Here is a 143552-nt window from a genome sequence, read left to right as displayed (position 1 = left end):
GTCAAGAGCACAGACTGTTCTTCTAGAGGACCCAGGTCTGGGCCACAGTATCAGCACTGGTGAACAAACATGTGGGAAAAATGTCCAAACATCTAAATTGAATAATAAATTAAAACATTTAAAAAAGATTTATTTTAGGGGCTGGAGAGATGGCTCAGTGGTTAAGAGTACTGGCTGCTCTTGCAGAGGACTCCTGTTCAATTCTCAGCACCCACACGGTGGTTCACAACTGTTTGTAACTCCAGTCTTAGGTGATCTGATTTGGTTAGGCTGATTATTGCTGTATTGAAACACCATGACCAAAATCAAGTTGGGTAGAAAAGGATTTATTTGTCTTATACTTCCATATCATTGTTTATCATTGAAGAAAGTCAAGACAGGAACTCAGTCAGGCAGGAACTGTATGGCAGGAGCTGATGTAGAGGCCATGGAGGGGTGCTGCTTACTGGCTTGCTCAGTCTGCTTGCTTACAGAACCCAGGACAACCAGCCCAGGGATGGTCCACCCACAATGGGCTGGACCTTTCTCCATCAATCACTAATTAAGAAAATGTCTGCCTATAGCCTGATCTTATTTTGAGGCATTCCTTCATTTGTGACTTCCTCCTCTCCAGTGACTGTAGTTTGTGTCCAATTGACATAAAAGTATAAAAGTAGCCAGCACAGGATCTGATGTTCTCTTCCGGCTTCCATGGGCATACAGACACAGCATATACATAAAATTTTAAAAAATCAAAAATTATTTTATTTGTAAAATTATGTGTGTGTGTGTGAGAGAGAGAGAGAGACAGAGAGAGAGAGACAGAGAGAGAGAGAGAGAACTGAGTGCAAGTGTCTTAGAGGCCAGAGTTTAGATTCCATTGAGCTGGAGTGCCATGCATTTGTGAGCTGCCCAGTGTGGAGGCTGAGAATCAAACCGGGGTGGTCTGAACAGGCAGTACTTGCTCCAGCCAAACACCTGACTTTTTTTTTTTTTTTTTTAAATCTTTTTAAAAAGGGGTTCTGGAGCTTTAACTCAGATCTTTAAGCTTGTAAGGCAAGCTTTTACTGACTGAGTTATCTCTACAGTCCCAATATTAAATTTCAATGTTTTGAAGATCACTGGGTCTACCCGAAGCTAACCTATGAGCTTCAGGTTTATAACCTTGAACAAATTAAATTACAGATTCCCCAGCTTTGGAGTCAGGGGGGCTCTGCTTCTCACCTTGTCTCTTTCTACTGGAAGCTTTGCTGGCATCTCTGTAGAAATGGATATGTTTTTTAAAAAAAATCCATTGCAAGGGAATGAAACAGTTAAGTGCTCAGTCTGTTTTTGTTGATTAATAGCTTGATTTTGGGTCAGTCAAAGCCATTGAACACTAAGCCATTGAAACAGCAGGAAAGCCTCATCTAAGAAGCTGGGAACTTCCCAGTCCTTGGCTTCTATCAGACTACAACATGAAAGCGGTTATTTAAGTTGTTTCTGAAGTGGGGCTGGAGGAGGAGGCTGAGGCTTTCCATCCGGGGACTGCTCCAGGCCAACCCACACTCCCTCTAGCTACCCTGTTACCTGGAAGAGATTTTTCCTAGTGTGGCTTTATCGAAGGCTGTGGCTTGCAGTGGGACACAGAACTTTCCTGTGTGGGCACAGAACTCTCTGTCAGACTGCACACTGGAGAAACCATAGGGCTGATGTCCTCACCCCTGGGAGGAGGAGTATGGAGGGGGGCAAACCATGGCAGGGAGACCAGTAAGGTACAGAAGCCAGGAGGGCGGCTTTCACTCCGGTGGGCCCTTTGTGTTCTGAGACAGGGTCTTACCTTGGGAGTCTGGTCTGGCCTTTAACTTGCCATTCTTCTGCCTCAACCTTCTGAGGGCTGGGGTTACTAATGTGTGCCATTGTGCCTGGCTTCCTCTGTATTTTTCAGCCCATACACTCTGGGGAGCTGCATTCCTGAATGAGGGGTACTGTGTGTTGCTGGGGACCTGGGGGGGCTGCTTGGCGGCATGCCAGGATGAGCAGGGTCTGCCAGAGTCCTCAACATTTCTTTCCTTTCATGTCTTCAGGAGTGTTCTGTGGGTCTGTGGGAATGCTTGTCAGATTGTCCCAGCTGATGGCCTTACAGACTCTGTGACACACCCCTTGGTCCTAAACTATGGTCTAATACAGCCTTGCCCAGCAGCAGAGGTTCTCAAGTGTCCCTGAGATCACCCCCCTTTCTTGCTCTCCCAGGAATCTCTGGCTTGGAGAGAGAAATCTTTTTGGTTTCTTCCTTAGGTGGCTGAGGACTGGACATTACCCCAGGGGCTTTTTAATTCAAACGTAGTTCCCTTGCAGGCCCAACTTCATGAGTCTTATGTTAATACTCTGACTCCCAAGTGCATTAGTTTATTTTCCCATGGCTGCGACAAAAGATCAGACAGGAAGCAATTTCAGGAAGGAAGGTCCATTCCTGTGTACACTTGGAGGGATACAGTCCATCACTGCAGGGAAGATATGATATTCTGCCTCAGCCTCCCAAGGGCTGGGATAATAGGTATGATTGGCCAGTAAGTTTTTTTTTTTTTATTAGATATCACAAAATGGGACCAGTGAATTGGGTCAGTTAGTAAAGGTGCTTGGCACCAAGTCTGGCCTGAGGTGGACCCCTGGGACTCCCAATGGCAGAGGAAGAGAACTGGCTCCTGAAAGTTGCCCTCTGACCTTCACATGCATGCTGTGGCAGGCTAGTGTGCACACAAACACAAATAAGTGTAATAAAAGAGAAAAGTTGCAGTATATGTTTAGAGTCTCTCTTGAAGTTTCTTGTGTAATAAAAAAGATGAAGACACTGTTGGTTGCTGTTCTTCCTGACTCTGAACAGTCCATCTAGACTCGCTGGCTGACAGGAACAGAAAACCATGGAATACTAGGATGTATTTGTCAGAAAGGGAGCATTGGAAACACCAGTCTGTTTAGAAAGCTTCTTTTAAGATTCAAAGCTGGGGCTAGACAGACAGCTTAGTAGTTAAGAGTGTTTGGGGCCTTGGCAAAGGATCTGGTTGGGCTCCCAGCGCCTATATCAGGAGGTGTGCCACAGCTTTTTAACTCCTGTACCAAGGAGTTTGGTGCCCTCTTCTGGACTCCACAGGAAATCACACTCACTCACGTGTGCATACATACACACAGAGACACACATAAGGTCTAAAAAAGATTAGGAAATGGATCGGATCATCAGCACAGCATAATCATGGTGTTTTGTATAGCTAATAAAGTTGTGGAAAGACTTTTTTTCTGTAGTTCCGAGTCAGGGTTTCTCTGTGTAGCTTTGGTGCTTATCCTGGAACTCACTCTGTAGAGCTGGCCTTGAACTCACAGAGATCCTCCTCATTCTGCCTCCCAAGTTCTGGGATTAAAGGTGTGTGCCACCACTGCCTGGCTCTATTTCCTTTGCTTGAGATAGAGTTGCCACTCTGCAGCCCAGGCTGGCCTCTAAAACTTACACTGGTCCCCCTGCCTCGGGGTCCTGAGTCCTGGATTACTGGCATACACCACCACACAGCCTAAATTCTATCCCAACAAGGAGATGCCATGGGAGATCTCCTTCTTAGAAACACAGAAGCTTCACCAGCTCATCATTCACAGTCTTTGTAATGAGAAGACGGCTGTAGACTGAAAACAGCACTGAGCATCTTTGAGTCCCTCAGAAGCTGCTCTCAATGGAGCTAACTGAATTCCAGAGGAAGAACAGTCCTTCTGAGGACAGTTAGGATATGGACATGGTTTCAAGCTGGGCAGCACATGTGGGGAAAAAAGAGGAGAGTTGGCTCCGCCCCATATCTATACATGCACACATGAAAACCTTACCTCCAATGTGAATAACTAACCCTAAGCAGTAGAAACAGCGGCTGAAGTTCTGATTGGTTCTTTAAGGCTGAGGATGGACCCGGGAGAAGAACTTTAAAATTCCTGGGAAACCCAGCTCAAATGTAAGACCACAAGCCATTGCTCTGTTCTTGAGGTGGTGAGGGCAGAGGTCCCAGGGAGCATGGCTTATAGCGTGTGGCTCACCTGCTCCCCAGTTTTGCTCTCTTAAAAGACAAAGGCACGTGCTTTGTGAGGTGTGGGAAAGGTGGGTCTTCCATGCCCCGGTCTTAGGAAAGCACCAGGAGTGGATGTAAGAGTCAGGAGGGGAAGGGAACATGCTTGTTACATGTGTGGGAGCACGAAGTGACAGTGGCACTCAGGATGGACGGGGACACACAAGTGTGTAAGTCAGACCGGCCATCCAGTGTGTGTCTGTGGGGATTGTCTTGATTGTCACTTGGCCCAGCCCACTGTGGGTATCACTATCCCCCAGGCAGGGGGGTCCTGAGTTACATAAGAGTGAAGGGGACTGTCTGAGAGCAATTGGGCAGCTCGGGTGCATTTGTCTCTCTCTGCCCTTGACCATAGGTGTGATGCTTTAAGCTCTCATCTTGGTTTCCTCTTAATAATGGGTGGCAACTTGGAATCACGAGGCAAATAACCCTCCCTTTTCCTCTGTCACTTTTTGTCAGGATGTTTTATTTCAGCAACAGAAACGAAACTAGAATACCTAGCTTACAGCCGGAGGAGTGGCCGGATGGGAGCTGAGGCTGCTGGTCACCGTGTGGCCGGTCAGAGAAGCACCCGGTAGGGCAGTCTGTGCAGAGGCCTAGGAGTAACCAGCATAGCTGTGCTGGGGCTCTGTACACACTTCCAGCCTTCCTAGCCCTCACTGTCCTCCAGCTTGATCTGGGCAGAGATTATTGCTTCCATTTTGCAGCTGCTGAGGTCGAAGCTCAAGTGCCTGTCAGTTGCCTGGGGACTTGTACTGGTACAGGGCAAAGCTTAGACAGGACCTTGTTGGTCTAACCTCTTCTCCCATTCTGAGGGGTGAGCAGCCCTGGAGAAGGGCACAGGCACCTCTTCCAGCTGTAGCTTCAAGTTTTAGCTTTCCCTCATCCTTGACCATCTCATAGTCCGCTTCACCACCTTCCTCCTCACGGTGTCATGAGGTCAAGGGGCCTAAATCTCTGCTACAGCTTCATCAGACAGACACCTTGTCCTCATATGCTGCCGAGAAGCGTGAGAACAGAACACAAGCCGTTTAGAGAGAGACCATATTTATGCAACTTATATTACATTGTTCTGTAATCTATTCTATTATTGTTTGTTAATTTCTTCTTCAAACGACTTATTTTTAATTATGTCCGAATGTGTGGGAGGGGTACGTGCATACGAGCTCAGTGCTCCCAGAAGCTAGAAAAGGGTGTCAGACTTCTGAGGAAGAGACATAGGGCTTTTGATGGACTCAGTGTGGGTGCTGGGAACGAACTCTGGTCCTTTGCTCTTACCTGCCGAGCCATCTCTCTAGAGCACTGTTTGCGCATCTCTTATGTAAATTATAAATCGAACTTTGTCATGGAATGTATTTGTAAAAGAATTATACATTTGGCACACACACACACACACACACACACACGCATGCACGCACGCACGCACGCACTTGTATTTGCCCTTTGGCACTATCCCTGGTTTTAGACACCAGGCAGCCTGCTGGAATGGTTTCAGGTTGGCCTGGACTCTTTTAGAAGGTGTCTAGGAAAAGCAGAGGTAAGGCCTGGGTGGTATGTTATACTGGCTCTGTCTGGGAGGTTCAAGATTTCAAAGGAGAAATACTTCAGATGTCTCTAGAACAGGTTCCTAAACCTAGCTACTCATTAAACTTACTCGGAATGGCAAAACAAACAATTCTCAAAGGTCCACAAAGCCATAGAGTCATTCCTAGGCCCTTCTTCAACCCTGCGGAAGATCTGGCAACAGGGAAATTCCAATCTACCTGTATCGTTCCCAGTAGCCTTCAGGACTCCAGGTGGAGACTCTCGGAGGGCTTGTGGTCCAGGCCGGGGACGAGGCAGAGCTCTACAGGTAGCTGTGAGGCCTTCTGAATGTAAGGCTGAGTGCCTGCCAGCCACTCCCAGCATGCAGCTGAATCCTGAGCACAGTGCTGGGCTCTGGGCTTGTTTACTGTGTGCTTACAGCGATGACTTCTTTGTCAAAACACACTCCGGGGAGCTGCCGCCCCCGGGTCTCTGTGTCATCTCTTTTTTATTGGAACAGAAAAAAAAGCCTGCATTATTGTTCTCTGGATTCTGGTTTGCTCAGGGATCAAGAAAGCAACAAGCACTTTGTGCTAATAGCAAAGCCGGCTTTGTTGTCTGAGGCCAGGGAGGTGAGGCTGCGAGGAGAAAGCCTTTCACAGGCGGTAAAGGAGACACTCCACACACAGCAGGCTGGAGGCGGAGGACTGGGGAAAGGCTTGAAAACCCTCCTTAGCGCCTCTGCCGGCTCAGTCAAGGTTCGGCGTGTTTCTGTGTGAAAGCCATCTTGTTACAAAGCTGGGCGTGGCATGTCTGCTTGTGACCCTAATCCTGGTGGGCAGCCAGCCTGGTGTGCTCAGTGCCCTCCAGGCCAATGAGAGGATGGCCCCAAAATAAGATGTGGATGATTTCCGAAAAGCAACATACATATGAACAGACAGGCAGGCGGACAGACAGATACATACAAAATATAATTTTTTTTGACAGATCCCATTGTGTAGCCTTAAACTTACTCTGTAGACCCCGTTGGCCTGGAACTCACAGAGATCCTCTTGCCTCTGCCTCCTGAGTACTGAGAATAATGACACCTGGCTAATGTAATTTTTTTAAAGCAACATTTTCATTAATCCTTGAGAATTTCACACAAAGCCATTTTGGCAGACATGTGTCAGGGCTGTTTCTAAGGGTCCAGTTTTGTGAGGTGATGTCTCTGAAGGCTGGAAGTGAGTTGGTCTCGTTGTGGTGTGCCCTCAGGTGGGCATTAAGACATAGCCTGCCTTCCTCATGGCTTCAGTGGGCACAGCAGCTGCTGTCACCTGGTGTAGGCAGGTGTGCAAGGCTCAGACACTGAGTTCTCTCCTCAGTTTCCTCAAGTTCGCGTTCCTGGCTCATTCCCATGACGTCAGGAATCGCTTGGCATGTAAGTCTCTGCCTGTGGAGACAGTCATGAAACTGAAGGTCTTAGAAGTTGGATTTTTCTCCTCTACCCTCTTTTCCCCTTCTTCTTCCCTCCTTGCCCTTCTCTTCCTTCCTCTCCCCTACCCTTTCCTTCCCTCATTTTCCTTTCTTTCTTCTCTTCTTCCTGCTTTCTTCTTTTTTTTTAAATTTATTTATTTATTAAAGATTTCTGCCTCCTCCCTGCCACCGCCTCCCATTTCCCTCCCCCTCCCTCATCAGCCTGAAGAGCAATCAGGGTTCCCTGACCTGTGGGAAGTCCAAGGACCACCCACCTCCATCCAGGTCTAGTAAGGTGAGCATCCAAACTGCCTAGGCTCCCCCAAAGCCAGTATGTGCAGTAGGATCAAAAACCCATTGCCATTGTTCTTGAGGTCTCAGTAGTCCTCATTGTCCACTATGTTCATCAAGTCCGGTTTTATCCCATGCTTTTTCAGACCCAGGTCAGCTGGCCTTGTTGAGTTCCCGATAGAACATCCCCATTGTCTCAGTGTGTGGGTGCACCCCTCGCGGTCCTGAGTTCCTTGCTCGTGCTCTCTCTCCTTCTGCTCCTGATTTGGACCTTGAGATTTCAGTCCGGTGCTCCAATGTGGGTCTCTGTCTCTGTCTCTGTCTCCTTTCATCGCCTGATGAAGGTTAATATTCAGGAGGATGCCTATATGTTTTTCTTTGGGTTCACCTTCTTATTTAGCTTCTCTAAGATCGCGAATTATATAGGCTCAATGTCCTTTATTTATGGCTAGAAACCAAATATGAGTGAGTACATCCCACGTTCCTCTTTTTGGGTCTGGGTTACCTCACTCAGGATAGTGTTTTCTATTTCCATCCATTTGTATGCAAAATTCAAGAAGTCCTTGTTTTTAACTGCTTAGTAGTACTCTAATATGTATATATTCCATACTTTCTTCATCCATTCTTTCATTGAAGGACATCTAGGTTGTTTCCAGGTTCTGGCTATTACAAACAATGCTGCTCAGTTTTGCTCCATAGTCCAGGCTGGCCTGGTACTTGCTGTATGAGCTGAGTGGTCTTGAAATCATGCCAATCTTTCTGCCTCAGTTTCCAGAGTCCTGACATCACAGGCATGTGCTGCCATGGCCTGTTGCATGTAGAATTTTATTCAGGTGAAACACAGAAGTACTCCATATGTATATCTATGTCTCCATATGTATAATTAAGTAGATATGAATTATTGCTGTGTATGGTGTATATGTTTGAGTATAGTATAGCCTTTTCTCAGCTGAGCCACCTTTTCAGTCCTAGTCAATGCTCTCACTTTTTTGTTTGTTTTTGTTTTTTTTTCTCGAAACATGTTTTCTCTGTGTAACAGTCCTAGCTGTCCTGGAACTCACTCTGTAGACCCTGCCTCTGCCTCCGAGTGCTGGGATTAAAGGCGTGTGCCACCACCACCTGGCTCAATGTTCTTACTTTTGATAGACATGCTTTGAGAACTGTGTCACTTAAAGTGGCAGAGTGGGTTCCTGACTCACTAGGCCTGGGACAGAGACAGACTGCATTCTAATTAATTTCTAAATTTCTAAAAAGGTGAAGCTGTAGCTGTAGTGGGAACTCTCACTGTGAGAACCACGGTGTCTAGAGACTGTGTGTGCTCAACTTCTCTCTCCACATATATATTTAAAATATCTGTTTATTATTGTTGTATGGTGTGTGTATGTGTGTGTGTGCTTGTGTGGATGTGTATGTGTGTGTGTGTGTGTGTGTGCACGTATGCACATGCATGCCACGGTGTGCACATGGAGGCAAAAGGAACTCTTCATGGAGTCAGTTTTCCCCATCCACCCATCCACCTTTATGTGGGTTTCAGGGATTGAACTCAGGCCATCTGTCTCAGACATTGCTCAAAGGATGCTATTTACAAAAATGTTTAGAAATTAAGTAAAGTTTAAAAATTAAATAAAATATACAAGTGGGTTTACTTATTTACCTAACTCTTTTGCAAATGAAATTGCAGGGTGATTTTATGAGGTGCAGGGCTTAGATCTAAATGCGAGAGAGGACGGCTCAGAGTGAAACTCAGCATCAGAAGAACTATGGTACTGAGTGAGCTTAGTTTAAATGTATGCTCAAGTGTGTGTGTGTATATGTGTGTGCACGTGAGTGTGTGTCTATATGTGTGTGTGTGCCTGTGCCTGCATATACATGCGTGTCTGGAACAGGCTGGTCAATGAGCTTCATGGATCTGCTTTTCCCCATTTCCCAGTGCTGCAATTACAACTATCATACCACACACATTATATATAATTATATATGTATGTATTTGGAGAGATGGCTCCAGGGTTAAGCTTCCAGAGGACGTACACTCAATTCCCAGCACCCACATATCATCCCACAACCATCTTCAGTTCCAAGGGATCCTTTGACCTCTGTGGGTATCAGACACACATGTGGTGTGCAAACATAACCATGGGCAAAACATTCATACACATAAAATTAAAATTAGACATACTCAGGAAAAATTGAAATGTTTCTTTATAAGATTATCTAATTTATTTCTGGAAAATTTAATGCATATATAATATAATATAACTTGATCATAGACAACCATCACTCCTCTCCCCCCATCCAACTTCATCTAGGATCTCCCAAAATGTTTACCTCCCAACTTCATGACCTTCTTTTAAAAAGCAACAAAACAAAAAAAGCCAGTGAGCCCAGTGGGTGCTTCCCTATGTGCGTGGGTGTGAGACCACCACTGGGGGCATGGACAACCTGCCACTGGTCCCCAAAGGAAAACAGCTCTCCCTCCGCCAGCAGCCATTGGCTATCACCAGCTCCTCATCTGGGATGGGCCCCTGTGCACCTCTCCATCCGTGCTGGAATTTGAGTTTGGTTCTGCCTAGGTAACTACAGACCCTGTGAGTTCATGTATGCGACAGCCACGCCATGTTCAGAAGTCAGCGCCTCACAGCCTTCCTCCCCATCCTCCAGCTCTCTCACTTTCTGCCCCCTCTTTCCTTGCTGTTCCTGAGCTGTGACTGGAGAAGGTTGATATAGATGTCCCGGCGATGGCTGAGCTCTGGCTCTCTCTGATGCTCAGCACCTTGGCCAGTGTGAGTCTCTGCCATGGGAAGCTCCTCTGACCTGGGCTGGGAGCAGCAGAATCAATGGCTGAAAACCATACGCCTTTAGAAAGCAGTTTGGCAATGTGACTGTTTAACAGAACAACGCCAGCGAGTTCTCCCAAGGCTTGGGATCCTGTTGACCAGGTTTACAGTGCCATTCAGGAGTTCCCTCCTGTGGAGCAGGCCTCCAGTCCAATCAGAAGGCAGGTGGTTGCCCCAGTAATGGCCGTGATACCACTGCACCAGTGGGCATCACTTGCGTGGTGGGTCAGTACTGCAGCGTGCAGGATCCAGTGTTGGCTAAGACCACTGATGTTCTAGTTTGCTTCCTGTTGCTGTGACAGACACTATGACCAAAGCCACTTGAGGGAGGAAAGGGCTATTCCCTCTCACAGCTTGTGTCCATCAGAAAGGGACTCAGGGCAGGAACTGAAGGACCATGGGTGTGAGGAGAGGCTGCTAACTGGCTCACTCCCCATGGTTCATTCAACTTGCTAAAACCGCCTACCCCTGGGTGGCATCATCCACAGTCCCCTGGACTCTTCCACGTCAATGGTTAAAGGAAATGTCATACAGGCTGGCCTACAGGCCAATCTTACTGGGGACTTTCCTCAATCGAGGTTCCTACTTCCTGGATGGTCCTAGTTTGTATCAAGCTGACCAAGCCCAGCTGACACAGCTGACTGTCGGGAGAGAAGGCCATTTCTGCAGGCAATTCTGCTCTCGTCAGTGTGCTGAGGGGCTGACTCGGGCCAGGGTCTGGAGTGAGCTGCTTCCTTCTCTCACCACCAAACCAAAATGGTGGATGGTTCCTGAGACAGACCTCTGGTTCCTCACACACACACACACACACACACACACACACACACACACACACACACACGCAAGCATGTACACACGCATCCACACACACATGCACACACACAGATACAGATACAGACACACAGACACACACAAACATACACACACACATTCAGGGCTTTCTCAAACTCACCTTGTACAAACCCTCTCTGCTTCCCTACTGGCTTGAGACCCAGTGCTTTGGGATGCTCATTTGTGGGGATTGACTCTGGGGAGAGCAATTGCAAACCCCTTTCTGTGCACGGGGCTCTTACAGGTAGGAATTTTCAGTGCACTTTGCACCCAGCTTTTACAACAATCTGACTCTAGCATTGTTACTGGACTCTTTTCTACTTCACAGAGAGTATATTCTTGTACCCCAACATAGAGAGCACTGTGGTCAGAGTAATGGGTTGCCGAGCCCAGTTCCAGAATCAGAGCCGTAGAGCAACCATCAAGCTTCCTCAGTGTCCACACATCTGCAGGGGATGGGCTGAGCAAGTCTCTGCTGTCCATCCCTTGTCCTTCCTGCCGTCCCTGCCTCCTTTCCTCACTGTCCCCTACAGCTCACCCAGTTAACTGTCTTCGTTCATTCCACTCATTCTCCTGTTTTGGGACCATTTACTTTACCTTTGTGCCAAACCCAATGAAAAACCACCTAAGACAGCCAGACCTCTTGGCTCTGGGGAAAACGGGCTCCATAAGCACAGGGCTGACGAGCATGCTCGGGTGACGAGCACTCCTGTCCGTCCCGAAGCGCCCATGCTTCTTTCTTGCTGCTTTGCTACCACTTGTTCATGTGTTCACAGGCGAGTAGCCATGGCCGCCGGCTCTAAGTGCAGAGCAGGGCCATCCCCTGGTAGTGAGTGATTGGCTTAGGCTGCTGGGACCTGAAGGGAAGGGGTGCTGGACACTGGAGGAAGGTTCTGGAAAGGCTGTCCTTTCCCAGGGGGGAGACATGGGGACGAGAGCCTTTCTCATAGATGCTGCTTGCAAGCCAGTGACCTCTGAGATGCAGAAATGAGGGGAGCTATTGAAACTCTAGGTGGGCAGGGCTGAAAGCTGGAAGACAGTTGGGTCTTTCAAGGTGTGGTTGGTCAAGCCTGTGAATAAAGTGCCACTGCACAGCGCCTGCCTTCAGACTCTTAATGCATATGAATATCTTGATTTGCCTTTATTTTTTTCATGTATAAAGGAAAATAGTTCCTAACAGAAAATAGTAAGCTCTCAATTCTCAGCCTCTGAATCAGGAAGATAACGGGTGAAGTTGGAGGCAGACAGTGAACTGGCCCTGTGCCCAGTCTCTAGGAAATGGCTACAGATTGACTGATTGCTTGCTGTGCAGAATGCTTGGAGCACTATGAGGGTGACAGGTTTGGCCATCTTACCACAGAAGCCTGCAATCTGATTAAAACAACTCTTATGGGTGGGATGGCACCTGGTTGTTATCTTAGCATTTGGGAGGCAGAGGCAGGAAGATCAGAGGTTCAAAGTCATTTTTTTTTTTTTTTTGGTTTTTCGAGACAGGGTTTCTCTGTGGCTTTGGAGCCTGTCCTGGAACTAGCTCTGTAGACCAGGCTGGCCTCAAACTCACAGAAATCCGCCCGCCTCTGCCTCCCGAGTGCTGGGATTAAAGGCGTGCGCCACCATCGCCCGGCTTCAAAGTCATTTTTGACTGCACATTGAGTTTGAGGCCAAACCTGGGCTACTTAATACACAGTCTCAAAACAAACAAGCAAACAAACAAATCCCCCAAACACCACAAACAAAACAAAACAAATAAAACAAACAAACAAACAAAGGAAACCAGCCCTGGAGAGCTGGATAGCAGGTTTAAAAGCACGCGCAGCTCTTGCAGAGGACTGGGGTTTGTTTCCCAACACCCAGATGGAGGCTCCCAATCAACTGGAACTCCAGTTCCAAGGTTCTGACACCTTCTTCTGGATTCTAGCAGCACTGCACACATGTGGTACACACACACACACACACACACACACACATGAAAAGATGAAGTACATGGTATGGAAAATGTAAAGAAGAAAATTGAGCTCGTTCCTGACAGACTTCCTTTTCCCTCTCTGTCTCGTCCCCCTCCCCACTCATTACAAGATCCTCAAAAGCTTATATGAATGACAGGCCATATGCCCAGCACCAGGCCATGTCTCCTGCAGCCCAGAACATCCTTATTTTGTCAGAATGATATCTCCTCTGAGATCTTGGGTGACGGCTCTGTTCCATGTGTCTTATGCAGAACTCTTGCTTGTCATTCTACAGTGTGGCCTCGCCTATACCCCTTGGGTCTAGAAATGTCACAAGGGACAGATTAGTCTGGAGGGAGTGAGGCTAAAACAGGCATCATAGATCTGGAAGTGGACCCCCACTCCAGGTGTGCCCCGAGAGTGAGTCCTTTCAGATGAGAGTAGCTCACTCAGTGTTGAGCCTTCCCAGAGGCAAGCCTCGTGTGTCCCTGGCTCCTTGGAATGAGAGGAGAGTCTTTACCCTTGCTTTCCGATTCCTCTCGCCCAGGTGACCTGACTGGTGATGCGAGGGTTGTGTGTGTGGGGGGGGAGGAGGGAGGAGCAGGGCAGTGCGGGGCTGGTGCTGAGCTCCTTGAGGACCCTCAGGATGCTAGCTGAGAGGTGGTTCCTGTCGTCAGCAGTCAGCCCCGCTAACTCTGGCTGTGGCTTCAGGGCAGGCACTACGGACCAGCTGGACAGGGTGTCATGAGCAATGCTACAGGAACATCTTGGGAAAAAGGTTGTCACACAGCCTTCTGAGCTCATCACTGTATTTGTCACACCTCACTGCCCTCTGGCTCACACACTGGGCCTGCTTTGTGTGCACCCGTGTCTCTCTTAGGGCGTTCCTACCCCTTGTGCAATGACTACCAAGTGGCTTGGCACAGGCCTGAATGCACGTCCCAGGCAGGTGGCGTGATGACACCTGCTTGGCACCGCTCTCCTTATGTTCCTTGGCTACCCTTGTACCCACTGCATTGCCTTCACAGACACGTGTGTCTAGTGGGAACTAGCCCGCGAGCTCATTCACAGTTCACCTGTGATGAGTGGCTTCTTTCTTTGTGTGTGTATAACACAGCTTCCGGGGATCAATACAGCTGAAACCAACGAAACAGAGGTGCGATACACACGACGTCACTGAGAATACTCAGGGTAAGCAAGGTTTACTAAGCCTTTGCCTTGCGCCCGTCTTTGAGGTTTTATGTGATGATTCATTCAAGCCGATCAAAACCTCCTCAGTTAGATATGGCCAATATGCTCATTCCACTGTGAGGAAATGGAGGCCAGAGAAGTTAATTTACGTACCCAGGACGCACAGTGTGGAGGCAGGATTTACAGAAGCCCATATACAGGACCAAGATGGATTATATAGAGTGTGTTTTTCTTATCTGTGCCACTGTGGCTTGAGAAAAAGTTCCCTTGATCCCTGTGCTTTTATTTACATCAGTGCAAAAATCTAAACCTTTACCTAGGTCTTTAAATCATCACTTAAAATGAGTTTGAGCCGTAGTCTCCTTCTCTCTCTGCCACCTATGACATCTGAATATTCATGCATGGGATTGATACTTTTTAAAAAAATGACAGTATTTCTTTCTATTTGTTTGTGCGTGTGTGCCTGTGTGTGTGTGAGTGCATGCATGTGCCTGAGTGTGTGTGTGTGTGTGAGTGCACTTGTGCCTGTGCACACATGTGCACGACTCAGTCAGGAAGCAGACCACAATGAAGAGTGCTCAGATCCCTTTCTCCTTTTAATTTGGTCTACGACTTCAGCCCAGAGGATGCTGCCAGCCACGTTCAGGGTGAGTTTCCCTCTTCAGTTAAACCTCTCTGAAAATATCCTTACTGACACACCCAGGGTGTCTCAAGATGATTGTAAATGTGGCCAAGCTGACAATGAAGGCTAACCCTATGGTTTTTCCTGTGCTGTTTCTTTGAAGACTCTCATGGCGTAACCTGCAATGGTTTATCCGTTTATACCAACAGCCGTCTTTTAGTCCCCTCATCTTCCACATGGCTGTATCCATCTACGCTCTGACAGCTGTGTGGGGGTCCAGCATGCTTTCATGTGTGTGTGTATTCTTTTCCCTGTTAGCCTTTCAGACTGGGTAGGATGTTATGTACCTCACTGTGGCTTTGTCTTGCAGTTCCCTAATGGTGATGGTGGCTATTTTCTCATGCTCTTCTTGGCTTATGTGTCGTCTGAGGAATCTTTTTCCAAATCATTTAGCCATCTTAAAGTTGAATTATTTAGTTTTTTATTGCTGGGTATTTTGAGTTCCTTATAAATTCTGGGCATTAATCCTTTGCCTGGTGGACAAGATGAACCCGGAAGAAGGCAAGGGCAGGAAAGGAGAGTGTCTAGTGAGCTAATGGGGACCTGCTGTCCACTAAAGGGGATTGTGAAAGACACATGTCTGATGTGGGAGTGATTTCTTATTAATAAAGAAACTGCCTAGGCCCCTTGATAGGCCAACCCATAGGTGGGCTGAGTAAACAGAAGAGAAGGCTGGGAGAAAGAAGCTGAGTCAGGAGTCGCCATGATTCTCCCACTCCAGACAGACGCAGGTTAAGATCTTTCCTGATAAGCTAGCTCGTGGGCTACACAGATTATTAGAAATGGGTTAGATTAATATGTAAGAGCTAGCCAATAAGAAACTGGAACTAGGCGGGCCAGGCAGTGTTTAAAAGAATACAGTTTCCGTGTAATTATTTCTGGGCATAAGTTAGCCATGCGGGCGGCCGGGTGCCGGGGACGCAGCCCTGCCGCTCCTAACACTACACGTGTCTCAGAATTTCCTTAGACACCTAGCCTCCCATTGATTTAAAGTTTCTGCTTGTTGCAGAGTAACTGTTGGTGGCTTCTACTTTTAGTGGGGAATCTGCCATTTTGCGGGGATCTAGACATCATGAGCAGAGAAGCTGTGTCTCCTGGGTGACTCCAAATGTGTGCTATCATTTCTGTTCTGAGTTTTGGGGATCTTCTTTTCTTTTCCTGTTTGGATTGGATGGGTTTTTATTGTAAGTTTTTCATCCATTTATGTGGTTTTGTGTGTGTGTCCTTGCACAAACATGGCCGAAGGACAACCTGCAGAGTGGATTCTCTTCTTCCATCATACGGGGTCTTGGGGTCAAACACAGGTTGCCAGGCCTGGCAGGAAGAGCCTTCAGCCACCGATCCGTCTGGTTGACTCTAGAATTGAAGTTTTTTTTTTTTCTCAAAGAAAGAGTTTTTGAGATATCAGGTCAAATGTTTTTCCATTTTTCCTTACTTCTTTGTTTTGTCTTTATTATTTTTTCTTTCTTTGGGCAGTTTGTCAGTTCGTTTTATAAATTATTGAGTTGAAAATTTATTTTGTTTTTTTTCTTTAGTTAATTTAATTATAGAGAAGATTTTGCCTCTGAGCTTCAGCCAGATACAGTGCTCAAATTTTGATTGTTCCTCTGACTATAGATAGTGATAGCACTGACTGGTTTTGTGTCAACCTGACATAGGCTGGAGTCATCAGAGAGGAAAGAGCCTTAGCTGAGGAAATGCCTCCATGAGACCCAGCTGTAAGGCATTTTCTCAAGTAGTGATCAATGGGGGAGGGCCCAGTCCTGGAGGGTGGTGCCATCCTGAGCTGCTGGTCCTGGGTTCTATAAGAAAGCAGACTGAACAAACCAAGGGAAGCAAACCAGTAGCAAGCAGCTTCCCTCTGCGGCCTCTGCATCAGCTCCCACCTGCAGGCCCCTGCCCTGTTTGAGCTCCTGTCCCGACTTCCTTCAGTGATGAACAGCGATGTTGCAAATGGAGACTGTGCTTGCGTTTCCCAGCTGCCCAGACCCAAACAACTAGCTAGCTCTTACATTTTAATTAACCCATTTCTATTATTTTATATATTACCACGAGGGTCGTGGTTTGTTACCTCACATCTTGCTTTCTTGGGGCTACATAGCTTCCGCCTGACTCCACCTTCTTTCTCCCTGCATTCAGCTTAGTTTTCCTACCTAGCTATATTCTGCCCTGCCACAGACCAGATCAGATTTTTTTTATTAACCAATGGTAATAAAACATATTCATAACATGCGGAGGGGAATCCCACATTACAGTGTGGATGTGTAAGATAAATAAACCCTTTCCTCCCCAGCTTGCTTTATGGTCATGGTATTTTGTTGCAGCAATTGAAACTCTTGCTAAGACAGTGATTATGTATGTTTCCTTGCCTAATTTATTTAACTGTACTTTTTACTAAAATGCTAACTAGAAAAATATGAATGGGCTTCTGACACTGATCTTTTGCTTGACCAAAATTATTCATCTTTTCTTAAGATTTATTTATACTTATGTGTACATGTGTTTGTGTGCACATAATGTGCACATGGGTGCAAATGCCCAGAAGAGGGCATCAGGTCCCCTTGAGTTACAGACAGCTGTGGGCCCCCACATGGGTGCTGGGAACTAAACTGGCATCCTTTGGAAGAGCAGCCGTTGTTCTTACTCATTGAGTGCTCGTTTGTCTCCCGGCTGCCCAGACCTGAATGATCACACAGAAACTAAATTAATTACAACACTGTTTGGCAAATCATTCAGGCATATTTCTAGCCAGCTCTTACATTTTGAATTTACCCATTTCTATTAATCTGTGTATCACCATGAGGTTGTGGCCTAGCGGTAAGGTTCTGGAATCTGTGTCTTCTAGCAGCTACATGGCATCTTCTCGACTCCGCACACTCTCTCTGTTTATCTCTGTTTGGATTTCCCACCTGGCTTGACTCTGCTAAGCCATTGGCCCAAACAGCTTTAATCATTAGCCAATAAAGCAACACATATACAGAAGGACGTCCCACATCATTGTTCATCTTTTCTTTTCCTTTTTCCATTCCACAAATATTTGTCAGGTGGTTTATCTGGTAGATGTTAATTTTACTCCTGGAGACACAGTAGTGAGTGAAGGCCCCAAAGTCTTTGTTCCTGTGGGAGAAGCAGTCACAGATTGAATGGATGACTATATGACATGCATAAAATAGTTACAGAGTTGATAAAGAACAAAGCAGAAGAGAAGGATAGGCCCATGTGGTTAGAGTTAGGTCCAGTCATCCTCAGGTCAGAGTAGGCAGAGCCTGAAGAAACTACAGCAGGTGTCTTAGTTTATATTCTAGACATAGTTGGAATAGTAACAAATTGCTAGAAACAACAGAGATCATGTCTTTTACATTATGGGCCAATATATAATTTTTCTGAAAGTATTTTGTATGTGTGTGTGTGTGTGCATGTTACATGCCATGGGAAGTGAAGAGACATCAGAAGACAGCCTGTAGGGGTCAGTTTTCTCTTCCACCAAGGTGGTCCTAGGGGTCAAACCCAGGTTGTCACTGTCCCATCCCATAGGACTCCTGAAGATATTCAATAGCTGAAATATTCACCTTATACTCGACTCCACTGAATTATAATTATAAAATATTAAGTTATTGTTATTAGAATTATTGTTGTAGTCAGTTAAATTCATATGATTAACTTCTAGTTTCAGTTTATCTGTTTTAGAGATTAAATTATGCCTAGATAGGGAGAAATACTATCTTTAAAGTTTTTTTTTTTCACAGTAAACGGGCTAGGCATGGTGGTACACAACTTTAATCCCAGCACTCAGAAGAGAATAGAGGTAAGGAGATCTCTGTAAGCTGAAGGCTAGCCTGGTTGTTGTAGTAAGTTCCAGGCCAACCACAACCTAGGGATACTGTCTCAAAAAAGAGTGGTTTTTGAGATTTGCCTTTTTCCTACGTCAGAATTTTAAGTAGATGTTCAAGAAAACCTCTAGTTGTGGACCAAATGCTTTTGAGGTGGTTTGTGTCTTCTCAGGAGCCAACTAAAAGCCACGGTGTTGAAATGGGAGCTTAACGGCCTCCACCAGAATCCAGTCTTTTGCACATTCCTTCCTAGGATGGAAATCTCCCAGGATGCACCCGAGTCTACACTCAAGTACTTGGGTGCAGCTGTGATGAAGCCCTGCAGTATTTGCTTGATCTTTAAAGCTACAGATCCTTAGAAGAAAATCACAGGATGCTGGGGCGTGTTTCTAATGTACGCGAAGGCGCAATTTACCAGAGTAGAGGAAGGAGGCAAGACTAAAGACCCATGCTGGCCATGAGCTTCACACGCCAGGTTCCTGAGCTGCCTGCGTGTGTGTTTGCATGTATGTATGTACACATGTGTGTGTCTGTCTGTGTGCATGTGTGTATCTGGTGTATTTGTGTCCATGTGCATATATGTGCACATGTGTGTCTGTATGTGAGGTGAATATGGTCATGCCACCTCGCCTGTGAGCTTCCAGAGTTTCTGCTGGTTCTACCTCCCATCTCATTTAGGAGTAGTGAGGTTATAGGTATAACCAGCTTTATGTGAGTTCTGAGGGTTTGAACTCATGCCTTCACTCCTGTGTGGCAAGAGCTTTACCCACTGAGCCATCTCCTCAGCCCCTTAACCACTCTAATGTGTACTGTGGAATATTAGTTAAAGATGTGTTACATTTGTTTATGCTGTGAAACATTTGTATTAATGATGCAAAGGTGTGTTGTATTCTTTTATGTTGCATTTGTTTAACTCTGTGAAGCTGTGTTGTTTTGCCTGTCTAAAATAACCAATTGGTTTAATAAAGAGCTGAATGGCCAATAGCTACGTAGGAGAAAGGACAGGTGGGGCTGGCAGGTAGAGAGAATATGTAGGAGGAGAAATCTGGTATGAGAAGAAGAACAAGGAGAGGAAGACATCAGGGGCCAGGCATCCAGCACACAGTCAAACATGGAGTAGGGGTGAAAGAAAAAGTATACAGATGTAGAGAAAGGTAAAAGCCCAAAAGATAGATGATGTGGGATTCCCTCTGTTTGCTGTGAATACCACTGGTGAATAAAGAAACTGCTTTGAGCCTATAGCAGAGCAGGGCAGAACAGAAGTAGGTGGGGGAAACTAAACTGAATGCTGGAAGGAAGGAGGAGTAAGGGAGAAGCCATGGAGCTGCCGCCAGAGACAGACATGCTGAAACTTTGTCAGTAGACATTAAATAATGGAGATGGGTTAGTTCTAGATGTAAGAGCTAGCTAGCAATACACTTAAGTAATTGGCCAAGCAGTGATTTCAATAATACAGTTTCTGTGTGATTATTTCAGGTTTGAACTGCCAGGTGGCTGGGGAACAAACAAGCAGCGTCCTTACTACAGATAGATGGGATAATTTAAGATAAGAAAAGCTTGCTAGAAACAAACCAAGCTAAGGCCAGACATTTATGAGAAATAATAACCTTCTATGTGTGATTTATTTTGGAGCTGGGTGACAAATCCCCCAAAAGAGCTAAGAAGCCAAAATAGTAAAAAGAGAAAACAACAAACACCTGACATGGTGATGCTATCATCTGCTTAGGTGGCCCCTAGGTCCTGGGCTCTCTGGATGCTCTTGACACCGCCCCTCTGTGCTTTCTTTTACCTTGAAGGTCTTTGGAGTCTGGGAGCTTGAGTTGGGCCACATACTCAAGGCATTTAGGATCACATTTAGGTTTTTATTCTAAGAACCAGAATGTGCATGCAGGAGACTGCCCTAGCTCAGCTTCCTCAGATTAGTGAGCGGGAACTGAACATACAGCACTGGAGGCAGAAGGACCAGCAAAGCCCCAGAGTGGCAAGGTGGGGAGGAACAGGATGCATGCCCAGAACTTGGCTTCTGGGTCCCCTTCCTGACGGGCACCCAGAAGTCTCACACCCTGGGGACGTTTCAATGCTGCCGTGTCCTCCGGGATGTTTCCATATCCTGCCCTGCCATGTTCCATATGCTGGTGCTGCAGGCTCCTCGGCAGTGCTCCAGCTCCCCTCTCTTCCAGGGGGATCCCTGCAGGACTTGAGGAGGACCTAGCAGCAGGAGCTCTCAGAGTTCCTGGGCATCTGCATACCTCTGTGTGGAATGTTCCGCAGACCCAGCACTCCTGCAAAGAGGCTGTTCCCCGCCCCTCACATTTCCCTTTCAGCACAAAAACTCGATTTATTTTTATTGCCTAAGAATAAAATTCCTGTAAAGCTGTGGTCCACTTTTGCATAACATTGAGCACAAACCAGTGGCCTTACTTGCAGAAGCTTCCATCTTTCTTCAAGGTTGGTTGACCAAGGTGGACCTCAGGATCACACACATGGATCTTTATAGCTCTGTCTCTCACTGAAAAGCATCCATGCCATTTGGCAACTCTTTGACTCCTGCTCCCTGGCTGTGAGCTTCTAAGCTGTACATGCAAGGCCCATGCACTGGAGAGACACGGGGAGGGCTCACCAAAGACTTATAGGGACTGGGTGGACCATTCTAGAGGCATTCCCCACTGTTAGAGACCAACATTGGGTTTCATGATGGGGCATAAGAGACAGACAGGCCTGTGTGCACTTTCCACCAAGCTGTGCAGAGAAGAGCCAAAGAGGTGCAGCCTTGGCATTTGGGTTGCTGTGCTTTGCAGCTCTCTGTTGGTTACTTCTGCCAGCTTGACACAGCCTAGATTCTCTTGGAAGCAAGTCCCAGTGAGGTGTTGTCTAAATCAGGTTAGCCTGTGGCATGTCTTTAGGGGATCGTCTTGTTTGTTCCTTAAGACGAGAAGATTTATTCACCCTGAACAATGTGGCACCAGTGGTGGGCCCTGAACTGTGTAAGAGCGACAAAGAACGTCAGCTGGGCAGAAGCACCCCGGGCAAGGGGCACCTGTGCTTTCCCCTCTGCTCTTTTGTTTTGGGGTGTGGTGGTGGTTTGAGACAGGGTTTCTCTTTGTGGCCCAGGCTATCCCGGGACTTGCTCTGGAGATCAGGCTGGCTTTGAACTTACTGAGTTCTTCATGCCCCTGCTCCTGACTGTGGACGTGCAGAGCTGCTCCACGTTCTTGCTTTGGCATTTCTCACGACTGCGACCTGGAATCTGGGCAAGCCTTTCCTCTCCTAAGCTGCTTTGAGTCAGGGTGTTTTCATACAGCAGAAAGGACACTAGGACAAACCCCACAGGGTAACTGAGTTTCATTGTTCTGTGGGATTCTGCAAAACTTTCCCTAAAACAGCCTCACACAGAAACGGTTGGTTCCAGGGTCCTACAGCACAGGCTCTTAGTCTGGGTTGTGGCATCAGAGTGACTCAGAAGCAGAGGAGCAGGGGTACCCCTAGAGTTTAGTATACTGCACCCCAAGCTCTACATTCCCGACAGTTCTCAGGAATATTAATCTAGACCACAGAGCCATCCACACACTCTTCACCTTCAAATCTCATGGTTTCTATGAAGGCTGTCAGGAAATAACCCAGAGGCCTTTTCTGCTGCCATCCTGCCTCAGTTTCTCTCAGCACAGGATGAAGGGTCACTGTTTTCCCTCCAGGTATTAGGAAGAACTTCATTTCTTTAGGCAGACAGGGGTCAAGTACAAACAGGTTTAAGATTCCTACAAAGATCATCTAGAATTCAAGAAATGGCTTCACACTTAAGAGAGTTTACTGCTCTTTCAATAGACCTGTGTTGGCTTGTCAGGCAGGAACATGTTAGGTGGCCCACAGCTCCTGTAACACTAGATCTAGGGGCAATCCAGTGCCCTCTTCTGGCCATTGAGAGCAACTACACTCATGTGCACATACCCCTGCATAGACACACGTGAATAAATACACACAATTAAGAATAAAAGTAGACCTTAATAAAAAGATCACCCACGGTTTTTCCCCTTATTCATACTTGCAGATAAAAATTTGTTTCAGCCACATTAAAGGAAAATGCCAGTCTTGATGTTTAGGAAAAAATGTTCATTCCTTCATCCTTCCAAACAAGGTACAATACAACTGAGTAACAATACACACTTCTGAAAACCACAACAGTATCTTATATTCCTCACTGCTCTTTAAGTATAATTCAGATATTAAGGAAAAAAAGCTTCTAATCACATTAATACATTACAGAAACCAAAATTAACTTACCACATAAAATAAATTAAAACATTACATATTAACCTTCAGTGCATCATATACAGAAGTCAGAATGATGAGTTCTAAGACAGCATCAGGTTCCTTATAATAAAGTTACTACTCTACGGAGAGGAGTTGCCGTTCGGTTCTCTCTGTGTGTAATCATGTGCACGAGTGTGTGCAACACTATGTCTTTGAGACAGATAAATGGCTTCAGGGAATAAATCTTACACCAGAACATTAAAAACAAATGTAAGTCAGGCATGGTGGCACACACCTGTAACCCAGGATGCTGAGGCAGGGGAATTATGGGTTTGAGGCTGGCCTGGGCTACAGAGTGAAATCCTGTGTCAAAAACCATATATGTTGTTTAGTATGGCCTCCCCTTGGTCCTGGGAGGGACAAGCTTAGAACTCACCACAGGACTGGGCTTATAGGCAGGGTTAGAATGCTGCTGGTTCACCCAATAACTAACAGGCACTAGGAAAGCTGGCCTGGGGACCCCAGGTGACTTTCTGTACTTGGGAACAACCCACGACTCAAGCCTTAGAGCCACAGCCTCATCCTTCACCAGTGTGCGTGTTTAGGACCAATCTTGCCTCCTGCCCTTTTTTTTGTGGGTAGTGGGAGAAAACGCACTTTGGGACTTTTGGGCCCACCTTTTTCTAGGACACATGACAAACTGACTCCTGGCTTGGTTCTGTATTTGTCCATCTGGAATCTGTCTTTCAGACTGGAGTTGCCACTGTATTTTTTCCGTGGAGAAAATGTGTCCTATGGTGTGTTCAAGGTTACAACCAGAGGTGTGGTGGCCTTTCTAAAATTCATTTTTATTTTTAAATATTAGTGAGTGTGTGTGTGTGTTCTCTCCTTCCACCATGTGGGTCCCAGGGATTGAATTCGGGTCCTCAGGGTTGTTGGCAAATACTTTTACTCATGGTGCCATCTTGATGTCCCTGGAATTAATTTCAATTCTGTGGGGCTGTTCATTGTCCCCTGAGTTACTGAACAACTGTGTTGTCCTGTGTGGCTGCTGAGGATTACTCCTTCTTTATAGCTGTGTTGAACATCAAGAGAGGGCCAGGAAATACAGTGTGAACAGACAGGAAGGTGCTGTGGGGAGCATGGTGTGAACTGACAGAAGGGCACTGTAGGGGGCATGGTGTGAATTGACAGGAGGGCACTGAGGGGAGCACAGTGTGAACTGACAGGAGGGCGCTGTGGGGAGCACAGTGTGAATTGACAGGAGGGTGCTATGGGGAGCATGGTGTGAACTGGCAGGAGGGTGCTGTGGGGAGCACGGTGTGAACTGGCAGGAGGGTGCTGTGGGGAGCACAGTGTGAACTGGTAGGAGGTGCTGTGGGGAGCATGGTGTGAACTGTCAGGAAGGTGTTGTGAAGAGCATGGTGTGAACTGGCAGGAGGGTGCTGGTACAATTAATCAGGGCTATCTCTGTTGTGAGATGGCCCAGGGAGGAAAATAACATCGGTCTTCTAAAATCCATCACCAAAAATCAGGGCTGACATCTGTTGGGGCAGGGACTATATCCAGCCAGACTCATCACAGCCTAGCCTCAGCTTCTGACACTTCAGACCCGTTGTTTTACAAAAGACCTGGCTGGGAAGGCACTTCTAGGGGCATTTGAGCTGCTGCATTTGTGTATAGGCACCAGGAGGGCTACTGGCTGCTGTGATTGGCTGGGCCTGAGAACTGGGATGCTCAGACCCCGAAGCTGAGGTCCTTCCCGGGATCTTCTGCCTTCACCATCATATGTCCATCCTAATTTTCCCCACCTTTGCTGAGTCTTCGATGACAATTCCTGGTGACATCTTTAGGATGGGACATTAGTGAAGAAGTTCCCATCAATACTTTGATGTCAGTTCAAAATCTTTAAAGAAGTCAGATGTCCAGGACCCTCCAGCAGACCAGGGAATATCTGCCATCTGAAGGTAATGGTGTGCATTAAATGAAAACAAGCCCTGTGCCTCCTTTGTGTAGGTCCCCACGAGTCAGGACTTCAGGCAGGGTCCTACTGAAAATGCTGGGGACAATAGAGGTCTAAGGTCCAGTGCAGTTGATTGGTCTCTGAGCAGCAGGCTACACCCGACCTTGACCTACATGGATGACCCAAGGAAAGCAAACTTAACATATTTTCTTTAAAAACTGAAAAACTCTGCTGGGCATGGTGGTACACACCTATAAGCCTAGAACACAGGAGGCTGGAGCAGAAGCATCTTGAGTTCAAGGCCAACCTGGGCTATACAGCAAGAACTTGTCCCACAAAAAGAAACAACAAAACATCAAACCAAAATAATAATAATAACAAAAGTGATGAATTCTGCCTGGAGCCGCGTCAGCTCTGTAGCTAGACAGCTCCAGACAGACCCAGTTTCTTCTTTTGGGGCTCCAGTTGTTGTGAGCAGAGCAGGCCAGGGTTAAGACCTGGGGCAGATCAATGTCTAGATCCCAGGAGAAGAGAAAAATCTACAGAAAAAGGTGGGATGGAAGAAGAATGATGCAAAAACTTTCTGATAGAAACCAAATCGACTTGGTGTATCGAATACCCTCTCTCGAGGCAGAGTCAGAGGCTCCAGGGGGCTGATGGGGGCGGGCTTTACACTTCTGAGTTAGACAATGTCCTCCTCCATAAGCAGCGTTATATACTAACTGTCATTCTTTCTCCAGACAGTACCGAGCAGCGCAGGGATGCAGGTGAGCCCAATGGGTCAGAGCACCCTTGGGTGCTCAGGTCTCCTTCTCCAGAGGGGAGTGGAGAGGTTTGGTAGCAATTTTGTTAATAATGCCAATGTTCTGAAAGGGAAGAAAACAAAACAAACAAAATCCAACAGTGGGATATTTATCCTAATGCTTGAAAATAAATAGGAAAGTTAAGTTTCTCCTTCTGAAAATAAAGCAAAAACCAAGGCAAAAGCATGGAAAATAAAGGGCTGGTCCCCTTCATGGATTTGGCCCATAACTCGCTGCTGATGCCGGAGCTCACGAGGAAGTTAATCCACTTAGCCAAGCGCTGGCATGTGTGTCCTCCCTAGGTGTCCCCGCAGGCTCTTTTGTGCTCTTGCCACTGGCCTTGCTGACTTTGCGACCATGTGTATCTGGGGGGACTTTTCAGCTTTGTATCTTAGAGGGCATGGCCTCCAAACAGCAGTTCTGTTCCCATCAGAGTCACTTTTGGCCTCTGTCCCTACAGCCCCTGGGAGGCACCCCTCCCTGCAGTCTGGCTTTATCAAAGTGGCTGGACGTTTCTGTTTGGTGTAACGTCACAGCCGGCTGCTCTTGTATCGTTAATGTGGATGCCTGACATTGACTTAAGAGATTGAAGATAAAACCATTATCCATCGAATAAATAAGACACACATCCTGGGAACAGCTTGAGGAGATGTCGAGGGTCCTAGGAGGCCACGCTGTCTTCATATAGCAATAGGCGTCTCCCTTGTCCATTTTGTACATCAACCATGGAGTCTCTGCTGGGACCAGATGGCCCATTGAGAAGAAACAGCCTGGTATCCATGACTGGCGGGAGACACCAACCCAAGTGCATGCCTGGTGTGGGTTAGCAAGAAGGCCAGGCAGCCCTTTGAGGTTCGCATTCAGTTTGTCTTGAAACATGGTCTACTGGCCTCTTCTCTAGGGTGCGCTGAGGAAGCCCTGCAGGCAGAGTTACCACACAGTTTTGAAGGCCTGTAGAGGACAGATGGCCGCACAGGCATTTTGCCCTGCACAGGGAAAGTCTGCCAGCAGGTCCCAGGAATGTGGGTATTGCCAGTGGCATTGTCCCAAGAAGCTTTTCTGGTGTTGGCCTTCCATAGGTCACCTGGCCGAATTCCTCCTCTGGGATCTTCAGACCACTGGCAAGAGAAGGAAGACAGAGTGAGCGATGTGGGTCCGAGCTGGGGAGACAAGCTGGGGACAGAGACTTTGGGGCAACATCACCCAATGTCACTGATGTCTCTCAGGAACCAGGCCCGGTTCTAGGCCAGCTTCAGGGGCATCAGTTTCTGAAACTATGTCTTCAGTGACAGATAGACTATGAGTTACAGTAGAGGGGGTGGGGTTGTAACGGAGAAAGATGAGTTAGAGTAGCCAGGAGGTTGGGGGACATTTTTCTGTCAGGAGGGCTGCAGTTCAGCCAAACCCATGACCGCTGTTCCTGTCGGGAGCGGCAGGGAGAAACAGCTCTTCACTTCCCTCCTGCTTGGTCTCAGCACCTCTGCGCCAACTTGGAAAATGGTGGCCATTTTCCCCAGCCAGCGGTACCTACCCGGGAAGGAAAGGGGAGAAACTGTCTTGTACCTGTCTCAGAGTGGCAGCAAGCGGTCCTTCCCTTCAGAAGGGCGCTGGGCTTCTCGTGTCTGCAGACAAGGGCGCGGCACCACTCACAGTGCTTGCGGATGTGGCAGCAGCTGGTGACAGAAGGGACAGGTTGAGTTGCACCTGCCTGGCAGGGGAGCCCAGCTGGGCAGCCCTGGGTTCTCACTCATCAGCCACGCCGAGGGGACAGGCCAGCCACCTAGCTGCTTGCTGTCTCCATATTGGGCCAGCTGAGAAGTTCTGCCAGTGTAGCAATGGCTTTACAACAGACATGAGGACTAAGACCCTGGGGTTGGAGGCCATCATGCTTCAGGGGTGGCCAGGTCATCCCTGGGCTTGTGTCCCAGATGCCTGATCAGCAGCAACTCACCAGGACAGTGTCTCTTATTGGCCTGTGTGCAACCTGGCTATCCTTGGAGGACAAAAGCCTGGCCTTGCTTTTATACCCAGCCTCATCAAAATAGCCTTTGTGCTTTCTGCGGTCCCAGCCTTCAGTCAACCTGAACTGTGCTGACAGGCTGCCCTGGGCCAATTCAAACTAGGTAGGATCCTCTGAGCCCTTTGACTTAGAATAAACCATCCCAGGGATGAAGTCCAGCTTGGTGTCAGCTGCTGGGAATCCAACACTGTGTATCCAGGGCTCTGGTTGTACTAGCCAGGTCAGTGGGCAGCTATGGACAAGCTAATAGGATAAGACACTCCTGCAGTCTCCTTTGACCTGGGGCTCAACACAGCTCCCTGGAGGATACAGTTTAGAGGACGAGAGGGTGGTGGTGGAGAAAGAAGGAGGGCGCCGAGGGTGAGGACACCAGGGTGCAGCAATAGCACCGGGAGCCCCTGACGTAACTTCAGAATTTATCAAATGCTTTTTGCTGGGAAGAAGAGCTTTGCTGCAGACCAGGGGCGCTGAGCTGTTTCCAGCTCCCTCCAGAGCCCCTGCCCAGCTCACAGTTTTTCAGAAGGTTCTGGATTCTCAGGCAGGGGTAGGGCATGTCTTTGATTTGACATGACTTCTAGAAGAGCCCAGAACCACTGCTATTGCCCACCCGTGTTCCAGGTGTTTGCACGTATTGCCTGACACTGGGTGGCACGTCACAACAATGTGGCTCTTCTGTGTGGCCTTGTTCTAGTTGTTCCTGGCAAGGCAGGCCGTTGGGGGAACATGAACACAGGAGTGGCAAATACTCACTGGATCAGCACACAGGTGACAATCAGGACAGCCAGGGCCACGATAGAGACCACCACCAAGGCAGTGATGGCCTGTTTCTTCTGACTGGCAGCCACCACGGCCAGGAGATCTGCATGCTCGCAGCGAACCCCCACGTACCCGGAGTGGCAGCTGTGGGAGAAAGGAATGTTAGCTTGCCTCTGTTACCCAAGCTAAGCTGGAAGGACCTGGGCTTGTTGGACAAGCTCCAAAGGCCCCCGTCTCCCTTGTGATTGGAGACCCAGGCGTGAGGCCTCTTTCTTGCCATGCTGCTGCTTGCTGAGGGAGGGGAGGGCAAACTGATCCCCTTCTTCACCAAGGGAGCACTTGGGATCTCTGCACTGTGTTAACTCTCGAGCACTGAGGACGAGAACTTCCTTTTGGTAGGCAATGAAGCTCTGTGTGTGCATGCTCATGCGTGTGTGCATGCTGGTGTAGGTGCATGGATGTGTGCACATCTGTGGAGGCCAGGAGTCACTGTTTCATATCTTTCTCCATCACCCTTTGTCTTATTTTGGAGACAGAGTCCCTTACTCTATCTGGACTTCCCCTATATGGCAAGGTTGTCTGGCCACTAAGTTCCAATGATCCCCTTGCCTCTGTCTCCTCAGCTATGAGGTTAAATAAGTTGCTACACCATTTTTTCCCCATGGGAGTTAGCAATCTGGACTCAGGTCTTCATAGTCTTGTGGCAAGTATTTTACCAACTGAGCTGTTTCCTCAGCTCCAAATCCAGGTTTTTCTTTTGTTTGTTTGTTTGCTTGAAACAGGGTCTCCCTATGTAGTCTTGGCTGTCCCAGAACTCACCATGTAGACCAGGTTGGCCTCAAACTCACAGAGATCTGCCTGCCTCTGCCATCCAAGTGCTGGGATTAAGGTCACGTGTTATCATGCCTAGCCCAAACCCAGGTTATTTTAAAACCAAATTTGCTTATTTAGAATTTTGAATGAAAAAAAAAATACTCTAGATGAGTAGTCGGTGCTTGCCTTTTCTGTCTTCTTCACCAAGTTTAATTATCCCCAAGTCTATTTCCTGGGTGGCTCAGTTCATCATCTGGTCCCTCCAGGAAGGGATGAGGGCCTGGCACTGTCACCTGGTCACATCAGGGCTGAGAAGCCTCTGGACTCCTGTGAGATCTTGGCAGCCAGTGAAACACGCCTGACCTCCACACAGTGATTGAAGGCATTAATGAGGTCAGGTGTGAACGTGCATGCTGGTGTGTGCACTGCCAGCCCATTCATTCCTGTCTGGCTGCACCCGCAGCTTCTCTGGCTCTGTCATGCCAAAGGCAGCCTCCTGTCTGCGCAGGGTTGCTTAGTGGACGGTTCTTTATGATGCGCTGGTGATGACGAGACATGGGCCACTTGCTTTCCTGGCGTTCCTTCAAGCATGCGACTCTTTTTAACAGATAAGTGACACCCTGGTCCCTTTTTAAAAATCCTCAATGTCAATATTGAGTTCCAGCTCTCTCAGGCAGGAAGCCTCCTTGAGGAGCAACCCCACATCACACACTGAATTTACATGTATATTATATACATTTCTAACTATGGCTAAGGTAGTTAATATTCTTAAGTCTATGCTTGAATTACCTTTAACTTGCAGTTGTCAGGTAAAATGGCTTTAAAGAACACAGGAAGGACAAGGCCCTCCCTGGGGTACCCGGGGCTGTGTCAGGCTGGCTCCGCAGCCATCCCAGGTGGGATCCCTGAGTTCAGTCTCCTCAGCCCCCAGGCCCAGCTCTCATGAAGGCTCATGAGACAGGACAAACAGGGAATGTTTTCTCAGGTCATGGCTTTTGTCCAGGGTAAAACATCAGCATGTGGATGCTGAAGGGTCAGGCATTGTAGGGGGTCTAAGGCTAATGGCAGCCTGAGATACGGGGCGTACACCCTTTGCTGAATCACCCAAAAGTGGCTATTAGTTGAAGCCCGATAGTTGAGTTTATTTTTGTTTTTGCAGCCTTGGCTAGCTCACACGCATGATCCTCCTCCCTCAGCTTCCGAATGCCTGGATGGCAGTTGTGCACCACCAGGCTTAGCTACTTGTTCTTTGGTTGGGGTTAGTTTGTGTTTGGTGTGCTTTCTCATTTAATCTTGTTATGGAAAAGCCGAGCCACACTTTCCCTGCACCTGTTCTGGGGACTTGAAGGACATTTGTACCAAGTCCAAGACTGGGGGCTGGCTCCCTCTCCTTTGCCAGATGGTAGGCTTATGGTTTAGCGTCTTATCTTGAAAAGTAGAAAAGACTGGAGTTTAAGTTGAGCGTGCTGTAAAGAGCTTGTGTCCTTGGTAACTAAGAAAGTTAGGCAGGGATAACGGAAATAAAAGAATGCCCTGAGGACCTAGACAGTCGGGCTGTCTACACGGACTCTCATGTAGATAGACGGGCTGTCTGCATGGACTCTCATGGCTCAGTGCAGTGGGATGGAGACAAAATTTTGTCTCATTAAAAAAAAAAAAAGAAAAGAAAACCTGCAGGGAGGCAAAGAGGGGACAGCTCACTGGGTAGTTACTGGCCTTTCTGGGGGGAGGCAGAGAGGAGACAGCCTTTTCACTGAGTAGCCCCTGGCCTTTTCCCTGGTGGCAGATGGGGGAAACAACAGTGAACAGCCCCCAGAACTGTTTGGTGATCAGCTGTTGGCTTGGGCCCACCCAGTCTGAGTTGTCCATGTCTAGACAACATTGGTCAGGTTCTCATTGAGAGCCCATTCTCAAGTTCCAACTCTGTTCCTGGATGTCCCCGAGTTTCTGTGATGTTTGACATCTCCTCCATACAGGGTCTTAATCTCTCCCTCCTAGCATCCTGCGAGGTCAAGCAGCCCACACAGTCCCTCCTAGCCCAGGTGGTCACACATGGGTTCTCGGACACCTGGAATACATCCCTGACTCTCCCACACTGCCTTCCACAGACCACATTCCCCAGAAACCTTGTGCTTTCTGCACTGATTCACCCACTCACCAGCCTGTCCATTTTCCCATGGCTCAGCAGCGCCTCCCAGACCCTGTCCGTCTTTGAACGCCTGCAGCCCCGCCTGTGCCTACCCTCTTTCCCCAGCCCCTGGCTCCTGCAGGGCAGGCCTTGTCCTACAAAATGCCCTGTGTCTCAGTTGTTCCTTGAGTGGAGAAAAAAGACCAGACTTGACAGCTCATCTTCTCTTTAGTTTCTAGTCTTCTAATATTAGACTTCATTATGCTGATTATTTTAAGCACAAGCCACATAAGGAGGGTGGAGTGTCACCTCACCTGGCGACAGATGAGTCACAGCCTCACTCTGCTGCCTTACCTCTGGCAGGCACAGCAGAGTCCCCTGGGAGTTCTAGAAACTGCTGGGGCCAAGGCCATACCCTCACTCTGGCCACCTGGCCACCTGGGTGGCCCTAGCATGCATACAAGTCCGAGGAGCACAGAGGTAGGACTGGCTTGGAATCTGGAACCAAGTTCAAATGCACTGGCTCCTCCTCTAGCTTCCTTCCTTCCCTTTCCTCCTTCAGCACTGTCCCAGAGTGACAGCTGTAAGAAAAGCCCCGTGCCAGGCACTGGACACGAGGGATAGAGGGGGCTGCACCTCCCTTTATGAAAAGATTCTGAAGGACGTAAGTGTGGTGACAATGGGGGGAAGACGTGAGAGCGGTGCCTTCCTCATGGGACCATGTACACATGCAGAGAGGGGCTGCTGGGCCTGGGAGAGTTGCTTGTCAGACACACACGTCTGCAATGCTGTCTTCCGTAATTCAGTAATTCAGACCCTTCCCAGGCTGCTTCCCCATGGTAAGAACAGCAACAACAAAGGAAGAGACGAGAAGGTGCCTGGCTACAGGGCTGCAGGTAAGCATTGAGGACCCCATTCTCCTGTGGCTTTAGTAGGGGGTGGGGTGGGCCGGGCCTGCTGGTGGTTCAGGCTGCCAGTTACCTTGGAGCTTTTCCTAAGAGTTTTAACTGCAGGCCACTCTGTTTTAACTATCTATTGGACCTCTCCTTCTCCTCTAAGGATAGCTTTTGGGTCACCCTAAGTTCCTACACCTCCTGGCTCACGATGCTCTTTAAAAATATTATGAAATATGAAAACCGCAGCTGTCAAATGTTAAGGTTTTCCTTAAGAAAAAATTTCCCCAACTAGGAAAGGAATGCTTTAAGCACATTGGGAAGTATAAAAAATGTAATAAACATAGAGAAGTTCATACCACTGCCATGGCGCCGGTGTGTGTGTGTGTGTGTGTGTGTGTGTCTGTAAGCGACTATAATTCATATAATGTATGAAACTGTAAAACTGTAGAAGAGAGAGAAAGAAAAACAAACAAACAAACAAACAACAACAAAACCCAATAAGAAAAGAAAGCTCAAACCAGAATCTGAAGTTCTACCAGACTGAGGATGTAGCTTAGAGCAAGAGTGCTTGCCTAGCGTGCACAAAGACCCTGGTTCAATTCCCAGCTACACAGGAAAAAAACCAAACCAAAACTGAAAACAAAATTCCCTTGCAAAGCCTCTTTAAACTGAGCACAGTAATTCTGTGCTTTAGTTTCACCAAATTCTTTCCACACAGAGAGTGCCAGGTGTGAGAAGCAGAAGGCCGGGCATTATCTCTGTACTCAAAGATACTCTGTTTGTATTTCCGATTACACCCTCAGGACAGGAGCTCAAAGGTATACACAACTTGGCACGGGCTCTGTAGCCAAACTGGCCTGGATTCAAAGCCCTTTCTTCACTTCCTGTCTGGGTAACCTGGAGCCAGTAACAGCTCTTTACCACAGACTCTGCATCGTGAAGATGAAGTGCCGGCAAGGCCCGCCCCCAGTTGAGAGCACTAAAGGAGCCTTGTCTGTGTGGAGAGCAGTGTGAAGCCCACAGGCTACGTCTCTGGGAAGGATGAAATTAAGCAGCAGGGGTGGGGAGGTGGTTCAGTTGGAGATGGCTTGCTGGCCTTGTAGTTTGAGGACCTGAAATCGATCCCAAGCCAATCAAGGTGCTGAGTGCTTGTAGTCCTAGCAGACAGGCCGATTCCTGGGCTCACTGTCCAGCTGAACTCCAGGCCAGTGAGAGGCTCTGTCTCAAAAACTAATGTGGGGGTTGGAGAGTTGGCTTGGGTGGTAAAGTTTTTGCTAGGCAGTCAGGAGGATCTGTGTTTGGACCCCCAGAACTCACATGAAGCTGGGCCTTGAGTATGCTTGGGATCCCAGAGCTAGGAAGGCATAGACAGGTGTATTATTGGGCCGGCTGGCTAGCCAGCCCAAACAACTTGTTCATTATGAGGCCAGCGAGAGACCTGGTCTCACCAAACAAGGTGGGTCTGGGAAGATTGTTCGGTTGTGAAGATCACTTCTGCTCTTACAGAGGACCCAAGTTCATTTCCCAGAAACCTCACTGTTCCTCACAATTGCCTGCAACTCTAGTTCTAGGGGATTCAACGCCACCCTCTTCTGGCCATTGAAGGTATACACACACACCCCACACACAAAGATAATCTTGAAAAACAACAAAAATCCCAACCCAACAAGGTGGACAGAATTTAGGGAACAATGCTGAAATTGACCTCTGACCTCCACACACACATACACACATGAACTTGATCCTGCCTATTCATGTGCGCATGTGCACACACACACACACACACACACTCACTCACAAAGGAGACGTTGTTGGTCTCTGTATGCTGTCCTGTGTTCTTTGGCAGGCGGCTGCGGGCCTGGTGACAGCACCTGTCTCAAGGCATGCATTGGAGCCTGAGGGTTGAGGACCAGGGTGACACTGTCTCCGAACTTGTTCTTTATCAACTTGTGCTTAATATGCACCATCCTGCCGGGCTGGGCTGGGACTGGACTCCCTAGGACTGGTGGGATGAGGACCGAGTTCACCTTTTCTTGCTCTCTGGAGAAATGGATTCAGGGCTGGGTGTGGTCCAGAGGCAGAGCACTTGCTCGGCGTGTGTGTGTATGTGTGTGTGTGTGTGTGTGTGTGTGTGTGTGTGTGTGTGGTGGGGGGCTGGGTTCCATCCCCAGCTCCGAGACAACAAAAAGGACTGGATTTACCTGCTCCTGTTTTTTCTTCCATGGGGCTGGGAGGCCAGGGCTTCCTCTGCAGCTCAGTCAAGGGTCTCTTGGGACGCCTTCGCTGACCCTGAGCCATGGGAAGGTGACACCTGTGTGAGCCCCTCTGGCAAGCCTTGTAGGCTTATGCTGTGTGGGAGCAGGGCCTGGCAGTCTCCTGGAGGTTTACAGAATTCGCCTCCTGCCACCTCTAGGTGTTCAGAGCTTAAAAGGCAGTCGTGGACCAGAAAACTAAACCCTATTTAATTAAGTCAATGAATGTGAACAGTCGCAAGTGTCCAGAGGCACAGTGGCAATCACCACGAAGTCCTCACTATGCGTCTCTGAGGTATTGGTCCCCGAGGGGAATCTGAGGTTAAATGGGGCCCGGCCACTTAGTGTATGGGACACTTACCTGTATTTTAACTCAGGTCTATCTGACCCCCAGATCCAAAGAGACCATTACTGTCTGCTTCAGGTGGAGGGGGGCAAGAACGAAACCAATGCATAGTTTTCTCATGTCCTGCCAAGGGTGTGGTGTGATGTCACGCTACCCTCCCCCCACACACTGGTGTTCAGATGCTAACAGAGCTGCCTGTGGGGGCTCCCGTGCCTCCTGGATCTGGTCTCCCGTGGCTGCAAGGCTGCCTGTCTGTGCTGGAATGCCACTTGTGGTCCGCTCTCTCTAGGTGTCTGGCTATTCAGACCCACCGGTGTGCACCGTGGACAGAGTAGCCAGGGAAGGCAGAGTGATGGGGAATGTTTTCTTTGACTGACAGAGATGTTTTGCTCTGGGGTCTCTGTCAGGGTTTAGTCACCAGGACAGTTGGGAAACTTCAGTCTCCTGTGGTTCCTCACGCTATCACCTGTGTGGACTCTGCCGCCACCTGCCCAGGGCACTTTGGGAAAAGGGCGGGCCGCCCCTGACCTTACGTCGCCATAGTTTTCTGCTTTTGCATATCATCCTGCCAGCGAGATTTCCACGATGTTCAGAGGAACAATCTTGGACTCATCTGAAGCAAACAACGTTTGAGGATGATTTTCGCAGTGTCGGACTAGTGGTATTTTCATTGTTTGGTTTTAGAGTATGAAATGTCACTTTGGGATTTCTGATGACTTTTTTCTTCTGGGAAAGCATGTTAGGAAGCAGTGTCTGCCTCTGCACTACACTCTCAACTTGCTGGACTTCTTTACGAGGCCCTGACAGATGGGGCCCTACCTCAAGCTCTGTCAGTTTTATTGACCAGAATGTTGAGTGTGTCAACTCCTCAAAGGCGGGAGGTTCTTTAGAGCAGGGACAGAATGTTCTGACTTTCTCAGAGACTCAGAGTTTCTGGTCTGGTGGGAATTAGGTAGCTAGAACATTTTTCTGGTTACTATAAATATTAAAAAGGAGCAAGGTGTGGTCCTGTCTCCTAGAGATGATGCACCAGAAGGGATAGAGAAGCAAACCTCACCAGGTCTCCAGGCCCTACATCTTGCCTTATCCAGACGTGCTAACTCTTTGTCCCCAGAGTGCTGTGCATGGCCCTCATGTAACCCACAGTCTCTGTTGCTAAACGGACCTTCTGAGGATTAAAGGCCAATCATTCACAGCACTCAGGGGCCATGTGAATGTCTGGAGAGATCCAGTGGGTGACTGTAAGCAGATAGAGGTGGTGGCAGGTTATGGACACCAACACTCAACACTCTGCTTTGGTGTCGGGCAACACTGGGGAAAGGTGGGAACCAGAGACTTGGAGAGGACAGCCATGGCTGGGTGAGGAAGTGTGACTGGGTGATGTGTGCGCAGCCATGGCTGGGCGATAGGTGGGCAGCCGTGGCTGGGTGATACGTGGGCAGCCGTGGCTGGGTGATGCGTGGGCAGCTGTGGCTGGGTGATGTGTGGGCAGCCGAGGCTGGGTGATGCGTGGGCAGCCGAGGCTGGGTGATGCGTGGGTAGCCGTGGCTGGGTGATGCGTGGGCAGCTGTGGCTGGGTGATGCGTGGGCAGCCGAGGCTGGGTGATGCGTGGGTAGCCGTGGCTGGGCTACGCATAGGCAGTTGTGGTCTGTGGGAGGTCAGGCCAGCACTGTGTCTCCTGTTAAGGCAAGGAATGCTGAGCACCAGCTGGAAAGTGTGAAGCTCAACTTCTAAAATGCACATAAAGACTTAGAGCCACCAGAGAAGAACACACGGTGTCACCTGTCATATTAACATGCCTGCCAACTGAATACTGCCCCTGGGCCACCAAGATCTAGCAGGGAAACTGAGAGAAGAGGGTGGTCACTGTTTTCTATGGCCTCAGCTTTCCAAGGTTGGCAGAGCATCCGAATCTCGGCCCTTGGCCCTGAAGAAGGCTTGTGAGAGTGGGTAGGACCAGCCCTGACCTTTCTCTGGAGTAGGGCTCACCTGCCAGAGGAAAATGCCTGCTCCTTTCTTGGAAATAGGAGAGGTTGATGACTTGAGGTGAGTTCTGTGACAGACCCACCTATGACCATCTTGTCACAGTTGCCACAGACAGATGAACACCTGCAAATATCCCTTTCTGAACCTAACAAGGCTCCCGCTGCCTAGAGGGTAAGGGATGTCTCCCTACAGGTCCTGGCCTCCAACTGCATCTGCTGCCTCCCTGCTGTGCACTCTGATCTGCGGTAGCCCCTGGAACCCTGGGTCTGGACACCTTGCTGCTTGTCCTGGTCAGCCCCACATCTGCTAAGTGGCTTTCTTCCATGGCTGTTCTCTCTGATTCCACTGTCCATGGCAGTCACCAGTGCTGTGTGTGTGTGTGTGTCCTTGTCAGACATGCACCCTACTGCATCTGGCTTTTATGTGTGTTCTGGGGATCTGAACTCATCAGGCTTAAGTGGCAGTGCCTTACCCTCTGAACCATCTCCCCAGTCCTTGTGTGTTGAGAAGGCTCAGCACCTGCATGGCACTGGCCATACTTTGTGAGGCTCCAGGGAAATGGGAGCCACCCAGGTGTGCATGCTGACTGACCCTTTGCATCCCTTCCAGCTACTTCCCAGGCTGAATACAAAGTGTCGGCTGAATGGGAACTTCATTACAGACGTGCAGGTACCCAGGTCAGTGCCTTCCCTCAGGAACTCCAGTCAGAGATTCTGTTAAAAACAGATCCCAGCTCTGGCCTCTGGGGCTCCTCCTCTACCCTGGGCTAGCAGCTCTCACCCTTCAGCTTCCTTCCTCTGGGTCTCAGATGCCTGGCCAGCTTCATAGAAGTAAACGCTCTATTCACTGGGTGCCTGACCGCCCTCTGGAGACTAGGGGATACTTACACACACGCTGGCTTCTCCTCCTGCACCAGAAACCTGCAGGTTCCATGGAAGCAGAACTGAGTGTGGGAATCTGGGCAGTCGTTGAAGTGAGACACCACTGCAGCCGCCACGGGGGAGTCTGCTGGGGCGAAGAGACAGAGGTCAGACCTGGCACGGCCCATACCCGGGAGGGTCTTCTGTCCCCACCCAACACCCCCTGCAGAACTCTCAACTGTCTAATGCCCAGCCAGGGCCCAGAGTCTTCATCAAGAAGCCTGATTATTATTCTAATGTTATAAAAGAATTTCTCCAAAGGCTTTGGTATAATTCAAAGATAGCTAGTTAGAGTCATTTTTGCAAAGAAGTTCTTTTTTTGTTTTAAATACTAGCCCTAATGATAATTTGTTGGTAGTTGGGTGTGGCAGCACACAGCTGTAACCCCAAAACTCAGAAGGTAGAGGAAGAAGGGTCAGGGGTTCAAGGCCAACCTAATCCATAACTGAGTTTGAGGCCAGTTGGATCCCATTGTCTTAAAAATCAAAACACAGCTCAGTGGGTAAAGTGCTTGCTGTATAACATGGGTACCCGAGTTTCAGCTCTGGTACCCACACAAAAAGGCGTTGCGGTGAGGACTGTGATTCCATCACTGGTGTCGGGGCAGCGCTCTATGCCTCGTGGCAGAATGAACAAGGATGCTCATCGGACATAAATATACAGACACATAGGCAGGCTGGGCTCAACTTTCCCGCTTCTGTGTCCAGAGAGCTATTGAAGAAGACATAGTGAACAATGGCAGATAACCTCCTCAACAATGTCCCAGAGATCTCTGCGGAGGCGCCTGCCAGTGTCCCTTCCCCCGGCATCTCATGGAGTCCACACCATAAAGAAACTCCAGTAGCAGGCGCTGTGAGGGTGGCTGACACCCGCTCTCAGTCCTCCGAGCACAGGGTGAGAACAAGAAGCCCGCTATAAGCAGAGTGTACACTTTTGGTTCTTTGTGTTTTGAGCCTCATGTAGCCCAGGCTGGCCTTGAACTCACTGTGTAAGCGGGCTGTCTTTGAACTCTTCCTGCCTCCACTTCCCAAGTGCTGGGATTATAGGAGTGTGACACCACACCTGGCTTATGTTATGCTGGAGACGAAACCAGGCCGGCACTCTACAGTTTGGCTTCATTCCCAGCCCACTCTGGTCCTTCATACAGCCGCCTACCTGCCCTGCTCCTTAGAATGCATGCTTCCAATTCTTTCTGATGCCCTCTGTCCTCTTCAGGGCAAAGGTCTCAGAAAGGATGAAGCTCATGTTACAACTAAACAGCAGTTTATTTAAAAACATTTTTTGTCTTAATTACAGTGATACATTTGCTCTTGAAACTTTACTAGAAACTTCACAGATTTCTGGATTATTAAAGTAGTCCACTGAAACCACCAATATACAATAAAAGCCACCTCAGAGACGAACATACTCGCATCCTTAATCCTCAACCCATCGGGAGTCATAAAAACACACACCACGCAGTGACACGCTGTGGGCTTACATCCCCGTTCTAAAGTCAAGTGTGAAGCCCATGGTGACCAGGAAACCGTCCTTGTCTGGGACCCGCAGAAGTGTTTGTGGCCACCAGGACACCTCAGCGTGCGCTCAGATTCACAGGCAAGCGCATTCCTACTGATGTCCAAGGTGGGAAGGCTCGGGAGGGCTCGTTCGTGTCAAGGGCAAAGACCAAAGATGGGCTCGCCAGGGTACCATCTCCACGTCGGGTGTGTGTGGGGGGCCTTGCCTCTAGTTTATCTAAGTAAGTTTATGAGGAGACCCCAAGTTCCCAATATCTTCCCCCAAGGTTTGGTCTCTCAGCTTTTTATTTCTCCTTTTGTTCTTTTAAATGAAAAGGTGTGTGTGTGTGTGTGTGTGTGTGTGTCTGCTGTGTGTGTGAGTGTGTGCCTGTGTGTGTGTCTGTGTCTGCTGTGTGTATGTCTGTGTGCCTGTGTGTGTGTCTGCTGTGTGTGTGTGTGCGTGCATGTCTGTGTCGGTGTGTGTGTGTCTGTGTGTCTGCTGTGTGTGTGTGTGTGTCTGTGTGCGTGTGCCTGTGTGTGTGTCTGTGTGTGTCTGCTGTGTGTGTGTGTGCTTGTGTGTGTCTGTGTATGTGTGTCTGCTGTGTGTGAGTGTGTGTGTGTCTGCTGTGTGTGTCTGTGTGTGTGAGTGTGTGTGTGTCTGCTGTGTGTGTGTCTGTGTGTGTGAGTGTGTGTGTGTGCGTGCATGTCTGTGTCTGTGTGTGTAAGTGAATGCCAGTACTAGCAACTGAGCTTGAGTTCTCCGAAAGGGCATCACTACATCTTAACCACTGAGTCACATCTCCAGCTCTTTCTCTTTCTGGGGTTACATAGCTCAGGCTGGCCCCAAACTTACGTTAATCTTCCTACATTAGTTGAGGGCTAGGATTAGGTGTGTACCATCACACCTGTCACTCTTCCCCTTGTCCCCTCCTCTCTCTTCTCTGTCTAAAAACTCAATACAATATCAAGAGATGAAGAAAAGCTTAAAAACACGCTCAGGTAGAAAAGGTGGGGTGACGGCTACTGGGCAGCATCCAAAGGAGGGCTGTCTTAGTGCACACAAAGGGCAGGGCGGGCTGGCCCAGTTCCCTGCCCTGGGCCATCTCGGCCAGGCACCAAGTCTGATTAGCTCTGGTGTTGATAGCAAAAGCAAATGTTCTGGTTGGGGAGCAGCTCAGCACCTGCACTTGCTAGGAGCTGGAGTTTCAAAACTGCTCAGTTCCTGTTGTCGTGAAGTTGACGAGAGGCCCCTACATCCTGGAGACCCGACGCTCATCTTGCAGACATCACTGTCCTCTGGGGAAGCCGGGAAAGAGAGACCACAGACTCACTAATAGGGCCTAGAGCCCGGCCCAGCTCACAGAAAGAGTCTGGAATAGTCATCAGGGGATGAGGAAATCCCTGCTTCAACCCACTGGGGGTTCAGAAGTCTGGGCAGACACCATCTGCAGTGTCTTTGGGAGCTGGAGTGGGGGAGCACCACGGTTGCTGCAGCCACACCCCTGAGTGGTCCCGAGGAGCAGCCCTAATTGGCCTGTGTGTCTAGCTAGTTAGGGGCCTGCGAGGCTGTGGTGCTTCACTTTCCCCAGATGTGGTGTTTGCCTGCTATAAAGCTGACATCACTCAGGGCTCTTTCATCACTTCCTCCAGGAGGCCAAGCAACTCTCCGACAGTTTGGACGTGACATCTTCAGGATCATCTGCTGAGGCTAGCAGTCAGAGGCAACAATAGCAGGGTGACTACTGCTTCGGATGTCCGGGAGGAAAGCTAAATTAATGAATATGAGAGTCCCCAGAAGCCCCCCGCATAGCCAGGGAAACGCAGACTCCAGAAGGGTGCCCCCTGCAGGGCTAGACGAGTATTTCACCTTGTGGCCAGGCTGGAGGCCTCATGGCCAGAGAGGGTGGCTTCAGGGCAGCAGGCCTGGCTACAGGGCTGGGACTCCTTGCTCAGGACAGATGTGCCACAAGTAAAGGAACAGGTCTTCTCCAGAGTGAAGAAATGCCACACTGGGGTTGAGGGTGAACGGCCCAGGTCACAGGCTACAGCCTACGTGTCCCCATTGGTGAGCAGAGCACTTGGGGTGGGGGAGAGCAAGCCTTTGTTTTTGAGACAGGCTCTCATTCTAGCCTAGGCAGACTTCAACCTCACGACAATCCTCCTGCCTCAGTCCTTTGAGTTCTGGGTTATAGGCCATGAGTCACCATGCCCAGCTCAGTGGAACTCTACAAATAATTCTGAAGAGGAAGGATGCCATCCGCACTGTGTGGTCATACCACTGACTCTCACCAGACAGAGGAGCACCCCTTCCAGGAAGACAGCCAGCAAGGGCCACTCCTGCAAGATGGCAGGCAGGCCTCAAGGGAGCTAAAGCTAAGAGTCATTTGAGGATAAAAAAAAAAAAGCAATCACGTCTCTTCTGTTGCTGAAGTTAGCAATGTCTCATTCTCAGGCTCTGTCAGCTGGTAAGGTGGAGTCCCGGGTTCTCAGAATGCTCGCTGACAGACTCCTTTACTTGAACGAGAAAACGGGCCAGTGAGAGGGCTCAGCTGGTAAAGGGGCTTGTTGCCAAACCCAGAGAACTGAGTTGGATCCCCAGGACCCACATGAGGGGAGGGGAGCCCTCTGACCTCCATACGTGTGCTGCGGTACATGCTCCCCCTACACACCCATGTAATAAATAAATACATGTAAAGGTAAACGTACTTCCTATGACTGAGCCCAGGACACAGATGTTCTAGATCCTTCAGCAGTCTTTCCTGTACTGGCTGACTCCCTGCTTGGCTCAGTCAGTTCCCCGCCTTTAGGATCCTGAAGGGCGCCCTCCTAGACTCTCATTTAAGAGAAGGGGCTCTTCATTATTTTGCCAAACTTCACACCGCTGTACAGCCTGTGGCTAGAGGCTTTCAGACACAGAAACCAGCATTCAGATCAGATAAACTTCCAGACAGCTAGACGGTGCTAGAACTAGACACTCGGGTTGTTTTTCTCTGACTAGGAGCAAATGAAAGGCTTAGGAAGTCAGGATGCTGCCCAAGTCTGGGAAGGCAAGTGCCGAGAGGCCCATGATCAGAACCGACAAGTCCCCGTGAGCAGCAGGGAAGGGCAGTACCAACAGACGCGGCTCTGAGCAGAAGAGATGCCTTTAGGAAACGAGAAAATCCCGCCATTCGCAAGAGGTGAACTGAAGATGGTGGTTTCTCATTCCCTCAAAGGAGCAGCGGCCAGAGCCATACGCAGGTGCGCAGAGATTTCTAGATTCATGAGTGACCGTTCACTGAGGAGTACCTGGGGTGTGCTGAGGGCCCCAGCCATGACCACTGGACCTCTGTGCAGCATGGCATTCATGCCCAAGAGACCGGGAGCTTCTGGTTCAGGGCAGGCATGGGTGAAACCAGAATAGTTTCTACAGCTTAAAGTAAGACCCTGGGGGACAATGCAGGAACAAATGGTCCAATTTGATTACATTTGCTCATTTCTAGCTCCAGGAAAACCAAGCTATATGAATGAACCAAGTTCAAAGATAAGTGCCATCTTCTACCGTCCTACAAAGACACTGGCTACTTTGGTCCGTTGTCAGCTTTAGGGTGTCACTGGCTATACCACACCTGGGAGGGAGGGGCTCTCCTGCTGTCCTTACTTTAAGTCAGAGGCAGAGGTGGCATCACGTTGAAGCGTCTTTCCATCTTAAGAAGGAAGCTGGAGTACAGACATGCCAGGACCCTGTTGTCGCCGAGGGACCCAAGTTTACAGTTTTAGTCCAGTTGGGTTTTCTGAGGCTGAGCTATGATGGTGACAGCTAATGTCACTAACAGTAGCCGCTGGTGGACTGTCTAACTACAGGCACCACACTCAACATGAGGGAAATTAGACAGGGGGTGGTGACAGTGGTTCAAGGCTGCTCACTCAGCAAAGGGCAGAGCTGAGACTTGAATTTAGGGGTGGTCACTCTGGCTCCTTCCTCTGACACCTGACTGTCACTTCAGGGTGTGGCTATGTGTGAAGAGAGGCAAGAAGTCCTTAGTGGGCACCTTCACACACAGACGACTCGTTCAGAGAATAAACGAACCTGGGATTACCAAGATGTTCCGGGAGGGTTTTAGGATAAAGGGGCTGAGATTCCCAAAGCAAATGGCTTTAATTTGCAAAGAAAATTTAGAAGCCTAAAATAAAATGTCAGTGAGCTAACATGAAGTGTAGGACGGAACCTGCCTCCGTGTGTCCCACCAAAGTCACAATATGCAGATTTCAGCTGACCGCCTAACTGTATACCCGGTGTTGCTGGGGACACTACATCCCTTGGAGAAGGGAAAGCCAGTCCTATTCTAACCTGCGTTCTAGATCATGGACTAAGGACGACAGAGGACAGATGGCTCCCTTCCCACAGCTGTTACTGTTACTGAGCCTACAGGTCTTTCTTTTTGTCTATACCAAAGCCTTGGTAATTTTAAAGGAAAAAAAATCGGGTCATGGTTTTGCTTTGAAGACAGATGCCAAATGTCCTCCACCTCAGCATTTTGAACATTTGATTTCACACAGAAGGACGGCTTCTTTCACGTCTTTAAAGCAGAAAGCCCCTTATTCTAGTTTCATGTTCTTGGGTGTCAGTCAGCGTTCTGAAAACACTTCACCTCTGATTTCCATTCATGCAGCCAACAAGGGTATACCTGTACTGAGTGCTCCGAATCAGGATATGAGGGGCTCTTGGATGCAGGTGAGCCCTGCCAGCCGGGGAATTCTGCCCCAGCTTTGTGGAAGGAAGAGTCCCAATAGAGCCCAGGGCTACCTGCCTTTGCCAGCTCTGTGAGTCTCTATTCTCTTTATAAATACCAAAATTGTTAGGTAGAGTGGCTGGCAGGAAACCCTCACTCAGCCCCAGGGGGAAAATGCTCCCTCCTGCTAAGTCTTTGAACCCTAATCCCTTCAAACCCTCTGCATCTAGGGTTATAAATACTGCGGAGATGGCGGTTTTTCTAAAACATTTTGTGTCCTCAGAATTTTTGGGGATGGTACCCAAGGCCTTGCACATCTGAGACTAACGTTCTACTGCCGAGCCACACCTCCTATCCTCGGACCCTCCCACAGGTGTCTTACTTACGCAATCTGAACACAAAGTCTCCGTGGGCAGATGATGCGCCTAATTTTGAGTGAGGGGACTGGGGTACTAAGAGGTGGGCTGGAGACCAAGCTCGGAAGCCTTTAAAATCCCCGGAGTAGGAGCTGCGGAGATGTTTGGTGAGGAAAGGGACTTGTTACCAAAACTGACGGTCTGAGTTCAATCCACAGATCCACATAGTGGGAGGAGATAAGATGGCCTCCGACCTTCCCCAATGTCCCACAGCACGTGTATATGCACACCCAGACGTGGGCATAATATAAATAAACTGTAATCATAATAATGACAATAAGGACTATAGGAGTACGATCAGTCATGGTGATGTGAGCATACCCCAGCAGCATGCAGGAGGCTGAGGCGGGGTGGGCCATGAGTTTGAGGCTAGCCAGGGATACAGAGTAAGTTCCGTTCGAGTGTGCCACTGGCGTCAAGGAGCTGCCTGAGACGAAAGACCTTCTGTCAAGATCACATTCCAAGGGGAAGGGTCGAGATGTTGCGAGGGGATTATGGGTAATTTTCTTCTTTTGTAGTTTTTTTTTTTTTTATATTTCACAAGATGATTACTTTAAGACTCTGAAACAACACCGAAGCTTCAAACTTCATGGGACTGGGGCACAAAGCCTGGCTTTATTTTTACTGTTTTAATCACAGGCTGTCTGTAGGGCTAGAGAAACTGGGCTGTAGGAGTCTGGGTTTGAATTTGAACAACAGCAGCAACAACAACAAAACCATGGGACTCCCTCAGGCTCTGTCACTGACAGGGAAAGCTGGAGAATGGTGCTGTCTCCTCCTTCAGTCTCAGGAATCTTAAAAACGGCAGGACCCATGAGTGTGATGCTCAAGTCCCTTATGAGGTCTGCGGCATTGGCTATAACCCCCAAACGTCCTCTTGTATGCTTGGATTGCTCCCAGACCACGCACAGTGCCCAGTGCGGTGAAAATGAGGCACGATGGGGTTGCTGCTGTACCACATCCGTTAGGGGGTAGTGACAGGAAGTCTTATGAGTGTAGCACACGTACAATTTTCTTTCAAGTGTCTTTAAGTGGAGGTTGGCTGAATCTGTGGTACACAATCCATGGATGTAGAGTGTCTATAATTGCTTAGTGGAGTCAGAACATGTTCAGATGAGAGACGTTTGGCCATGGGACCAGATACATGGCTCTGTCGTTAAGAGGACTTAGTGTTCTTGCAGCAGGCATAATCAACAGCTCACACATGTAATTCCAGCTCCAGGGAGTCTGATGCCCTCTTCTGGCCTCCAGGGCACCTGCACTCATGTGGCACACTCATGCACATGCACACGCACACACACACACGCACACACACACAAAATCTTAAAAATAGTACAAGCTCTGAAGGACATGCCACCTATGTGATTCCATCTCTAATGACACTTGTGTCTTGTGTGTGAGTGTGCATGTGTGGGGTGTGTGTGGGTTCATGTACACATGTGTCCATTTGTGTGTGAGGCCAGGGGACAACCTTGAGTATTGTTACTCAGGAGCCCACCGTTTTGGATGGACTACTGGTCAGTCAGCCCCAGTACCCTCCCATGGCCGTCCTTCACGCAGCCCTGGTTACAGTCATGCTTCACTAAGTCTGGCTTTGACATGGCTGCAAAGGCTTTGAACTCAGGTCCTCATGTTTGTACACTGATCACTTTACCTACTGAGCCATCTCTCTAACTCCAGAACTTTGCTCTTAAGGAATAAAATGTTGGGAGGTCCCAGCCACAGCAGGGACTTGTAGCTTCTTAATTGTTTCCCAGACATGCTGGGTCTCAGACAAAGGCTGCATATTTCAGTGAAGAAATTTTCCACCCAAAGTCAAGGAACCAAAGCCACGACAAGTCTTGGATTCACTTGGGAATATCAAGTTTTCTTATCTATACGTTAAAGAATCTTGGGGCATCTTTTATGGATTTAAACTCAGAAACAGATTTGTCTTTCCCATCTCGCTGAGCAATCATTTCTTCTGGCTACTTCTTAAAGATCACCAGCAAAGACGGAAAGTTCTTGGAAGTTCCCCTAGGACATCGTGGCGAAGCTCGTCTGGGCTCCTGATGAGAAATTCTCTTCTGACTTTGGGTGGTTTCTCACCGTAACCTGTGCACAGACTTCTACGTCTTTACCCTTTGTCTCGACACAACATATGAAAGCAAAAGTATACGCAGAGGTGGCAGCCTTTTCCCAGCCTTGCACTAACTTTATCTCACGTGCTCTAAAAAATGAATTTACTCTCCTTCCGTGTGTGTGTGTATACACATGTGCACGTGTGTGTGTGTGTGTACATGTGTGCACGCACCGACTGATGTTGCTGTCTTCCTCTATCATAATCCACCTAACGTTTTGAGACAGGGTCTCTCACTGAAGCACCGATCCAGCTTGGCTGGCTGGACAATGAATTCCAGCGATCTTCCTGCCTTTCCTCCCCACTCCCCAAACACTGGGATTAAAGACCTTGACTCCTATACACTGCTATTTTTTAAAAAAAATTATTATTATTATTTTTAGTGTGGGTGCTGGGAATCTCAGGTGTGCACAGCAAGCCCTTTATCCACACAGCCGTCTCTTCAGCCCTTGATTTTTAAACTCATAGATCAGACATCCATGTCTCCGTCACAGATCAGACACCCATGTCTCCGTCACAGATCCGACACCCATGTCTCTGTCACAGATCCTACATCCATGCCTCCATCACAGATCACACATCCATCTCTCCCTTATAGATCCGACACCCATGTCTCCGTCACAGATCAGACATCCATGCCTCTGTCACGGATCAGACATCCATGTCTCCATCATTGATCAGACATCCATGCCTCCGTCATAGATCCGACACCCATCTCTCTGTCATAGATCCGACACCTATGTCTTCATCATAGATCAGACATCCATGTCTCTGTCCATCAACATTTGTCTGTCTGGGGCTTCCCAGCAGAAAGCCCCCCCCGGTTTCCTAACAGCACCGGATTTCCCTTTAGTGAATCGCTTCTGCTCTACAGGTTTACATTGGTTACATGTAGCCACATGCCCTCTCTCCTGTACCGCAGATCTTGAGAAGAAAGACATGCAGCAGGTGACGCTGTGCTTGGCAGGCTGGCATGTCGAGCACTGTGTTCTAGAATGGAATCTGTAATCCCCGATCTTGGCTCCAGGAACCTCCTGGATTATCACTCATTTCCAAGCACAGCTCCTCAGCTTTTTGACTATGTGGCTCCCCACAGACTTCCAGTGAGCCTGTGTTGGTTCAAGGTGGCATACTGTGATTGCTGTAACCAAAAGAACCTCACAAGAAGGTATGGTTTTCGAATTCTTCTCACCAAATCTCCACAGCCATAAGGCTAGGACATGACCTTCAAGTCACTGGAATGATTTATTTCAAATTTTCAAAGATATCCCCATACCATGTCCATAGAGCTGGGCTAAAATTTCGAGTGGAATCTTTGTTCCTCAGCAGCTCCTTTCTGGTGGCTTTGCATGGTCACACTTCAGATGGACTGATGAGAGAGACTAGATAATCACGCACTCTCAGCAGCACCATCCTCTCCCACAGGAGGCCACGTGCCACACCATACTGTCAGCTTTTGACCTTGAAGCCAGGACCTCTATGCTCTCAGGTGTCAAGGTGGCAGTATCTGACAGCTCTCACAGAGAAAACCTGAACGTGTCCTAAAGTTCTTCCCCCAGACTTCTGAGTCAGGAAGTTCTTGTTTTTGTTTGCCTGGGAGTGAATCTGTCCTTCATGGTTCTATCTGTGAGACTCTTCCTGCCTGAGGAGAAGGGCTAGAGCCTGTGCCCAGCCAATCCTGCCTGTGTACCCTCCCTCTGTGCCCAGGCAATCCTGCCTGTGCACCCTCTGTAGCCTGGCTGGTGACACAGCGAATGCGCTGGCTTGTTCTGTGGTGGCCTTCAGGTAAGGGAGGCGCGGGGACAGAGGACAGAGTGGCCTGCTTCCTTTGATCCTTGTCTACATGCCACTCAGTCACATCAGACCCTGACCGCAGCCACTCAGCTCTTCCGAGAGCATCCAAGAAAGTCTCCTTTGTGCTCTTATCACTGCGCCTCCCGCCCTTGTTTTTCATTTTAAGCAAGTCGAAAGTTCCAAGGCAACATTCAGTTCAAAGCAGCACACTCAAGAAAGAAAGCACAGAGAAGAAAGAGCCATGGTCACCCAAAAGCCCCTGGTTCACAGAGAGCCACAGGGAACACCGAGGAAGCTAACCATCCACTTTACTCTGTGCGTACTGAGCCCCTGGCAGGAAGCTGGCAGAAATGACCGGCCTTGCCAGCTCATGCTCCCTGTCACTGCGCTGAGACGCCTGCCCGAAGCAACTGTAAAGGAGGAAAGCCTACTGGGGCTCACGGTTTTGGTCATCATGGTGGTGCTGGGAGCATGTGATACAGTCTGCTCATATCATGGCGGATCAGGAAGCAGCCTGTGCTCCAGAACCAGGCAGGGCTGTTCCAAAATCTTCCAAGGCTCACTCTTAGTGACCTACTTCCTCCAGCTAGGCAACTCCCAAAGATTCTACAGCTTCCCAAATTACTGCCACCACCTGGGGAACAGGCACTCAGAGTACCAGCTTGTGAGGGGTGTCTTAGTTCCAAACCCTAGTAAGCTCCATTCAACTCAAATGTTAGAAGGAAACCGGATCGGTGACTGATGTCTCCTTTGGCATACCTGCTTCTTTGGGTCCCATGGACCCTCCACAGTACACACACACACACACACACACACACACACACACACACACACACACTTTAGAGAGGGTCTTACTGAGTAGTTCCAGCTGGCATGGAACACCCTGTGTAGATCAAGCAGCCTGGAACTCACAATGACCTGCCTGCCTTTGCCTCCCAGTTCTGCGATTAAAGCAAACACCCGGCTTTTGCTATACATCTTTGTGTGCACTGATGGTTATTTTCCTGCAAGAAGAACCAGTGTGACAAGGGATCCTCCCTTCTAAGACTTCCGAGGTCTGTGGTCAAGCTGCGGCCATGGCAGTGACCACCTCAAAGGATGGGTTGTTTCCTCACTCCCCTGTCAACGTCGCTGTCACCTTTCAGAACCCTTCTGGCCAAGGTCTTTTTAAAAAATAAATAAATCAATGTGTGTATACATACGAATCTGTGTGTGGGTCTTTGCACATGTATGTGGGTGCCCTTGGAGACCAGGAGGAGATGTCAGATCCCTGGAGTTACAGGAAGCTGTGACATTCATGACATACGTGCTGGGAACTGAACTCAGTTCCTCAGGAAGTGTGGTCTTAACCAGAGAGCCATCTCTCCAGACCTCTCGACTGAGCCTGTTTGGGAATCTTTACAACACCATCTCTGTAACTTCGGATGCAGATTTTTTTCTCAAGATTTTCAGCTTCTCCATTTTTGACTTTAATTAGCCGGCTCTATCTGTTGCCTGTTTTTCTAGGGACACACCCTTTCTTGTTTATTGAATAAGCTCTCTTTAAGCTACTAAGAATAACAATTCTGCATCCTGTTATGTATACTACAAATAATTTGTGGTTTGAGTCTTCATTTTGTTGATGCAGAAGACACCTTGACCTTTTAATTAGAGACCTTCCTTCCCTGAAATTATATAAATATTTACCTGCGTTTCTACTACTGGGTTGTTTATACAAATGCAGGTCATCTGTAATTTATTTTAGTGTTCAAAGTGTGCTTTATTATTTTCTAACTGGCCCACCAATCACTCCCAACCATTTATTGGATAGCTCCTCGTTTCCTTGCCGATTTAGACTGCTACCTTTGTCTCCGGTCAGGACTCATTTTCCGGTTCTGTCCAGTTCCATTGAGATTCTGGTTCTAGCCTGGTAATATGATTTGTCATTGTCCCCTGACATCACTTCTTCCGGTTTTGGAAAAGAGTTACGTATTTTACATATTTTAATGTGTGTGGCTGTTTTGCTGGCATGCATGCCTGTGCACCATGTGCATGCAATGCTCACAGAGCCAGCAGAGGACCTCAGATCCCCTGGAACTGGAGTTACAGATGGCCTGTGAGCCGCCATGTGAATGCTGGGAACCAAACCCTGGTCCTCAGAAAGAGCAGCCGCTGTCTTTTCACTTTTGTTTAAAAAACAGTTTGAACATTTTCACCTATTTATTTTTTCTACATCAACTTTAGGATTCTCCCGATTTTCCAAATCTTTTTAGGGAACGGAAACCACACAGTAGGGACAACTGACCCAGTTAGAACTTTGACTTTTCTACTTAGAGACACAAGGGGTATTCCCCCTTGGCCATGGTTCAGCTGTGATCTACAATGAAGCTCCACCACATGGAGTTATTACTTCCAGGTCGTGGCCTTGGAGTCCTTGTTAACCATTTGCTCAGACTCTGCAGAGGCCTCCGGGCATCATGGCCACTGTAGAGCTGAGAACCAGGGACTGGCAGGGTGTACCAGGGCTGCAGGAACAACAACCAAACGCCTGGCTTGGTGACTGCTTTGCCAAGCTCATCCTGAGGATGTTGGTCAAGTCACTGGTTTCCCTGGCTCTGTTTCTTTGTAACAATAAAGTATTAGGTCTACACAGAGGAGGTTCTCTACAGATGCTAAGGCAGTCGAAAGAGAGACAGGCTGTTGGTGGGGCTCAGTTGGTAGAGGTCTCACCCTGCATGAAGACCTGGGTTCCCTTACCAGCACTGCATGGCATAAATCTAGTGGGGTGGTACACGCTCATAATCCCGGCACTTGGGAGGTTGAGGCAAGGGGATCAGAAGCTCAAAGTCAGCCTCAGCTACAAAGTGAGTTTGAGGCCAGCTTGGGCTACGGCTACATGGCACCATGGTCAAACTTACTACGGTCAAAAGTAACTTGGGAAAGAAAGGGCTTATTTGGTGTATATATCCCATGTCTCAGTTCACTGGGGGAAGTCAAGGCAAGCACTCCAGACAGGAACTGAAGCAGAGACCATGGAGGAGTGCTGCTTACTGATCTGTTCGCCGTGGATGGTTCAGCCTGATTCCCTATACAATCCAGGGGTGCGGTCACTAGAGTGGGCGGGGCCTTCCCAGATCAACCACTAATCAAACAGATGCCCCCACAGACTTGCCCACAGGCCATCTGATGGAGGCAATTCCTTAACTGGGGTTCCCCTTTCCCAGAAGACTCTAGTTTGTATCAAGTTGACAAGGGCAGCTAACCAGTGTAGACCCTGTCTCAAAACCAACAGAAACAAAGATGGTGGGAGGGTCAACCCTCTGAGATAAGGCAAAGCCCCACAGGCAAGTATGTCTTAGTGAATTCTAGGTGGATTTTACAATGGTGGGCACTTCAGAGACAGGTGGGGGTGTGGATGTGGCTCTCGAGGCACAGAAAATGTGGCCTCTCTTTCCTCTCTCCCTTTCTCTGTAGGAAGAGTGTAGGGCTGACTCTTCCTACAGAGACGAGGAGGAAAATGAGAGCCCTTGAGACTGAAGGACACAAACTCCGGATGACTTTTTACTAGAGAGTCAGTTTGGGAAGGCCAAGTTGGAATAAGTCTTCATAGCCAGTTTCTTCCTTCTTTCCTCCCTCCTCCTTCCTTCCTCCCTCCCTCCCTCTTTCCCTCCCTCCCTCCCTCCCTCCCTCCCTCCCTCCCTCCCTCCCTCCCTCCCTCCTTTCCTTCTTTCTTTCCTTCTTTTGCTGAGTCAGTGTCTCCTTCTGTATTGCAGGCTGGCCTTGAACTCACTCTGTCTGTAGCCCCAGTTTGGCTCTGACTTCGTTTTGTAACCCCAGGGTGGCCTCAAGCTTGTGCAATGCTTTCTGCCTCCGCCCCACAGAGTGCGGGGTTACAGGTGTGCTCCCCTGCACTGGTTCCTAGTCTGTTCCTTTTAGCAACTTCTTTGGCTGCGCATCAACAGTTTCCGCCCCCTCAGAGTGGTTGAGGGCCTAAAGCAGACAGCCCTGGCCGGTCCTCAGGTTTTCTGGGCTCATTAACGCAGGGACCTTGGTCTTGGTTTCTGTCTAGGAGATGAGAGGGCCAGAGAAACGCAGAGGAGATGGACTTCCCCATTCCAGGAGACAGACCAGGGCACGAACCCTCTGTAAAGAGGCGAGTGTGAGGGACATAGGTGGCACCTGCCCCGCCCTTATAGGCCCAGAGGGAAGCCTGGATGGGCCGTGCAGAGCTATACCAGGAGGCAGGTAGACTCCAGTGCCCAGTACTGCCTGCCTGACCTTGGGAGATGGGACCTGGCTTCCCAGACTCTGGCAGAGCTGCCCCGGCAGGTGAGTGTCTACTCCTACCAGCTGCTGGAGAGAGGTGGGTGTTGGAATGCCGCTCCTAGCCACCCTGGCCTCACTCAGCCTGGCATTTCACACACCCATTCCTTAACCTCATTCTCTGTCTATTTCATTCCTCTTCCCACGCAGTGTTTACTAAAATCCCTCCTCCACCACGAGAAGCACGGGACTTTGGTTCCCTGGGCCTCCTGGGAAAGTTCCCACAACCTGGCAGTCACCAAGCACAGAAACACTGTTTGGCCAGCCCATACCACCCACTGCAGGCCAGAAAGCCCCAGCTTCCACCTTGGAGGGCACAGACTTTGTCAGGGATAGGAAAACCACCAGGTAATGTCAGAGGAAAACCGACCTTCTTTCTGAGGCTTCCAAACACCTCATAGTAAAAGAAAGGGAAGACGCAGGTCCTGGTGGCTTTGCTATTTATCAGAACTGGAGAAAGCAGTCAAAGGACCAAGGAGAGACTGCGAGGTATCTGCTTATGGCTGTCGAAGGCCTCGTCTCTGGCTCTGTACTCTCAAGTACAGTGTGGGATCTTGCAGCTTAGAGACTTGCCAGAAAGTGTCAGGCTTTCCCCAGAGCTGTGTCCTAACCACCCCAGAAACAGTGCCATGCATGCAGCAAGCAGGGACGAGATGCGCAGGCACACTCAGCCTCAGCTATGTGCAGGTTGGAGTCTGGGTACACCCCCGTACCCAGAATAATGACCTAATTGTTCTGAGGTACAGCCAGGACAATAGCTGGTTCCTTGGGGTGACTACTATGTAGAAAAGTTCGAGAGGCAATGGTTTAGGGTGCATATAAAAAGATTAAAACAAACAAACAAACAAACAACAAGAAAAAAAACTAAAAGGAGACCTTCCTTTCCAGGCTTTAAATGGAATCACAGAAAGATGTGTAAATCATCAGCACCAACCTCACCAAGAACCAGACGGTATAAGAGCAGCTCATCGGATGTGACTTTACCATATGGTGTCAGTAAACTTAGGAAGAGGAAAATAAAATCACTGAAACCTGTTCTTCAGCGCTGCTCAGAGACAACATTGCCTCCCACCCGCCCGCATCCTTTCCTTGTGAATATGTTTTGAAAAACGGCTTTTCCACACAGCGATTTTCTGACTCGGTGAACTGGACCGTTTTGGTGTCCTTAGCTCAGTTTTCTTTTCACACGGTGGATTTTAGTCTGATAACGTGCGGTGCACTAGAGTTCCCTGGGCAGGGTGGAAGGCCTAGTGTTCACTCACACTACACAGACTTTCCTTTGACGCACAACCTCCTCTCCTGTAGCTGGACATCAATCTTTCAAGGCTTAGAAAGGAGGTTTTATTTCTGTGCCAAGGGGCAGAACTTCCAAAAAACACAAATGCCTTTCAGCATCGTGTAGAGTAAATAATCAAGGGTCTGTGAATCAATCGCCCTCTCTACCTTCAGCTCATCAGTAAGCTGTGGAAGGACACCCAGGCAGGCTGTCAGTCCCTCTACCCCCTAGCTGTGACTCCTCCTGGGCTTCCCATGACTCAGCCTTTTCTGCTTCTGGGGTTTTCCAACAAAGGGTACATATATGCAGATGAGTTAGCACTTTGCCTTTGAATCCAAGCCATTCAGAAAGCCCGGGAAGCACAAGGGCACCCAGTGGTATTGAGTTTTATGTAATTGTTAGAATCCCATTGGTCTTCATCCGCAGGCTGCATGAGGTCATACCCTACTGGACCTCTTACCCCCAAAGGAAGCCCTGGGAGCACCCAGGGCCCCACCAGAACTCAGCAAGTTGGAGGGGAATGGGAGGAGGAAAGTAATGAAAGCCTGGGTAGCAAGCGCAGGGCTCCAACAACCCAACACACTTCCCAGAATGACACAACCCAGAGGTCACTCCAAATGTACATATGCAAAAGCAGCCACTCTGTTCAAGATGGCAGAACCAGTGCCCACTAGGTCCCTTTGGGTTGCTTGTAGGAAACTCTTTCTTGTGTGTGTGTGTGTGTGTGTGTGTGTAGTCCAAAAAACAATCCCAGTGTGGTTCCTCATGTGCCGCTCTCTTTCCTGGGGCCGAAGAGAGAAAGGGCCTGCCAGTGGCCTGGTACTATCTAAGTAGGTCAGGCTGGCTGGACTGAGAGCCCCAGGGACCCACCTGACTTTGCCTCCTCAGCATTTGGATGACAAGTGTGGGCTACCATGTCTGAGTTTGGAAAATTGAGTTTAAAAACGTGTTCATAGCAGAAGAGAGGGGGAGAAGGATTACAGAGCCTGAAGAACAGGAAGTTTGCTGCGAGATTTTTGTCTCCTAGAAATGTCAGAGAAGCTACACTCATGAAGTCGTTGTAAACATGACCATGTGTCGTTGTAAACATGACCCGTAAAGGACACCGCCAGCAGACATGCTAACACTGAAGGGGAAACTCATGGGCCCCTAACCCTAGATAAAGAACTACAGGCAACTAAAGAATGCGGAGAGAGGGAGAAATAGTCTTCCCCGGGGAAGGGCCCCCAAACCAGCTAGTTACCTATAATCAAGTGGCCAGTTCTGAAATCATATACATACAAGTAACAGTGTATGTACTGAGCAGGTTGTAGTTGTATGTTTAGGAATATCTATATCAACAATTGAAGAAATAAAGGCCATGAGTTTGAGAAAGAACAAAGGAGGTTCATGGGAAGAGTTGGAGGGAAATTGATGCAATTATACTTTAATTTCAAAAATTAAAAAATGTTCATTTCCTTTATTTTCTTAAAAATTCAAAAGACACAAGTATAAGTTGAGACAAGATCGTCTCACCCTCTCCACTGGCCAGGCCCCTTCCCTGTTGGCTCTGCCTTCATTTTGGAAGGGCTCATTTTGCTGGGTAAAGAGCCGTCTCCACATGCAGAGACGTTCAAGACTATCCCCACTCCCAAGTCTGGCTCAATGCTATAGAAGAGAAATGTGTAGAAGCAAGTTTTAGCCTGGGGACGTGGGTACCTGCACTCCTTCTGATGCCTGGGGACCTGGGGACCTGCACTCCTGCTGATGCCTGGGGCCGTGGGTGCCTGCACTCCTGCTGACGCCCAGAGAAGGCTGGTGCCTGCACTCCTGCCGATGCCCAGGGAAATCGGGTGCCTGTACTCCTGCTCATGCCCTGGGACGTCGGTGCCTGCACTCCTGCTGATTCCTGGGGAACGTGGGTGCCTGCACTCCTGCTGATGCCCGGGAACGTGGATGCCTGCACTCCTGATGATGCCTGGGAATGTGGGTGCCTGCATTCCTGCTGATGCCCGGGGACCTGGGGTCCTGCATTCCTGCTGATGCCCGGGGACCTGGGGTCCTGCACTCCTGCTGATGTCCAGGATGTGGGTACCTGCATTCCTGTTGATGGATGGAGAGTTGAGGAAGAGGAAAACAAAGAGATCGGGAGTGGGAGGGAGGGACACAAGACTAGAGACCCAACACAAGGATTTGGGAGAGAGGAACAGAGGGTGAGCTGGTGTCACATTGATCGTAGGTGCTCCACGATCCTATGGGGCACGTGAACATGACACTTCCTTCTGCACACCTGGCCCAGGTGGGGCCAAGGGGAGAGGATGGATGGGATGAATGGGCTCTGTGTTGGAGCATGGTCAGTTAAGGATGGCCCTGGCATCTCTGCAGCTGGACGGCATGTCCTCTGAGGTCAGGCGAGGATGAGATGAGGTGGCTACCTGCGTCAGTCTCTGCCCTACTTCTTACCATCACTAGACAAGCAGGTATTATCTTCCCATCTCACAGACAAGGAAACGGCGAGGTCGGGTGACGTGTCTAAGGTCGCTCTGTTGGTTGGCATTGGAGCTGGTCAGAGCCCAGGGCCCTATGTACGCAAGCCCTTGCTGCCCCTGTTTCTCTGTGCAGCTGCTGCAGGCTTCATTTATCTTGTTGCTCTTTAGCTTAGGAACCACACTCAGAGAGTGGGGGATTTTCACATCCCTAACTGATTTCACACCCTTTCCGCACTCTGGGCTAACAAGCTATCTCTGCATCCCCTCACACGCTTCTCAATCACCATTTGTGCTACAAATATGCTCAAAAGACAAAGGTGCCTTTCACGTCATCCCCTCATCAAAACACTCGGCTTCTGTGTGAAGCCTTCAGCCGTTTGTTCACAGTGGGTCTAAGGCTGATTCAGTCTGCTGTTAAGGACAATCCTGGTTCCTTGCAGACACAAAGTTAAGAACGGTGTGTGTATATTTATGCCGAACAGATTCAAGCTCCAATTGTAATGAATACTGATTATTATGGTGGCTGTGCTTATGTATCCAGGAAAGATGTAAATATACAATTTTTTTTTAATTTTCTGAAATTCAAATATTATTGTAGAAACCCCCAACAGCTCCATACTGTTACCTAGCACTGAATGGGAGCTCTCCTTCCCTGCAATGTTTCCTGTGGGCCAGGGAGGACACAGAGCAGGGAGGACACAGAGCAGGGAGGACATGGAGCAGTGCCCACTCTCTCTTCTGGGCAAGTGGCTTTTACAAACCTGGAATGTCTGCCCTATGGTGATGCTAGAGTTTCAAACTCCTTTTTAAAAATTTTTGTTATTATTTTCTGCGTGTGTGTGGTCTCTGTCTCTGTCTCTGTCTCTCTCTCTCTCTGTCTCTCTCTGTCTCTCTCTCTCTCTCTCTCTCTCTCCCTCTCTCTCTCTCTGTGTGTGTAAGTGCTGGTGCGAGAGGAGCCAGAGGCATCAGATATCCCAGAGCTGGAGCCACAGCAGGTGTGAGCCACCCCACATGGGTACTGGGAATGGAGCGCGGGTCCTTTGTAAGAGCAACAGTCATCTCTCCAGTCCCGAATCTCAAACGTCTGCTCTTATATGAACTGTAGTGACCTGGGGTATGAATCTGAGCAGGAAGGCTCTTCTAGGAAACAGTTCTAGAAAGATCTAGGACCACTATGGGTAACCTGAAGAGTACACGCCCAGAGTCAGATGTACCATGGTCTCCGTCTGTCATGGTTCCGATGGCTTTTAACCCTCTTTGTCTGCACAGCATTCACTGAAGAGGAGTTCCAGGATCCTCCACGGAGAAATATGCCACTCATCTGAGCACACACCCCAAAAAGGAAAATGCCTCCCAGATAAATCAGCTAAATTTCCTCCACAGCCTCACCCACATTTATCAGTGTCACAACAGCCAGGCACCCAATGGGGTAAACAGAGCTCTAGGCAAGGAGGGAGCCTGAGGGATGAAGACAGAGACCAGAGAGGGCACTCTGTCCATTTGGGAGGGCTCTAGGTCCTTGAGCCTCTTACCAGGACACCCAAAACACATGGAAGGCTAGAGTTCAAATCCAGTCTGTGCTCTCTGTTTCCAAATGCCTTGTTAATATTATTTCCACTAGGACAAAGTTTACAAAGTAAGTGACTTAGAAATCACACATATGGCCGGGCGGTGGTGGCGCACGCCTTTAATCCCAGCACTCGGGAGGCAGAGGCAGGCGGATCTCTGGGAGTTTGAGGCCAGCCTGGTCTACAAGAGCTAGTTCTGGGACAGGCACCAAAGCTACAGAGAAACCCTGTCTCGAAAAAACAAAAACAAAAAAAAGAAATCACACATATGAAAAAAAAAAGCAGCTGGGCAGTGGTGGCACACGCCTTTAATCCTAGCACTTGGGAGACAGAGGCAGGTGGATCTTGTGAGTTCGAGTCCAGCCTGGTCTGCAAGAGCTAATTCCAGGACAGGCTTCAAAGCTACAGAGAAACCCTGTCTCGAAAAACCAAAAAAAGAAAAGAAAAGAAAGAAAGAAAGAAAAGAAAGAAAGCACACATATGTACTGTTTTACAGTTCTAGAAGCCACAGGCTGACACGAATGTCAAGAGGCTGGAACCAGGCAGGCGTGACCAGCCGCTTCAGCCAGCTCTCTGAGTTCTTCAGCTTGAGAAGCAATTCTGCTCCTGTTGCCTCATCTTCCACTGAGCTTCTGCCCTCATTTTCCCATTTTAAGGGTCCTCGAGACTAGAATCAGTTTATCTAACGGGGATAATCCCACTTCCAAGGTCCTGCAGACCATCTGCAAAGTTCCGTTGGCCACAGAGGTAGCATAGTCATAGTTTCTGGAGGCCAGGGGTAGACATCTTTGGATGTCTGTCACATCATATGAAAAGTGTTCCCCTCTGCTGTCTGTACCAAGACTTACTCTACTGTGATGACCCTTCTTTAAAAATATAAAATATTTTTATTTTATGTGTATGAGTGTTTTGCCTGCTTGTATTTCTGGGCACCACGTATGGGCTTGGTGCCTGTATGGGCTTGGTGCCTGTGGAGATTTGAAGAGGGCCTTGGATCCCCTGAAACTGGAGTTAGGGATGGTTGAACTGCTATGTGGATGCTGGGAACTGAACTCCGACACTCTGCAAGAGTGGTCAGTGCTCTTTTTCGCTGAGCCCTCTCTTCAGCCCCGAGACAACCTTTTCAAAAGGCAAAGCAGCAAGAAGTGACTAGAGACTTAAGTTTTTGTGTGTGGATGATCGCAGTCCACCCTGAGCAAAATCCAGAAATTCAAACACGTGACTGTCTGCTGAGACCACATAAGCCTAAGCTGTAATGGGAAAACCAGATTCCAGAAATCTGACCCCAAAGTCAATGTTACTTGAAAGCTAAGAACCTGAGAAGTTTGCATGAAGACTGAAGAAAGTCTCCAAACCATAAATCCCCAAAGGCCTCAGTGCTACTCACACACAGCTGCTCTCAGCCTCCATCAGGGTCTCCAGCACACAGGCCCTGACGCCCGTCCACTCTGGCATCCCATGGAGACCCCAGTCCTTCCCCAGCAGCCGTTATTGCCCCAGCACTTTGAGTATCTCTTTAAAATTATTATTATCATATTATTGTCTTTGTGTGTGCAGGGTGCACATGTGTTGTGGTGGCACACGTGTGGAGGGTAGAAGACACCTGGGGGAGTCTGGTCTCTCCTCCTGCCATGTCGGCCCTTGGGGACTGAATTTACTTGCTAGCCTTGGCTGCAAGCACTTACACCTGCTGAGCCACCTTGTCAGCCCCCAGCTAGGTCAGCATAAAGCCTCACGATGCTTATTTCCTTAGGGTAAATTCTTACAGGTGAGCCAGTGGGTGAGAAGGGCTTCCCTTCCAGCCTGTGATGAACGCTGCCAACCTGCTATCATAAGCTGTCAGAGCTTACGCACCCACAATGCCTGCCTCCAACTCTATTCACTGTGTGCACCAACACTACTTCACAAGATTTAGGTATCTTTGGCGGCTCAAGCCTGGACATCTGTTGTATGCTTCTTGGCCCGAGGACTTGTTCTTTTTTATCATGCACATTCAGACGGGCTGATCATCCTCTTAGGGGGATGTCAAGATTTTCCCATTGCTTTGGGTGAACATTTTGTATTTTAAAGTATGGACTCCTTTTAGGAGTCAAGCATCGACAGATAGTTACTATGGATTTTTTTCTGTAGTGGCTTCTTTGATGGTGTTCAGAAAACTATAATTTTCATCCTTATGTTCTTCAATGTTCTATTACTCTTTTTGTCACATAAATATTCTCTTTCCCCCTGGCCCTGGGGATTAAACTCAAGGCCTCACAAATGTCAGGCAAAGGCCCTACTTCCTAATGTATACTGTATATAATATATAACAAATAAACATATAATACATAATGTATATAATATTTAACAAACATAATACAATAAAATAAATGTAACAAAAACATCTTTGCAATAGGTTCTCACATAATCCAGGGTGGTATCAAATTCACCATCTGGCCCAGGATGACCTTGAACTTCCACCACCCAAATGCGGAGGTCACAGCCCTGTGCTGCGACTCCTGCATTCTGTGGTGCTGAGGATCAGCCCTGAGGCTGAGGGCTCTGTGTGTGCTAGGCAAGCACTCTGCCACCTGCACTGTGTCCCCAGCCTCTCATTTATATTTTCTTAGAGGAATTTTATGTTTCTATCTTTGAAATATTTCAGTCGGCTAATATTTACTTTAAAATGCCAATCGGATTCCAAATCTAAACTTGTTTATTTCAGATGCTTACCCTCCTGTAGCAGAGTCACTGTGGCATGGACTGCTCTCTACCTCTTTGTCCTATGTCATCTTGTTATGTGTGACTGGACCTTGAAGAGTGCCCAGTGTCAGGATGAAGGCCAGTTGCTTCAAAACCATGGTAATCAAAAAAGACCATGTAGGATGGGGGGGGGGTGAGTTGGAGGAGGGTGAGTTTCTGCCCCTGGCATGAAGCTCCATTGTGTAACATGAAAAGAGGCCATGAGCTACTGTACGACTTTGGGCTTGTACTTCCTGAAACTGCTGAGCTGGAGAGATTGCTCAACAGTTGAGAGTGTTTGCTGCTCTTGCCGAGAACCCAAGTTTGGTTCCCAGCACCCATGTGGGGACTCCGGCTCCAAGGGTCTGATGCCCTTTCCTGGCCTCTGGATACCTGTATTCACACATAACACATAACATAATATAGCATACACATGCACACACACTTCAAATTTATCATCTTTGAAGATGATAATTCACCATGCTGTGCTGTATACATAAAAATTTAAGAAGGTAAAAAGTTTCCAAAACATCTTGGGAAAAACGGCCTTCAAAGATTTGAAATATAGATTCTGTAGAACACTTGGAAAGAATCTTTAAAAGGTGTCCTCAGGATCTATTTGTGGAATTCCATCGATCTTTCCTTTTAAGGTAAATTTATTTAGCAGAAATTCTGCCTTGATGAGGAAGCACGATGCTATAAAATTATTCTCCTTAGCACATTTGCCATCAAGGGAAGACTCAGTTACTCTTTCAAAACCTCCAGGATAAGGGAGAACTTGACAAAACGACACTAAGTTCACTTTAAGGGTAAGATAAAATATTTTTAAAGGCACAATGTTCCTTTAAATGCGGAGAGATCTGCACCATCAAATTTTATAATAGACACAATGAAACTGAGGGAATTAAAGCATTTTAACACTTGCACAAGGAAAGATACATCAGTAAACCGGCATGGAAAGCCCCAGAAGAGACCTAGTAGCTCCCAATAAACTGACATGGGATAGAGTGGGGTTTCATGTCTTTTGGGAAAGAGCTGGTCATGCCCCAGTGACTCTGAGATGGGGGGCAAGCGCTGAGAGAGCTCAGCATTTGCCATGGTAGCATCTCCCCTGCCCTATCAACTACAGAGAAGCTGGCATAGAAGCTCCCTCCAGAGCACAGGCCAGGCAAAGCCAGGGAACAGCAGCTTGCATCTGTAATCCCTGAGTTTCTACAGCAAGATGGGAGGCAGAACCAGGAGAATCCCCGAGTCTTGTGGGCCAGCCAGCAGGGCATTTGCAGCATCAAGTAGAAAGAGACCCTGTTTCTAACAAGGTAAAGGCAAGGACTGACCACCAAGGTTGTCCTCTGACCTCCACGTGTGACTGTAACACACACACAACACACACACACACACACAGGCACTCTGGAGATCTGAGCTCAGGTCCTCATGGTCACACGGTAAGCACATTACCCATTGAGCCATTTCCTCTGCTCTCCGTATCTTTAACAGACTTTTTGGGGTTAAGGGTGTTTTCCTGGTGTGTGATTGTTTAATTTGTGAAAATGGTAATTGAACTCCTTTCCAGGCAGGGTAAAGTGAGCATGGACCCAGCCGGCTCTCACCCTGGTCTCAGCACTTCTGCAGAGCTCCCTGAACCACAATGTGGACACTGAGGTGCTCGGCAGACCCTCATCACTGCTGTCTGGTACCTGCTTGTGCCATCTGATCACGGCTGGCATGCTTTGATTGTTTTACAAAAACCAGACTAAAAGTTTTATGATGTGTCTGACCTTTTGATTCTGGAAAATGATTAGCTGTCCATAAATCCATGCTGGAGAACTGTACAGTTAGATCACAAAACTCTCAAAATCACAAAAATTACCACAATGTTCCAAGTAAGTTTACAGTTTTATATTGGGTGGTGTTCCTAGCTGCCCTTGTCCACGTGGAGCGCAGGCCCAGTGGTGAACATGCGTGCATTACTTCTCCAGCGGGAATCGCTGTGATCCTGTTCAAGCAAACCTCTAGAGCTCCCTCCAAAATAAACTCCTGCTGGAACCTTCCTTGTTACTTCTGAGTTCTTCTGCAGAAAACAGTGAGAAAGGACCCATCTCAGAGGTAGCAGATAGAAAGCTGTGTGCTACAGGAGCCCCTTCAACTGCTCTTCAAGGAAAGCCCACCAAAATACTCCCTACCCACGGACCTATCAAGACAACCCCATACCCGAATCTATCACAGACCTGAGCATGCTAGGCCTGAGGGCAAATCTCCACACACTCAGAGAGCATGGGGGTGTGACTGCACACATGGTTGTCAATCCCATTTGCAATAAAGTGAGCCACAGAGATCCGACCCAAAGCTCCAGAAAAGCCTTAAGATGCCTGTCACTTAGGAGGAACGGTGCCTGGGAATATGGCACCCAGAAATAGGGCCCCACTGCCTCCTGCCTTCCAGAGGCCGATCCCCTCGGGTGTGCCCACTCCAGCCCTGACCAACCAAGCAAGGGAGGTCCAGGTAAGAGGGCAGGGTGACAGAGTCACCAGCTTTCAGGAAGGACACGGATTCCTCTGCAGTTTGAGTCGTCAGCATGGCCATTAGCAGTCGCCAGGAAGGCAGAGCCAGCTGTCCAGGCTGAGCAACTCCTTCCACCATCTTTGTTCATAGCGAGTGCACAGAGTCCTTCATAAATGCTGTTGCATTAACTCACAGTGAGGGTAATTATTAGGCACAAGAAGGAAAATAATTAAAACCAGCTTATTTTAGTATTAATGATTAGCTCTGCCAGTGCTTTTTTTTTGTTTTTAATAATCAAAACTGGCTTTAGGGGCCATTTCCAGTTTACAGGACAGTAGCATTCCTGGAACCTGTGGGTGGCTTAGTTTGAGCCACATAGGAAGCAGAATGTCACAGAGAGGGTGTGAGGATATGGTTGGTCACTGCTTCTGGGAACCCGCGTTCCCCACCACATACTACGCTGGAAGAGGTGGCAGGGAGGAGCCTATTGCTGGGGTCAGTGCACTAGGCACAGAGTTCTGATATCACATGCTAGTCTTTGTAAACTTGATGCAAATTAGGGTCACTCAGGAAGAGACAGCCTCTAGAGGACTTGCCACCAGGGCTGGACCAGGGCATGTCTGCGAGGCACTTTCCCGGTTAATCATTGATATGAGAAGGCCTGACTTACTGTGGTTAATGCCATCCTGGGCAGGTTCTGGGTTGTACAAAAAAGGCAGGCTGGGCAAACCACAGAGAACAAGTCACTGAGCGTCTTCCGCCATGGTTCCTGCCCTGACTTCCTCCGAGGATGGACTGTGATGGAGACTCAGAAGCCATCTTCCTGGTGGTGTTTTGAATGGAAACAACCCACATAAGCTCATATGTTTGAGTGCTTGGTCCCAGGTTGATGAAGTGTTTTGGGAAGATTAGGAGGTGCGGCCTTGTTGGAGGTGTGTGTCTTTCTCATCTCTCTCTGCCAGTTACTGCTTCAGCACCAGGAAGGTCTGTTTCCCGCCATGAGGACCATGGACTAACCCTCTAAAACTGTAAGCAAGTCCTCATTTGATGCTTTCTTTTTACAGACTTGCCTTGGTCATGGTGTCCCTTCACAGCAATAGATCAGTAACCAGGACACCCGCCCAAGGTACTTTTGGTCATGGTGTTTATTGTAGCAGCAAAAGCAAACTAGAACACTCTGTAGCATTCTAGTTTCTGTGCAGACAGAATCTCCAGAAAGCTGGCATGGGGTTCCCCAGTGGTGTGTGGCTATCATATGGGACTGTCTGGAACCTTTCAGCGATGTCTCCTATTTGGGAAGACTCACATGTATGACCTGGGCAATGGTGGGGGGTAGGTAAGGGGGAGACACTCTTACTTAAAAAGAAAGCATTGACTGAGCTATATTCTTCTTCTTCTTTGAGACAGAACAAACTGAGCTATTTTGTTTTTCTTTGAGTTCTCTGTGACTTAGACGGGCTTGGAACTTGCTATGTAGACCAGGATGGCTCAGATCCTCAGGCCTGCTTCTGCCTCTTGAGTGCTGGGATTAAAGCCTGGCCTGAGCCAGATTCTAAATAATGCCCATCTTTGAAAAAGGAGAAGGGAGCGGCTTGGGGGTGGGGTTGTAATTCCCTAGCTCAGCAGTAGAGAGCTTGGCTGCAGTGCTCAAGGCCTGGGATTTGGTCCCCAGCACTACACAGCCACACACACACACACACACACACAAATGACTCTATCTTAAAACACAGCGGTTGTCAAGGCTCACCCACTTTGCACAAGTGTCCTGACACGACTGTCACACTCACAGGAAAAGACCCACACAGGACCTGCGCTGGTCTAGGCTGAACGGCAGACAGATAGAGGAAGACATACGAGTTTTGGGGATGGACACTCATTAAAGCTGTACCACTTAGGCTTTTAAAAAGTCGTTTACAACAACAAAAGTTTGGCTATCTTTTACTTATTTTTTAATTCTTTTGGGACAAGGAGGACAAGAGCAATTGGTTGAAAAAGGACGTTTGATGAAGAAATTCCACTCAGATTTCTTAGAAAAGATGTTTGGCTGGGATTAACCCGAGCAGATGCATGCATCCATTACTTGATGTGGGATTCCCCTCTGTATGCTCTGAATGTGTTTTATTGCCATTGGTTAATAAAGAGGCCGCTTTGGTCAATGGCAGAGAAGAATACAGCAAGGCAGGAAGTCCAAGTAGAGACAGAGGAGGAAAGAAGGTAGAGTCAGAGAGACGCCATGTAGTTGCTGAAGGAAAAAGACACCAGAACCTTTCCAGGAAGCTACAGCCTCGTGACAATACACAGATTAATAGGAATGAGTTAATTTAAGATATATGAGCTAGGTAGAAATGTGCATGAGCCATTGGCCAAGCAGTGTTATATTTAATATAAAATAAATAAATTAAAAAAAAAGTCGTTTACGAGGCAGGCCTGCGGGCTCCAGGTTCTACGCACAGCGCTGTCAAACGTGAGCGATTTCCCACTCAGACATCTTTCCGACGAGTCAGCGGGAGACGACGAGGAGGTTTGATTTTCTATCCTGCTGACCTAGAAACTTCCTGGACTGTGGCCACCCGAGGTGACCAGCCCACAGGGACATTGCACACATTAAAGCAGAGCCAAGAGAACACTGCTTTTATCCCTGACAACTGACTTTGCCATCTCCAGGGTTACCAATGTTTACAGGTCTCCTGACAGTGTCTCATCAGGACCTGCAAGGAGATTCTGCCAAGGAGCACTTGTGTTATGATGAATAATTTTAATTTTTATTATATTTTTAGATGCATTTATTGTGTGTGTGTGTTTGTGTGTGCAAGCAGAGGTAGGGTACTCAGAACCCTGTATTCCATTATCCTCTGTGTTTGAATTCCACATCTCCCACTTTCCAGTGACCTTGGGAAGGGCTTTATAACTTTCTGTGCCTCAGTTTTACCAAGTGTAAGATGCGGCTGCTAAAATTACCTCCTTTGAGTTACAGAAATTAAATGGTCTAGATAGACCAGTACCCAGCTCGTAGCAAATACGGTCTGTCAGTTCACATTGGGACTACATGAGTTTAACACAAACAAGAAACACAAGTTCATTGTGACATGTTGAACTCTCATGGTAGCTTGGGCAATTATGTATATTGATTCAATGAGATGTAATTAATAAAGACCAAGTTATTATCTGTAGGGTTCATGCTTTTGATATTAAAATTAGATTTTTGCTGAGGGAGGAGGATTGCTACAAATTCAAAGTCAGCCTAGGCTACATATGGGTTTCAGGCCATTCTGAGCTACAGAGTGAACCCCTGTTGAGAAAGAGAGAGAGAGAGAGAGAGAGAGAGAGAGAGAGAGAGAGAGAGAGAGAGAGAGAAGTACTGACCCAGGGTTGAGACAGAAGCTGCCCACAGTGGCCCCTATGGTCAGGCCTCAGAATTCTGCCTTCTCTGGCTGGCTTTTATTTAACTGGGTGTTGGTTGCAAAGTGTGCTGAAAACTGACTTTAACAGAAGATACTGGACTTTTATAGAGGCATGTCATAGCCTGTTACAGTATCGGGAAGATTCGTTTGTGGCAGATTTCGGAGTGACATGTGACACCCTCCCTTTCTGAGACCTCAAACATCTTCCTAGATCTACGGGGCAAGGTGCGGAGGGGTTCTTGCCACAACCCAAGCCCCTCGAGTAGAGATGAGAGAAGGACCGTAGAAAGGGCTGCTATGAGCAGCTAGGTGACAAAGGGGAAGGAAAAGATGTCCCTTCTGGCTAGGGTTGCAAGGATGCTGTCCAAGGCCTCGGTCCTGCTCCATCTCACCCCCTTTCTCCTAGGCTCACGAATTCAAGAAACACTTTAGCCAAAGGAACTGGTCACAAAAGGGTCAGACGCACGAAACATCTGGGAGCTGGGCTACGACTTTCAAGAGAAGACCCTAGATTCAGGATGAATCTATGAACTGTACCTTCCGAGGCTCCACAGCTTAGAAGTGGGGACACCAGCTTGAGACCCCAGGAAACAAAGCTACCATCCTGCCTCCAAACCACTGTGTACCTCCCACCATCCCCAAGAGGCCAACGGAGAGAGGGGACTTTGAGGTGACAGCTCTAGTTCACTTCAGACTCAGACCTGCCTCATTCCAGAATTCAGCTGAAGAGAAGCAAGGGCTCCAGGAATGGGGCACTGTTACTCAAAGGTGGGACCATCTTAGCTTTTAAGTTCAAGCGCTGCTCAGCCCCACCAAGCTCTAGCAAAATGTGACTGAAGCCTGAGAACCCAGATGCACAGGCCCTGTGCTGTGGGAACTCAGTGAGACGTCTGTCAAAGCACTGAAGGGGCAGATCCACAGCCTCAGCGCTCAACAAGGGACAAAATAGCCTCATAAAGACGGTCTTGCTTCATAGGACCTGCTTCTCCAGCAACGACACAAAGCATGGAGAACAGCAGTGGGTGGCAAGGGACAATGTGGGAGGAACCCTTCCAGTGCACACACAGAGCAAAAGCCTCATCCTTACAGCCAGGAAGGAGCTGGCACAGGGAGGCCACGCCACCCTCAGCTTCTCCCGGTTGTCCTCAGTCTGTCTTCACGGTTGAGAGATTTCCCTAGGGCTGGGGACATCTTCCACTTTTCTGTTAAAAGGGAGAAGTTTCCAGTGTATGACTCCTCCCCTTGCAATGAGGTGACCTCCAGGTGGACAGCACACACAGGAAAGAGAAGTTGAAAATGCGTTTTAATGGACCACACTGCCAACCGCCTGAGCTTGAATGTACCCCGATCTCTTGCCTTCATTAGCCCAGTGTTAGGAAAGTCATCTAACACAGGGCCCACCTGATAACACTGCGCCGAGGACCTGGGGGTGGGTGAAATGGCTCAGATGCTAAGGAGCTTGCCGGGCAAGCCTGAGGATTGGAGTTTGTGTCCTGAGTCCTGGGCAGAGGTAATCATCGAGAACAAGTTCTACAAAGTTGTCCTTGAACATCTACTTGATAAGCCAAATTCTTAAGAAGTGCTAAGTGTCCTGTGCAACTCAATCACCGCTACCAGCACAAGACGTTGTAAAGCAAAAAATTCAAGCTGAGGCGTCAGGACCTAGGAAACCCCACATTTAAGTTCTAAAAGAGGACTGTGATGTGGGATCCACAGGGCCATGAAGGTGAACTGGTGAGGAGCTGGATGCCTGTACGGGAGGGCTGTAAGGGACTGGGACCTGGGGGTAGGTAGGGTTCAGAGCACAGGGCAGAGGCTCTTGACCAATGCTAGTGGGGGGTGTGCTTGGAGACAGCACAGCTGGATCAGGCTCTGTGATCACCGAAGCTGCTAGACACCAGGATGAAGGGAGTGACAAGCTCATCAACTGGACATGATCGCTGTAAACTTGCTCGCCCCTGACTTTGGCTTCTGGGCCTATCATTTGTAAATCTGAGGTAGATCTTTCAATTTCATTTTTTTCTACATGAACATCATGCGTATGTTCCTTTTTCATTGCACATGTCATTTCTTCATCAGAAGAATTTTTAAAAGCATAGTTGTAACCCTGGAATTTGGGAGGTGGAGGCAGGAAAACCAGAAGGTCAAGGTCATCCTCAACTACATAAGTGAGTTCGAGGCTAGCCTGGGATACACAAGACTTCGCCTAATTTCTTTTTGTGAGAGGGTTTCTTTTGTAGCCCAGGCTGACCTCAAAGTCCTGCCTCAGCTTCCCGAGTGCTGGAATCTCAGGCATGAATAACCATGCCTGGCTCATTAACACAATTAAAAATTTAAAAATGAATGTGTACAGGTATTTTGCGGCATGTATGTGCACCGCAAGCATGCAGTACCCTCAGAGGTGAGAGAAGGGTAAACCTCGGATTAAAGTTACTGGGGTTTGTGAGCTGCCGTGTGGGTACTAGAATTGAACTCAGATTCTCTGAAGAGCAGTGCTCTCGACCAGAATCATCTCTCCATCCCCTCGCCTGGACAGCTTTGAGGGACCACCTGCCTACCTGTTCTGGAACTGCTTCCCTTTCTGGACATTCAAAGACTCCTTTTGTTCCAGTGAGGAACAACCTAACTTCTCATTGTTTTTATATAGAAGAGCCACAGTGAGGTTGTAGGGTATGAACAATGTTAAAGTTATTACTTATGGGCTAACACTGAGCTGCTCTCAAGGCACAGCCTAGGCTACATAGGAAGACGCTATCACAATCTGCCAATATCATAAAGGTCACACTGGCTTGCACACCTATTGGCAATCGATGCTGCCATCCTGTAACATATACGTGAGATGTCCCAAACTCTACTATCATTCTCGAAAATGTGTCAGCTCAGCAGTAATCCATGATGTCTGTCTCCAGTGGAGCAGAAGGTCTTGAAGAAAGAAAGGGCTTACTCAGTCATGGACTTCCAGATCACAATCCATCATTGGGGAAGTCAGAGTGGGAAGGCAAACAGGAACAGGAAGCTGAGGCCATGGAGGAACACTGCTTGCTGACTGGCTCGGAGTCACACTCAGCTAGCTTTCTTATATACCCCGGGACCACTGGCCTAGGTATGGTGCTGTCTGCAGTAGTCTGGGCCCTCCTACGTCAATTAACAGTCAAACCAAGCCCTCACAAACATGCTCACAGACCAGCCTAATAAAGACAATTGCCCATTGAAGTTAGTTTCAGGCAATTCTAGTCTGTGTCCAATTGACATCAGGGCCTGGAAGGCAGCAAATTGCTCAGCAAACATATGTTTTGTATAATAGTTCCCATTATTTTGGACATTTTGGACCTGAGATGCCAGGCTCCTCTCTTCCAGGTCTAACTAGGAAATCTGCCTTCTTCCTCAGGTCTCACTGCCTTCTGGCCCTTTCATCCTTTCCTGCTTCTAAAGCTCCAAAGTATCAAGGCAATCAGGTTCTTCTTCGGACTTCACTAAGGCAGACACAGGAGGGCTGGCCTTAGGTTGTTCTTCATGTAAGACAGAGTAATGGCCCAGTCCATGTGTGACCTCTGGATCTCTGCATGTGTCTTGGTATCTGTGTTCCTTGGGCCAACTGGGTACCCAGTATTTTCCCAACAGAACTCCGGGGCCAACTCTTCTAAGTAGCCATGTTTTGCACAGGAGGACGGAGGGAAGGTGATGTTTTTGTAGGACCTGGGCACTATTTTTGGCAGGACTGCTGCCTGAGAGAGAGAGAGAGAGAGAGAGAGAGAGAGAGAGAGAGAGAGAGAGAGAGAGAGAGAGAGATATGCTCTCCTTTGCTGTGTCAAGCCACTACTGGGAAGAGATGCCAATCAGAGGGAAGCCAGCTGGGCACCCAGTTTAGCAATGTGTAACTGACTGCAATGGGTGATAACTATTCCCGTGGGAACCTAGGTTAAGAACACGGAGCCTCTGGAGTTTACAAGTGTGGCTTTCTTCAGAGAAGTCTATCACGGCGTGTTCCAGCTTTGTCTGTGTTTGGGATGCCACAATCACCATCAGCCAGGCATGAGGGCACATCCCTACAATCCCAGCTCTGGGGAGTTGGAGGCGGAAGGATCAAGAGTTCAAGGCCACTCTCAAAGCAAATCAAAGGTCAAGGCCAATGGTCTCTAAAAACCAGACCAGACCAGACCAATCATCATCTCGACCTGGCTGATCCGATGCCCTTCTCTGGTGGAACATACACTTAGTTCTCTTCAGGGTTGCATACAAACGCCTGGTCCACAGAATGTTCTCAACAGTGTGTGGGAAATAAATGTTAAACATTAAAAACAACATAGTAAGGCTTCTGCAGCCCTAGATTCTAAAATTCTATGCATCTTATTGCTTGCTTTGCTTCCTCTAAAGATGATGGCTGCCCTTCCCAGCTCTACTAAAACACGCCCTTGGCACACCCAGTGCCAAGCATTCCCCTTCGTCTCCTGGCTCCACTGGATCAAGGCCCTCAGCCAACACCAGCTCAGGTAGGCGGCTTCCATAGTTGACAGCCTATTTCTGTTCTTACCAGCTAGATTATATGTTTACCACTGGCCATTGTGTTTGTGCTCCAACCTGTTCATGTCAGTTGTATTTGCGTAAGTTAATTATATATTATGGAAATTAATGAAATATCTGCACGGAAGGAGAGCTACTGTTCTTGTAGGTACGGGGTTTTGGAAAGGCCTGATGAAGGTGAGCATGTCATAAGTGATCTGCTGTTCTGCTCCCACGTGAGGCAGATGGGAGGCGGAGACAGGAGAATCCTTGAAAGCGCACAGGCCTCTTAGCCTGGCACACAGCAGGAAAAAAAGCAAAGAGACCCTGTCTCAGACATGGATTGACACCCGAGTCCTTCCCCTGCGTCCTGATGCCTCTAGGGAGTGCATGAATGCCTTCAAAGTGTTGTTCATGCCCCTACTAAAGCTATTCTGTGACCTGTGGTTTGAAAGTCACCGACGTGATTCCATTCCTTTATTTTGCTGATAGGAAATCAAGGTGCAGGGAGAGTTTAGGGCTCTGTAAGTGTCTCTGAGACAGCGAGTCTGGGGAACAACCCTTCTCCATGTTTTTTTTTTTTCTCTCAGAGAAGCCTGTTTGAAAAGCAACAGGCATAGCACAATTTCCTTTGCAAAAAGTAACAGGGAGGGGCCGGGAGATGGCTCAGCTGGTAAAGTGTTTGCTGTGAAAAAATGGTGACCGAGTCCCGATCTCAGCACCCTTGCTAAAAGCCAGGTGCAGAGGCACAAACCTGCCATCCCAGCCCTGGTACTTGTCCGCCAGCCAATCTAGCTGTATCCACAAGCTTTCAGCTCAGTGAGAGACTCTCTCAAAAATAAGGTGGATGGCTTAGCAGTTAAGAATGCTTACAGTCTTGTAGAGGACTGGGGTTAAAGTTGGGGTTCAGTGCCCAGCACCCACATGGTGGCTTCACGATCACATGTAACTCCAGATCCAGGGGACTCACACCTCTTCTGCCTTCTGAAAACTCCTATGCCCACCCAGTAAACAAACACAGGCACATACCCGTGACTGTAAATTGAGAGAAAAATCTAAAAAAGGGGGGAAAGGATGGTAAGCAATTGAGGTTATGTCAGTTGGCCTCCAGTCTCAAGGTGTACAAGCACACACCTGTACAGGCATGTCCGCCACACATACACACAAGTCGCAGGTAAAATGAGGAAGTAAATGACATCAAGGCCACACCCTGGGAGGCAGGAAGACTCTCATTTCATCCCGCTGCTCCTCTATGCAAGCACTAGGCAACCACTCACAGGTGTGTGTGGTTTCCTCCCGAACCCGGCACAGCAAGCCTCTTGTGTGAGACGCAGGTTTGAAACAGGTGAACCATGTACCTGGCTCAAGCACGTGAGCCTTCTAATTTTAGAATGGCTTCAGCTTCACATGTGGGAAAACCGTAGACAATGGAACGGGGAAGCAGTTTGAAGTTCTGAAAAGCTTTTGTTAAAGGAGGTGAGCCATGAGGAGAGCCCTGGCTGGCTGGCTGTGTAAACAAGCAAAGCCTTCAAAGGCTTTCCCCTCTAATCCGACATGCCCTCCTTCTGTCCAGCCCAGCCTGGACTCTCATCTTAACAGACTGGAGTCTACAGTCCCCAGTGGTGCCTGACCTGGTCACTATCTCCCCATGCTAGTGGGAATGGTGGCATGCTCTATGAAGAAGTCCATGGTGAAGCATCTGTGTTTATCATATTTGAATAGTCTTCCCGACACTAAATTGAACAAACCGACAAACACGCTGAGAGGCCAGGTGTGTGTCCACAGACAGTGGCCAAAGGTGGAAGAGGAGGAATCTGAGGCACAGACAGTCACTCTGAGGAGTGTGCAAGCATACAGGAAACCAGAGGGGCCCTCACCACACCTTCTTGGTCATTACAGGGAGTCTCACGAGAAAAGATCCAGATGAGCGGCCTGGGAAAGTGTAACATTGCTGAGGGTGAGGCAAGCAGCTGCCTGATAGCTTTGTGTCTGGGTGCATTCTGTCCCTTTTAAAGGGGGCACTGAAGAGCGAGTGCCTTTTGAATATAGGTGGGAGCTTTTCCTGAGGACGGCATAGCCCGAGTTCTAGGATGTGAATGCCGACGCCCTCATCTGCCTCCAGATGTTTTATAAACAGACAACCGACGAGGATAAAAGTTTATGCTCCACATTTCAGAACATTGATTTCACTCCTGCGGCAGTTTATGGTCTAGGTGACACACTGAGCAGCCAGTGACATGCCCAAGAAAAGCCACAGACTGTGTCGTCACCTGTCGTGTGGGCTCCTGGAAGGCCAGGCAGAGATCTTCGATTCTTTGTAGGATTTTAACAACCAGAGGGTTAGAATCTGAAGGTACAAGAGCATCCTTGAGATGCAGCATCCTAAGAGAATCAAATGCAGCTGTCCCTCTGTACCCAGGAAGGACCAGTCCGTACTGAAACCACAGATGCTCAAGTCCTTCCAGGAAATAGCGTAGGGTGTACACTGAAACTACACTCATGTTCCCACACATTTTTTAGATTTGTTTTTTCTGTGAGCACGTGTGTGTACGTGTGTGTGTGTGTGTGTGTGTGTGTGTGTGTGCAGGCCCGAAGTTGACATCAGATGTCTTCCTAAACTGTTCTTCACTGTATTTATTGGAGCAGGGTCTCTCACTGTTTCAGCTAGTCTAGCTAGCTTGCCCCAGGAACCAGCTGTCTTCCCCTACTAAGTTCTGGGGTTACAGGGAACCATCATTTTATATGCGGGTTCTCAGGATTTAAACTTTGATCTTCACAGCTCCACCAAGCCATTTCCCTAGACCCTCCTGTGCATTTAAAATTACCTCGGCATTACTATAATATGCAAAATAATATATAAATAGCATCCATATTGTTGTTTCTGTAAACACCTTGGGGAAGCAAGTCTATACATATTCAGTGTTTTGCCATTTTTCCAGGTATTTTTGAGCCATTTATCCGTTGGCTTTTAAGATGCATAACTGTTGGGGAATATCATTTTAATATTATTTTAATATTATTGTTTATGCTGTGGAACATTTGTTTAATGATGTAAAGATGTATTGCTTTTGTTTATGCTGCATTTGTGTAACTCTGTGAAGCTGTGATTCTTTGCCTGTCTAAAACACCTGATGGTTTAATAAAGAGCTGAATGGGCAATAGCGAGGCAGGAGCAAGGATGGGTGGGGCTGGCAGGCAGAGAGGATGAATAGACAGAGAAACGAGGAGGAGAAGGAGCTAACGAACAAGGAGAGGAGTACACTAGGGGCAGCCACCCAGCTACCAGGCCAGCCACAGAGTAAGAGTGAAAGCAAGACACACAGAAGAAAGAAAAGGAAAAAGCCCAGAGGCAAAAGGTAGACAAGATAATTTAAGAAAAGCTGGCAGGAAACAAGTCAAATTAAGGTCGGTCATTCCTAACTAAGAATAGGCCCCGTGTGTGATTTATTTGGGAGCTGGGTGGTGGGCCTCTTAAAAAGCCCAAAGAATAAAACATCAAACAACACAGAACCTGTGGACATGGAGGGTGAATCTGCTGGGCAATCTCAGCACCACTTCTCGACCCAGCTCAGGGCAGGCCTTACTACAATGCTCCCTAGAGCCTGAAGGCATCCTCAGGAGCCCTCCAAGGCCTCTCTGCGTCCACCAGGACAGCCATGTGGAGACTCAGCCCGGTCCCACAGATGTGAAACTAATCTAAGCAAACACTTGAGGACTAACCTGCTCAGGAACTTGGAAAGTCTGAAACCAAGTGGGCCCCACACAGGATCCTGGCCTCCTCTCCAAGGCCCCATATTCTCCACTGTTCCACCCAAAGTAAATGCCAGTGAAACCTTTTCTGATGAAACTCAGTTTCCCGCACCTCTGCCACCCTCTGCCCTACATAATTGGTGATCTAAGAGAAAGTAACAAAATGAGATCTTACCAAGAAAGGCCAAGGGCAACTGTTCTAATGGAATGGATGCTTCCTCCAAAAAAGAAGAAGAAGAAAAGAAAAAGGACAAACCCTGTATTCTGCTGAACTGTGGTCCCACCCTTGATGGCACTTGGAGCCTGAAATTTTCTCTCTCCACAATTCTCTGTAATACTGGGGCTTCACCCTAGGTCTGCCAGAGGCCCTTGTGGCATGCTTGTCCCTCAGGGATGTATTAAACCAAATGTAGGTCCATTGGCTTCTGGTTCCTATCAACAAGGTGGAGAGCTGGGCCCATTTGCTACCATTCTGAAATTCCTCATCCTAACACTTAACAGATGCTTCTGGAATTTAGTATATGAGCCCACTAATACCCAGGGAGATATTGAAGTCACTCAGTATATAAATGAATAAAATTTCTAAAACAGAGTTCACCTGAAAAAAAAAAAAAACCTGAATCAGGCAACATAAGAAAACACCAACATAATCACTAAAGAAAAAATACATGTATCAGGCAATATAAGAAAACACCAAAATAATCCCAAATTAACACCGAGGGCTGGGGAGAAGCTCAGCCAATGAGTGCCTACGTCTAAGCATGAGGATCTGAGTTCAATCCCTGGAACCTATGCTAAAAAGAAGGAGGCTGCTGAGTGCTTTTAATCCAGTGCTCAGGGGCAGAGGCAGGAGGATCACTGGGGCTCTCTGGCCAGCCAGTCTAGCCTAACTGGGATGCTCCTAACCACAGAGAGATCCTATCTCAGAAAAGACAGACGATGTTTCAAAGAATGAGGTCCAATGCTGCCGTCTAGTCTCTACGAGCATATGAACAAGTGCACGCCTATGCACACATGTACCTGAACGTGCACAGGCACATACCTATGCACACATATACCTGAACGTGCGTGCGAGCCACCCCCACCGCAGAATTTCAGCCCTGGGGATGGTGGAAAGGGGTGGGACAAACCAAGCAGTCCTATAGATGAGGTCACCGCAAAGAAGAGAAAGGGAGGCAGGCAGCCCTACTCAGTCACCCAAGCTCGGCCTTTGCAGAGGTGACCACGACATAGTCACCACTGTTTGAAATTGACTCCTGGCCTCTTCTCCCGAGTCCCAGGACCCAGGCTCTAGAGTGTGTAAAACTAAAGAGAGCCAGTCCCACATCTAATCATTCATCCAACCGAGAGCAGCCAGCGGTCAGACAGGTAGCCACCTCCCTTGTCCCCAGAGGGGATGTTGTTTGGGGCCTTCTGTACAATACAGTGTGGGCTCTGTTCTGGCCTGCCATCCTGAGCCTCCATGGGTATTCAGCCATTATAGAGTCCAGGCAGCATAGCAGGGGGGTGCACTTGCTTTGGGGGCCTCTTGTGAGAAGGGTTGGGCACATTCCCTCAGAAGGAAATCCAGAAGTGAAAGTGGGAACTGGGGCATCAGATGGGGGCTAGTCTGTCATTCTCTGGCTGAATGATCAGGTCTGCCAAGGACCTACAGCACCTCGAAGAGGCTCATCAGGAGCCACTCCAGGGCACAGAGGGAGCAGACTCATGTCACCAGACTCTCTTTGTCTGTGTGAATAGGCTTGAAGGGGTACCACAGTCAAGAGCATCCTTCCCACTGACAGCCACCTCAGTATTCGCCACCATCCCAACCTGTCTCAACCGAGTGGCTCAGTAGCTGGCTGGGCTGACCCAGCCCTGAAGCCTGCATGCTTCAGGTGCACAGTTTGCTTTAGAAGAGTGCAAGGCAGGGCCACACACCAGCATCTTAGCCTCATGGAACGGCCTGGAGGCACTTCCATCAGGTACCAGAACAAGTGGGGACTCCTGCCTGGCCTCACGTCCAAGTTCCCTCAAGGCCAGGCTGTAAATGTTGCTAGGGCATCTGGTACTTGCCAGATGGCTTAGTGGGTAAATACCTGTCACACAAACAAGGGTACCTAATAAATGCACACTCCTGTGTCCCAACACACAGGAAAAGCAGGAATCAAAATCACGAAGCCAACCATTACCATGCACAAACAGAAGCGACTAGCTAGGAGCCCGTGAAACAGAAGGGGCTTCCCTTGGACATTGAGATGGTGAGGGCTTTGTCTCCCAACTCTCAGAAGTACTGAGAGATACAGAGGAGATAGGTGGGAGGTTGGGGGGCATGGAGAATAAATAAGCAACGATCATTAGGCAGGAATGGACAGGAGCTTTGGAAACCCAGTCATCACATGGTTGGTAAAGTATGGACAGCTTCAAGCTCTGGGGTCCTGCAGGCCCATTTCACGTGCCACACTGGCTGTCTAGCAGGTGAAGGGTTCTGTGGATGGGCTGCCCCTGAGGGGACTGCACAGCCCCCTTGGGCCATGGTGAAGGCCTTCTAGTAGCCTCCCCTCTTCCTGCTCGGAGGAGATGCAGAAGGTTCAATGACAGGCGAGTGTCCCAGGGAGAGGGTTCTCCAGAAGTGAGGCAGGATCCACATCCCATGCACACCCAGGGAGGATGGACTCACCGCTCAAGGGGTACGTGCTGTTCTCCAGAGCCTGGCACACAGCTAACACGAAACCTGTGGGGGAAGCAGAGAGGGCAGGTAAGTGTCACCTCAGAAAAGAACTTCCTTGGGGATCAGGCAAAGACTTCAGAATTTTACTAAGGGGCCGACAAGTGTATCTGGCTACCTTCTTTGAGGGGCTCAGTTCAAAATGGAAGCAGGGCCCCTTGTGCCAAGCCCAGGGGAAACACATTCATGGTGGAGGTGCACAGGGGGCTAGCAATAGTGTTCTCCTCCGGCTGCAGTTTCTCCCCACTTGCTGCAGAGTTTTCTGTCTGCTGTTGTTCTCTTTTGGGTGTGAGGGTTCTCACAGATTGGGTACAGCCCCCCATATTCACACAGGGGCAGATAGGCTTCCCTCTAAGCAGGAATTGAAGCAATGCACTGAGACATAGCTAGGGTCTAGTAAGGAACTCTGCTTCCCCAGGACCGGCTGCCCCCAGCCAAGGAGGATGGCGACCCCAAGAGCATTGCACCACCGCAGTCGGGATGTGTGAGGAGCCTAGCTGAGGACAGTGGAGAGAACTGTCCCTGCACTCGTCTTTAATAGGTCACGGGTGCGTTCAGGCATGTTAAGGCCTCAATAGGTGCTGAGCATGGGAGGGCCAAAGATCCACGGACGGAAACCCCATGATAGCAGCATGCAGGACCCTGGGAGCCAAGGCTCCCTTTGACTTCCCTCACGAGACACAGACGCCAAGACTACACAGCAAGGCACACGTGCAGGGCCTCTCTGTGATCCGTAAAGCCACCTCTGCCATAGGTGATCCCCATGAGCCCTCATGTTATGGTGGTGGACGTTTCTAGAAACAGAGCAGTGAGTTTTTGTAAAGAAGGAAGCTCTTGTGAGTTTTGCTATCATCATGAATTAACTTCCCCGATCTGAAAGGCAAAGAGATTGTTCAGGCAGCCCTGCAGAGGAGGCTGGGCCTCAGTCAGACTATTCTAGAAGACTGATTCCCTAAGCCACTGCAGAAATCGAGTTAAGTCTTTTCTGCCCTTCTAACATAGCACAGGACCCATGTGACCTCTGAGGTCCAAGAGTGGGCCCCCTTTTCTCAGAGGAGGTGTTCCCTTTCTACACGTGTTCATAGGATTCCCCAGACACATTTCAAAGGGACATCTGCCACGTTCACACCCAGGGTTCCATTCCTGCCAGAGCCAGAAAAAGCTAGGGGTTGTACCCTCAGACTGTGGGACAGTCACGTCCTGATGCTGTGGCCACTGCCACAAACCACTCTGGGCTGAAGTCAGTTAGTGACCCGTACTCAGTCAAGACTGACACGGAGATGCCTGGCATACCTCAGGACAGGGAGCATGACCAGCCTGTCAGCAACTGTCCCCAAACCACTGAGTGATCCTTATGTCTCCTCCCTGCCTGAACCCTGCCTGTCAGGGCAAACAGCACAAGCCCAGCACTGAGTCTGGCCCTGCCAGCCTCTGGAGGAAAGACTGGGGCCCGTCCCTCACCTGGCACAAAACCCCTTCTCCTTCTCACCTGCCAGCTGCCAATTGCCAAACTCATGAAGGCATTTCAGGAAGTAATTAATGGCCACAAAGTACGCGTGTTCCTCTGAGGAACGGACAACACGTTGTTTCTCTTCATGATTCTAGAACGGTGAGAATCCTAGCCACCTTCTGTCCCCCATCTCCCATGATGCAGTGACTTTCCTCTAGCCGCTATGGGCCTGGGCCGGGCAGACGAGGCTCAGCCTCTCTTCTCAGGTGTGGTGCCGTGGTTCCACAACCTGCGCGGGTTTCTGCAGACATTCTCATCTCATTCTTATTGTGACCCTAGAAGCAAGTTCCTGCCAGTCCCCCTGCCTGTGGGGATGCCCAGGACACAGAGGCGTAAAGATTCAGAAATCTGCCCAAACTTCTGTGCTGCACTGAAACTTGAGTCTTCCTACTTGAGATGTTCAGACACTGCTGAGTGAATGCCCTGGCTGGTCACGGCACACCAGCCGGGATGTTTCCACCTGTATGACCCTCCTGGCTTAACCCACAGACTTGGCAGGCCCGCAGAGCCTACAGCCTCATCTCCTGGGATTTTTCTCCTTGCCCTCAGTTTCCCCACAAGCCAGGCCTGAGCTGTTCCATCTGCTTACCCTAGGGAGCCAGAAGCCCCCGTACATGTGGCCTGGTGTCTGAGGGCCTTCTAAGAACGTGTGGCCTTGGCAGACACGAGGCTCTGAGAAGCCAAGGGGCCACCACAGAGCTGGCTGTCACCGCCAGAGCTCAGAAAGATATAGTCCAGGCTGAGGCTCAGCAGCAGGCGGGAGCCCTAAGTTCCTCTAGGCTGAGTATCAAAGCCACCTGGCATCGGTCCTGGGGATGGGAAGGCTGGCTGTAGGGCCACCCAGCCAGCTCTCCTCCCTCAGGGACAGGAATTCTTTCAAGGCTGTTCTGTCAGGTTCTCATTCTCAGTCTGTCTGACTAGCTCCAAAGTGGGAAACCCCGACCGCAGTCTTCAAAAAGAAAAGGAGGGCAGAGGGTGGTGTTGAGAGAAAAGCCACACGTAACTGAAGTGCTTCCTCAGGGAAGCCTGGTCTCTGTTCCCAACACAGACCTGGGTCCAGGGCCTGCCCTCAAGGAAGGGTGAACTCACCATGCCTGTAATTCCGTTGTCTGCCACTCAGAAACTTGTGACAGAGACAAGGTGGTCAACAAGGCTAACCCATGCTTTGGGAGTTTGCAGAAGTGCAACTCTCCCCCTCAAGCCTTGCCATGATGGAAAAGTGGGAAATGCCATTGAGAGAGGCTGGGCACTCCTGTTCTCCTGGATTCCAGAGCAGGGTCATCCATACTTCAGCCCCACTCCTGAGATAAACAGTCTGTACAGGAACCCAAGCTGGGCTTTCTGTCTGAGATAGGACCCTCTGTCTTCAACTGCCATTACTTGGCAATCATCTCTTATGGAAACATTCAGTTGTAATGCTCAGGCCTGAGAGGGGCATCTTCTGGCTCCTGGCCGCACCAGTTGAGGTGAGTGTGCTCTGCCCTGGCCTCTGTTGTAGCCCGTGTTTGCTCCTAGCTCCTGTCTCTTGCACTGATTGCTCAGTGAGAACCTAGCAAGAGCTCCACATCTTGTGTTTGGAACTCTATGCCTTGGTTTAGAGGAAGGACATGATTGGGCAAAGTTCTGCATCGAGGAAAGATGGGGAGGTGGATCATGGTCACGGCAGGTGCTTTTGGGAGCTGATGCCGTGGGTTCAACGACAGCACAGGGGAGGGGTGGGCAGGAGCTTGCCTAGGGTGGGACAGAGGGATGCATGAGCACTTGGGGGGCACTGCTAGTCTCCCCGTCTTACTCTCTATCTCACTGGAGGTGGAAAACCATGAGGAAAAGATGAGGAACCAAGGAGGAAGGTGAGTAGCCTCCTCTGGGACCCTGCAGCTTGGCACCAGGTTTGTAGGGCTCCCAGTGGCACAAGAATACTTGTGAATGGGTAACCAGGATCCTAGGCCCTGTTGGCACAGACCCACAAATTCCCCAGTAGAGAAGAACTTCCCTGTCTCCCCTGGGAAGAGGTGTCAGCTTACACTTGGCTCTGCTCCCAGAGATGATATGCACAAGCTCCCGAGGACACCAGGCAAAGCTGCAGAGGAACCTTGGAGGAACTGGCCAGACAGGACAGGGAGAAGTCTGGGGACAGTGAGGTAAGGTGTTTGGAAAGACAAGAGACCCAGGAATGAGTCACTAGACAGATGGCCCCATGGGACACAAGGCTCTTGCCGCAGCCACCCTACCTCCAGAGTAATCTTTCAGAATCAGTCTGGGCCTTGATATCCGGGAAGAGAATTTGGTGGGGAACTCACTGGCAAAGGTCAGTGCTGTGTCAGGCGATGGGTCCTGATGCAGAATGCAACTGGAGTTATGGGTGGCTGTGAGCTCCCATGTGGGTCCCAGGGCTGAAAGCCTGATCCTCCGGAAGAGCAACAAGTGCTCTCTCTGTAGGGCCTGGTTTTGTGTCAACCTGACACAGGCTGGAGTCCTCAGAGAGGAAGGAACCTCAGTTGAGGAAGTGCCTCCATGAGATCCAGCTGTGAGGCATTTTCTCAAGTCGTGCTCAATGGGGCAGGGGTGGGGGAAGCACTGGTGAGTGGGGCCATCTCTAGGCTGGAGGTCCTGGGTTCCATAAGAAAGCAGGCTGAGCAAGCCAGGGGAAGCAAGCCAGTAGTAAGCAGCTTCCTTCTGTGGCCCTGCATCAGCTTCTGCCTCAGGGTTCCTGCCCTGTTTGAGTTCCTGTCCTGACTTTCTTTAGTGGTGAACAGCAATGGGGAAGTGGAAGCTGAATAAACCCATCCATCCCCCTCCCCAACTTGCTTTTTGGTCCTGGTGTTTTGTCGGAGCAGTAGAAACCCTGACCGAGACACCCTCGTCTTTCCAGTCCCTTGTTAGTTTGTGTGAACACAGGGCCTTTTCCTGGCCTGGAGCTCCAGTGAGTCCCTTGGAGCTTGACTCCACCTTCCTATGCTAGCATTACAAGCACAGGTCTTCAGATCTGGCTTTGTTCTAGGGGTTGAACTCAGGGCCTTATACTTGCAGGGCAACCGTTTTAATGATCAAGCAATCTCCCCAGCCCAATATATATAGAATTTTTTTAAATTTTGTAATTTTATTTGGGAATATTTGTATGTAGACTCTGAGATAGTTTGGAAACAGGATCAAAGTCTAAACAGAAAATTAATTTGTTTCATATATATACATGAAATATATATGTATATATATACATATATATATGTATACACACACACACACATATATATCCTATGAATAGACTCAGTGTCTTTGGGCTCAGTAATTTTAGGGTACCTGCCTGATGACTGTGACCCACTCCAGAAGGTCAGATGTGGAATCTTCTGCTTGAAGCCTCATGTGGGCACTTAAAACACTGTGGATTTTGGACTGTAGGTTTACAGCCTGTATGATGCTCCCATTTTGGAGGTGAGAAAACATGCCAGCAGAACACCAGACTGTGGGCTCCACCCCAAACACTACATAAAACCAGGTATGTAGCCCCCAAACTCAGGAAGTTGAGGTGAGAGCATCAGACGTTCAAGGCCATCCTCAGTTACATGGAGAATTCTAGCACAGATGGGCCACTTGAGACTGTAACTCAAAAACCAAAAAATAAAAACACCACCCCCAAAACGCCAATCCCCCTTTCCCTTTTGGCTAAGGTCAGGCCCGCTCAGAATGGGGAATACAGGCAGACAGGAGACCAGAGCCTAGGTTTGTCTAGGACCTTGTTTTCTTCAGCAAGTCCTTCTCCTCTCCCTTTCTTCCTCTTCCTTCTTTTCTACCTCAAAGTTCAGGCACATCTTGAAGTCACAGCAATCTTCCTGTCTCAGCCTCCTGAGAGCTGGGATTACAAGCTTGTACCACCATGCCTGGGCCAGTTACATCTTTTTCAATCTTGGACTCTGTCTTTAGGTGGCAGAGCTGGTTGGGATTGGCTGAGTCTCCAATTTACAGGCAGCTACGAAGACAGAGGGATGTCCACCTTCTAAGTCGGCTAGCTGGGGACAACTGATTATGTTTTGACTCCTTCTGAGTAAGTCCGCAGCCTGGAATTGGGGACCAGGCATAATGATTACTGTACACAGCCTCAGCAAGGGGTGCTTTAATAGAAATTATCAGGCTTTGGAGGAGATATCAGGTCGGAGTATCTTCAGTACAGACTCGATGGCTTGCTAATCTATCCAGAGGTCTCAAGAGAGTCAGTGACCTTGGGTCCCTCGGCTGCCTGTTCTACTCTCCTCTGGGGTCCCTCGAGCACCTAATTGCACATTGGCAAGTCTAAGGCACTACCTTCTGGTGACCTTCTGGTGACTGTATGGCATTGGTGTCACAGTTCAACCTCCAGTGTCACTGAACGTTCATAGGAACTTTCTACATCCTTCTAGATGGAAGAAACCCTTAGGGACAGGGAGATGGAAGGACAGCAGAGAGGTTGGGCACAATGGCTCTGCCCCTTCTGAATTCTGACTCACGTGTGCCTTGACTTTGCCACAGAGCTGTGTTTGTGCCCAGGAGACTTTGACACACTCTAAGCTCGCTAAGCCTTGAAATCCCTCTGTCAAACAGGAACAGAATCTCCTCACGGGACTATGGCGAAGGTGAAGTGCAGTGGGCATGTCGCTTCCTTACAGCGCAATGTGCCTACTGACCTGCTTTGCCAGATTATTGCCTCTTCACTCTGCAGAACTCCCCAGGATTCAGAGGGGGAGCAATAGTCACCCACCCTGCTCTCCCTCAGGATGTTTCAGAAAGGGCTTAAACAAGGGACTACTTGAGAGCCTGGGTCACTTGTCTAAAGCCCAAGGGTGTTAGGGCACCAACCTTGCTTTTGAGAATTTAAAAGGTCACAGTCTACCTATATTAATGAGTCAAATATTGAGCAAACAACTACATAACAACAACAAGAAAAGGGTCAGATTGGGAGGGAAAGAGAAAGAAAGGCAGGAGGAACGGATGTGGGTTGAAATGGCACAGCAGTTAAGAGCAGGCACTGCCTTCGGAGGCACTGAGTTCGGTTCCCATCACCCAAGTCAGGTGGCTCACAATCTCCTGTAAGTCCAGCTCCAGGGGAACCGATGGTACCTGGGTACCTGCACTCAGGTTTACTCACGCACAAAATTTAAGATTTAAGTCTTCAAAAAGAGAGAGAAAGAAAGAAAGAAAGAAGGAAGAAAAGAAGAAAGGAAGGAAGGAAAGAAGGAAGGAAGGGAGGGAGGGAGGGAGGGAGGGAGGGAGGGAGGGAGGGAGGGAGGAAGGAAATCTGAGATCTCCCCTCTAAACATCTGAGACACACGGGGCAGCAGCAGTGTCCCCACTAACACACTGCAGTAGAAGCCTATGGTACCAGCTGCTGGAGTCACCAAGACCTGCTCAACACCAGCTCTAGCCCCACCCTCCACCAGGGCCTGCTCTCCAAGTTACAAGGTCAAAATTAAACTCCTGTACTCCTCCGCCTCCTCCTGTTCTAGGTCGGACTGAAGACCAGGTTGGCCCCTCCCTCTACTTTGCAATCCAGCCCAAGCTCTCCAACACAATCATCCCCCACACAGACACTTCATCCATCCCTGCATCCCTGGGCTCCCCAGTCCAGGCCTCAGCACCTCTGTAGACAGCACAGCAGATGCCAAACTGGTTCTTCTGACAAGGCCTTCCTACCTTTGCTCTGGATGCTGCTACTTGAGAGAGGGCAGAGGAGGCCACAAGCCACACCAGCTCCTTCCCCAACTCACAGCCCAGGCTGGAGCCCTGAGCCAGATTTAAAATACACAGCCTGAAAAGCCAGGCGCGATGGCGCATGACTGGAGGTTAAAGGAGGATGAAGGTAGTCCTCGGTGCCTATGTTGTGAGTTTAAGGTTAGTCTCTTCCCCAACAAACAGCAAAGCTTCACCCCCCCCCCCAGTCACCAGGCCCCATTGGTACTGCACCCAAACACCCCTACCTCCTCTGTTTAGCTCCCACTGCCTATCTTAGGGGCTGCCATGCATGGGGGGTCCTTGCAACGCTGACCTCTGTGGAGCTGTGGAAGCCTCTTTTCCTTCACTGTAAAAGGCCACAGATCCTGTCTCCTGGACAAAGTCACTGTGACGCAAGAATTAATGGATTTTCCAGAAACCTGGAGGGCACTGAGTGAGAATTTCTTCCTATTTATTTTATTTTAGAGACAGGGTGGGTTTTTAATAATCAAGGTAGCCCAGACCGACCTTCAACTTACTATGTACCAAGGAAGACCTTGCATTCCTGATACTCCTGGCTCCATCTCCCTGGTGCTGGGATCTCGGGCTTGCCCCACCACCCTCGACTGCTCTTATCGATGATGCCTAGGCCAATGGATTGCCAATCACAAGCTTCAGAACAGCACGCTGTGCCCTGAACTACACGTGACTTGTATATGTGCACAGACAGTAGCACTGTCTCTAACGTGCTGCTCTCTCATCTCGGCTCACCTCACCCCCTGTGGAAATCACTTCCGCCTCTCAAAGACCGGCTCACCTGTGGCAAACAATCATGTCTTTTTCGGTTCACTCTTCCTATTCCCTTGTGGCTTTGCGATTGTCCCACTTACCCATCTGTCCCAGTGGTGTGGTGTTCCCTGTGCCCACTGTCCCCATACTTGGCCTAACGTCTGGTGTCCACTTTGTTTGGACTGAGTTTCTCTAAGAGGTCTGTCTCCCTATTGGGAAGGAAGCTGGAGGTGGTGATGGGGAACATGGAGGGGGAGGGGGTCCAGAAAACTGCCCTTCCCCAGAATTCTCTGCTTAGACTCCTTTCTTCTTACATTTCTAGATTTTCCTTCTTATTCGGATTTCAGGGGAAATAGGGCACGCATAGATTCTGACCATTTGTTCATTCAAGTGGTGACTGTGGCCAATTAGGTGCGGGAGAGATGGGGGACAAAGAGGCCCATTGCTCACAGCCTACGGTCCCTTTCCTGCAGAAAGCCACCCTTCCAGTTTTCAAAGCCATCACAGTGAACTCTAGAAGTGGTCTCTGAAGAAAGAACTCAAGGGGCAGTAAGGAGATCAGCCTGCCCCAGGGAGCTGTGCCTGTCAGCTCTTCCCACCATGTCCCGTCTGTCCGTCTGTGCCTGTCTATCTGTCTGTGCCTGTCTATCTCACTCTTTGCCCCAGCTCAGAGCACTGGGGTTGCGAGCACAGAGCCTGCCCGTCAAATGCCTAGGCTGACCAGCCACAGACAAAACCCATAATTGGGTTGAAATTCAAATGAATGTATCTGCTACTCAATGGTGTTAGCTTGTCTCATAGCAAGTCATGATGCAGAGGTTCTCCTTTCTCCCTGGGGACCCCTGATCTTTCCAGGGAAGTTTCTCAGCTCACTTGGATGCCTTTAAGGAGTCCTGAGCATAGCCCATGGAAGCCAGTGGGACCAGTGTGTGCCCAGGGACCCCCACAGAGGGGAGCCAAATTGAAGCATCAGTGGAGTTCCTGCCAGGCCCACGAGGCTCTCACTCTTCCTGTTCTTTCTTCCCGATGGCACCCAGCTTGTCCAGGTTGCCTAAACACGCTAGCTCAGTTGCTCCCCGTGTTATCCCATCCAGTTTTCCAAGCCCAGCTCAATGCCTGCTTCTTACACATGCCTGATACTAGGTCCTTTGACTTCCCCGAGCTACCGGCTGCTCATGACCAGGACCAGCAATGAATCCCACTTGGATCTTACACACGGACCATCTGGGGTTCCCAGTTTCTCTCTCCCAGTTTCTCATAGCCCAGACCTCATAGTCTCAGATTTATAAAAGCTACTTAGTAATTTTCTTTCCCTGTGTCAAAGGTCAAGCATGAATATTTGCCGAGTACTTTGAGCTGTTTCCAGTTTAGGTCCTAATTAATAAATGCCTAAAAGTGACATCACAGACATGAGCTGGGCAGAGAGTCAACCCAGTTGCAGGAGGAGGTGGTGCATCCTGATGTGCTGGAAAGCGGCCAAGGTAAATAAACAGTGAGAATCGGCTAACAAGAGAGCCGAAGAGGTGCTTGCAGGAGACCCACCCTGTCCCACTGAGACACTTCCATTCCTAAGGCCACATGTGTGAGCCGAGACATATTGCACTGCCACAGAGACCCCCTCCTTGTTCTGACCCCTCACCCACTCATGAGCACAACTCACTATGCTGCTCACTGGTGCTGGCTGAGGAGCACACACACCTGACAACACAGCTCTGGCTCTATCGGTTACTTGCCAGGATTCAGAGCTGGGTGTGTGTCCTAAGGCAAGGAAGGCCCTTGGCAAGGCCTATCTGCAAGATCTGTGCCATGCCCTTCTCTGCCTGGAGGGAGCCCATCTCTGGATCTGGGATGGTCCTGAGTCAAGTTTCCTCTTCCTCAGGGGCTCCTCCAGCCACCCCCATCTGAGTTCCTGGTACAGCAAGGTATCAGGGCTGGCTGGGGTCCCCAAATTTTGAGTCACGAACAGACTCTACCAGGGCTGAATGGCAAAGACACTGTGGCAGGCTGAGTGCTCTGAAAGCCCATGCCTGCTGACTGCCATTGAGTCAGACCTCAAGGCGTCTCTGGAAAGGGTCCTAGAAGGATGAGAAAAAGCCTGGGAGAGTGGGCAGACACAAGGTTGGGGCTCAAGTGATAGAGGTTATAGTACCAACTATGGGGCCCAAGACCTTGGAGCCTGAATCAGGCAGAAAATGGGGCAGCCTAGAAAGACAGGGAAAGAAGCCCTTCACTCCAGCATCTAAAGCCCCTCGCCAGGCAAGAAGCAAGTATTCCAGTGCAGTGTACACCTCCTGGGAGGGTTTAAAACATCAGTAAGCAGAACAATGAGCCAGGCTTATGGCCTGAACACGTAGGACTTTGGGCAGGGCCATACTGCTCTTCCATTTTCTGGGAATCTCTAACTAGTCTGTTTGTTTACAGTGGTGATAGGCTACCTTCCCGTAGCTCTATGATCTAGACTTTTCCTGGCGATAGCCTACCTTCCCGTAGCTCTATGATCTAGACTTTTCCTTTATCAAGTGTGATCTTGTCCTCAGCAACCATGTGTGACCTCACCCTGGTTCCTTAGCCACTCTTTGATGATCACAACTTCAAAAACACCCAAATCCTGCATATGGCTATTGTAAAAGCTATGAAAGGGACTCTCTCAGAGAAGCCCACCCCCCACGCTCAGATGTATCTTTTTGTGAGCTTCCTAAAATTCTATACTTGAAAATAACTTAAAACCTCAGTTCTGCTTCATCCTGGCTCGCTCTGAAAATCTTTACTGTGTCTAAGCCAAGGAACTGGCTTCACCTGCGTGGGAAAATGAAGGGACCTCTTGGGTTGCTAAGAGTAGAACTGTTCTGTGCCCCGGCTGCTACAGACAGAGCACATTTGCTGCCAGCAAATGCGGAAGCTATTTCCAGTCTTCGAGGTCCAACATGGATGGTATGAGTTCCTTTCCCATCTGTGAGGTCCACTGGGACATCTCAGACTCCCTGGCATGTGGTGGTTCAAACCATCCTTCAATCCCGACACCACCCAACACAACTAGCCTGATGATCGCCTTGAGCCAGCCGGGCATATTTTCTTTTCGGAGGCTAGCCTGCATGTAGATATCCCACCCGGCCAGGGGCGCGGAAGTTCTCAAGGACTGTTTGCAACCCTTTTCCCCAAGTAAGAAGCAAACACATTTCTCACCACCGCTGTCCGAGACTCAGAACACCCTGGCACCACCCTGCGGAAGTTTTTGGCCAATACAGATGCAAGTATAACTTGGCAGGATTAAGATCAATGCAGTATTAGCTTGGGTATGAAGCAGCTGGGAGGAAGGGACGATGAGTGAAGTGGCTGACTAGGAAGCATGGTCACAGAGAAGAAGAAGCAGTCCCTAGAAGGTCACCAGCTTGTGGGGAGCACCCTGAAGCTCTGCTGGTTCCACTTTATACTGCACACTGGCAAGGGTCCCAGAAGTGAGGAGCAGGAATGACCCAGAGGGAAAGGAAAGGACAGGAGAGAAAAGCTCACGCTGAAAGGAAGAGGGGGGTGGGAGTATATCTGGCTTACTGCCTTTTGCTAGAAGACTCTGACTAACAAGCCCCCTCCCCTTTCAGCCAGGGCTTCTTCCCACTGGCAATACACCCCTCCATGGTCCTCGGAACCTCACAGGGGGTGGGTTTCTTTACTGTGGCAATGACAAGGGCCACTCTTGGTGTTTAGTGGGTGGGCCAAGAGTACCAAATTTCTGTAGTGCATGGGACTTTGTTCCTCTTAGGATGCAATTGGTCCTTTTAGACGTTCTCAACCCCAAAGGGGAGGATGCCTTCACTTCAGGTCATTCAGCCAGAGCCGTGCCTGAGCAGAAGGAGCCAGTACATAGGAGAAACGAGCTAGGGACAGTCACATGAGTCGACAAGTACCTACCTCATCAGAGCCTGGCAAATGGTCTCCCAGGGGTTATACTGGGACTATGGGGTTCCTGCCTGGGAGAGCATGGGGCACCCCTGGTCTTCTCAGCATTGACCCCATCCCCTGTCCATCTGTCTGCACCTGTCTGTCTCACTTTTTTTTTTCATGAACCCAAAGCATCTGGGCTTAAGGGCACAAAGCCTGCCCGTGTAGTTTTGAGTCTGGCTAGCCACAAACAAAGACCATTCCAGAGACTATCGGATTCTCAAGGCACATAACATTCTGCTCTGCTGGTCCACAGCCCAGCCTGGGGACCCTGGTGTATTGTCCTCAGGCCACTTGGGTTGTCATGGCCACATGTGGCTATGCCGTTTGGTGCCTTACATGCTCTGACTCACGCTCCCCAAGTCTCATTGTGGACCCTGGAGAGACTGGTAAGGAACCGGGCACACTGCCCATTCAGTTCGGGGACAGACGATGCCATGTGCCTTTTGTTAATGGTAGTTTAGAACACTGCAAAGGAAACCAGAGTCACAGCTGGAACCCTTCAGGTTATGGAAGACGCCATGGAGGGTGAGGCAGGAGCTCCCTGACGCACCACCTCCTTCAGCTTCTGTTGGGAAAGAACAGGGAGAGAAGAAGGAATTGGAACATAGGATGTTTGCTGAGGAAGATTCAAATCTCATGACAACAGGAAGTTCATGGGGAAAAGGAGGGAAGGAGATAGGACTCCATGTTGAAGCCCAGAGGAGTGTGCACAGGCCAAGGGTCTTGGATCACCCCTGTTCGGGGTGCCCTCAAGTTCAGCCTGACAGACCCATCTCACAGAAGCTGAGGCGATGAGGCCACTCCAGAGGACAGCCTGGGCACCTGAGTCCTGCCATGGGGCCGAGCCATAGAGTTGAAAATGAGCCTTCAGCAGAGTGTCTGAGAAGCTGTCCGTTAACTGCTGGAACTTAGACACCGCTGCAAAGCCCCTCACAGCTGAGAGGTAAATCGTGGTGTGGTCAGAGTGGGGTTTTCTATAGCAGTGAAACAAACAGGTCACAATGCTATCAAGAGACGGGAGTCTGAATACCATAAGGGTCCAGAAGTAAAAGAAGCTGGGCTGGAAATGGCTGGGAATCCCTACGTGAACCAAGAAAGACGAGTGCAGGGTTCTGGAAGGATCCATGGTGGCTAGGAGGTCAGGAAGGGGAGCAGGGGGCAGGGGACTTGTGAAGCCTTGAACCCACACTGAATGGTGCTTCAGTGGCGGACGGCAGTCATCGTTATAAGTCTTCCCAAGCTCATGTAACATACAACACCACATGCGAATCTTAACGTCAACTAGGGGCTTGTAACTTAAATCTAATTGTAGTTAAACCGACAGTGGAGAGGAGGCTTGGTGCATACTGATCTTATAGAGGACCCGAGTTTGTTTCTTAGCACCCCAGCAGGCAGCTCACAATGGTCTGTAATTCCTTCTCCCTGGGAACCAATGCCTTTTTCTGGTCTCTGAGGGCACTGCATCCACATGTACGTGTGCATGCACACACACAAACACAAGCACAATTAAAAATAAAATAGATCTTTAAAGCAGTTTTAGCTAGACACTACTAACCTGGTAATAATAATGTATCGGCATTGGCGTGTCGACAGTCACACACACCAGACAATGGAAGGAGCAGGAGACACAAGCAAGTGTATGGGAGACCTGGATTCTTGCTCCGTTTTTCTTTACACCTGAAACGCCTCTATTAATTTATAAAGCAGACCAAGCAGAAACATCCATTGGCAATGGCAGCATGATGGGGGAGTCCCCTCCCTTCTAACTGTCTAGTCGCTCATCTTTAGGCAGAAGGCCCCCCTTTCCAGAAGGCTACAGGCTGAAGAGCTGGGTGGGCTTTTCCAAACGTGCAGAGCCTCTACTGTGCTTTGGGAGTGGGGGGGTTCCACGAGGATCTTGGACCCCTGGGTCCTGACTGGAGGTGGAGACAGGCCAGCCTATCTGTGCCTAGATTCTATCTGGCATCTGACAGTGAACAGCGAGCAAGGCTCGGCCACCTGCTGTCAGTCCTGGGCCACTCAGGCTGTGTTAGCAAGCTGCTGCTGTGGGGGATCCTGGCAACACGCAATGGTAGTTTCAGCTGGTGACTCGGTTCCATTGTCTGGACCACCCATCCTCACACCACGCTTAATCACAGAACATGTCAGCAAAGGGGAAGCAGAGGAAAGCTCCAATCCCTGGGGACAGTGGGCGCAGAAAAGGCATCAGGGATGATAGGGCAGATGTGTGTGCAAGGAGCCTTCCAGAGAAGCCTTCTAGAGGGGAGGCTGATGGACACAGACAGATAGGCTAGAAGCCTTGGATATACCAAGGGAATCCAGCATCCTGGTCCAGGGTCACAGACCTTGTTCCTGGGGCCTCTCATATACATTCCTTCTCAGGGCCTGTTGTCATTGCGACGTGACAAAGAATAGTGGCTAGTCAACCTCTTGGTCTTCCCACTACGTGAGAAGGGCTCCTGAGTGGGAACTTTACACGGCCTCTGTCATAATATGAACTATAGCCACGGAAGCGTCTGCCACCTTCTCTGCCCTGTGAGATCTCCAGGGACAACCAGGCCAGGTTCCCATTGAATGATGATGCCAACCCAAAGCCTTTTTGGAGGCTCACTTCGAATATTTCCCTGCTTGGTGGTGACCTCATCACCACCATGGGCTGGCACTTGAGACTCAGAGGGAAGGACACAGCAAACAGGCCCAGCGCTAACCTGAGGCTCGAGTTCAGTCAGCAGCAAACACACAGACTCAGAGACGATGCTCTGCCTTGCGTGTCCCTGTGCTAAAGACACTGGCTCTGAAGCAGTCCCCAGGACCATGGGTACCAGTGCAGTCTCCAGTTCCTTTTGTGCCTTGTGAAATATGCGTGTGGAGAGAAAACAGACAGACAGCTGTTCCTACTGATGAAGTGCTAATGTCCTCAAGGGAAAGGAGTCCTTCCCTCTAGAGACAGTAGAGTCATCTAAACAGTTGCTTCCAAGAAACTATTTCCCAGGTGTGCTAAGACAAAACAAAACAAAACAAACAAAACCAAAAATACCCCCATCTGCTGCTATGCTAGTGGTATGGGGGTCAGAGATGGTGGGGTGGGAAGAAGAGGAAGATGGAGAGAGTCTCTGGAGGTAAATGCTGGCCAATAGTGAAATATTACCATGGAAGTTGAGACTAGAAGCAGAAGCAAAGCCACCTGTCCCTCCCATTCTCAGACAGACGTGGTCACCCATATACCTGTCCGTGTAACTGCTAACTGGAAGAGGATTCTTCTAACCCCACCCCAGCACAGGGGGTTGTTGGGCCGAATATCGATAGCCATTCATGCTGACTCCCTGATCTCCCCAAAACAAATATTTTGAGATAGGAGCAAAGCCCTAGAGATCTCTGAAAATAGCTCCTCGGGTGACAATCTGCAGAGATGGAGCAGCACCTGAACGTTTTATGCACAAAATGGAAGCGGAGAAAGCAGACTCCGAGCGAGTGAGCAGAACCACCGCTCTGTGCTTTGAAACGACCTTCTTGGAGTCTAAGCATGGCTTTATACAGCAAATGACTCTATCTTCAAGGCCAAGGGGAAGGCCACTGTCCACTTCTGGTCTACCCTCAGCTGAGGCAGAGGTCATCATGGCTCCAGAAAGCATCCTTGGCTAGGCCAGCCCCAGTCCCTGGGGTGGGGGATGATTGACAACCCCAGGGAAGAGGACTAGACTGGTCAGGGTGGGGTGAACTGCCAGTTAGACAGCAGGCGCACACTGTGCCTTCCTCGTGTAAGGAAGTGCACACAAGGGAAGGCTTGCAGCACATCACCTTCGAGAAATAAGAAACGAACCCCACGTGACTGCAATCTAGTTCTCAAGGCTGAGGGCTCAGATAAAAGGTCTGTCCTTGGACATCCCGTCTCTATCCTTGGCCTGCTCACGGTGTCAGAGTGCAGGCTGCTCTCTGACCTTGGGCATTCCCCACAGAGGACAGGAGCCAGCAGGAAAGTCATGTTCTTGATCTTTCGAACCGCACAGCTACGAAGCCAGTGAGTGGCTTTCCTTCCTATTGGGAAGTGAGGCTGATTTCCCCAGGCCTTCTCTCCTTCGTACTCAGCAGCCCTGTGCTATTCGGACTCAGAAGTCCCAGCTGAGATGATGGAAGGCTTCAGCTAATCAGAGTGGCTCTAGTCCGAGTAGTCGAATCTCCCTCCAGGAAGATGTATCAGTCGGGTCAGGGACAAGTGACAGGGTGTGGGTCACTGAGAAATGCATAGACCCAGATGAAGAGCATGGATGTTGGCAGTCACGGGGCAAACCCGCCGAGATGGAGATCCCTGCTCTGGCACAGGGGCATCTGAGAAGGATGTGTGCTCAGGCTAGACCAGCAGAGTGGGCTCTGTCCACAGTCACCAGCAAGATACGTCTGCAGTAGACCTGGCCTACCTTAACTAAGTGGATAACTTAAAGAGAGATGGTTCTGGAAAATGATGCTCTGACAAGGCCACTTAAGGCCACACTATACAGATCCTTTCTAGTACGAGATGGAAGGTTTTACTACGTAGCCCAGGTTAGCCTTAAACTGATAATGGTCCTTTCTCAGCCTTCCCTCGCTAGGATGACAGGCACGTACAGTACTAGAATCTTAAAGATTGATTGATTGATTTAATGTGTGTCCCAGCCAGTCTGGTGTCAACCTGACACAAGAGTCATCAGAGAGGAAGGAGACTCAGTTGTGGAAATGCATCTATAATGAAATCCAGCTATAAGGCATTTTCTCAATGAGTGATCAATGGGGGAGGGTCCAACCCATGGTGGGTGATACCATCCCTGGGCTGATGGTCCCGGGTTCTATAAGAAGACAGGCTGAGCAAGCCACGGGAAGTAAGCCAGTAAGCAGCACTCCTTCACAGCCTCTGCATCAGCTGCCTCCAGGTTCCTGCCCTGTGTGAGTTCCTGTCCTGACTTCCTCCAGTGGTGAATAGTGATGTAGAAGTATAAGCCAAATAAACCCTTTTCTCTCCAACTTGCTCTTTGGTCATGGTGTTTCGTTGACGCAATAGAAACCCTGAGACATTGTGCAGGTATGAGGTTCATTACTGGCAGGTTCTAATACTTTTCTATGGCTAAGTCTCCAGAAATGGATTACTAGGTCCAAAGATCAATACTTTAAGAAAAATGATTTATTTTTAAATGTGTGTGTGTGTGTGTGTGTGTGTGCATGCGAGTGCACTGTCTGTGGAAGCCAGAAGAGGGTTTCAGATCCCCCTGGAACTGGAGTTAAGGTCATTATAAGCCACCTGATGTCGGTGTCCAGAAATCTAAACATCGGCATGTATTCTTGACTGCTGAGCCAGCTCTCCTGTCCCAAGATTCAGATTTTTAAAAACCTTTTAGTTTTTTTCAGACACTTGCTCATTGTGAAGGGGTCCATCCCACCAGTATAATCAATGTGCCAATGTGTACTTAAAAGAAAAAAAAACAAAGAAAAAACCAAAACCCTAACCACTTTTGAGAAACATTTGTAGAATGCCTTCACGGGGCCCTAACCTGAATCAGATACTGTGGTGTCTGTCTATTCTGATAACGCAAAGCCTGTCAAAAAAGGAAAAAGAAAAAAAAATGCACCAGCTGGACCAGGCTCCCGTGTAGGCGTGAGCAGCAAATGTTCCTTTGTTCTCATCGGCTGCTCAAGGCATCAGCAGCGCCTGTGCTTTCAGGGAGCGCTGCATCCCCGGGCTGGGGGTGCAGAGTTTGAAAGGAAGGGCGGCTATTAACACACCTGCTAGGGCAGGTTCTATCTTTAGCTGGGCTGTGAGGGACCGCAGGTGTTCACATGAAGGTGTTAAAGCTGCTTCGGGGGGCTTCCAGGATGATTTGAGGAAGCACTGACTAAAGTTCTAGGGGTTGGGGGAGGAGAGGGGAGGCCAGGCCTGCAGCACAAGGCCTGCACATCACGCTCTGCGAATTTTGTTGCCATTCATGGGTGACAGATTGTACAAACCAGTGGAAGAGAACACCCTTTCAGACAAACACCTTTTGAAAAATTCAGGGTAGAACTGCAAACAGGATCCCACTATCAATTTGACTCTAAGTTCCTGGGCACAATACACACATCCAATGGCACCTCGGGTGAGCGTGCGCCATCTGAACCTGAACTCCTGGCTTGTTTATAGTACTCTGCGGTCTAGAGCAGTGGCAGCTCGCTATCCTTCAGAGCTAGCATGCTGACCTGCAGAGAGGTTGGTCTGACTGGGTGCAAAGGTGGGAATGGCAGCCTGGAAGAAAACCCGACAGCACAGACCAAGGTCAGGCAAACAACGGCCCCTCACACAGGACCCACACCTCACATATGACCTGGGGTTTGACTGCCACAGCCCTCTATGACAGTCCCCAGCACCTCAGCCTCCACAGCCTTCAACACCCAGTAACTCAGCCTGCACAGCCTTCAGTGCCCAGTGCCTCAGCCTGCATGGCGTCTGTGACTTGATGCAGAGAACTGGAAGTCGGTCAGGAGGCAGAAGAGCAGACAAGGGTTCTTGATCCAAACCCTGGTTCTGGGTCTGGCACTTGCTGGTTGCAGGAGTTTGAGCAAGTCATCTAACATTTTTGTGCCTCGGTCCCGTCATCTATGAAACTGGGGGTCCCACCATGTCTCACAGTACTGCTAGGTGGGGTCATAGGGTTTTGTATGACTGCTAAGGTACTTCGGGGACTTCAGAGGGCAGGTGTTGTCTCCTTGGGTACCCTTGGGACACTCTTCTGAGCCCAAGGTCCATCCTATACCTTATGCTCATTTGTAAAAGCTCCCATGTACACTTATGTCGCTTTCTGCAAGACATTTCATGGCTGGGGGCCAGGGCTAGGTCATGGTTCCCTTTGCAACATCACCAAGACCAGCTCAACACAGTTATATGCCAACTGCACTGATAACCCATGAGATAACCTGAAGTCATGCCTCCCTTGCATCATGGCTGACTGACTGTGTGTTCCTTGTTACCTCACTAGCTCTGTAATATCCCATGGATGAAACAGCTCTGTTTGTAAATTAGGTACCCAGTGGCACATTAGAGTTGGGCTACGACAATCACCAGGGCTGCTTGATCGTGTAGACGACCCCACCTGGGGTGGGAGCAGTGCGAGCCCATTGCTTCCCTTTAATCTGAAGTCCAGAAAAAAGGCGATTTAGTTGAAAGGGCTGTTTTGTTTATTTTCTCTGGTTGCACACTATGGGAAAGAGGCCGTTCCCAGGAAGCCACGCTCACGTTACATAAGCGGTTGATGTTGTTTTCCTAAGGGTGCGTCTCTCGGCTTTCAAGTGGCTCACTGGTGCAGAACTGCTCCGTTATCCCTCTACCTTAACCTGAATAGAGCCTTAGTCCAGGAAGTCGGAATCAAACCTTTTGTTCTTTTTTTTTCTTTCTCCACAATAAACATGAAAATATAATAGAGGAGGGAACAAGACTCACTGGAATTCCCAGCCCCTCAATCATCTGAAGGATAAAGTCACACAATCCCTAATATTGCTGTGCAGAATCTGTGTAGCCAAAATTCACAGACTGAAAGAGGATAGAGACGCTACCGTTGGCTGTTGGACACTTCAAAAATCTAGACAGAAACCAACAAAGACAGCGTTTGTCTAAAGACCATACTCAGTCAGGTTGGAGATGCAGCTCTGTTGACAGAGGGCTTTGCCTATCACGGATGAACTCTTTGCTTGTGTTCCCAGCTCTGAGTAAGCCTGCTGTGGAGGTGCTTGCTGTAATCTCAGCATTTGAGAGGGAGGTGGAGACAGGAGCATCAGAAGTTCAAGCCCACACTCAGCTACGTAACAAATTCAGTGCTAGCCTGGGCTACATGAGATTTTGTTTCAAAAAAAGTTACCATCCATCAATGGATAGAATGAGCATCTTTAGATGCTGCCATATACACAGTATCTTCTCAAGCTCATGTGGAACATTTGCCAAGATGGACCACATTCTGAGCCATTAAACACAACCAATGGAAAGGAATGGAAATCATAGTGTGTGCTTTAGACCACACCAAGTGGAACTAGAAGTCAGCAACAGAAACCAGCTAGAGGCTGGAGAGACGGCTCAGTGATTAAGAGTGCCTGCCGCTCTCGCGGAGGACCCAAGTTCAGCTCCCGGCGCCTGTAACTCCAGCGCCAAAAGATCCTACACTCTAGCCTCTGTGGGCATAACACTTACGTGTACACACTCCCATATATACATAATTAAAAATGTTAAAAATTTTTTTTAAATAGCTGGAAATCTCCAAATTCCTGGAGATTGAACAACACGTTCCGAAACAAAGCCTGGGTCAAAGAAGGGCTATGGAGAGGAACGAAGTAGCTTCTGAAGCAAATGGAAACTCGGCTCACTGAAGTATGTAGAGGACACAGTGAAAGCGGCTCTCAGAGGGAAGGGTGCCTGCAGACCCCACAAAGGAAGGTGTGGGGCTACCCTCCGGGCTTGCATCTCATAAGAAGAGGGAGGGAGGGAGGGAGAGGGAGAAAGAGGGAGAGGGAGAAAGAAGAATTATGACCTCGTTTTGGTTAGTGTTCCCCTCTGAGATCCTGAAAATTAGTCGCTCATGTAGGATGAGAAGTCTTCTAAGTTTCCACCAACTCTCCCCAAATTGCAAAGAGATGGGGCTGTGTCTGTCCCCGAGTCCTGTAACTAACTGGCTAGGGAGGGAGATGACAATCTTTCTGAAGTCTTGTTTTAATCTAGGACAAGTGAAAACACTGAAAACCTAGTGTTTTCAGTCTTGCTTTCCGTTCACTAACGTACCCGAGGTTTTTGGTTTTTAATAATTTTCAAATTTATTTTATCTTATTTTACTTATTTATTTCTTTTGTTTTCGAGACAGGCTTTCTCCGTGTAGCCCTGATTATGTTGGAACTTGCTTTGTAGACGAGGCTGGCCTTGAACTCACAGAGATCCACCTGCCTCTGCCTCCTGAGTCCTGGCATTAGTGGTGTGCCCAGCTACCACCCTGTCGGAGGTTCTTTTAGTGGAGAATCAGTGTCATGACTTAAGTCTTTTAAGTTCCCTTTGAATGCCCGATCACTCCATGTCGCAACAAGATGTACCAGGTTGGGGTTGGGGTCCCAAGTGGGCCAGGGCAGACACCATATGCTCTCAGCTGAGGGGGAAATGAAAAGGAAGCCATTCTCAGTTCTCCAGAATGTGCCATGGAGGACAGCAAGCCTGCCACATGGCTTCTAATTCCCGGAAAGCCCAAAGTTGAGAAAGATTATCAGGGATCCAACCAGGCTTGTTGGGTCTCTCAGGGCAATGAGGCCCAATGCCCACCAGCCTCTAGCTAAGTAACAGGGCGGGGCGACACTCCGCTCTCAGGGAGGAGAATGGAAGCAGCTCTCCAGCTCCACAGAGGTGTCAGGAGATGAAACTCTTGTCACCAGAGTGAGAAAAGAAGGACATCCTCGTGACACACTGTGACCTTCCGGTTCTCAGCCCTGTCCCAGTCCCCGGGAGCAATCGTACACTCTAGTCCCTACAAGGGTGGCGCATCATAGCCCCAATCCTCAGAACTGTGGGACAGAACAAACACCGCAGACAGACCCACATCTCCTATGAATGAATTGGCAAGGTGGAATTTGAAACCAATAAATGCAGAAGAAATTATCCGGCAACCAAAGAACAGCGGAGACAGTATTTGACAAAAATGAAAAAAAATTAGACTTTGACCTCAGATCCAAGCACATTCTCCAAAAGAATGTAAATGAACATCATAAAAGTCCAAGAGAAAATGACACACGAAACAGCCATAGAACACCCTTTTTCCCCATAGCCCTAGGCTTCACTGAAGCAGAACCACCCAGAAATTATGAGCTGATTCCACGCCTCCATACACCAAAGCAAAAATGAAGCCACGTATTTGTAAATCTAAGGACAACGCAAGTCTAAAAGGGGAAATGCAAACAACACTTAATGCATGGTTTAGAAAACTGTTCACAGGTCAACAAGGAAACAACTAACCAACTGCACCGTGGACACAAGAAAATCACCTCGGCCGCGCTAACACCCAGTGACGTGTGGATGACAACAATATGATGGCATTTCACGTTTGAAACGATAGTGCTCACCAAGGCGAGTTTGCTGAGCGGCGGCACTCGCTCACAGGGATGGAAAAGCGGCTTTGCTCAGCGTCTCAGGAAGCCAGGTGTCAAATCATATAAGAGGAAAACGTGTGATGCTTGGGGGCTGGAGAGATGGCCGAGCAGTTAGAAACCCTTTTGGGTTCCCAGTGCCCGTCTTGGATGGCTCACAACTTAACTGCAAGAACTTTCAGGTCTGTATATTTAAAAGTTTCAAAAAAAAACCCAAACCAAACCAAAGCCAACCCATGCCCATCTATAGGGACAGATAATTAAATGACGGATGTGGTAGACTACCTGTTACCCATCAAATGGACATATAGAGCTATTTATACATCTGCAGCAGTATTGTCCTCGTGCCTTGTGAGTGACAGATTTTTAAAATAGAATCTCCCAGGTGCCATTTTTGGTGGAGGATGAAATTACAAATCTCTATATTCATGTCCAGCAGAAGGGCATGCAGTGAGGAGCAGGAAACTGGGGGTCTCTGGAGAGCCATGTTGGGGTGTTTTTAGATTCCCTTGTTTGTGGATTCCTGTTTCTGTTTCCTTTTGGAAAAAGACTCAGCAGACTTAATGAGGAAGGCAGAGGAGAGGTCCTGGCCAGCCCACCTGGGAGGTGACAGCCACAGGGACATGAGTACCAGAGATCGGAAGTGGCCTACACACAGATAGCACCAGGGATGTGTGTGTTTGAGGGGTTTCCTTTAGAGGGCACTGAAGTGGAGGCTGAGGCACAGAGAGTCCAAACCCAGAAGGAGTCTCCATCTGTATGATCTATGAGTTGACCTCACATCCCTGAGAAATACTCAGGCTCCAGGCCGGCTTTCATCCCAGTGTAGGGACCCATGACTCATCCCCTTAAACCTTAATTATAACACCCGAGTCTGCAATGTGCCAAAAAACATCTGTCATTGTTTGAATCTCCTGCGTGGAGTAAGTATAGCTCACCAACAGGCCTGCGGATGCGGTTCCCCAACGCAAAACCAGTAGGTCAGAAGCCAGCACTATCAAGAATGGTTCAAACCGAAGCTTCCAGCCAAGCTTGGTGGCAAGTCAGTGGACCAGTCCTGTTCCGCTATCAGTGCTGTGGAGATGCAGGACTAAAACTCTCTCTTTAAACTCAACCAAAGTCCCCTAGCTCTGAATGTTGCCAATGCCCAGCAGTGGGAAAGGAGCAGTGTTCCTCTGCCAACCCCTCATTCATCAGTGATGGCAGGTCCCGCGTCACTGTGTTATTTAGCTGGTTAATCCTTGGGCCCTCTTCTAGGCACAGCAATGAGACCGAAAATGCTTTAGTTTGGACATGACGGCTGGTAGCTGGTGAAGACACAGTTATCCTCTCGGTGCCCAGACAACAGCTGATTTACGCCATTTAGACTTGGGTTAAAGCACCCAGAGAACCCAACTGCAGACAGGCTCTTGCTTCAAGAACCAAATGTTTGTGTCTGGAGGTACTGATCAGTAAAATAAAAGAAATTAAACAAACAAACAAGCAACAAGTCTACACCCCAGCCCTGGCTGTGCAATAGTGGCATCTAATAGACGCAGCAGCATTTGGGGAGGGCACCAAGCTGTTTAAAGCTTAAGGTGGGACTGAGAAGATGGCTTAGTTGGCAAAGTGCCTGCCTTGCAGTCATGAAGACTCAAGTTCAATCCAAAACACCCATTGAAAAACAGTCAGGCATGGTAATGCACTCTTATGATTCCAGTGATGGAGAGGTAAAGGCAGAAAGATCCTTGGAGTTTATTGGCTAGTCAGCTCAGTGTAGTCAGTGAGTATCAGGACAGCAACAGAGACTCCTGTCTCAAATTATAGGATAAGGGCTAGAAAGACAGCTCAGTAATTAAAAATATTCATTTTCTTCCAGAGGACTCAGATCACAGCACCAAAATGACAGCTCATAACCATCTATAAATCCAGTTCCAGGGGATATGATGCCCCCTTCTGTCCTTGGCAGGTACTGCACACATATGATATACATTCAGGGAGGTACACACTCATACATAAAAAATGAAAATAAAATCTTCAAAAAAAGAACTTTAAAAAAAGGGTAGATGGCAACTAAGAAATGACACCAAAGGTGACCTCTAATCTCCACATAGACACATAGGTTTCTAGAAGCCTCTGGAAATCATTACATCAGACACTCCCCAAATCAGAAACAGTGTCACTAAGTACTTTCTACAAACAAAATCATTTTCCTGGACTTACAGGAACAGCATCAACTATGAAAAATTTTCTTGAATTTTATTTAATAATTAAAAAGATTTTTCTCCTCAATATCATCAAGAGAAACAAATTTTAAAATCTATTTTATTTGGGGGCCCTGGTGCTCACTTTTTATTTACTCTGCTAAAGGGTAGCTTCTAAGGGAAACATTTAAAATAAAAAACTATTTCTAAATCTACCCTAAAGTTTTAAAACCTGAGCTGAACAGATTCTAAGAAAAAGTCATAACTATCAAAACTGACTTAGGAAAAAATGTCTTTGTCACTGTTCTGTTGCTGTGGAGAGACACCACGACCAAGGCAACTCTAATCAAAGAAAGCATTTAACTGGGGCTGGCTTACAGCTTCAGAGGGTTAGTTAGTCCATTGTCATCATGGTGGGAAAGATGGTGAGACTCATGGTGTTGGAGCAGTAACTAAGAGCTGCTTCCTGTCACATGGGGTGGTATGGTGGGAAGGGAAGGGAGAAGGAGGGAGGGAGGGAGGGAGGGAGAGAGAGAGAGAGAGAGGCCTGGCATGGGTTTTAGAAACTCCATCCCCTCCCCCCACACACACTGACACACTTCCTCTAACAAGGCTGTACCTTCTAATCCTTGTAGTCCATTCAAACAGCTCCACGCCCAGGTGACTAAGCACTCAAATATATGAACTTATGGTGGCCATTCCTATTCTAGCTCCCACCAATGGGAACCTGGAACCTATCACTAAAAAGGTCCAGAGCCACACCTGCCATTCACGTCCCTCTTTCATGAGATTGTGACTTCTATGTTATTTCAACCTTCAACATAAAATCATGGAATCATTAAAACATTGTTTTATGAAGCTCACTTAAAGCTAGTGCCAAAACCTAAGAAATGAAAGGGTGTTAAGGGTGCTGTAACTCCAGGGTCAGGGTGTCTGACTCCCTTGTCTGGTCTCTATGGGTACTGCATATATGGCACGCACACACACATACACACTAATAAAAACACAAAAAAATCTTTAAAAAAATGAAGCTATATGTACAGACGTTTTGCAGTGGATCAAACCTAGCAGCATTTACAGAAAATAATGTCGTACTGATGGCAATGCTTATTTCAAGATTTGAAAGATTGTCTTAACATAATTGAGTCAAGTATCCTAAAGACACTTGAACTTCACCTCAAATTATCTCCTCTTGCTTTGGAAACCAAGGGAAAAGATGCTGACTCTCAGTGAGTTATAAAGTGTATTTTTTAAAATATTTATTTATTATGTATACAATATTCTGTCTGTGTGTATGCCAGCAGACCAGAAGAGGGCACCAGACCCCATTACAGATGGTTGTGAGCCACCATGTGGTTGCTGGGAATTGAACTCAGGACCTTTGGAAGAGCAGGCAATGCTCTTAACCTCTGAGCCATCTCTCCAGCCCCTATAAAGTGTATTTTAAATGTACACATAAGCATACATGAAACAAAAAGCTAATCCCATAAATACTTTTAGTAAATCCATGGAAAATATACCCAAGAATATCTACTGCTTAAAAAAAAAAAAGACATTGCTTTTCAGGGTTGGAGAGATGGCTCAGTGGGCAAAGGTCCTTGCTACCAAGCCTGGAAAGTTAAGTTTGATCTGCAGAAGCCATGCAGTGGAGAGAGCTGACTCCCACAAGCTGTCCTCTGACCTCCACACTCGCATCTGCCAGGTGAGCATAAATAAATCAATTAAATACGTGTAAATAAAAAAATAAATTTCTTAAAAATTCTAGTTGGCACCATGTAAAAAAGGGGACAGACAAAACACAAAGAATGCTGAAGGCTTTGTTCAGGAACACAGTCTCCTCTCTTGAAACACTAAGGGAATCAACTGAAGGAAGCTTAGAGTTGGCAGAGCGCACTGAAACAGAAATATGGAGGGACTGAAAGCCCTCATGTGTCGGACTCGGCAGCAGGGAGATAGATGCCTCGCTGCTAACTCAGGGATGGGAAGATGGGGCCTGCCTTTCTCATGGCTGACCTCGGGCCCCATCAGAATCCACGCTGGGAAACAGAAAATGTTTGCAGTTATAGCAAGAATGAACAATTATGGAGTCAAACTGAAATTCCTGCTTGATGCGTGTGCTTGAAAGCACTTAGCAAATGGTTTAAATAATGATCTTTCAAGGGGGATTATGGTACAAAGCATAAACCAAAATAACTGCTAGGCTGACTGTAAAGGGTGGAATATGAAATCAGGTGTGGTGGTGGGCAGAGGTAATCCTAGACCCTTGGGAGGTGGAGGTTGGAGGGTCAGGAGTTCAAGGTTATCCTTGGCTACATATTGAGTTTGAAGCTAGCCTGGGCTACATGAGATCTTGTCTCAACAACAAACAACAAACAAATAAATAAATAAATGGAAGATGAGTCACACTCTTACGCCATATTCTCTACCATAGAATAAGTTCTATATCAAATATTTCAACCAAATGTATGATTTTACTACAGACCTGGAAGGGAAAAGTAAGAAAATACGTGTTTTAGCTTAGAATTCAGGAAGGTTTTTTTCCTAAATATTTAACCCAAGCATCACAGGGAAAGCCGAGATTATAGATTCACAAAGATGCCCTGGTCAGCACAGTAAGGGATACATAATGGAGGAGAGGGCTCTGATACGTGGCTGATACGTGGCTGGGAAAGGCGTGGAGAGACACGCTTTCTCCTAGAGCCCCCAAGAATGGGGTTATGGATCATCTCAAAGACACTTTAAAAGTGTTAAGATGTGGATCCTAAGGCAGCAAATGGGCGGTGTATGAATGTATGAACTTACCCCACTAAAGGGCCAAGCTGAGAATTTGGCTGAGATCTTTTCCTTCCAACAAACCTGTCAGATGTGAGATCTAAGGTGTGGTGTTGTAGAAGACTGAAGGCATGCGGGAACGAGGTGGAAGCAAGGCCAATTTCTGGGAACTTATCTTAAATAATCAAAGAGGAATCCAGCAGTTCTGTATAAATATGTCTGTTGTAAGGTGAGTTTCTTGACTCTGATTATTATTTGCTTATGCAATGTGTGTATTTCTGTGTGGCTATGTGCATAGAGGTCAGGAGAGGATGCTGGAGCCCCTTGAGCTGGGTCTGTAGGAGCTGGAGTTGTAGATGGCTGTGAGCTGTGTGACGTGTGTGCTGGGAACTGCACTCTGGTCCTCTGGAAGAGCCACGAATGATCTTAACCACCTATTCATCTCTGTAGCTCTGACTCTGCAGATTGTAGACATTGTCAGTTTAATATCTTTAGTATATGATTGTTATAAAAGAAGGCGAACCAGTGCTTGAGGAAGCATGCATGAGGCCCTGGGTCCAACCCTCACTACCACAAAAATTTTAAAAGACTGTTTGAAACCAAAGCACTGCACAGCACGTTCAGCTCAGGAACTCACCTTTCAAGTCTGAGTGTATTATGAAAACTCTCATCAAATAGTTGCCTAGTGAATCACCGTGGTGATGACAGGGAGAACTCACTCACTCAAATAGCTCCAGCATCACGACAGTTCGGCAAGCAGCATTGTTCACTTTTCTTTGCCTGCATCTCTACAAGCATTTCTGTGGCGCAGGTGGGAACATGGGCTGGGTGCATTACCAAGCTATGCCCACTGGTAACTGATCGGACGCTATGGCTACAGTGACTTCCGGAAGGTGTTGTATCAGTTGATATTCCCAAGACAAAACATGTGGATTCTTTGTTAGCAGAGTGATTGGAGGCAAGCCACAAGGTCAAAGCCCTTGAATGCTGGCTACGTTGTACTATGAATGCATGCGTGCGTACATGCATAGATGTGTGTGTGTGTGTGTGTGTGTGTGTGTGTGTGTGTGTGTGTGTGAAAAAGAGAAAGAAAGTGCCAGCCACTAGACATTGGTATATTAGCCAGGAGTAATATAAAAGTGTTTATTATAAATGATTGAGCTACTCAAACTAATAAACACATCACGAACCCATTGGGATTCGTATCCATCTTAACACTGACCCACACTCCCCCACTGGCTCTAATGCAATGTTAATTGTAGTTATGTTGTGTGGTTACCCAAACACTGCTCATTTTCCTATAATATTCCAAATATTCCAGAAGAGTAAAATAGGTTTTTGCTATCATAAAGATATGTCAGAATTTGTTTTTATGCACATGTGAGTGCATGAGTGAGTGTGTGTGTGTGTGTGTGTGTGTGCATGTGTGTGGATGTGAATGAGCATGTGGATGCCAGAGGGCAGCCTTAGGTGTTATCTCCAGGATACCACATATCTCCATCAGGCAGGGTCTCTCATTGGCCTGGCATTTACCCAGTTAGCAAGGGTGGCTGGACACGGAGCCCACAGGAACCACCTAGTTCAGCCTCACCAGACTACAGTTACGACTTTATTCTGCTCATGCTACATAAGATCTGGGGACTGAACCCAATTGGGCTCTCATAAGACAAGAACTTTTCTTGCTGACTGAGCCTCCCCCCTAGTTTCAAATCTATCTACTTTTCATATTTTTTAAAAAATTATTTATTACTACATGTGTGCATGCATGCATGCAAACCAAAACCAAAACTTTCAAAAGTCGGTTCTCTCCTTCCATCTTTGTGTGGGTTTGGGGAATTGAACTCAGTTCATCAAGCTTTTGCAGCAATCACTTTGACCTACTGATCCATCTCACTGGCCCCATAATCCATTTTTTGAAAACAACAAGAAACATCCAAAGAAGAGTGACATTGGTGACATGGGAATTTGCCTGCAACCACCCTACCCTTGATTATCAAAGAGCTGTCTGGGATGGATGCTGACAGCCCTGGCTGGTGTTTGGCAGCCGAGGCATATTTAGAGTGTCCCAGGTAGACACTCCATGAGGTCATGCTGACAGGTTCCCCAGGCAGGGATGAAGAACATGGAGCTTGAAACCTGTAGAGAAGAGGAGTGAGCTGGCTGACGTGCTCCAGACTCTGAGGCTGAGGCGTTGCCGTTTGTTTCCCAGGCAGGAAAGGTGAGCGTGGAAGATTAAACCAACAGCCAAGTGCCAGCAAGCTGAAGGAGCACCATATCTGAGTCCTTTCCTGGGGCAGCCTCCTCCGTCTTTGTGAAACTGAGAAGCCAAAGGCTCAAGTGAGGAAAGTAGCTCTTTCAGGAAGCTGCATTTGTAATTCTGGCCCCCAGGAGGCAGAGGCAGGAGGATGGTGCATTCCTGGGCTATGCAGAAAGATCCTGCCTCAGTCTACTGCTCCAAAAATAATGGATACAGCAACACACGGAATTCAGTAGACTAGGAGATGACTCCATGCTGGTATTTTGTTTTGTTTTGTTTTTTAGAAAAAGCTTCCTCAGGCTTAAGACCAACCAGTATTAGATGGAGCACAATTAGGTTCCCATAAGCTTCTGGCTTTTCATAATCCCAGGTAACAGTCTTTATTTCTTAGGTCGTATTCATAATGCTTCAAAAGAATTAGCCTAGGCACGGTGGTGGCACATGCCTTTAAACGGGCAGATCTCTGTGAGTTCAAGGCCAGCCATGTCTACTCAGTGAGTTCCACCCTGGAGAGAGGTAGGGGTGCCTAGACCTGAGCATGTGGGTTAAAGGAGCACACCCCCTTGCCTTTGAGCTGACGCTCAGAGGTGGTTCTGCCAGCTGGATTTCTGGCTTTCCTGACTTTAGGGAAGATTTTTATATTTGCCATTTGCCCTAGGAGACATTACGAAACTAACCAAGGGGCTGGAGGGATGGCTTAGCAGTTAAGGGAGCCCACTGCTCTTACAGGGCACGTGAGTTAAGTTTCTAGTAACCACAATGGGTGGCCCACAACCGCCTGTGACTCCAGCTCTAGGTTGGTACTGTGTTCTCCATGGGCATTTTACTCATGTGCACAAATCTACACACACACACACACACACACACAATTTTTAAAAATCTTAACAAAAATATAATGCAAACCAAAGTCAGCAGAAAAGTCTCCCAAGCCCTCTCCATCTAGAAATATATATATTTAAGTTTATATCTTAAAATTATATGATTAGAATATTTGAAAAAGCTATACGTCAAGTCACTTTTGCAATTAACAACCAGGTGTGGCATGGGGCTGGAAAGATGGCTCAGAGATTAAGAGCACTGACTGCTCTTGCAGAGGATATCGGTTCAGTTCCCAGCACCTATCTGGTGGCACACATTCCTCTGTAACTCCAGTCCCAAGGCATCTGATACCCTTGTGGCCTCATTGGGCACTGTGCATGCGGTGCTCAGGCGTCCACACAGGCAAGACACTCATATGCTAAAAATAAGTCAAAATTTAAAAAGAGAAAGCACGAAATGGTTAGTGTTGCAAGCTGATGTTCAGTAACACAGGCCATAGGCAAAGCAGAACTGAGAACTCTCAGCAAAATTCCAACTCTGTCCTGGCCAGCAGCACAGGCGGAAGCAGCTTTAATGACAGCTCGTGAGTCGCCAAACACACAATTGTGAGGATGGCTTTGACGCACAGGGCAGTGGGTGAAGGCAGAAGGTCCCCACAGCACCTGTCTGAGGATCTGGGCACACAGATCACATGTGAGGTCGTGCGGAGCTTGCAAACCCCTCCACCTGTGCTCCCCAGGATTCCAGATGGTTCTGACTGAAGCATATTGCTGTAGAAGATGCTAAAAAGGTTTTTAGTGTGGGATGACCTGATGCCTGCCTGCTTTAGAGGGCAGTGTGGTGACGGGGGCCTTGTTCCAAACACATATTGCAAAGGTCCTTGGAGATCCATCCCATGGAAAAGTCATCTGTTTGTCATGGGTTACCATAGTAACAAGAGTGCAAAGCATCATTTACTCCTATAAGAAAAGTCTCCGTTGCAAGACACATTACTTAAAAGATCACCTTGTCCCCAGGAAACCAAATGCTGGGAGAGCAAATAGGGTCCACAACCTTGCCAGCATCTATCTACCTACCCCTCTCCAGGCCTCGCTGCCAGCAAGCACACCCTAACTGCCCCGTACGGAAGGCATGAGTCTTTCAGGACTCGTGAAGGGTGGACAGTGGAGGCCTGAAAGACGACATTTTCCTGATGAACCCTCAGCATGAATCCAAAACAAGGTCACAGCCCTGTCTCCACGACCACCTTCTCTGCAGTCCAGTCTTCACCTAGGGAAAGCGCCGCAGAAACAGGCTTTATCTCTGAGTTGGAAAGCCCCTCACTGTCACAGAATCAGGTTGGTTTCCAGTGCAGGGTTTATTTAACGCCTTTGCGGTGGCAGAGGCGGAGCCTGGGGCTCTGGGCCACCAGGTCCCGGTTTTATTATTCCCACTTCACAGAATGGAAACGACTGTTGGTTGAGCACTAAGGAGCAGGCACAGACCCTGACCAGGAAAGCGTGTTGGTTTGTAACGTACAGAAGAATGCCGAGGCTTACTTGAGTGTGTCGCCTGCCAGGTGGCAACGACTAGAAATCACTCGGGCAGGTTTTCTGGCAGAGACAGGGTGAGTAGCTTGAGGCAAGCTCAGGTGGTGACCTGTGGGTCATAGAACCCACGTAACCTGCCCTGACATCTAGAATTCTCGGGCGCTCTGAGTACCAACAACAAGGGGATGGGTGGCATTAAGATTAATTAAGCTCTTACTGCATACCAGACATTAGTCTGCAGGCATCAAGTCTATCCAGTAGCCCATTTCACAGAGAGGAAAAACAAGGCACAGAAAGGCTATGCAATGCTAACAACTTAACCTCTTGTTCCCTGGACACAAGGGAGGTGCCATGTTTCTAAAGTTGCCATTTGGGCCACTCTGCCCACACTCTGCCCCCCAGAACATGGATAAGTGTCGGGATCTAAGCCTGCGCCTCTACTAACATCCAGGCCTCTCTCAGGACAATCGAGCGTTCTCTAGACCATCTTTATCGATGAAATACTGCCTGATTTGCCTGGAGCTGTCTAAGAAAAATCAGAGGAAGCACAGCTTCAGAGGAAATACCACAAATTAAAGACACGTGGGAGGCAGCCATTTGAATAAAGGCACAGACCTAAGGGCTGTGATTTTTCTTTTCTTTTAAAGAGTATTAAATGAAAAGAAACCCTCACTGGTGTGAATTATTCCCTTTCACGCGCATTTTTTTTAAACTACTCATTCTGGAACTGTATAAGCTGGCTTTTATAGATTGGTCAATCTCAGGTTTATAATTGTTTTTCTCTCTCTCAGAGAAGCAGAGAGGGCACTGAACACAACACGCAGGCAAGGAGAAAATCATGGTGTGAGTGCGGCTCCATGGAGTGCCAGAGGCTGGGGAGCTGTCGGCAGCTGCTGGGAGGCGCCTCTGCCTCAGTTCTCACTGAATAAAAACAGCCTTGCCACCCTAGAGCTCAACCACAAAGACACCGAACAGTGAGTTCTAGAGTTTTCTACGCCATCTCTCAAAGCCACATCAAAATCCCTGAGATGGGACTGGTCTGCTGACCACAGTGAGGGGACGCTCCACTTCTTGGGCCACCTAGGACAGAGGACAGCGGCTCTTTGCCCTGTCCTTCCTTCCTCTATAAAACGGGAACAAGGGATGGCCCCTTCTTTCATCAGATGGGCGCAGAAGCCAAATGAGTGAAGGAATCAGAACTGCTGGGCAACACCAGGCTCACACTCATGGTGTTCTAGCTAGTAAATACTACTGGGCAGGGTGGGAGGGGGATGGGAAACGCCTACCTGCTTCCCAACACCTCCACGTTCACAGCTTTAAATAGATGTATTTGAAGGGAAACCTGGTGTTAGCAGACACCCGAAAAAAGTGAAGAAACCTGCCCTTATCTGTCGCTTCAGGTGAGGGAGCACCTAGAAACTTCTCGATGTGTTCCCTCCTGCCCCAGAGCAGGACTAGACTTCCCAGGGCAGGATTGAGGGGGACTTGTGAGCCATCCCTCTGCTTGGCTGGGACAGGCTGCAACTCTGAGCATATTTTGGGGAGGGGAGTACCAAGCTTCCCTTTGGGCTCTATTGACCCCGGAGCGAGTATCTTACTTTACAGGGCTTTAATTTTTAATAATTAGAACCGGATTCTCACGAGCTCAGGCGATCTCAAACTTGCTAAGTAGATAAGAATGGTATTGAACTTATGATCCCACTGCCTCTCCCTTCGGAGCGCTGGGGTTACAAAGCTGGCTTTACATGGCGCTGGGGATCCTTCCCAATGCCCACTGACCTACAGCCTCAGCCACTTTACAGGGTTTTTAAATGTTGAAGATATCAGAAAATATTCACAAGGCGGCAGCAATGACCGGGACACCTGGGTGCCTCCGTCCACCCTGTCAAACATCACAGACCCCGCACCAGACAGATGAAAGTGCACACTGCGCTTGGGGAACACACAAGTCAAGGACAGACCGGTTACCGAAGCACACACCTGCGAGCTTCGCAGCGGGAAAGCTCTCCCGCCTCCCAGACACGCCGGGACGCGTGTCCCCTCCCCCACCCCCGTTTATGTCCAAGAACCAACTCTGAGGAAACTGGTCACGCTCAGGTGTCACTTCGGCCTCTTCTGACAGGGACACTATGGCTTCCAGGGAAGCTCATTAACAGAACAATTAATCCGCACAAAAAGCCCAAACCCACCCCAACGCCTAGGAGAGCTTGAAGTCGAAGGCGGAGGGCGCCCCGGAACGTGGACTCCCACCCGGGGTAAAAGAAAGGGGCTCAAGCCAGGGCCACCCAGTGGGTCGCACTCAAACACCCCGCGCTCAGGCGGCTCCGGAGAAGCCCGGCTCCGTGACAAGCAGGTAGGCAGGAGGGCGTGGGCACCGGCGAGCCGACGTCGCGTAGAGTAAAGTTCAAGCCGGATCTCACCGCCCGGCGGCCACCTCGCCAGGACTGTCCCCCCGCTTCACAGTTCACAGTGACTCCCGGTCGCTCGCACGCTCCCACCCACTTCAATCATCCCCCTCTCCCAAACGGACTCCGGAGCACCACAGAGAGCAGTCTGGAGTGGGCCCGGGAACACCGGGTGTCATCTACGTACCCAGCGCTAGCAGAGCGAGCTGTCCGGCCGCGGGGACCATCTTCCGAGCGCAGGGCGCTGCAGCCACCGCGTTCCCTGCGGTTGGCTAGTGACCGCGCGCCGCTGCGGTGAGCGCGAGGAAAAAGGCGCAGGCGGCAGGGCCGGCCCCCGGCGCGCGGGCGGAGGGACGACCGCGCCTCCCGGTGGCACTGGCCGGCACGCTGCCCGCGGCGGAAACGGGAAGGAGGTTCCCGCCACCTCTCCGCCCCTAGGCGACCGGGGCGCGGCGGACCACCCTCCCGCGATGGGGCGCCCCCGAGGGCGCAGGGGTGGGGACTGGGAGCCGGGGGCGGGGACCCGCGCCCCGATCGCGACAGCCAGTCACCACCCTGGGCCAAGGGCCAGGCAGGAAGCGCCGGGCTTCAGACACCTCCCCGCGGTGCTCGTGCCCAGGGTCGCCGCCCGAGTCCCCTGCGCAGTAGCTGCGTCTAGGCTGTAGGCGGCGGAGCGGAGTCGCCCAAGATCTAGTCACCTGCGCCAGGGGTTGCTCCAAGACAACTCCTGAACAGGGCCAGTCACCCTACAGGGACTGACCCAAGAAAAGCGCTCTCTTCATAGGCAGCCGAACACCAATTAAACGTGAATTCCCACCTGCGCCTCCATCCTTGCTGGCTCTGGGACGTCTGCACAAACCAGGGGCAAACCCACCCTTCACTCCCAGATACATTGTGAAGATCAGGGACTCAGTCTACCACGAACTTAATCACGTTTCAACCCTACTGTCTCAGGGGTGCGGGAGCCGCAGGCTAGCATGCAGTTCAGTGCAGGACAAAGTGGGAGTGGGTGGTGGGGGTCAGCTAGCTGACCCTCTCAAGGTTTATATAACTTTGACCTGGCCCTCTGTACTGGACTAGGAGAGGGGAACACAGGAAGGGAAGACTTTCTGGATGGAGAAAGGATGGCTCATGTGTGTTTGGGGGACCATCCATGGGGGACAATAGCCCCAAAGAGACTAGCCACAGTTGTCAGACTGACCCCCGCTGTTTCCTGCGCCTCGCTGCCCCATAGAGGCCCCACGCTCCTTGGGGGTGGAGCATTGGTGCTAGGGCGTGTTTGTCTTGGGATTCGCTTGCTGTCTGCTTAGCTGGATGCTCAAAGGTCTCAGGGTAAAAAATTCCAGTTTATTGTAAGGACAAAGCCCAAGCCATTGGACCCAACGTGTGGCTATTGTGTTAACCATCCTTCAGTTAAGGAACGTAAAATGAAGAGTTGGGCTTCTGTTCTAGTTCATCGTCACTTGCCCTATAGGTTTGGGCCTGTCAAGAGGAATGAGGTCGCAGTGGGGAGCACTATTCGGCAGCCCCAAAACAAGGAAGGGGGTCCCAATATCCCCTTCAAGGATACACTCTCATTGGTCTAACTTCCTCCAATAGGGTCCCACCTACTGGAGTTTCCTCCATCTCTCACTAGCGCCGCCCACTGGGGGGTCCAAGCGAGCAACAAACAAGTTTTTTTTATAAGAAAGGGTGTTAAATCCAAGCATCTCTTTCGTTTTAACTAATTGATTGGTTGTTTGATTGATTTTTTTTTCTTTTGGAGACAGGGTCTCATTGAACTCACAGAGATCTACCTGCTTCTACCTCCAAAGTACTGAGATTAAAAGGCCTGCACGGCCAGACCCAGCTCCAAGCACCTCTTTTGAAAAAAAAAAAAAAAGATTTGTCAATACTGTGTGTATAGGGTTTTCACTGTACGTGTGTATCTGGCCAACGTCTAATCCCTGGAACTGGAATTACAGATGGTGATGCATAGCATGTGTGTGGGGAACTGAACCCAGAATCTCTGCAAGAGGAACAAGCGCTCTTAACCACTGAGCCAACTTTCCAGTCATAAAAGGTTTCAGAGGCAGGCGGGCATTTAAGATCTGAACCATAAGATACGGGCTATTCTATTATAAAAAGGTACTTTGAAAGGGATGTGAACTTGCTGGGCGGTGGTGGCGCACACCTTTAATCCCAGCACTCGGGAGGCAGAGACAGGCAGATCTCTGTGAGTTTGAGGTCAGCCTGGTCGACAGAGTGAGTTCCAGGACAGGCTCCAAAGCTATACAAAGAAGTCTTGTCTTGAAAAAATCAAAAAAAGACAAGAAAAGAAAAAAAGGACGTGAACTCACATAAAAAAAACATCCCTTCCGTACGTTGACAGACAATATTGTGCTGCTTCCGTCACCGCTTTATGCTGTGACTGCTGAGGGTCCGCCTGCCAGTCAATCCCTCCACCCACTGCATAGCTCCTTCCTGAGGTCTTCAGCATAGGGGCTCACTTCCTTCAGCCTGACCTGAACCTGCCCTGGAGTTTGCCTGGTGTTTTTGGCCACAAGAGGCAAGGAAAGAATCAGGGCTGGGGACTGGTTGTCTCTTCCCTGAAGCATGCACAGAGCTGGGAGGCTGTGGTTGGCTGTGGCTGTCTGGGAATCGGTCTCTCCTCTTCCTCTGCCTGCTGCCTACACAATGCTAGGGCTGGCAGAACCAAGCAAGTGGGCTGGTCCCCTGAAGGGCTGGAAAGTGTTTTTAATCAAAAGATAATTTGTAGGGATGTGGAGATGCCTCAGAGGGTAATAACGCTTGTTACCTTTGCAGAGGACCAGAGTTCAGTATCCAGCACCCACATGGTGGCTCAAAACCATCCATATGCCAGTTTCAGGGGATCTAATACCCGCTTCTGACCTCTGTGGGCATTAAACATGCACATGGCACATATGCATAAGTGCAGGCAAACACACATACAATACAATGAATAAATATAATTTTGAAAAGTTCTTTAACAGAAAAAAAGATAATTTGCTAGCTTGCAAACTCAAGAGTATACAACGCCAGGCATATTCTTTCTGTTTTTACTCCTTCTCTCCCTCCCTCCCTCCCTCCCTCCCTCCCTCCCTCCCTCCCTCCTTCCTTCCTTCCTTCCTTCCTTCCTTCCTTCCTTCTGTCCTTCCATCCCTCTGTCCCTCCCTTCCTTCTTCCAACTCTCTCTTCTTCCCTTTCCCTCTCTGTCTTTCTCTTCTGGGCCTGGATCTTGTTACACAGCCAGGAATTTTCAGTTCTCCTGCCCCAGCCTCTGTAGTGCTGAGACAACAGAAGTATGTCACGGTGCCTGGCTTAGAGTGTGCTTCAATACATGAAAGTCACTCCTTATCCCCCAAGATTTTCTTGAGCTGGTGCAATGAGGTTTTAGAACATTCAGGTTTATTTTTCATTCTTGCGCGTGTGTGTGTGTGGGGGGGTATCTGTGCACATTTGTGCGTGCATGTGGAGGCCAGAGGTGAAATCATCATCCACTGTCCTTCTGACTCATTTGTTCACTGAGGTAAGGTGTCTTAATCAAACCCAGAGCTTAGTGATTGGGCTGGTCTGTAGCTAGCTTGCTCTTGAGATACCTCTCTGCCTCCCAAGGTTGGAATTTCAGGTAGGCTATTATATCACTCAGTGTTTATGTGGATTCTGGGGCTCTGAACTCCAGTCCTTATGCTTGAGTGACAAGTCCTTTAAACAATGACTTCTTCCAGTTTATTTTTATGACTAGATAATGAAGTTTAGGAAGCAAAGGGCAAGAGTGATGTAGGAAACAAAATTTGTTCCAAGGTTTCTCTGCTCCATTGCCTCGGTTTCCCACGTTTTTATTAAAGATAATGCTTAACGTATTGGGATAGTATGAGAATTAGGTGCCAGAGTTTGCTTAACAGTCTTTCATATCAGCAAAGTCTCCCTCTGTGGACTCGCCTTCCCCTTCCATGTTCCCTACTCTTTCCTTGCTCAATCATTCCATACCAGTTTCCTTGTTTACAAGTTCACATACATGCACACACACCTATACATAACACACTTGTACACCTGCACGTGTGCACAAACACATACTCATGTTTCAGTTATACAGAATTCATGGCTCTCTGAGCAGAGTGAATCCCAGTGTGTCCTTGAGATGGGAAAAAGACTGGGTGCCCTTCCCCTGCAGACCCTGCATCTGTCCCCTGCATCCCTGAGGCTCCATTCCTGTGTGCACGCAGAGCCCTCTTTATAGAAGTATACTCTGGATCAAGCAAGGGTGATTCACTCTGCAGAACCAATCGTATCTGTCCAGGGCAAACAAGAGAACTCTGGTAGGGCTGGGGCAGAGGCCACCAAGTCACAGCTCAGGTGCCTTCCATCCAAATTCTGAGAGTGTGTAAGGGTCCTTTCCCCCCTCTTCCCCAGCCTCCCCTCATTCCTGGTTATGGGGCAGTCACAGGCCCTAGCGCTCTCACCTAGCAGTCAGCCAGCTGGCCTGGTCTTGAGTAAACGGCCCCAGACACTTCTAGACGGTCTCAAGGAGGAGATACAGCGATGGGTGTGAGAGGGAAGATAGCTCCCATGTGCCAGTCTCAGAGCCAGTGACCTGCTGCCTTCAGCATGTGCAGGACCTTCCCTCTGGAACAATACAAGGCAGGGGGAGTGGAGGTGGCAGAGGCATCCACCAGATGGTAAAGTTCAGAAGCCATTGGCCATGGGGAACCCTTTTGGAGGACTCTGAGAACTGAGTTTTGGTGGAATAAGGAGATTTTAACACAAGGGATTTAGGGAGAGAAAGGGATGCAAAGTGATGAATTGTCTAAGTTTCAGCCCCATGGCTTCAGCGATTAGTGTGTCTCCTGCTCTAGGGGAGGACAAAGACGGGGGACTCCTGCTGGGTTCATTGTGCATCTTCCTTGCCTGGGTGAGGAGGCCTCCGCCCTTAGGCACCTGGGGGATTTTCATTGCCATTGCTGTTCAGAATGGTTGTGGCCCCTGCTTCCTGCCTCGCTCCTGGTTTTCAGGCTGACCTCAGATGTGGTCCCTGGACATGTGGATTTCCTCAAACCCTTCCATCCCAGACCGCAACGTCCCCAAAGCATGGGTTGGAAGCTTGGGTGTTAATGAACCTGTAGGTGGTGCCTGCTGTGTGAGGCACTGGCTTAGCTGCCCTAGGGTTAGGAACATCAATGGCTGCCATAGAAGAGGCAATGCAGCACAGCTTGGGAATTCAGGGACCCGAGAGCAGTGCAGACAAACCCACTCTGGACTCAGCACTCATGTGGAAGACACCGCCTCTCTCCAAGCATGCTCTGAGGCAGAGAGTAATCACTGGACATCCAGGCATGGGTCCGTTCTCTTGGCTGCTGCCCCTAGTGGTCTTCAATACACCATCACACCTTCCTGGAGATTGAGAAGATGGCCTCTGGAACCTTTAAGCCAGCTCAGCTAAGGATGCTGACAGAAACAGTGATGCCCAGAAGTAAGAAGGGAGGACAGTGAAAATATAAAAAGGACGGGGGAGAAGGCTCAGTTGGCAAAGCACTTGCTATGCAAGCAAAATCCATTCCTAGAACACACACACTTTACATATGCACACACACACATATTTTACAAGTCCCAATTGCCTTGATTTCTTTTTCCTTTATTCTTTAGGTGTGTGTGTGTGTGTGTGTTTATGCGTGCACACACACACAGGCACACATGCACATGTGGTGTGTCCATGTACATAATTGTGTGAGGTGACACAGGACAACCTTGGTTCCACAGATGCTGGGCACCTGCTTATTTAGATAGCAGGGTCTCTCATTGGCCTGAAGTTTGACAACTAGTCAGAAAATGGCTGTCCAGAGAGCCCTGGGGACCCAGTTCTCCCTCCTTCCCTAGTGCTGGAGTAACAGGTGCATGTTACCACTCATGACTTTACACACGCACACACACACACACACACTCACTCACACACACCTAAAGAATAAGGGAAGAGAAATCAAGGCAAATGGGACTTACTTAGTTTTCAATGTCTCCAGCTGCCTGATAAACTCAGTAAATTCTCCCCAAGGTCAGAGGAAAGGGGAAGCGAAAAGCAGGACAGATAAGACAGAAGTCAGAGAAAGACAAGGGTAGTCAAAATATTTTTAATAGGATGCTCAGGAAGATAGCAGAGGTTGACAGAGGAGAATCTGGTCTCTGTCCCATCACAAGGGGGCAGGAAGGAGGGGAGAGTCGCACCCCACAGCTCTCTGGGAGATGGGGATCTTGTTCAAGGCGATTCTGCAAACAAAAGGACGTGTATACACCCTGTGAAAGGCAAGTGTGCTCTCACAGTCAGCTTCCAAACTCCATGAGGAATGTGAGGGCAGCAACGACGGAGCAGAGCCTATGGCATTGACCAAAGCTGAGACACTAGCCCATGATCACTTCTCTTGAGTCTTTTAAAGAGCCTTGAAAGAAATGTGCTTGCATTTGTGGATGAGAAAGGTTTGACTTGTGTTTATTAAGTCAATGGAATCAGATTGTTCAGCTTGGTATCTTTACTGTTTCCATCCTTCTGAGGGGCCACTGATAGTGAGGAATCTGGAACTTCAGCCTGTCCCTCGTTTGTGGCTGCGTGTAAGCCACATTGAGAATCAGGACTTTGACATTTTACAGTTTCTCACTGCTCTGAGGGTGGCAGGTTTGATCCTACAGCACACAGACATTAGTATGATTAAGGCAGCTGGAGAGAAGGCATTCACAGAGAAAGTGTGCTGCAGGGAACCCAGGAGTGTTGGGAGCCATGTGCAGGCGACAGCCCCTTCACTGTGCTCCTGCCTCTTAGCAACAGCTTTAGCTGGGAGCCTCTTGTGTCCCAGGCACCTGACATTGGACAAGCCCTTCTGCTCTGTGGGGGACCATGGGGAAGAAGAATGAGGGAGCTTCCAAATGAGACTTATTATACTGATGTCTGTCAGATAAATGCCAAAGACCACAAAGCCATTGCCATGGAATTTTGAGAGGAAATGGCTGTTACGCAAAATTCAGTTTCTTATCAAGATAGTTCAGATAAGGCACTATAAAACTGTCAACCACCTGTGCATCACCCTGACTGAAAAATATTCCGTAGAAGATACCCCAGCCAAGTAAACAAAACAGACCGAATAACGTGGAAGAACCGAGCAAAAAAGTTGATGAATGATGGCAGGCGTGAACGTCATGCTGAACTTACGTTTTTAATGTCGGCAGTGCCTGATGTTGTTGCCTGTAGCATGGATGGTTCCTTTCCCACAAGACTGGCAGCAAGTCTTAGACATCCCTTGATGGCTGCTGCTGCTGGTTGGCTTAGCGGAGGGCACAGGAATAAGCCTGGCCAGCGAAACATCAGGGGGTCTCGTGAAGCTTCAGGGGAAGAGATGTTTGCTTTTGATAAGGAGAATATTGAGGCAGGTTTTTCTCCTGTTCTGCTTGTGGATGAGATCTAGGTAGTTTCCGCATCCGTTTGTGGCCATGAGGAGGAGAGTGCTGGAGTTTGGGCAGAAGATGGTTTCAAGAGGATACCGAGCTTGGTTGCGGGGAAGTGTGGAGTTCATTAGAAGAATTAGTGACACCGTAAACAGATAGGCAACCGCGTAGCAGGGCTGGGAGAAGAGTTTAGGCCACATCAGCAAGACAGAGACAGACGGTGTGGCAGGGACTCTGAAGAAAGAGATCAGAGCCCAGGTGGTGGTGGAAGTCTGTTCTTAGAGCTTTCTGAGGATCTGGGAGGGCGTGGGGAGGGGAGGTAGTGGTGGTGGGGGGGTGGGGGTTTCACAGCCAGGACCTCTGATTCCTAGGCTGGAGGAAGGGAAAAAGCAGTGAGCAGGAGGAGTGGCCTCTGAGTCCCCTTTGGGGTAAAATCATCTCCCCAGGGGAGAGATGCTGACCTCTGTTAGCTGAGGGCTCACACACGGTGTCTCAGTAAGGTACCCGTGAGAAGGGAGAGGACCCTAGATTCTAACATTATGTTTTTATGTCCAGGAGCATCTGAGAGCCTTCCAGTCAGCACTGGGCATTGAATTGCTATCATCCTGCATCATCTTCTCTTGGCTTTGTGTGTGTGTGTGTGTGTTGATGTGTTTGTGTAGAGCGCAGCATGCATGTGTGTCCATACATGTGGATGCCACCTTGAGTGTCTTCCTCAATGTTTCATCACCTTATTTTTGAATAAGGTCTCCCATTATAGCTGGACCTTATCAATTCTGCTAGGCTGGCCAATGAGCGTCAGGTGCCTCTTGTTCCTCTTCCCAATGCTGGGATGTTAGGCCGATCGACGCCACCATGCCTGAATTTCTATGCTGGCATTGGAGATCAAACTCAGGCCCCATGCTTTCAAGATGAGCCCACTAGGCCATCTCCCCAGCCCAGTTTTGCCACTGTTTTTGTGTGGTATAATTGTATAGTTAAATGCCCTTAGAGTCTGAGGTGGTGAATAAAACTCTCTAAAGAAAATACACAATAAGCCATGTGAGGCGGCATATACCTGGCTTCCCAGGACATGTAAGCTCCCATGAGTCTGAGGTCAGCACAGAGTCTGTGGTGTTGGGATTAAATCTAGGGTCTCATGCATGCTAGGTAAGGACTCTACCAACTGAGCCACATCCCCAGGCCTCCTTTTCTAAATTTGGTTTCATAGTATTGTGTCTGTGCGTGCATCGATGACCGTGGAGTTCAGAGAGCAACTTTGTGGAGTTGACTCTCCTTCCACCTTTATGTGGGCTAGGGTCATTCTTGGGTCATCAGGCTTTTACAGCAAGCACTTTGAGTCACTGAACCATCTCCCAAGCCCCAGCTCTCTTTTTAAGACACAGACTCTCATCTGAGGATTTTAATAACTGTACCTAGGGAAAATCATAACAGGCAAAACCAGATGCTAATAAACTCATCATGGGGGACATGGGGATCAGAGACAAGTCCCCTCACTGCTGAACTTAGTCCCCAATCTACCCATGGAATTGTGCTGTAGGATCAAACCTGCCAGCCTCAGGTGAGAAACTGTAAAATGTCAAAGTCCTGATTCTCACTGTGGCTTACACGCAGCCACAAACGAGGGACAGGCTGAAGTTCCAGGTTCCTCACTATCAGCGGCCCCTCAGAAGGATGGAAACAGTAAAGATACCAAGTTGAATATCTGATTCCATTGACTTAGTAAACACAAGTCAAACCTTTCTCTTCCATCAATACAAGCACATTTCTTTCAAGGCTCTTTAGAAGACTCAAGAGACACGATCATGGGCCATTGAGTAAAGATGCTTTCTGCTCAGTCTCCTGACATGAGTTCAATTGCTGGCGCCCACAGCTGGAAGGAGGGTTTTCTGCTGACTCCAGTAAGGCCATAGGCGTCTGGGCATGCAGCACATGCACACTGTGTGCACAGTCTTATAAATAAATAAATAAATAAATAAATAAATAAATAAATAAATAAAATAATAAATACAATCAAAGACTAAACATGAAGCTATCTCTAGAACCACTGACAGGTTCTTAGTTAATGAGATGTCAGATGCGTCACTGGGGACTTGTTCTTCATATTAAACGTGGGAGCAGTTGTTGTAGAGGTCAGGGAGGATGCTGCCTTAGCCACTGTTGCACGACATTTTCCAAATAATTTGATTTGCTGATGATGCCCTTTCTCTGAATCTATCTTTCTCCTTCCCTTTCCCCGCCGATTTGGAATAACACCTTTACCCACACTGCCACCCCTCCCATGACAGCTTATTTTACTTTACTTTTTTATTTTATAAATTCACCCCAGGCTCCCAGGGCTTTAGCTTAATAATTTGGTTACAGTTACCTTTTTCTTACAGAAGACATTTCCTAATTAGCATTCCAAGAGTTGTCCAGATACATATAAGTTGTTACTTCTTTGGGTTGTGCACATTGTAATAGTCTTAATTGTCAATTAGCAGAAGCTGGAATCAGCTGAGAAGGGAGTCTCAGTGAGGGATTGTCTAGATGAGGTTGGTCTCTGGGCTTGTCTGTAGGGGACTGACTTGATTACATTGAGATACAGACCCAACCCTGTGGGTGGCACCATCCCCTACATAGGGGATCCTGGGTTGTGTAAGCGTAGAGAAAGTAAACTGAGTACCAGCTTGCATGCATGTGGTGCTCTTTTCTCCGACTGCCAATGTCATGCGAGCAGCTGCTCCTAGAGCCTTGGCTTGGTTGCCACAGTGGACATCGTCCTCTTTCCCCTTAGGTTGCTTTTGTTACATTGTTTTTATCACAGTAGTAGAAGAGAAACTGAGACACAGGTCCTGGAGAATATGGAGAAGACCAGGGACAGTCTCCCTTGGGTAGCGACCCTGGATTTGCATTTATATATGAGTCTCCATCTCGTCACTAATACAGATTCTTTCACCCGTGCTAGAAGTTTCTTTGACGCCCATAGTGACAACTCTTAAAATCAGTGAATTTCCATGTCTATCCCAGAACTTTTCTTTTCTTTTGGAAGCTGGAGGAAAAAGTCTCACTCTGTGGCCCAGGCTGGCCTTGAACGCAACCTGTTGCCTAGGCTGACCTCTGTCCTCTGACATCACCTCCTGGGTGTGGGGTATTTTATTATTTAATGTGATTGTTTATGACACATGTCTGAGAAGTGTACCTTGCAGCACGTTCTCTCCCTTCCCGTGAGTGTGCTAATGTATGTACATGGACAAACAGAAGGTTATAAATATGCCAAAAACGTCGACAGATTGCATGTCTGCATTCTCATTTTGATTCTCCTTGTTTAATTTTCTGTAGTAAGCATTTCTTGCTTTTGCAAGGATTTTCAGTTCAGAAGGAAGAGTGGTGAGAGTCGGGTGGGTTTAGGTTTCAGGGAGTGGCAGGGAGAGGGTTTCTTCTTTTGTAGACTTACAGACGGTCCTAAATTCAGGGACAAGTTAAGCTTGGGTGTCAGCTGTTGGCAATGCAGCCCCAGCAGGGCAGGGATCCGAGGCCGCCAAGGCCACCTCTCTCACGCACACAGGCGCCTCAGTGTGAGCCGGGGCTGGGATGGCTGGTCATGCTCAAAGCGGGAACAAGAGCCCTGTGTCTGCCAGTGTCCGGCACAAAGGACAGAGGTCTCTTGTTTACTTTGGATTAGAAATGGTAAAACGAAAGACAGAAAAAACATTTGAGTTTCTCCTCTTTTTGGTTTCCTACAAAACAAATTGTCGCGAGTAGGGGATGTTTTTGGCGTCTTCTGCAAATAAGAATCAATCAAACCCGATGGCCAACGGAGCTGTAAAGCGCCTCCTTTGTTTACAGTTTGCTTTAGATTTAAGGCTTAAAGGTTAAGAAGTAAAAAGGACTGAAGAGGCCCCTGAATTGTTCATTCATTTCCCAGGAAGTGGGGCATTCCCAGGCCATTGGTCAGCTGAGCCAAGTGACCTTTGACCTTTTGCAATAAGCTCCCTGTAGGCTGAAGCAACACATTATCATGGTCACCCACCCATCATGCTCCCTCCCAGTCTCCAGTCCAGCCTCCCATACACTGTGATACACGTTGTCAAGCTCCCCCACTCTTAGAAAACTGGCCCAACCATGGGATATAGGTTCCCCTAGACACAGTAGTCCTAAATCAGGAAGGTCAAGGTGGTCCTGGGTTGAACGACTGCCTGAGACTCAGGGGAATGAGTCCTTGAAGACTTCTGTATCACGGACTTCTGTATCTTGTGTGGATGGGAATCTGGAAGGTGACCATAGGTCTGTGCTCATGGCCAGGGCAATGTGTGAACCCTTCTGACTGGCAGTTCGCTTTACCTGTAAAATGGGGGCCGCTGTGGAGATTACACAAGACGGTGGCACCAAAGGCTCTAAGTGTCACAGCAAATGGTGCATGGAGCACCATCTGTCATCACCATGGAGAGCCTACTGGGAAGATGGATTAGCTCAGTGCACACACAGGCCTAGGTCTCAGAGAGCTCACTGGGCAGAGCCCTCTGTCTTGTGTGGGTTTGATCTTGAGTTACTCTTGTGACATCAGAGGCGTCCATGGGGGGTTAGAAACGATGCTGCCCAGCACCTGGTACTCCTAGAATGTCTAGTGAGGTGTGGCTCCCTGTGATGAGAGACGGATGCCCTTGGCGGCGGCACGATGTGCTTATCAATGGGTATTAAGAGGGAGATCTGAGACAGTAATGTAGAGCCATTGTGTTCTTTCCCACAGCCCTAGCTGATGCTGACCTCATCACAGACAATATGCTGAGGGACAGGATTCTCAGGGTGAAAGGTAGCTCCCCGTGTGTACTTGGCTTGAGTGGAGGGATGTCCAGAGAGCTCCTGGGATGCTCAGTCTTGCCTGCTGGACGAATCTGTAATCACTTGGGGAGATGCGGAATTGACTTGTGTTACCTCCTGTGGGTGGGACCTAGAGGGATCCTGGGCTATACAGATAGAGAGAGGGAGGTGGGCAGCAGCAGGCATTCATCACTTTCTGCTTCCTGAGTATGGATGCCACGTGACCAGCCACTTCCCGTTCCTGCTTGTTGACTTCCCCACATGACGGATTGCACTCTTGCATTGGGAGCTGATTCAAACTCCTCCTTCCTTAAGATGCCTTTGTCAAAGTATTTTATCAGAACAACATAGGAAGAAACTAAGGTAGCTGGTAAAGCAGTTGAGGAACAACCATGTGTGAGTACTGGGAGGGTGTGTCTGGAAGAGTAGAACTTGTGAATGGGGAAACGTGAGTTAAGATCATCCTTAGCAGTGTGGGTGATTAATCCAATTCATCAATTGGATAGAGTAAAACTAGTAGAAGAGGCTGGGGCACAGCTTGGGACAGTGCTTGCCTAGCATGCCGGAAGCCCGGGCTTAATCCCCAGCACGACATAAACCAGGTGTGGAGCTGCACACCTGTGGTTTTAGCACTGGGTAGGTAGAGGCCGGAAGATCAGAAGTTCCAGGTTACCCTTGACTATTCCGTGAGTTTAAAGCTAGCGTGGACTGCATGAGATCTTGTCTCAAAAACAAAGACAACATCTGAAGAAATGTCTCAGAGGTTAAGAGTGCTTGCTGCTCTTGCAAAGGACCCAAGTTCGTTTCCCAGCACCCATGTTGAGCATGAACCTGTAACTCTTCTTCTAGCCTTAGAAGGTGCTCACAGACATGGGCACGTGCACACATACATACATATAAATAAAAATAAATCCTCAAAACAGTGAAAACAGGAGCTGGAGAGATGGTTCAGAGGTTAAGAGAATTTGTTGCTCCGGGAGAGGACCTGGGTTTGGGTCCCCGCACCCTCATGGCAGTTAGTGACCATCTGGAGCTCTAGTTCTGGGCTATCTAGTGCCCTTTTCTGGTCTCCATGGACACTTGTCATGTGGTGTGCCGACATACATGCAAGAAAACCACTCATACACAGTTTTTTTAAACAAGCAAATAAAGAACAGAAGGTAAAAGGATTGCTTTCCCGTGAGCCAGAGCCCTCATCTTTCACCCTTGATATTGCTGCTCCTGGTCCGCAGGTCTTCCAGCTGGAAGAGGGAGTCCACCCCCAGTACCCAGGTCTTTGGGCCAGACCAGAACTCAGCATTTTCACTGTTTCTTAGGCCTCTCAGTTTCACTCAGACGACACCACTGGCTGGCTCTCCTGGCCTCCACCTGCAGATGCCAAGACTGGTGCTACTTCTCAGCTTCCGTGGTGGTGATATGTACAGTTAATTGGGTACAACTACGTAGAGTGACCCTTTGATGACTTCTTCTCCTTCTCCTTCTCCTTCTCCTTCTCCTTCTCCTTCTCCTTCTTCTTCCTTATCCCTCCCTTCTCCTTCTTCTATAAAAAGACTATTTTAACTGTATATATGTAATGTGTGTATGCATGCATGTATGTACATGTCAGTGCCCTGTACAAGGAGGCCAGAAAGAGGGCATCAAATTCCCTGACCCTGGAGTTGCAGGTGGTTGTGAGATGCCCAACATGGGTGCTGGGTACCAAACTCAGGTCCTATGGAAGAACAGTACATCTTCTTAACCAGTGAGTCATCTCTCCAGTCACTTGAGCTCTTTTTTGTATGTGTATGTGTGTGTGTGTGGTGTGTGTGTGTGGTGTGTGTGTGTGTGTGGTGTGTGTGTGTGGTGTGTGTGTTTCTGTGTGTGTGTAGACCAGCTGTTACTCAGGAGCTGTTCACCATGTTTTTTGAGAAAGGCCTGTTTCTGGGGTTTGGTGCTCTAAGACTCATGTCACTACACCAAGCTCTACAGAGCAGGTCCTGGCGATGGAACCATGGTCCCCATGCTCACACAGCGCTTTGCTCCCCAGCCAGCCCTTCGACCTCTTGATTGTTCTGGAGATATCTTAAGCTGCCTTTCATGTCTCATCTTCAGATGCCTGGATTTGGGGGCCATTAGGATCTTTTCCTTGTGGACATTTGTACAAATGTGGTTGGGCCTGTTGGAAAATCTATTAGGAAGCTACTCAGCAGAATCCAGTTCCTGTCATGACACAACACTTACCAGTGGCCTGGAACTGCACCTGAGAGCTGGGAAAAAGGAGTCTACCCAGCCTCCGTTTAAATGTCACCAGAATATTTAAGTATCACCTGGCATTGGTGGTCACAGCCATGCTCCCATGCCAACCTCTATCAGTTAAGTAACCTGTTTCTCCAGTTGGACAGGATGGAATGCTGGAATTCCCCCCGGATGAAACAAGTCCCTCAGGTGACCGCTGGATCACACTGAGTGAGATAGCCCAAGTTCTCCTCCCGTGCTGGCAAAGAGCTTCCGAAGCTGGCCCATGAGATCTCTTATCAGTGCTGGGGGAGGGGCACTGTGATCCCCGGTTTACAGATGTGAGACCTGGAGCAAACGGGTGAGCTGTCTGGAAAGTGTCAGCGTGAGGACTGTAAACCCGGGACTACAGAGAGTCATGCAGCATGGGTTCAGGAAACATTTGATCCCCATGGCATACCTGCCTCGAGCTCATCAGACGGCTCAGAGGAGGGATCTCCACCAGGATGAAAAGGAGAAGATACAGCCTGTGGCGTTTCATCTCAGAGCACAGCTTCTAGTTCCTGCAGCAGCAGAGAAGCCTGCTGCGTTATATTCTCTCTGCAAAGGAGGAGAACCCCCACCTCTCACAGAGGTTAGCAGGCAGGAGGTATGACCACAGTTTAACGGAAATGCTAGGAAACAAGTTAGCGAGACACCGTGGCTCCTACTTATAATCCAGGCATCCAGGAGCCAGGGCAAAGCAGCGGACCTGGCACAGGGGGATGGAGCTTGAGACAAGTTATAAAAGACAGCACATGACAGTTGTAAATCACATCAAGTGTGTTGTCTGCTTATGAGGCTCAAGCTTGTGGTGTACCTTAAGCTTCCCTTTGTAAAAAGTGTGCATGTACATTGTGTGAATGTACACACGTCCATGCATATCAGCATGCACATGTGTGCATGAACAAGTGTGTATGTGCTTGTATGTGTGTACACACATGCTCTTGTACCTGTGACTATGTGTGCGTGTGTGCATGTGTGCAGGAGACATGGAAGTCTTTGTGCTCACAGGTAAGCCCGAGTGAAATCTGGAATGTCAAGCACACAGGGCTGTTCCTCCAAGGGGAAGAATGCAATACCTGTTATCCACTCAGAATGCTGGGAGTGTCCTTCCTTCTGGCATGGTGAGCTTTGCATTATCTGTGTGGCCAGAGACTTTTCCTGTACTGAACCCTTCCCCAGACTCTTACCATAAGCTTGGTATTCTCCATCAGTCTACAGAACCTATCTTTACGGACTTTACAAAGAACTTCGATGTAGTCACATCTGACCTGTATTTAACTTACTTTTTTCTTCAAGGAAATTTATGTATGCTTTATTGTGCACACAAGAATAATTAATTATCACCAGGAAAGTTTTTGCCAAATTCTGCTGTGCTTAAATGTGTCTAAAATAAACTACTTGGAGTCAGATTCCTGAAGTTTGAACCAACACCTGCTGCTAAGTCTTGTTGAACTGAACTACCTTCTTGCCTCCTACAGATCATTTCTACCTGTAGGCTGTGTGTGCATGTACGTGTGTGCAAGTGTGTGTGCATATTTGTACATCTGTTTGCACTTGTGAAGGCCAAGGTGTAACCCTGGTTGTTGGTCCTCAGGAGCCTCTCACCTTGAGTTTCCAGTCAGGATCTTTTACTGTAGCCTGGGGCTCACCAAGTGGGCTAGGCTGACTGGCAAGCCCCAGGAGTTCTGGGATGCCAAGGGCACAGCGTGGTACCTCATGTTAATGTGGGCTCTGGGCCCCTCGGAACATGAGGAAAGCATTTTGCCAGTTTAACCATCTTTCCTGCCCCCTAGCTTTCTGTTTTGTATTTTTATTGTGAGAAGAAATCTGTTTTCATCCAAATCTTATTTTAAACACTTGGAGGAGGAGGGAGAGAAGTGTGTGTGTGGGGGTGAGGGAGTGGTCAGGATGGTTTTCCTGTAATCATGACAAGGGAGAGAGGCAAGAGCTGTGCTGGGTAGTGCCCATGACTAAGGGATGAGGAATGGGGAGAATCCTGGAAGGTACTGAGTGTGCTCACCAAGGGATGGCAACACTGGGCATGTTCTTGCATGTTCAGTGTTGGTGACTGATTTGAAAAAATTCAATACATTATATTCTGGAACATACATAATGATTTTCTCTTGGTTTCAGTCTGAACAACGCAGAGTTTTATCTGACACCACAATGTTGGTGGGGGTGTCCACTGACATCAGGATCTCTTGTTAGGTCCTTTCGGCCTTTCCAAGCACCCTGAGCTATTAGGAAAAGAATCCCTTGAGACCTTGGAGGTTGTGGGCTTCATAAGCGGAAGAGAACTGTTGCTGGGACACAGAGAAAGTTGCTCATGCTGGGGTCTCATCTGCATGGCACTGTTCTCCCTGTAGTGACAAGACCCAGGTGTACAGCAGCAGATGCACCGCGGAGTTCAAATGTGAGGTCTGCAAGCCTGGTCCTTCAGTTGGGGGGTCTCTGTGGCTAAGCCTGGAATAAGGAGAGGGCCTCCCGAAGCACAGACAGCAGGGATAAAGGCTTAAGGATCAAAGTGAAAGACACACAGCCAAAGAAAAATGTCCTGTTCCACAGCGTGGACCACATTAACCCAAGGATAACACCAACCCCCTGAGAGAACTTTATCACATACATGAAGACACAACATTGAAAACATAAAACAGGAAGAAAGGCACTTTTATTTTATCCCAATCCCCAGCTGTTGTGGTTCTGTGTCTTGGAAGCTCAGCCCCATTTCTGATGTCCTGCTAGAGTTTTGAGACTTTCTGATCAAGTGACATTACAATACTATACCCAGGAACGAGCTCATGTTCTGCTGATGGAATGAACAGGAGCTATGTTCTGAGATCTAAACAAACATGACTCCGAGACCAGAGATGGGGGTGGTGACCCCGCACACTTGTTCCTGAGCACTGAAGTCAATGTGGGGGCCTCTGTGTACAGAGAGAAGCAGCGGCTCAGCTACAACACCCTCTGCGTTCTTAAGGGCTTTCTCTTAAAAGGTGTTTGGACTTCTTTTTGTCGTCTTGCCAGACTCAGGTTTCCAACATGTTACCTCTCCTCATGCCAGATCTGAGCACCAATCTAGACATGGCTTGTCGGCGAGGTGGGAGGGGTTCAGAGAGCTTGCTGCACAATCGTGATCCATGCACCCAAGTAACAGGCTGGGCATCCTGGAAATTGCTAGAACTCTAGTTCTAAGGGACCCATAGCCCTCCTCTGGTCTCTGAGCACACACAGGCAAATAAGTACACACACACACACACACACACACACACACACACCACATTCAACTCACATAAATGACTGAATAAATAAAAATTTAGGCCATCACAAACAACTTCTGTTCTCAAAGGTCATTTACCTAGGAGTCTCTCAGACATTATGATAGATCCTCATGACAGTTATGAAAACAAAGACGAGAAGCCAAGCGTGGTGGCTCATGCCTGTAGCCCCAGCACCCTCCAGGTTGAGGCAGGAGGCCTGGGAGTGCAAGCTTATGTTCAGCGTGACACAGGGGACACTGTGTCAAACAAGAGAGAACTCAGCAAACGCTAGAAACTTGGGCCTTGGGGATGGCCTAACTGAAGCCTCACGAGCATATTTACAGGGACAGGCGGGACACATCAGACTGGCACAAACCTGTCCTGTTCGTGCCTCATATAATAGAGGTCAGTGGAAAGCCAGGTGCTCCTGATCGTCACTGCAGACTCAGGGATGCAAGGTGCAGACAAGCTGGAACACCAGGAGGGAGCAACATCTTCGTCAGTCCTGCCTTTCACAGGAACGAACACTACATCTGATTGGTGGCAGAATTGCCAGGAAGTAACTGTCCAGAAAGTGTGTGTATAGTGGGGAGGGAAGGAGGGAGGAGAACCAGCAATTTTGTGCTGTATCCTAGGATGGATGATATTTACAAGCTAACCACCACAGGCCAGGGTGGGGACGGGAAGATCCCAGTGGTAACACAAACGAGCAGTTGCAGGTTTGCAGGTGACTCCATGTGTAAGAGGAACAGAGAACCAGGCAGGGAATGGGCCACCTCAGTAGAGTTTCCATTCTACCGTGTTAGCTGCACGCCTAGTGTTGGTTACGAAATTGGTCTGCATCCATGCGTGCCTACTTAGACAGTGACAACTCAGACAGTTGGAAAATGGGATGGAGAAAATTCAATCAGTTGTAGAAACAATTAGAAATAATAAGGGATTTTAGTGAGGCTAAATTATTTTGTAAAAGGTTTATTCTAGTGTGTGTGTGTGTGTGTGTGTGTGTGTGTGTGTGCGCGCACGCGCGCATGTGCACATGCAACAAATGGCGACTGTTGCAGTGAAATGCCTGCCACAAAGGCACAAGGACCTGAGTTTGGATATCCAGAAACCATGTCAAGAGCCAGGTATGGTGGTGTGTGCCTGTAATTGCCCCATTGGGGAGGTAGACACAAGAGGATCCTGAAGGTCTTCAGCTAAGAAGCCTAGCCAAATCAGCAAGTTTCAGGGTTAGTGAGATACCCAGACTCAAAAGGTGGAATGGGCCAGGTGGTGGTGGAGCACGCTTTTAATCCCAGCACTTGGGAGGCAGAGGCAGGTGGATCTCTGGGCTAGAGGCTAGCCTTATCTACAGAGCAAGTTCCAGAGCTACACAGAGAAACCCTGTCTTGAAAAACAAAACAAAATAAAGCAAAACAAACAAAAATGTGGAACAGAGAAAGACAGGGGAAGAAAGTCAAAAGTTGAACTCCTACACACGCGCATGCGCGCGCACACACACACACACACACACACACACACAGGTAAATGATAGTGAAGTACTTCTACTGACCATATAAAGTGCATGTACCATCTGTAAAGTCAAACCATTGTCAGGCAGACACCCTCTGTCTTATAAATGGGACACTGGTTGGCAATAAGAAGCACAGCCTACTGACCTCACCCAGAAATATGGACGGAGATCTCAAACAGCATGGGGCAGAGGAAACTGGACAGAGGAGAAGGCAAACCATGTTTCCATTCACATATGTTCAAGAGCAACTGATGTCTGAGGACAGTAGTCCCAGCAGCGGTTACCTCAGGGCAGGGGCCCATGAACCAAGGACGCCAGAAGTTCTCTGTCTCATTGTGGACATTGGTTCCTAGAAAAATATATAGTCAACTAAGCTGCAAAATATATATATATAGTCACTAAGCTGCACACTGAGGATTAGTGTTTCTGCTTACATTACTGCTCATGTCTTACACCCCCAGTAGACAGGAGAGAAAAACTTGCAAAGACAATGAGCATGGCCAGGCTGTCTGAGAAAAACTGGGCAGCACCAGTTCCCCAATTTTAAGGAAAAGGGGCAAGAAGGATGTCAGGATATTTTTAGTGGAAATTAAAATGTAAGTATGTTACTCTGGTATTCACTTAAAAAATTGGTGCTGAATAAAGTTGAAACTTGTGTAAACAATGAAAAAGAAAGGAAATTTGACTCAGTTCAGAGGAAAGAGGTGAATTATTACCATGGAAAGAGGGGTGATTGGTACAGAAAGGGAGTAACTAAGGGAGCAGACCAAAGATGCAACAGAAGAGAGCATTCGAATGCCACAGGGCAACATGAGAATCATCTGCCTCTTGCTCTGAGTTCACGAATAGAGTCCAGTTCTGGGCAGAGCAAGCAGTATCAACAGCAGCTCCTGTTCAGCCTCATGAGGGACAGAGCTGTGGGTGGCAGCTAGCTTTCCTGCCGGGGACCACATCTGCCAGTGTCTCCTGTTTCTTGGACAGGCACCAATTCTCCTTACTGATGTTCTTTTGTGTGTGTGTGTGTGTGTGTGTGTGTGTGTGTGTGTGTGTATGCGCGTGCTCATGTGCGCACATGTGAGCCATAGCACTTATGTGAAGGACAGAGGGCAACTGTGCAGAAGCCCGTTCTCTCCTTCCACCAGGTTCAAACTCAGGTGGTCAGGCTTGGCAGAAAACACCACTACCTGCTAGCCATCTCTCTGCTCCCGCTCACTATTGAGATCCCTTGTAGTTTCCCGGCTATTGTAGTTGAAAAGTCATTATACCTTCTCCCTATCCATCAGTCTGGATATTGATGTCCAAGGTGAACTCAGAAGCCACACAGGTTCCATCTGCCTTGCATTCTCATTGACTGTGCACTGGAACCTTCCCAGGCTTTGTGCATAGCTCCTGGAGTTTGGGGATTTGTTCATTTTAGGGAAGATGAGGCAGAGGGAATGCTCACAGACCAGACCAGGGAGGCTCAGCTATGCCGCAGAACTGCCATGGTTACCCAACAAAGTTGAACACGAGGTTTTATGAGTCCGGTTTCTGCTACACAGCCCATGTGCAGTGTTTGTCACTGTGTAAAGATATGTTACTTTTGTTTGTGCTACATTTGTTTAGTTCTGTAAAGATGTGTTGTATTTGTTTCACCTTGCCTGACTAAGGCACCCGATTATTCTAATAGAGACCAAATAGCCAGGCAGAGAAAGGATAGGCAGGGCTACCAGCGAGTGAGAATAAATAGGAGGAGAAATCCAGGCTCAAGAGGGAATGAGAGAAAGAGAAGAGAGGAGAGAATGAGGGAGACACCTGGGGCCAACCACAGTCAGCCCCCAGCCAGCAGACACAAGCCGCAGTGAAAGTAAGAAACACAGAAGATAAAAAGGCCCAAGGCAAATGGTAGATAAGGAGAAACAAGTTAATTTAAGTTAAAAAAGCTAGCCAGAAAGGAGCCTAAGCTAGGCCGAGCATTCAAATCTATTCATAAGTCTCTGTGTCATGATTTGGGACCTGGCTGGTGGCCCAAAAAGAAAAAGCCTGGTACACTAACTTGTTTCCAAACAAGAAAAATTGGAACATTCATCCAGTACTGGTGCTGGACAATTCTATATTCTGTCAATTATATTTTAAATAAATGCTGATTGACCGATAGCCAGGTAGGAAGTGTAGGTGGGAAAACCAGACAGGAAGTAAAGGTGGGGCAAGAAGAACAGGAGTATTCTGGGAAGATGGAAGCTCTTTCCCCAGTCCTGCCCAGACACTGAAGAAGCAGGATGTGACCTGTCCCGCTGAAAAAGGTACTGAGCCACATGGCTAACATAGATAAGAATAATGGGCTAATATTAGATATAAGAGCTAATACAAAGCCTGAGCTAATGGGCCAATCAGTTTATAACTTATGTAGAACTCTGTGTGATTTTTCTTTGGGATTTACCGGCTGTGGGAACTGGGCAGGACAGAAACCCCAACAAACAGGCCCTCATGTTACAAAGTACTTTGTAGAGCTGACAGAACCGGAAACGCAAACCCGGCCCGATGTACACGCACCAACCAACCAAATCCTGCAAGTGTGGCAGTGCCGCATCCTGTGATCCCAGCGTTCAGAGGATCAAGTTTATCTTCTGCTACATAAAGTTCAAGACGAGCCCAGGCTGCGTGAAGTTCTGTCTCAAACAAACAAACAGGATCTCAAATTGTTTTCATCCTTGATTACTGATTTTTAAATCACAATAAGTCAAAACAAAAAGAATGACATTAACAGATATCAAAAGTAATTCCACAGAAGTCCGATTTTGGCAAGGCTGGAGAGATGGCTCAGGGGTTAAGAAGGTAGCTTTGTATTCGGAGGACCCATGATTAGCCTTCACACTGGGAAGTTCCCAAGTGCCTGGAATTCCAGTTCTAGGGAAGCAAATGCAGTCTTCTGGCTTCTTTGGGCACCTGAATGCATGTGTACATACAAACACGCATACACATATACAAATTTTTAAAAATGATTAAAAACCAAAAGCAGATATATAGTTTTGATTAATTAATCTGACAAATGGGGAGTAAGGGCTTCTTTATTTATGTAATGGACTATATTCAAACAAAAGCAGCTGCTAATGTTGTTTGAATGATTAACCAACTGTTGATATAATTCTTAATGGAGGGTGTCCCATGCAAACCAGGCCCTTGTGTTCAGTCCTCAAACTTCCCTGAGGAAGTTTTTTTATTTTTTATTTTTGGTTTTTCGAGACAGGGTTTCTCTGTGGATTTGGAGCCTGTCCTGGCACTAGCTCTGTAGACCAGGCTGGTCTCAAACTCACAGAGATCCACCTGCCTCTGCCTCCCGAGTGCTGGGATTAAAGGCGTGCGCCACCATCGCCCAGCCTTCCCTGAGAGTTTTAACTAATGTGCTATTTAGAAAAATTAGATGCCTAGGTTGAAAAGACAGAGGAAAAATTATCAATTTAAAATATGTTATTACCCAGGCCTGGTGGCACCCACCTTTATTCCTGGCACTAGGCAGGCAGAGGCAGGTAGATGTCTGTGAGTTTGAGGACAGTCTAGTCCACATAGTGAGTTCTAGGCCAGCCTGGGTCACATAGTGATAGCCTGCTCTGAAACAAAACAAAACCAAAGAAAACAAAACGTAACAAAACACCAAAGCAACAACAAGAAGAAACGGGGGTCAGCTTTTCTCCTGAGACAAGCGCCAGTGCATAGGCTGGGGATGACCTTATATAGACCCTAAGGTGAATGGTTGCTGTGTAGACTTTTCACTGAAGAACTGAATAAAAATCCATTGTCATCTTAAAAATTGATCTTTTTAAAAATGTATTTCCTTAATATCTTAATTTCTTTTTGAGACAGTCTCGTGTAGTCTAACCCAGCTTGATTTTAACTCACAACCCTCCTGCCTCTGCTTCCCTAACCACGGGGCTACAGGCACAAAACTGCCCCGCTACGCCTGATACCTTCTAAACAAATGAATGAGCAAGCAGGCAAACAACCAAAATGAAAACAAAGTACAACCCAAGCCAGGGTTTCCCCGTGTAACCCAGGCTGGCCTAGAATTCCTGGTTCTCCTGTCTCAGCCTCCTGACTGGAATGACAGGCATGGCCGCCACCTGGGCTCCGTTGATTTTTAATTATGACTTTCATCAACAGTTCCAAATGACATCAGCGATAAAATATTCTTCTCTGAAAACAAAACAAGAATAGAAACAAAAACATTTTGTCTAACTCCTAAGCCATTGCTACCATTAAGATCGCCTTTTTGACTGTATAAACATCAAATCGGCGTTGTTTCTCTTGACTTTTGTTCAACATGCGTTGTATCCTACACAGAAGTGGGGGCAGGGTGTCAGAGGCAGGGGGCTTGCGTAGCATGCCAGAGGGCCTGGGTTCCTCACCAGCACCATGTGGATAAATATCGAATAGATAAGTAGACACAATGAGTAGGTCACAGGGACTGAAACAGTGACTTTTGCGAGAACCGGAAGGGACCAGGCTGGATGTCTGTCATTTCACTAAGACCTAGGCTAGTTTTCATCTAGCTCTATGACTTTTTTTAAAAAAGATTAAGTTTTAATTATGTGAACGTGTGTGTGTGTGGGTGGGTGAGTGGGTGTGTGCACATAAGTCAGTGCCCACAGAGGTCAGAAGAGGGCATCAGGTCTCCTAGAGCTGTAGTTAAGTCATTGTGGCCTGCTTGATGGGAGTGGTCATATGCACAGACAAAAATAAGCAAGCACACACATACACATGTGCACATATATGCATACAGGTTTACATGCACCAGTATACACACATACACACACACACATTAGAACACATCCATACACACATCTTGCTGTGACTTAATGCATTGCCCGGCTCACCTTCACATAACTGAAGCTGCAAAGCACCCCGAAGTCGGCATGTTCTGGGGCCACTTAGAGGCTTCCTAGCCCTTGCTACAGGATGTGGACTCATCAGGGAAACAAGCCGTGAAGTTTTTAATAGAATCCTCCTATTCTAGGACTTTGTTTTGCTTTCCTTTTTAAGGAAAACCAATCACAAGGGCCACGGTCAGGGCAGGACCCTCCCTCAGCCTGTGGTGGCAGTGATGGATGTGTGAGCAGGGCACTCAGCCTCAGCCTTGAGCACTCTGACTTGGAGAGCCTGCAGCGGGAGCGAAGGCGGAGACTCGGCTTTCCAGAACACAACGGTAGCTTGCAATTAAGAGCGACCCAGATGGCAGCTTGGCAGGCCAGGGAGTGAAATGAGCACCTGAGGCTCAGGAATGCCACCACTTCCCACATTCCTGCCAGGGCTCTTTGCGGCCAGCTTTAACTGCTGGGGGTGGGAAGGGCAAAACCAAAACCAAATAACATGATTAATAAACAGTGAGGCTGGCGAGCCCCTCAGAGTACCCACTGGGCGGTCTTGTTTCTTCTTTTCGTCCGGCTCCAAACAGGCTTCTCAGGAGGCTTAGGCAGCTGGTTTTGTCTCTGTAGGTGTGTGCCTTGTGTTCGTTACTCTGTGAGGGCTTCGTTTTGTTCTGGCCCATTTCTTGCTTTTGTTTTTGATGAGAAAAGGTCTTACTCTATAACCCAAGCTGGCTTCAAACTTGAGGCGATCCTGCTGCCTCCGTCTCCCAAGTACTGAGATAACAAACCACTGCCTGGCTGTTGTGCCCGACTCCAAACTGCCTGTGAACACCCCCTTCTTTTTCTCTTCTGAGCTTTTTATTTTGTCCCTGGTGGTAATGTTCTGGCACACTCTGAGTGACCCGTTGGTGCCAATGAAGAAGGTAGCAAAAGAAACAGACAAATGCTTCTAAGTTGGCCTAGGCTGGCATTAGCATAGCAAGTGGCAAGATACCACAAACCTCTAAGCTGTGGCTGTGTGTTCAGCTGGGATGGTTGTGAAAGCAAAATGGCTACCCCCACACCCCCACATGCCACAGGACAGGGAGGGTCATGCGACATCTGTCTTGCTGTGCCCATCTTGGGTTACTGTAACTCCTTTGATGCTTGAAAGCATCGATGGTAGCTAAGGGCACCTGACACCCCGGGGAAGGTGATACCATAGAGTAATCAAACAATGAACAGAACATTCTTCTTTTGTTTTGTTCTCGAGACAGCTTGGGTACTGGAGTTTGGGGATAACATCTTGCAACAAGCTAGAATAACTGTATGAGGCCAGAAACATCGGTTTTGACGCAATTATTTGGTAGAACGACAATTTCAAGCCAGAAGCAGAAGACATGTGAGGGGCAGATGTGAGACCGTAAGCGTGGCTGACGATGGACTTGCTGGGTGACATTAACTGCAAACGTATGAGTCTGGAAACAAGATGAGCCGGCTGGATTCATAAAAACCACCTGACTAGTGAGCACGCAACGTAAATGTTTTCAATGTTTAAAGTCCTGTCCTTAGAGACATGCTGTGAAATCAGGCCTCAGGTTTCTCCTCATCTCCCTGCATAGCTCCTGCTTCCTTTATTCTTTCAGCTGTCTGCCCCAAGGGAGCAACTTGCATGTATTGGCCAGGGCACCAGGGCACATTTCCTCATTTCCAGAACTCAGTCCAGAGGCTGTGTCTCTGTAGATGGACTGACTCTTCCTGCCTCAGTGAATCTCCAGACATCGTGGCCATGAACTTGGGAAGATTTCCCTAGACTCTGAATACTGCACTTCAGATTTCTGTCATCCACACAGCTGCCTCCTGGCTCCGTGTGACCTGGACCGAAAGTCCTACCGAGCTATTGAGTCATCATCTCTGATTACAGTGGTAGAAGCATGGGCAGGTTCATTAAAACCAACCAGCCAACCAACCAACTAACCAACCAACCAAGTAACCAACCAACCAAGTAACCAACTAACCAACCAATCAACCAACTAACCAACAAACAACAAAACCCCCAAACTATCAGCAGTGTTCAAAGATGGGTTCTGGGTCCTGACCTCCCCCCGGGCTTTGATGACCCCTGGGAAATTGAATAAATCACTCGTGGGACACTGTGCTCAAAAGTCTCTTGTAAGGGTGTCGAGGGTTCAGGCCCAGTGCAGTGGCTTTTAGCTGTGGGATTGTGTGGCGGTCGCCTGGCCTTCAACCTCTTTCTGACGCTACACCCAGGGGCTTCAGGATTTGACCTGATTGAAGGGGGAGGAACGGAGACAACAGCGAAAGCTATGGTTAAAATAGTCACAAGGGCCAGCAAGACAGTTCAGTCTTAGAAAAGGGCATGGGGTGCAAGCATGAGGACCCGAGTTCAACTCCTCAGAACCCACGTGGGAAAAACCAAAACCAAAACAAAGGAACTGGGGCACAGCGGGTGTGCACATATCACCTCAGTTCTGGGGAAGCAGGGACACCAGGATTCAGGTTTACTGAGAGATTCTGACTCAACAAGCAAAGTGGATTGTGACCCCAGTGACTCTGGCTTCCACATGAATTGTCACATGTGAGCTTGTACACACACACACACACACACACACACACACACACACGCACGCACACGTACATTCCCTCCACAAACACATTTTCTCTGTTTCTCTTCTTCTCTCTTTCTGAGAGAGTCTTGCCTGTGGGCCTACAGGAAAAAGGAATCAAAGTAGGGGATGGAAGGGACAGACACCTACAGTAGTGGAAGGATACTTTGGGGGTGACGAGAACATTTTAAATTAAATTATGTTTATGGTTTGTAGCTCTATTGAAATCATTAATAATCATGCTGTCAGGTAAATTACATGACAATAAAGCTGTTAATTTGGTGGTGGTGGTGGTGGGAGCAGTTGTCTGCCATTACAGACACAGGGTCCACCTCTGGCCGGCCTGGCTGGGTTTGGAGCATGTTAGGAAGGAGGAAATCTCACTCTCACCAGATTTCAGGCAGGAATCCCACACAAACTGACTTTTGCATTCTGGTGACAGTGGCCCCTGGAGTAGGCGGCTCCCTGTGCTCCCTGCCTGGGTTCCAGCTGTGTGATCCACCAGGAACAGTGCCCAGGTCTCTACACTGAGCAGGGGGCCAGGCCTCCAGAGGTGACTGTTCCCATTTCACAGTTTCTGCCTTCAGGATGTGGCAAGTTCCTGGCCCCATCCAGAAACCCCCGGTGGCCCTGCCACATTCCAGGATGGGGATGTTTGCAGGACTCTGAGATCTGCTGATCAAAAGGCCGGAGCCCAGGCTGCCAAAGACCCTTGCAGAAGAATAACAGGAACTCAGCGGCAGACTACAATTGCTCCTCCGTGATAACAGTAATTAATAGGAGCATAATTGCCTCTCACTGCATTTCCTATTGCCACTTCTGCTTCCAGCCACTTCACAGACCCAACAGGAAAAGATTTGAGACATTCTGGGCTGCAGTGTTACTGTAGTGTTTTAAGGTTTATTTGTTTAGCATCTATGATGTTGTTTTTATTATATGTCTTGTTGCCTGTTTGGAACGTAAAAAAAGGCATAAAGCAACAAAAGACAATACAAATGAAACGTGCCACACAGACAGACAGTCAGTGTCAGTACAAAGCTCCTCCAGTGTGTGTTGTATTTGATTGCTGTAAATCTCTATGGTCTTCTTTTGCAGTCACACTGAAATATATTGTTTTAGAAAAGGAAATAAAACTTTGAATCTGGTTCATTTTGATGTGTGCTGTCTTCTCTTTGCAAATTCATTATACTAAAGCTGTAATTTTTCCTAAGAAATTATAAGGAAAGAAAAGCGTTGAGCCTAATTTGTAATTTGGCGATAATCCCTGTTTTTTTTTTCCAAGTCTCTAAGCATACTTTGAAAACGTGTCTATCACAGTCAGGTAGGACTGCAGTGTACAAAATTAACATATTATCTCAACTGATTTAGAGGGCTAGCTAGTACATCATACATTAGCATACATGATTAATATACTATACATCAATATGCAAGTTCATAGTAATAGTTAATCACTTCCTATTGTAGATTTAGGTTGTTTCTGTTTATCTATTTGGTAGTTCTGAAACTTGAGCCCAGACATGCTTGCTCAGTGAACACTATCACAGACCACGCTCCCGGTCTGTAGGTTGCTTCTGGCTCCTATTGACAATGAAATTGTTGAGACCAGCATTTTCTACATTCTTAAAGTAGAAATGTCCCATCCTAGACATGGGGTCTCTGCTTCAAAATACGAAAACATTGTTTGTTTTGCTTTTTATTTTCTTTTGGCTTTTTTAGACAGGATCTCACTCTGTGGATGCTTCCGTGGTTCAGCCTTATAGCGCAGTGTGATTCTAAGTACTGCCCTCAGAAGTATGGTGTGCGTTGCGTGTTCATGTGTGTGTGTGCATCTGTGTGTGTGTTCTCCACAGCATGCACATAGAGATCAGAGACAACTTGGTTTTCCCCTTCCACCATGTGGGTCCTAGGAATCAGATTCCCATTGATAACTTTATTGGAGAGCGCCATCTCGCCAGGTTTTCAGCTCAGTTTCCACATTTTTGGTCCTTTGGTCTTGACATTGGCTTATTATGAGGTAGGATCTTCATTTTTTCAACAACATTTATCCATTGGGTCGGATATTGAAAGTTAATCTATTTTCGTTGTTGTTTGTTTGTTCTGAGACAGGTTCTCAAGTAGCCTACGCTGGCTTTGAACTGAATATGCCAACCAGGCTGACCTTGAATTCCTGATCCTCCAGCCTTCACCTCCCAAGCCAATTACAGGCGTGCACCACCACACCTGGTTTTTGAGGTGCTGGGGATTAAATTCGGGGCTTTAATGCACACTACACAAGCACTTTATAAATCAAACCACACCCCCCCATCTGAAATTTAATTTTTCCTGTAACTATTTTGAAGGGCTACCTTTATATGTAGTAAAATCTTATGCTATTTTTAATTTGTCTTGGGCTTCTATTTCTTTTTCCTCTGTCTGAGAGCCCTAGTCTATGCTGCCCCTGAATTATTTCAACTAATGCCATGCATCATCATATGAGCAATTGTATGAAATCTTCTCAGCTTGCCTCTCTGCTGCCGTGATAAATACCATGATCCGGAGCAACTTATGTAAGAGAGCTTGTTTGGTTATGGCTCCAGAGTCCCTCATGGCGGGGAACTGTGGCAGCAGCCAGGTGTGACCACCAGAGCAGAAAGTGAGAGTTCACCTCTTCATCCACAAGCACCAAGCAGAGACGGCGCTGTAAATGTGACGAGGGTCTATACTCTCCAGGCCACTTCCAGTGACGGACTTCCTCCAGCAAGGATGCACTGTATGAACCCCCTAAACAGTGCCACCGGCTGGGGACCAAGTGTTCATATGCCTGAGCCTGTGGGGACATTTGTCATTCAAACCATCATTTAGAGCACTAATATCTGATAGAACAACTGGACTCCATTCAGTGAAGTTTATAAACACATGATTATTTTTGTAGCTGTAACCAGATTTATTTATTTATTTACATGTATTCATGTGTGCCTGCACGCACATAGGTGTCCAAAGAGGCCAGATTAGGGTGTCTGTTCCCTTGAAACTCCAACTACAGGCCATTGTGAGTTGTGAGATTTGTGATCTTAGGACCCAGGTCCTCTCAAGGGGAAGTGTCCATAGCGGCTGAGCCCTTTGTTTCTCCAGTTCTAGGCGCTCCAGCACCCTCTTCTGACCTCCACACGCAGCTGCTAGCACATGCACTTACCCCATACATACACGTAAAACTAGATCTTAAAAGATTGCTCAATTTCATTTTTTAAAAATTGATTATATTGAACTCTACATTTTTTTCTTCTCCTCTCCCTTCCTCCCCCCTCTCCTTCAGCCCTCTCTCATGGTCCCCATGCTCCCAATTTACTCACGAGATCTTGTCTTTCTACTTCCCATGTAGATAAGATAAGATCTTAGGGTCTTCGTTGTTGTCTAGGTTTTCTGGGATTGTGAATTGTAGGCTGGCTTTCTTTACTTTATGTCTAAAAGCCACTTATGAGTGAGTACATATGACATTTGCCTTTCTGGGTCTGGGTTACCTCACTCAATATGATGTTTTCTAGCTCCATCCATTTGTCTGCAAATTTCAAGATGACATTATTTTTTTCTGTTGTGTAATACTCCATTGTGTAAATGTACCACATCTTCTTTATCCATTCTTCAGTTGAGGGGCATTTAGGTTGTTTCCAGGTTCTGGCTATGACAGACAGTGCTGCTGTGAACATAGTCGGGCACGTGCTGACTGGTACGATTGGATTGCCCAATTTCTTTTTGTCATTTTTCTGAAGTAGTTATTTTAAAAATTTTAATAGCTATTTATTGTTGAACCAGTCACACTCTAGAATAAAACCTTAAAATATGCGCTATGTGACTTATTTATATATGTTTTAAAATATTTTATGTATAATTATATATATACACACAGTTCAAAAATTGACTAAATTCCTTCCTACTTGCCTTCCTTTCTCCCTTTCTCCCTTTCTCTCTCTCTCTCTCTCTCTCTCTCTCTCTTTCTTTCTTTCTTTCTTTCTTTCTTTCTTTCTTGGTCTTAAGTAGCCTGCTGTGAACTAGGTAGCCCAGGATGACCTTAACCCCTGATCTTTCTGCCTACACCTCTAAAGTGTGGTGGCTACAGCCCTGCTCCACCTTGCCTAGCTTTCTAGTGTCTTATTTAGAAATCTCCCCACTGTTGATAAAATGAACTGGTTGCAATTTCTGTTGTCACATTTGCCTTCATTCACATTGCTAGCTTTATTTTTATAATCAAGTTTTATTTTATAAATTAAAAAAGATTTCTATTTTTATGTTCTCTGGGACAATTTTTATTTTATCTTGTGTTTAGCTTATATGTATGTATTTAAAAAGAGTACCACAGAAGCCCTGGGTGTGGACAAAGCCACTTGTGCCAGTGGGTACCACAGAGGCTGCTCAAGGACTGAAGGAGGAGTGGAGGGCCAGCCTGCTGCCCAGGTGGCATCCCACATCCCACACGGAGGCAGAATTTTCTTTCATCTTTTTACGGTGACCTTAAAGGCTGGGGTTAGGTTTTCCGTGGCCCACTGAGTTTGGTTTGATAACACAGCAGTTCCTTTAACAATCAGCCCATCTCATCAAAAGCCTCAAATCCTCCAATGCGGTGCCTTTACAGCTCTGTGTTTTTTTCTTTCTTTGTTTTGTTTTCTGGTTTTAGAGAAAGGGTCTCAGGTAGCCCAGGCTGGTCTGGGACTTCCTGCGGAGCTAAGAATGACCTTGAACTTCTGATCCTCCTGGATCTACCTGCAGTACTGGGATTATGGTGGTACACCCTATAATTCAGTTATAAGGTGCTGGGGGTGGAACCCTGGATTTCCTGCCCACCAGAGCAGCATTCTAACTACCCCCTGAGTGCAGCCCTAGCACAATCTAGATTCTAAGGGGCTGTGAGTAATCCTATTTCATTTTGTTTTCATGAAAATCATTGTGGGTTATTAATGGTGTTTTTCTCATTTTTAAAGAGTTAATCACTTTCTGTTTTTATTAGACTAATGTTTTTAGCAACTTTATCTTACATTTCTTTTACATTTAAAACATTTCTTCTTGAGAAGAGTAATTAACTTATTTTTATTTTTCCTTTAAAATAATAAAAGACCTCAGAGTGCAATTTTCCTTCTGAATGTGGCCTTGCCACCCAGCAGAGGTTTTGAAATCTATGTTGTTATTATTGTTATTTTCCAAACAGCAGCTAATGACAGTTCCCACTTCCTCTCCTACCCAAGAATTACTCTGAGGATGTTGCCCAACTTCCTGGTATTGGAATTCTACTATTTAATACTTTTTCTCACTGATTCTTTGTGTTGCTAGATGATGGCCAAAGGTAATTTACAACTAAGAATTCACTGGTATTTTGTTTATGGCTTCATTT

General features: G+C 48.3%; 1 protein-coding gene and 2 long non-coding RNA genes across 3 annotated transcripts in view; all 3 read right to left on the bottom strand.

Annotated features, from left to right (window-relative positions):
• Nucleotides 1-5972, bottom strand: part of LOC126515582 (uncharacterized) — a 27668-nt gene extending 21696 nt beyond the window's left edge. Inside the window, exon 1 of the long non-coding RNA XR_007595877.1 lies at nucleotides 5822-5972. This is a non-coding gene — a long non-coding RNA (uncharacterized lncRNA). The remainder of the gene's footprint in view (nucleotides 1-5821) is intronic.
• Nucleotides 5973-26610: 20638 nt separating this feature from the next.
• Tgfa (transforming growth factor alpha) lies at nucleotides 26611-111860 on the bottom strand. The gene is made up of 6 exons (XM_050165345.1): nucleotides 111680-111860; nucleotides 77456-77509; nucleotides 37742-37859; nucleotides 28427-28576; nucleotides 27220-27329; nucleotides 26611-26774 (listed from the first exon to the last, which is right to left on the bottom strand). The coding sequence occupies exons 1-6, from the start codon at nucleotides 111717-111719 to the stop codon at nucleotides 26767-26769; spliced, it is 480 nt and encodes a 159-aa protein (XP_050021302.1). The 5' UTR covers nucleotides 111720-111860; the 3' UTR covers nucleotides 26611-26766.
• Nucleotides 111861-133424: 21564 nt separating this feature from the next.
• LOC126515570 (uncharacterized) lies at nucleotides 133425-135716 on the bottom strand. Its single transcript, XR_007595872.1, has 2 exons — nucleotides 135597-135716; nucleotides 133425-133671 (listed from the first exon to the last, which is right to left on the bottom strand). It is a non-coding gene; the product is annotated as an uncharacterized lncRNA (long non-coding RNA).
• Between the last annotated feature and the right edge of the window lie 7836 nt (nucleotides 135717-143552).

This window comes from Alexandromys fortis, unplaced genomic scaffold (assembly GCF_014885135.2).
Source record: "Alexandromys fortis isolate MF-2015 unplaced genomic scaffold, M_Fortis_MF-2015_v1.1 scaffold_158, whole genome shotgun sequence".
In the NCBI taxonomy this organism is placed as follows: domain Eukaryota; kingdom Metazoa; phylum Chordata; class Mammalia; order Rodentia; family Cricetidae; genus Alexandromys; species Alexandromys fortis.
Note: the sequence above shows the minus strand (reverse complement) of the source record. Positions and strands in the feature narration are given on the sequence as shown.

Coding starts and splice junctions, on each gene's coding strand:
- Tgfa (XM_050165345.1), bottom strand. CDS start 111,719: ATGGTCCCCGCGGCCGGACAGCTCGCTCTGCTAGCGCTGG. Junction 28,577..37,741: donor GAGGAGAAGCCAGCGTGTGT/GTAAGTATCCCC, acceptor TTTCTCCCACAG/CTGCCACTCCGGGTACGTGG. Junction 27,330..28,426: donor GTCACCTGTGTGCTGATCCA/GTGAGTATTTGC, acceptor TTCTGTCACCAG/CTGCTGCCACATCCGCAAGC.